The 121,896-nt window shown below is 47.6% G+C and overlaps 3 protein-coding genes, 1 long non-coding RNA gene and 2 pseudogenes across 11 annotated transcripts in view; 5 read left to right on the forward strand and 1 right to left on the reverse strand.

Moving 5' to 3' along the window:
• The window catches only part of LOC308469429 (uncharacterized protein), a 10,791-nt gene extending 6,016 nt beyond the window's left edge, over positions 1–4,775 (forward strand). The window contains exons 4-6 of one of the 2 annotated variants that reach the window (XM_080991880.1): positions 719–795; positions 1,871–1,997; positions 2,597–4,775. In XM_080991880.1, coding sequence (XP_080848006.1) covers positions 719–795; positions 1,871–1,997; positions 2,597–3,534 — 1,142 coding nt within the window. In that variant the 3' untranslated portion in view covers positions 3,535–4,775. The remainder of the gene's footprint in view (positions 1–718; positions 796–1,870; positions 1,998–2,596) is intronic. The other variant, XM_080991881.1, reaches the window with a different exon arrangement.
• A 10,637-nt stretch (positions 4,776–15,412) lies between these two features.
• Positions 15,413–28,118, forward strand: LOC308469527 (uncharacterized protein). 3 transcript variants are annotated; one of them, XM_080992115.1, is made up of 6 exons: positions 15,413–15,526; positions 17,974–18,597; positions 21,710–21,833; positions 23,184–23,266; positions 23,504–23,630; positions 24,706–28,118. In XM_080992115.1, exons 2-6 carry the CDS (start codon positions 18,139–18,141, stop codon positions 25,893–25,895), a joined length of 1,983 nt encoding a protein of 660 aa, XP_080848241.1. In that variant the 5' UTR covers positions 15,413–15,526; positions 17,974–18,138; the 3' UTR covers positions 25,896–28,118. The 3 variants fall into 3 exon arrangements, with proteins under 3 accessions (XP_080848241.1, XP_080848242.1, XP_080848243.1); XM_080992116.1 differs by having other exon boundaries at positions 15,417–15,526; positions 18,118–18,597; XM_080992117.1 differs by lacking the exons at positions 15,413–15,526; positions 17,974–18,597 and adding an exon at positions 18,616–19,456.
• Positions 28,119–29,392: 1,274 nt separating this feature from the next.
• Positions 29,393–38,540, forward strand: LOC308469746 (uncharacterized protein). Its single transcript, XM_080992644.1, has 4 exons — positions 29,393–29,704; positions 30,842–31,456; positions 33,144–33,270; positions 35,863–38,540. The coding sequence occupies exons 2-4, from the start codon at positions 31,043–31,045 to the stop codon at positions 36,828–36,830; spliced, it is 1,509 nt and encodes a 502-aa protein (XP_080848770.1). The 5' UTR covers positions 29,393–29,704; positions 30,842–31,042; the 3' UTR covers positions 36,831–38,540.
• A 2,826-nt stretch (positions 38,541–41,366) lies between these two features.
• Positions 41,367–121,128, forward strand: LOC308469886 (major histocompatibility complex class I-related gene protein-like; annotated as a pseudogene). Its single transcript, XR_013991600.1, has 8 exons — positions 41,367–41,626; positions 49,476–49,751; positions 50,950–51,225; positions 53,793–54,080; positions 55,309–55,395; positions 56,161–56,199; positions 56,823–56,855; positions 119,938–121,128. The product of XR_013991600.1 is annotated as a major histocompatibility complex class I-related gene protein-like (transcript).
• Positions 57,414–103,135, reverse strand: LOC308470158. Of its 3 annotated transcripts, none has more exons than XR_013982199.1 (3): positions 102,140–103,135; positions 94,639–95,468; positions 57,414–61,134 (listed from the first exon to the last, which is right to left on the reverse strand). It is a non-coding gene; the product is annotated as an uncharacterized lncRNA (long non-coding RNA). The 3 variants fall into 3 exon arrangements; XR_013982200.1 differs by lacking the exon at positions 102,140–103,135 and adding an exon at positions 95,946–99,283; XR_013982201.1 differs by lacking the exon at positions 102,140–103,135 and having other exon boundaries at positions 94,639–99,283.
• Positions 64,071–87,912, forward strand: LOC308469848 (major histocompatibility complex class I-related gene protein-like; annotated as a pseudogene). The gene is made up of 9 exons (XR_013991602.1): positions 64,071–64,136; positions 65,588–65,878; positions 74,890–75,165; positions 79,931–80,206; positions 83,773–84,059; positions 85,371–85,458; positions 86,345–86,383; positions 87,033–87,065; positions 87,615–87,912. The product of XR_013991602.1 is annotated as a major histocompatibility complex class I-related gene protein-like (transcript).
• Positions 121,129–121,896: the final 768 nt, after the last annotated feature.

The following is a 121,896-nucleotide window of genomic DNA, read 5'->3' on the forward strand; positions in this document are numbered from 1 at the left end:
ATAATCTGCCTTATCCTGATTCAGACCATTGGGTCTATCTTAGATTAGTGTGTCAAACGCCGACTGGCATATTTGAATCCTGGCGTCTCCCAGAGTCCTAGCCGGAGACTCTAACCACTACAACACACTGCTGTGCGTGCTCTCTCTCTCGCTCTCTCTCTCTCTCTCTCTCACACACACACACTTTCTCTCTCTCTCTCTCTCTCTCTCTCTCTCTCTCTCTCCTGAAACACTAAAAAAATGTTCCTAAAGCAATGCAATGGTTCCCACCATTGTTGTTGTTGTTGTTGTTTAGTCGTTTAGTCGTGTCCGACTCTTCGTGACCCCCTGGACCAGAGCACGCCAGGCACTCCTGTCTTCCACTGCCTCCCGCAGTTTGGTCAAACTCATGCTGGTAGCTTCGAGAACACTGTCCAACCATCTCGCCCTCCGTCGTCCCCTTCTCCTTGTGCCCTCCATCTTTCCCAGCATCAGGGTCTTTTCCAGGGAGTCTTCTCTTCTCATGAGGTGGCCAAAGTCTTGGAGCCTCAGCTTCAGGATCTGTCCTTCCAGTGAGCACTCAGGGCTGATTTCCTTCAGAATGGAGAGGTTTGATCTTCTTGCAGTCCATGGGACTCTCAAGAGTCTCCTCCAGCACCAGAACTCAAAAGCACCCATTCTTCGGCGATCAGCCTTCTTTATGGTCCAGCTCTCACTTCCATACATTGTGTCATTTCAGGTGCAGGCATGCCAGCGGCCACGCAGACTGAGCCTTCTCCTCTTGCTGGTGGAGGGGCACCTGTGGCACCTAACCAGGTAGGTAGAAGTTTGGGGACAGGCTGGGTGCCTCTGTCCCTGGGCTTCTTGTCAAAGGACAAAGGACACACGGCGAGAGGCTGCGTGACACCCTTTGAGGGGCAAAGTTGACCTGCTCAGCCTCGCCCTCCCTGCCTGGGATCCTTAGAAGGAGGAGCAGACTGAACACAACACCTCTTAACTGCTGCCAGAATTATTATTGGTCAAAATTGGTGGTGGGGGCGATGAGAACAACACCCTCAAGAGAAAATCTGGGGCATCATATGCCTGGTTACCAATATGGTGGAAAAACAGACCTGATGATTTCGTTTCCAGTCTTGTAGACCGTTCCAGAGCATTTCAGAGTGATGTGCAACACGATTAAAATAAGTTGAAATGCCAAAAAACCGAAACAAAACAACAATAAAGCCATTCCAATGTAGCACGGACAGCGAGCCCCTTCTGCAGTTGTCACAGGGTGACTGACATGATTTTATATCTCCTCGCAGACACAGATAAGCATGTGACCTGGTGCGTAGCACTCTTTGAAACTGCCGCTAGGAAAATTAGAGCAAATTATATAGCCGAGGTAGCCACCAACTGTAAAGGAGATGAATTTATTTGACCCTATCTACAACAAGCTATATTCTTTCTTTATCACCAAACTCCGAATATAATTGCACACTGTATTAATTAACATTATTTTTTAATATATTAGTGGCCATGAGATAATTTTAGCTTATAAATTTTATTGTTCAATGTCTTAATTTGTATATTAAGGTACTTTTATAGCTCTGTTTAGAGTAGGTAATGTCTTGATAATATAAATGTTGTAAGTTTTTTGTATCAATTCAGTATATTTTCTTTTAATTGTTGAATGATTCTGTGTACATTGCGGCAGCCTTTGGCTATGTGCAATAAAACTGATTGACTGACTGACTGGTGCTAAGCCCCGCCCACCAGCCAAACTGGCCTGTGGTTGGTGAGAGATGCCAGGATGTGGCTTACAATAATTGATTATAATAGTTTGTTTAATGATGAGGATCCGTCATATAGTCTGCAAGGAGAAACTGTTTTCTTCTTCTTCCCCTTCCAGGTTCCGGTGACGTTCGAGGAGGTGGCTGTGTATTTCACAGAGGAGGAGTGGTCTCTGCTGGATCCGGGCCAAAGAGCCCTGCAGTGGGAAGTCATGGTGGAGAATTATGGGATTCTGGCTTCTCTGGGTAAGGCTGATTGATTTAACAAAACCTATATACTGCTTGGTTGCATTTTTTTTTAAAAAAAGAAGCAAACTTCGAAGCACACGAAAATGATAAAACATTGAAATTCTCAAGAAAAGCAACTAAAAGCAGGTAATTCAAAAGACGATTAAGAGATCATTAAGATGATTAAGAGATAAAACACATGCCTAAAGAAAAATGCACTAAGCTGTCAATTGGCAAGGAGTTCCACATTAACATTAAGTGCTGCCACATTAACAGATAGATTTCTTACATTGTTTTGAGTACAGTGGTACCTCGGGTTACAGACGCTTCAGGTTACACACTCCACTAAGCTGCCTTATCCTGATTCAGACCATTGGGTCTATCATAGCTTAGTGTGTCCAATGCCTAGAGTCCTTATCTAGAGGTTCTGCACAGGAGTCACCTTAAACAGCATCAGAGGCCTTTCACACTGTATTTTCAGTTAATGGCAATCAGCAAAATTAGTTTAATATTGGCCAGATCTGCCTTACATTCTGGCGTGAGCAGCAGCAGTCGTTCCCTCATTTAGAGGCTCCGTTTTTTCCTTCGATCTTACTAGTTTTCTCTCCTTCCTCCAGCAGGAGATGGGCGGAAGAACGGGAATGAAGAAACACCATGCACATTCTCCTTGGAAAAAGCCAGATGTTCGGAGGAGGAAGAACAGAAAAGGGAAACTGAGGCAGAAGAGAAGAGGGGAAATCCCTTCCTCGCTTCCGACTTCCGCAAAATCACAATCCACGAAAAGACGGACGCCGAAAAGAAGCGGATCGTGTGCGCCGTGTGCGGGAAAAGCTTCAGCCGCAAATCGCACCTTAACGAACATCAGAGAATCCACACCGGGGAGAAACCCTACAAATGCGCCGAGTGTGGCAAGAGCTTCCGCCGGAGCACGGACCTCTCTTCTCATCAGAGAACCCACACGGAAGAGCAGCCGTTCAAATGCTCCGAGTGTGGGAAGAGTTTCCGGGGGAGCTCGGACCTCCGGTCTCACAAGCGGATCCACACCGGGGAGAAACCGTACGCCTGCTCCTTGTGTGGAAAGAGCTTCAGCCACAGCATCAGCCTCAACTCTCATCAGAGAATCCACACGGGAGAGCAGCCGTTCAAGTGCTCCGTTTGCGGGAAAAGCTTCACGCGCAACACGGGCCTGACTCTGCACCACAGAATCCACACCGGGGAGAAGCCGTACACTTGCTCCTTGTGCGGCAAGAGCTTCAGCCACAGCAAGAGCCACGCCATCCACCTCAAAGTGCACGCAGGGGAGAAACCCTACACATGCTCAGAGTGTGGGAAAAGCTTCATCGGGAGCTCGTATCTTAAGTCACATCAGAGAATCCACACAGGGGAGAAGCCCTATACGTGCCCAGTATGTGGGAAAAGCTTCAGGTGGAGCACAAACTTTAATGAACATAAAAAAATCCACACGGGGGAGAATGTGGTGAATCCTAGGAATCCCTGGATTGGAGAAAGTCCTCCTGGTGGGGCACAGTTCTTCGTAATGGAGGATTCACTCTAAGGCAGAGCTTCACAAACTTTCCATGTCGGGGACGCACTTTTGAGACATGCATCATTTTGCGACACAGCAGTTCAGTTTTACTAGCAAACCGGAGGTTAAACTCGCGAGACACACTGCAGCCAACTTAGCGTAACACGACACACAGTTCGGAAAGCTCTGCTCTGAGGAGCAAGGAAGGCTGTAGACCAGGAGTCAGCAAGCTTTTTCAGCAGGGGGCCAGTCCACTGTCCCTCAGACCATGTCGGGGGCCAGACTATATTTTTTTGGGGGGGGGATGAACGAATTCCTATGCCCCACAAATAACCCAGAGATGCATTTTAAATAAAAGGACACATTCTACTCATGTAAAAACATGCTGATTCCTGGACCATCTGCAGACCGGAATTAGAATGCAATTGGGCCAGATCCGGCCCCTGGGCCTTAGTTTGCCTACCCATGTTGTAGAGACGAAAGCTCTCCCAACTAACAGAGAATCCTAAGCTCAAAATGTAGCAGAGACAAACTGTTATCACAAGAGGGAGAATCAGTGAGTGTCAGGAGGAAACTGTGGTGGAAGACAACACTGGGAGCGGCCGCTGGGACCATATAACACCGGTCCTAAAATATCTACATTGGCTCCCAGTACATTTCTGAGCACAATTCAAAGTGTTGGTGCTGACCTTTCAAGCTCTAAATGGCCTCGGCCCAGTATACCTGAAGGAGCGTCTCCACCCCCATTGTTCAGCCTGGACTCTGAGGTCCAGCACCGAGGGCCTTCTGGCGGTTCCCTCCCTGCGAGAAGAGAGGTTACAGGGAACCAGACAGAGGGCCTTCTCGGTAGTGGCGCCCGCCCTGTGGAACGCCCTCCTGACAGATTTCAAGGAAATTAATAACTATTTGACTTTTAGAAGACATCTGAAGGCAGTCCTGTATCAGGAAGATTTCAATATCTGATGTTTTGTTGTGACAACCCAGGATTTACAGAATGTTGACGGCACATTCTTCGTAAAGAAACCAGAATTTGAGCAGTCTGTACAATCTGTCAACTGAGAGAGAAGTAACCCTGGTCTGTCTGAAGGCAGATGCCGGTGTATATTTTTATTTATTTATTTTGCTGGACTTTCCGACTCTCGATTCCTGGTGCGCTTCATTTTAACTCTCCACCCCGAGAGTTATCTGTCCCATGCCTGATAGCATCGTCTCGCTTGTGGCGTTCCATTGTCTGTGTGTTGTGTTAATAAAGATTTCCCCTCTAACTTGGATTGCAGCCTCTGTGTCTGTTTTGCAGGCATTTGAAAATATTAGTGCTGCGATATATTTTATTGCGGCTTTCTTTTTTTTAAAAAAGAAACACCACATTTTTATTGCATTTTCATTATACAGAAATATAAACTGAATAGACGTAAGAGAATACAAGCGTAAAAGCAGCAGAAGGGAAGGCAATATTAAATCTCTAAATTTCCAACTAAGCGTCAGGAAGAACTGCCCAACTGTAAGAGCTGTTGACGGTGGAATGATCTCCCTCAGGAGGTGGTAGACTCCCCTTCCCTGTCCGGATGCTATAGCTGAGATTCTGGCATTACACGGGGTTGGACTAGATGACCCTGGTGCCCCTTCCAACTCTACAACTACGGATTCATATAGCATACAGTGGTACCTTGGTTTTTGAACGTAGTCCGTTCCGGAAGACTGTTCAACTTCCGAAACGTTTGAAAACCAAGGCGCGAAGGGCGGCCTGCAAATTTAACTGAGAAAATGGAAAAACAGCAGAAGCCGTTCAACTTCGGAGGTGCGTTTGAAAATGGAAGCATTTAGAAGAAGAAGAAGAAGAAGAAGAAGAAGAAGAAGAAGAAGAGGAGGAGTTTGGATTTGATATGCCGCCTTTCACTCCCTTTAAGGAGTCTCAAAGCAGCTAACATCCTCCTTCCCCTTCCTCCCCCACAACAAACGCTCTGTGAGGTGAGTGGGGCTGAGAGACTTCAAAGAAGTGTGACTGGCCCAAGGTCACCCAGCAGCTGCATGTGGAGGAGCGGAGACGCGAACCCGGTTCCCCAGATTACGAAACTACCGCTCTTAACCACTATACCACACCGTATTTTTCTGTCTATAAGATGCCCCCATGTATAAGACTATTTTGGAGGACTCCGATTTAAGAAAATGGGGGGAGATGGTCCCCATGTATAAGACGCCCCCAAATTTTGGACATTATTTTTTAGGAAAAAATCCTAGTCTTATACACGGAAAAATACGATACTTATGGGTTTTTAGCGTTTGAAAACCAAAATGTTCAGCTTCTGAGATTTTCGAAAAACTATACAGTGGTACCTCAGGTTAACAACTTAATTCGTTCTGGAGGGCCATTCTTAACCTGAAACTGTTCTTAACCTGAGGTACCACTTTAGCTAATGGGGCCCCTGCACTACCACCGCATGATGTCTGTTCTCATCCTGAAGCAAAGTTCTTAACCCGAGGTAATATTTCTGGGTTAGTGGAGTCTGTAACCTGAAGCGTCTGTAGCCTGAAGTGTCTGTAACCCGAGGTACCACTGTATTAATAAGATCATAAAACAACAGTATCCTGTCAGTATCCTTCCTGACAGTAAGATAATGATAATAATAATAATAATTCCCAAAAGAATATTAAAAACATAATAAAACATCAACATTAAGAGCTGTTCGACAATGGAACGGTCTCCCTCAGGAAGTGATGGGCTCTCCTTCCTTGGAAGTTTCTAAGCAGAGGTTGGCTGGCCATCTGCCATATATGCTTTGGCTGAGATTCCTGCATTTCAGAGGGTTGGACTGGATGACCCTCCGGTGTCCCAACTCATTCGATTCTATGCAGCTAAGCAGAAACATGAAGAGAAGCAGAAACCCGGAAACAGGTGAGAAACCAGCCAATTTCATTTCTGTTTTGGGCTATGCCTCTGCTTGCTTTAGCCTGCAGCTCTTCCAAACCCCAACCCCACCCCAGCCGCACAGCTCTTTATTCCTCGCCAAAGCCACTCTCCTTGCCAAAAACCCCTCCCGTTAGACGTTGCCAAACCTCAGCAGGTCACCTGGATCACCCACTTGTCTCTTCCTCACCCTCGGGTGCTGGTTCCCTCGCCCGGCCTTAGCTTGGGTGTGCATGTACACTCCTGTCCGCCTGATGACAGATAACTACAAATAAAATAGGGAGAGAAGAGCAGAGAGGTGATACTCCTCTTTCTCCCTGCTTGTTGATTAATCCTAGAATTGTAGAAGGGACCCTGAGGGTCATCTAGTTCAACCCCAGATAAGAGAAGAGAACAACAACAAGAAAGCCTAGCAATTTTTAAATTATTATTAGAACCAAGCAGAACAGCAACGGAGAAAGTTGTCTTTTACTATGTCGGGCTATTGCTCCATTAAGTTTAGTATTGTCTCCGCTGACTGGCAGCGACTGCCCAGGGTTTCAGGCAGAAAATATCTCTGGAGTTGGTGCTGGGGAATGAACGTGAGAGGCCCCCTGCATTCAAAGTACATTCTCTTCCCTCGAACTGTAGTTTCCCCTCACTTTAAAGGTAAATTCAGACTCCAATCTTCCTCATTCTAAACACAGACACATAAAACGTAAAGGACCCCTGAACAGTTAGGTCCAGTCAAAGGCGTCTATGGGGTTACGGCGCTCATCTCGCTTTCAGGCCGAGGGAGCCAGTGTTTGTCCACAAACAGCTTTCTGGGTTATGTGGTCAGCAGGACTGAACCACTTCTGGTGCAACGGGACACCATGACGGAAACCAGAGCGCACAGAAACGCCGTTTACCTTCCCGCCGGAGTGGTACCTATTTATCTACTTGCACTGGTGTGCTTTCAAACTGCTAGGTTGGCAGGAGCTGGGACAGAGCAACGGGAGCTCACTCCATCGCAGGGATTCAAACTGCTGACCTTCTGATTGGCAAGCCCAAGAGGCTCAGTGGTTTAGACCACAGCGCCACCCACATAGGCATCCATGTTGTCTGCTTCTGCTGCACTTTGGACTGGATTTTCCCGCAGTCTGGTGTGCTCTCCAGATAATATGGATTATGACTCCCTTTCCCCACAACACAGGACAACAACCTCTTCAAAACCTTTTGTACCCTTGCAGCTCCCATGGTCCTCTGGGGGAAGCCAAGGCTCCCCATGGCTGCCCTTGCATACCCTCCAACTAAAAATAACAACAACTGTTAGGTGGTGGGTTGACATAGCAGCCGGCACAGCGATTTCTTCAAGTAGCTCTTTATTATGGTAAGCTGGAATAGAACTAACTGCGAACAGCTCAGCCGGCCTGTATTTATAGGCAGCCGGCTGTCAACATTGTAACCACAACAGCCCAGAGTTCCCGCCTAAAATAACTGCCGCGGACCTGAGTGAAAACTATCTACAGACCTGAGTGAAAACTATATACAGTATCCCCCTGTTGGCCCAGGGTGAAACTACACTACATAACACCCCTCCCCACCGAGATAAGGCGTTAGTTACAATCGTAATGGTTTCCTTATATACAGCACTACGCGTAATGGTTCAATTAGGCACAAAAGCATATCGGTTACATTTCCCATACTTAGACCAACAGTGATACCTGTCCAACAACATAGTCCTTTAAATAAGTTGGGCGCTTGGAAACTCTGCCAGACCGCCGGGGACTGGTAGCCAAGTCCGGAGGGCCACACAGTTCTCGCTGAGGCTGTGGTGCGACCCTAGGTGGCGTTGGAACCAACTCCCCTGGATCCGCTGCTGTGGGTGGAGCCTCCGCAAGTGGAGTGGTCTGAGTCTGTTCTGAAACGGCTTGGTTCGGCTCCACGCTGGCAGTTTGTGAGGGAGGTGTAGGTGGGGCCTCGCCATCTGTACGTGTCTCTTCTGGAGCCGCAAGCGCAGTTGGGGGCACCTCGGTAGTGTCCAAGTCCCCAACCCTGCGCCTAAGCTGGTCTATGTGCCGTCGCCACAAGCGTCCGTCTTCGAGTGCCACCTGGTACGAGCGAGGTCCAGTGACTCCCACTACTGTGGCTGGCACCCAAGGGATGTCCCCCACATAGTTCCGGGCAAAGACCTGGTTTCCTGGGACAAATGACCGTGGTGCGTTGGCACAGCCTGGGGGTTCAGCCACGGCAAAGTCTGGGTGTAGCCGGTCGAGCGGTGACCTGAGGCGGCGGCCCATAAGCAGTTCAGCAGGACTCCTCCCTGTGGCCGCATGAGGGGTGATGTGTTGCACGAACAAGTATTCGGCGACCCGCTCATGCCAGTCTCCCCGGTCCAGGCGCGCCAGTGCCTCTTTTGTCGAGCGCACCATTCTTTCCGCTTGCCCGTTGCTGGATGGATGAAAAGGTGCCGTTAGGGCATGGCGGATGCCCAGTCCCAAAAGATACCGCTCAAACGTGCCTGACGTGAACTGCGGTCCGTTGTCAGAGACAAGGACATCAGGACACCCATGCGTTGCAAACAGGCCTCGCAGCACCCGGATGACAGCTTCGGTAGTGGTGGAGGGCATCAGGGCGACCTCCAGCCATTTGGAATAGGCGTCCACCACTACCATAAAGGTCCGGCCGTGAAAGGGGCCAGCCAGATCGATGTGCACCCTCGACCAGGGTGTCTTTGGCGTCTCCCAGGTGTGTCCCTTAGCTGCCGGTGGTGCAGGCCTCGACTCCTGGCACGCTTGACAGGCGGACACCCAGGCAGTGATGGCATCGTCCATATTAGGCCACCAGACGTAACACCGAGCCAACGCCTTCATTTTGACAATTCCCGGGTGGCCAACGTGCAGAGCCTCCAGGACGCGCTGACGGAGTCCCTGGGGAATCACGACGCGGTCTCCCCACAGCAGGCAGCCACGATGAGCTGAGAGTTCATGTTGTCTGGTTGCGAAGGGCTGGAACTCCGATGCAAAAGGCCCTTGTGGCCACCCCCTCCACACCCAGTTGAGCACCCGGCTGATGGTGCGATCCTGGGCAGATGCGGAGGCCACAGTGGCAGCCGATACAGGCGCTGCCGGAAGATCCTCAATCAGAAGGAGCGATGAAGCTGGAGCCGGGTCTTCCACAAATGCTGGAAGAGGGCAACGGCTGAGGGCGTCGGCATGGCCCATCGATTTCCCCGGGCGATGGATGAGCCGGTAGTGGTAGGCAGCCAGGAAAACAGTCCATCGCAGCATGCGTGGTGAGAGGACCGGTGGAGTTGGACGATCACCGGCGAGGAGGCCCAGGAGTGGCTTGTGGTCAGTGATGAGGTCAAAAGTCCTGCCATAGAGGTATTCATGGAACCTCTTCACTCCAGCCACAAGTGCCAATGCCTCCTTGTCGAGCTGGCTGTAATTCCGTTCCGTCGGAGATAGTGTCCTGGAAAAGTAGGCGAGCGGTGCTTCTCTTCCATCTGGAAAACGGTGACTAAGGACAGCACCGATGCCAAAAGGTGAGGCGTCGCAGGCAAGGACCAGCGGCCTGGATTCACTGTACTGTACCAGCACACTGTCTGAAGAAAGGAGAGCCTTGACCGCGTTGAAGGCCGCCGTCTCCCGATGACCCCAGGCCCAAGGCGTCTTAGTGCTAAGGAGTCGGTGAAGAGGCTCAGCCACTGTGGCTTTGTGGGGCAGGAACATGTTATAAAAGTTCAGCAGCCCCAGGAATGCCTGCAACTCCGTTTTGTTCTTTGGGGTGGGGGCCTGCTGGATAGCGCGGATCTTGGATGTGGTTGGATGAAGACCGGAGGAATCGATAAGATAGCCCAGGAACTCTACCTGTGGAACGGCGATCTGGCACTTCTCCCTCTTTACCTTGAGCCCGGCCTCCTGGAACCTGGTCAGCACGGCACGGAGGCGCTCGAACAGCTGCTGGTGTGAGTCTGCAGACACCAAGACGTCATCAAAATATGGTACCACGCCCGGAAGCCCTTGCAGGAGACGCTCCATAAGGCTTTGGAATATGCCAGGAGCCACACTCACCCCGAACTGCAACCGGCGGCAACGGAAAGCCCCCCGGTGGGTGACGATCGTCTGGGCTTCAGCAGTGGCATCATCGACTGGCAGTTGTTGATAGGCTTGGGCAAGGTCCAGCTTAGCGAAGACCTTACCCTCACCCAGGGAATGCAGCAGGTGTTGGACAACAGGAACCGGATAAGCGTGCTGCTGAAGTGCCTTGTTGATCGTGCACTTGTAGTCAGCGCAGATTCTCACCGACCCATCTGGCTTGACAGGCGTGACGATGGGGGTTTCCCACTTTGCGTGGTCAACCGGCTCCAAAACTCCTTGGGCGATCAGTTTGTCCAGTTGTTCATCCACCTTAGCCTTGAGAGCAAAGGGAACCCGGCGTGGCTTTAGCTTGATGGGGGCGACTTGTGGATCAAGGCTAAAGGAGATGGGCGTACCTGTATATTGGCCCAAGGTGCCGTCAAAAACCTCGGCAAAGTCTTTGACCAGACCCTCAGTCTCTGCGTTAGAGATGCAGTTGATGCCGGTGACTTCCAGGCCGAGGGCATCAAACCAGTCTAGCCCTAGGAGGCTTGGCCGCTGACCTTCGACCACCACCAACCGGAGCAGGCCCGAAAAATCCTTGAAGGCGATCCGGAACCGGCCAACGCCTACCACGGGAATGTCGTTTCCCTGGTAGTCTCTCAGGTGTACGCGGTGAGAGTCGAGTTGCCTTTTGGACACTCTGGGTACCAGTCTTTTGATGGTGCTCCATGACACGATGGACAGGGCAGACCCGGTGTCGATCTCCATGTCACATGGAGCTCCTTCAATGAGCACCGTGACGTTCAGCTTGCGTCGCGTAGGCGAGTCGGTTTGGCCAATCGTGGTTCCAGACGGGCAGCGGCAGTTGGTGAGAGCGAAACAACTTTCCTTGGCAGACTGGAGTGAAGACTTGGACTTGCGAATCGATGAAGGGGGGGTGTCAGACGGAGCCGATCGGCAGACCTTAGCGATGTGGCCCCTTCTGGAACACTTCCTACAGATGGCGTCTCTGAATCGACACTTGGCACGGGAATGGTTGCCTCCGCAGCCAGCACATTCCGGTTGGCCCTTGGACTTCTGTTGGAACTTCCTGCGCTCCCGCTTTGTCTGGTGCACGTCATCGTCTTCACTGGAGGATGCCTCCTCACTGCTGGCCTTTTCATGATGCACCGGAACTGGCTCCCTAGCAAGACGCGGGCTGCTGGACTTGCGGATCTCCTGGGCGGAGCGTTCAGCAGCTTCTGAGGCCACAGCCTCCTCAATGGCTTTCTGTAGCGTGAGGTCTGGCTTGGCTAGGAGGCGCCGTTGCAGATGGATGTCCCGGACCCCGCAGACGATTCGATCCATCAGGGCATCGTCTAAGTCTCGGAACTCACAGTGCATTGCAGCCTGTCGCAGGGCGGTGGTGTAGTTGTTGATTGACTCCCCCTCTGCCTGGTTCCGGTGGTAGAACGCATGGCGGGCAGCAATCTTGGACAGCTTTGGTGCGTAGTGGTTGCGGAGCTTCTCTTGGATCGTGTCCCATGGTGTTGCCTGGACTGCTTCAGGCGCAACCAACGCTCGGGCCGTCTCAAACACCTCAGGCCCACAGAGGCTGAGGAATAGGCCCCGCTTCCGCTCCTGTGATACTTCTGTCAGCTCGTTGGCTTGGAGGTAGCAGTCGAACCGAGCGAGGTAGGAGTCCCATGATTCAGAGGCTGGCGCAAACGGCGGTAGAGGCACAAGTGAAGCCATGATTCCGATGCCGGCGTGAAGGGCGATGGATGGAACACAGTGCTCTAGCCAGAACAGTCAGCTCTGAATTGGTTCTGCCCAGTGATTTCGCTCAGTGATTTCGCTCTGTGATTCAGCTCAGTGATTCAGCTCAGTTCAGAGGCTGGCCGCATCTGGCTGTGCTCTGATGTCCATCAATCCCACCTTCGTCGCCAGTGTTAGGTGGTGGGTTGACATAGCAGCCGGCACAGCGATTTCTTCAAGTAGCTCTTTATTATGGTAAGCTGGAATAGAACTAACTGCGAACAGCTCAGCCGGCCTGTATTTATAGGCAGCCGGCTGTCAACATTGTAACCACAACAGCCCAGAGTTCCCGCCTAAAATAACTGCCGCGGACCTGAGTGAAAACTATCTACAGACCTGAGTGAAAACTATATACAGTATCCCCCTGTTGGCCCAGGGTTCCCCAGATTACGAAACTACCGCTCTTAACCACTATACCACACCGTATTTTTCTGTCTATAAGATGCCCCCATGTATAAGACTATTTTGGAGGACTCCGATTTAAGAAAATGGGGGGAGATGGTCCCCATGTATAAGACGCCCCCAAATTTTGGACATTATTTTTTAGGAAAAAATCCTAGTCTTATACACGGAAAAATACGATACTTATGGGTTTTTAGCGTTTGAAAACCAAAATGTTCAGCTTCTGAGATTTTCGAAAAACTATACAGTGGTACCTCAGGTTAACAACTTAATTCGTTCTGGAGGGCCATTCTTAACCTGAAACTGTTCTTAACCTGAGGTACCACTTTAGCTAATGGGGCCCCTGCACTACCACCGCATGATGTCTGTTCTCATCCTGAAGCAAAGTTCTTAACCCGAGGTAATATTTCTGGGTTAGTGGAGTCTGTAACCTGAAGCGTCTGTAGCCTGAAGTGTCTGTAACCCGAGGTACCACTGTATTAATAAGATCATAAAACAACAGTATCCTGTCAGTATCCTTCCTGACAGTAAGATAATGATAATAATAATAATAATTCCCAAAAGAATATTAAAAACATAATAAAACATCAACATTAAGAGCTGTTCGACAATGGAACGGTCTCCCTCAGGAAGTGATGGGCTCTCCTTCCTTGGAAGTTTCTAAGCAGAGGTTGGCTGGCCATCTGCCATATATGCTTTGGCTGAGATTCCTGCATTTCAGAGGGTTGGACTGGATGACCCTCCGGTGTCCCAACTCATTCGATTCTATGCAGCTAAGCAGAAACATGAAGAGAAGCAGAAACCCGGAAACAGGTGAGAAACCAGCCAATTTCATTTCTGTTTTGGGCTATGCCTCTGCTTGCTTTAGCCTGCAGCTCTTCCAAACCCCAACCCCACCCCAGCCGCACAGCTCTTTATTCCTCGCCAAAGCCACTCTCCTTGCCAAAAACCCCTCCCGTTAGACGTTGCCAAACCTCAGCAGGTCACCTGGATCACCCACTTGTCTCTTCCTCACCCTCGGGTGCTGGTTCCCTCGCCCGGCCTTAGCTTGGGTGTGCATGTACACTCCTGTCCGCCTGATGACAGATAACTACAAATAAAATAGGGAGAGAAGAGCAGAGAGGTGATACTCCTCTTTCTCCCTGCTTGTTGATTAATCCTAGAATTGTAGAAGGGACCCTGAGGGTCATCTAGTTCAACCCCAGATAAGAGAAGAGAACAACAACAAGAAAGCCTAGCAATTTTTAAATTATTATTAGAACCAAGCAGAACAGCAACGGAGAAAGTTGTCTTTTACTATGTCGGGCTATTGCTCCATTAAGTTTAGTATTGTCTCCGCTGACTGGCAGCGACTGCCCAGGGTTTCAGGCAGAAAATATCTCTGGAGTTGGTGCTGGGGAATGAACGTGAGAGGCCCCCTGCATTCAAAGTACATTCTCTTCCCTCGAACTGTAGTTTCCCCTCACTTTAAAGGTAAATTCAGACTCCAATCTTCCTCATTCTAAACACAGACACATAAAACGTAAAGGACCCCTGAACAGTTAGGTCCAGTCAAAGGCGTCTATGGGGTTACGGCGCTCATCTCGCTTTCAGGCCGAGGGAGACAGTGTTTGTCCACAAACAGCTTTCTGGGTTATGTGGCCAGCAGGACTGAACCACTTCTGGTGCAACGGGACACCATGACGGAAACCAGAGCGCACAGAAACGCCGTTTATCTTCCCGCCACAGTGATACCTATTTATCTACTTGCACTGGTGTGCTTTCAAACTGCTAGGTTGGCAGGAGCTGGGACAGAGCAACGGGACCTCACTCCATCGCGGGGATTTGAACTGCTGACCTTCTGTTTGGCAAGCCCAAGAGGCTCAGTGGTTTAGACCACAGCGCCACCCACATAGGCATCCATGTTGTCTGCTTCTGCTGCACTTTGGACTGGATTTTCCCGCAGTCTGGTGTGCTCTCCAGATAATATGGATTATGACTCCCTTTCCCCACAACACAGGACAACAACCTCTTCAAAACCTTTTGTGCCCTTGCAGCTCCCATGGTCCTCTGGGGGAAGCCAAGGCTCCCCATGGCTGCCCTTGCATACCCTCCAACTAAAAATAACAACAACATTTCTACCTTGCTCATCTGCCTGGGTTGCCCCAGTCACTCTGGGTGGCTTCTAACATGTCTAAAAGCACAATAAAACATTATACATTTTTTAAAAAGCTTCGCCTTCAGATGTCTAGAAGGCATAGGTACAGTTACTTGTCTCCTTGAGACAAGTTTTGACATACGAAATTTCACTTGTTTCGGTGTGTGTTTTTTGGTATTTTGCTGCAAAATCACTTTGAGATAAAAGAATGGAAAGGGTTTGTTGAATATTTACAGATAAATTGTAAACAGATAAAAACCTTAGCAGGATGAGCAGGATGAGTGTAATAACCTGCAGTTTCCTAAGAGTATATATTTACAGTAGATCATTAAATGAGCAAATTAAATGAACTTGGATATGCGGAAGATATTAAGAAATAAATTTAGGGGACCGCAGAAGGAGGGGGGAGGAAGTCAAATTTTGAAATGTCGAATGGATTGTAAAACTAATGAAATGTATAAATTTGAAAAGTAGCTTTTTTTAAAAAAAATTACTTTTTTTGGAGGGGAAGCAATTCATAAATGAGAATAAACGGATTGCTCAAAGAGAGGGATCCAGCCTAAGGGTTAAGGGGAAGAGTGTCTGGGTTCCTAGAGAGCCCTGGAAGGAGGCTCTGGAAAGGTCACATCCTGCCCCGCCTCCTTCTAAAGATGCTTTGATTATTATTATTTGCAGGTCCCCCCCAGATGCTGCCCAGATGGTCTCCACCTCCTGCCCTCTCCATCCAGGGATCCGGTGAGTCCAAAGTGCATTTGGGGGGGTGCACTGGGGCGCTGATGGAGGAGAAGCCCAAGGCAGAAAAAAAATTGGGAAGCGGGCATTGGAAGAAGAGCCAGAGAGGGCAAGGGAGACAAAAGGCAGACAGGTTGGAAATGGAAGTGCCTTAGCTGGCTTGGTCGAGCAGAAAGTCCCGGGGTTCAGACCCCAACATCTCTGTCTGAAACTCTGGAGGGCAGCTGCCAGTCCGTGTGGGCAATGCCAAGCTAGGTGGATCAGTGGTCTGCCTCCGATGCAGGGCAGGTGGCCAGGCTGCTCCGAATAAAGCATTTTCCTGTGTTCCTATTTAACTGGAGGGCTGTAGTAAACTGCGGTGGTAAACGCTTTAAAAAAAAAAATCTTTATTGAGAATTTTAAAAGTACATCAATATATGTGCACTAAACACGGTGAGACGTAAATAAAAGAGAGAAAAAGAAGAAGAGAAACAGAAGGGGAAACAAAGGGGGGAGAGGGAAAACCCCCAGAACTGTATACTTTGCAAAGTTGTTGTTGTGCTTCACCAGATCTAAACCTATGACAGTATTTGTAAGAATGGATTCCAAATGTCATTGTATTTGTCTATAGCAAGTCTGCGTTTGTATGCTGCGAGTTTGTATAAGTCTTCAATCCAATCGTAGAAGGGAGCCACATTTTTATTTTTCCAATTCATCAGTCTCAGTCTTTTTGCTGTGTCAGGGCAGGGAGAGGCCTTTCGTAAGGTTCCATGTGCTGGGTATGTAATTCAGGAAGGTGTGTCCGCCCTTATATAGACATTTTAGATTTCATTTCATTTTTTAGATTTCAGCTCGGCATTTAATACCATTCTACCACAACGTCTGATGTCTAAACTGGAAGATCTGGGGCTTCCGTTATCACTTTGTGGGTGGATATTGGACTTTTTGTCAGACCGCCCCCAGAGGGTTCGGTTGGGCCCTTATACCTCTAGTATGCTTAAGACTAACACAGGAACACCACAGGGATGCGTACTCAGTCCGCTCCTTTATATTCTCTACACGTACGATTGTGTCGCTGCTCACCTTAGTAATAGGGTTGTCAAATTTGCAGATGACACAACCGTGATTGGGCTCATCTCTGAAAGGGAGGGTGAAACGGACTATAGAGATGAGGTGGAGCGGCTGACAGAGTGGTGCAGAGCTAACAACTTGCTCATAAATACAAGGAAGACAAAGGAGCTTGTGGTGGACTTCAGGAGACAGAAGAGCAATGTCCAGCCACTTTTGATTGATGGGGTCTGTGTGGAGAGGGTAACAACGTTCAGATTTCTGGGCATTGAATTACAAGAGGATCTGTCCTGGAGTGTCAACACAAGGGGGCTTGTGAAGAAGGCGCAGCAGAGACTGTACTTTTTGAGAATTCTAAGGAAAAACCGTCTTCCGCAGAAACTGCTGCTTGCCTTCTATCACTGTGCCATTGAGGGCGTGCTCACTTATGGCTTATGTGTGTGGTACGGAAGCTGTACTACCCGGGACAGGTTGGGGTTGTGCAGAGTTGTTAAGGCAGCAGAGAGCATTGTTGGCTGCCCACTCTCCACCTTAGAGCAGATTTATGCCACAAGGTGCCATAGGAAGGCACTGGACATAGTAAAAGATCCATCGCATCCTGGTCACTGTCTCTTCGAGCTCCTGCCGTCGGGATGGAGATACAGGACGATGAAGACAAGAACGAGCCGTCTTAAGAACAGCTTCTTCCCCAGAGCGATCTCGGCCCTGAATGGGAAGCCTGGACTTTGAAAGTCATCTAATCTTCCTTGCTGTTTTATACTGTATTGTTTTAATTAGTGTTTTTATAGTTGTTTTGATCTTGTGTGGAGTGCCCTACCTGGGTGGATGGAGCAGCCAAGTAATTTCGTTGTCCCCGAGAGGGGGCAATGACAATAAAGATATTATTATTATTATTATTATTATTATTATTATTATTATTATTATTATAAATTGCCCGTCTTGGAGTCCAAGAGCACCGCAGACACATCATACCTACATTACAGAAAGGGGTGTAGCTCAAGAGAAATCTGAGTGTGTTGTTTATCTCCTGTCATTGTTTTTCTCCTGTCTGGCAGGTTACCTGTTAATGCTTACTTGATTGGATACCCTGGGGAGCCTGGCCAGTCTTTTGTAATGATAAATACTTAGTTCCTGAGCCAGGTCACAGACTCACCCTATTCATACACAGACATACCCTTAAGACAGGATTTGTGAATGAAAAGACAATGGGGAGGCTTTTCCATTTTCCTTTGACCTTGCAGAGAAAACATTGGTCAGTCTGGGAGCCAAAATGGTTCCAGGGCTGTTTTCCTGTGCTGCTTCAGACATCTGGTTTATATATTTATGTATGTGTTTGCTTGGTACATTTATGAACATTTATTATATATATAAGACCTTCATTTATTTATTTCAATTCTTTGCAGGAAGAAGCCTCGTTCTCAACGCTGACCTGCTGATGCTTTCTGACTTCTGGGAGTGGGTGGTGGTGTTTGCAACTGTTGTGCTGCAAAAAGTCTGGCCTATCTTTGCTCAATTTGTCCCCCTTACCCCCAAATCCCAATGGTTAGGAGGAAGATGGTGGCCGGTCAATGAGGCTTTTCGAGCCCTGCTGGGGGTCCGAGGAGAAGCACAGCCTGAAGATGGAAGGGAGAGACACGGATGCCCCAAAAACAGGAAGAGCCCCCCAAAATGCCAAGACTGTGAGCAGCAGGGGGTTCTGGGAAAGGGTGGTGCAGAAGGACCGGGGCATCCATAGGCCACATGCCGAGTGCCAACGCTTCAGGGGGGTCGGCTACTGGGATGACCAGGGACCCCGAGAGGTTTGCAGCCGACTCCACCATCTCTGCCGTCAGTGGCTGAAGCCGGAGAGACACACCAAGACTCAGATCCTGGATTTAGTGATCCTGGAGCAGTTCCTGGCTGTCCTCCCCCCGGAGATGGAGAACTGGGTCAGGGAATGTGGAGCAGAGACCAGTTCCCAGGCGGTGGCCCTGGCCGAAGGTTTCCTCCTGAGTCGGGCAGAGGAGAAGAAACAGGAGGAGGAGCAGGTGAGAGAGAGTTTTGTCCTGGTGCTTCCAAGGTGCTCAGAGCGTCCAGTTTTAGTAAGGGGCAAAATCAGACACAAAGCAATTTTTAAAAAAATCAAGACTCCTTGTGCTGTTGTAAACAAAAATCTGCCCTTTTCCCCCTATGGGGTATCCAAGAGCCCATATAGAGTCCTTACATAGGTTCCCTATTGGTAGGAGAGAATAACAGAGGCCAATCAGAGAATATTGAGAAGCAAAGCAGCTAGTAAGCTTGATCTTTATTGATCTGTTGCAACGGGGTGCTCCCCTCACCAGCAGGAAAGGAGGAGGAACCCAGAAAAATGGCGCGCAAGGCCTTACATGGACTTTTGAAATTGCCACCCTGTAGATCAAGACCACCCCCAGAAACATCATACCGACATCACAGAAAAAGCGGTCTAAAACAGAAATTTGAATGTTGTTTTTCTCCTGTCGTTGTTTATCTCCTGTCTGGAGTATAGCATCTAGATCAAGGGAAGTAATAGTGCCACTGTATTCTGCTCTGGTCAGACCTCACCTGGAGTACTGTGTCCAGTTCTGGGCACCACAGTTCAAGAAGGACACTGACAAACTGAAACGTGTCCAGAGGAGGGCAACCAAAATGGTCAAACGCCTGGAAACGATGCCTTATGAGGAACGGCTAAGGGAGCTGGGCATGTTTAGCCTGGAGAAGAGGAGGTTAAGGGGTGATATGATAGCCATGTTCAAATATATAAAAGGATGTCACATAGAGGAGGGAGAAAGGTTGTTTTCTGCTGCTCCAGAGAAGCGGACACGGAGCAATGGATCCAAACTACAAGAAAGAAGATTCCACCTAAACATTAGGAAGAACTTCCTGACAGTAAGAGCTGTTCGACAGTGGAATTTGCTGCCAAGGAGTGTGGTGGAGTCTCCTTCTTTGGAGGTCTTTAAGCAGAGGCTTGACAACCATATGTCAGGAGTGCTCTGATGGTGTTTCCTGCTTGGCAGGGGGTTGGACTCGATGGCCCTTGTGGTCTCTTCCAACTCTATGATTCTATGATTCTAGGTTACCTATTAATGGTCACTTATTGGATTGCCTGGGGAGCCTGGACACTCTTTTGTAATGATAAATACTTAGTTCCTGGGCCATGTCTCAGGCTCACACCTTATTCAAACACAGACATACCCTTAAGACAGGATTTGTGAAGGAAAAGACAATAGGGAAGCTTTTCCATTTTCCTTTGACCTTGCAGAGAAAACATTTGGTCAGTTTGGGACAGTTTGGGAATCAAAAATTGTTCCAGTTCGGTCTTCCTGTGCTGATCTATGTACGTGCTTGGTTGGTACACTTAAGAACATTTAACATATATCTAAGACGTCAAAATTGATAATGTATTGGCAATATTTATGAAACACTCTCAATTGTTTCTGAATTCATAAACAGCAACAAACAGCAAAAAGTGTAGTAGGCTGATTTTGAGTGACAGCTGATCCATGATCACTTTACATACCTTTGGGGACTATTAACTTGCTGATGAAGAAATATTGTTGAAATAGTTCATTATCCCGGAAGAACTGTTCTGTTTGCTGTTTGTTGCTGCTGTGCTCACAGCACCACCCGGCTCCACTTCATTCTCAACCAAACAATATAGATATAAACTGTGGAAAGGCTTTCTGCCTCAACTTCAGTGTTTCTTTGTGGTTCCCCACCATTCTAAGCATTCCTGTTGATGGAATATTTATTTGACTTCTATCCGTTTCTATTAGTTTGTGACTTCTTGCGCGTATTATATGGCTTTTGTTTATGGATCAAGAAACAATTGATAGTTACAGGTAGGTAGCCGTGTTGGTCTGCCGTAGTCGAAACAAAATAAAAAAACAAAATTCTGAAGTGTGCATGCACACGAAAGCTCATACCAATAACAAACTTAGTTGGTCTCTAAGCTGCTACTTGGACACGGGTGGCGCTGTGGGTTAAACCACAGAGCCTAGGACTTGCCATTCAGAAGGTCGGCGGTTCGAATCCCCGCTACGGGGTGAGCTCCCGTGGCTCGGTCCCTGCTCCTGCCAACCTAGCAGTTCAAAAGCACGTCAAAGTGCAAGTAGATAAATAGGTACTGCTCTGGTGGGAAGGTAAATGGCGTTTCCGTGCGCTGCTCTGGTTTGCCAGAAGTGGCTTAGTCATGCTGGCCACATGACCCGGAAGCTGTACGCCGGCTCCCTCGGCCAATAAAGCGAGAGGAGCGCCGCAACCCCAGAGTCAGCCACGACTGGACCTAATGGTCAGGGGTCCCTTTACCTTTACCTTATGGTGCTACTGGAAGAAACAATTGATAGTGTTTCATAAATATTGCCAATACATTATTAGCCCACATGCTGCCTTTTGTAGATCAGATTGCCCCTCAGAGCTGGCATCACGTGGCGCTGGTCCTCAGTGGTGGTAGCCTCTCCTCCTCGCCCGCTCTCTAGCAACTGCTCCGAGGAGGCTGGCAGCAGAGGCCACGGAGAGGCGATGGGACGCTTGCCGCTTGGGACAAGCGCCCGCTCATTCTCCTCCCTGAGCTTGGAGGCAGCGGCACCGGCGGGGGAATAGGGACATTCCAAGATCGAATCCGGTCACGGGATGGATTTCATAATCCTGGGACTGTCCATGTAAAATCAGGGCACTTGAGGGTATGAGAAAGCACCTAAGGAGGGGCGTGGCCTGGAGAGAATGTCGGGGAGGGGGCATGACCTGGAGAGAAGGTTGGGAGGGGCGTGGCCTGGGGAGAAGGTTGGGAAGGGGGCGTGGCCTGGAGAGAATGTCGGGGGGGGGGCATGACCTGGAGAGAAGGTTGGGAGGGGCGTGGCCTGGGGAGAAGGTTGGGAAGGGGGCGTGGCCTGGAGAGAATGTCGGGGAGGGGGCATGACCTGGAGAGAAGGTTGGGAGGCGGCGTGGCCTGGGGAGCAGGTTGGGAGGGGCGTGGCCTGGGGAGAAGGTTGGGGAGGGGGCGTGGCCTGGGGAGAAGGTTGGGGAGGGGGCGTGGCCTGTGGAAGAGTCTCGCTGGGATTCATGGGATTCATGCCAGCTCCCTGTCCTGAGATTCCCCCTCACCCTTATCTTATGGGTTTCTCACTGCTGTTTTACGCAAAGGCCCTGTTAGGAGAAGTCGCTGCTGAGTTCCTCAAGGCAGAGGAGACATCGCCAGAGGATGCCAAGCGGAGGCTGTTGTTCAGGTGGATCGTGCAGGAGGGCGATGGAGGGGCCGCCATGCCAGGTGAGGGCGGGAGCAGATATTTTGCCACTTGGCCTCCCTCTGCTGGCTGGGCTCAAAATCCCCCCAGGGCTAGTTTTACATTCCCCTTCAACACTACATGAGGGACGAAAAGTGTTAATGGCTAGGAAAGCACCAAAAAGAGGTGGTGGTGGATTCGAATCCCGCCCTGAAGCCCATCTCCATGACAGGCTTTGCCAACCTGGGGCTCTCTGGATGTCGTTGGACAACTCCCATCATCTGTATTGCTGTAAGGAGTAGAATCATAAAAGCCAACCCTTAGGGGCCGAGATCCCTTTGCCCACCTCCACCCCCAAAAAAATATTTGAGGGGGCTGGGCCCCCCTCAAGTTGCCAGACATTGCTGTTCAAATGGTGCGTGATCTCTGCTTCTTGTGATTGATTATGGGGGACAGAGCTTATCTGACCCCCCATATTTTATTAGTTGGCACCCCTGAGTGGAATTTACATGCTTCATCCTAGTGGAAACTTAAAAAGCAGTTGCACTGTAAATTTGCTTTCACAGCCAGTGGCATAGATAGCTGCTTGGGTGCCCGGTGCAGCGTCCTGCAGCCAGGGGTGAGGAGAGCTGTCCACAGGGGCGGGGCAAGCCAAGGAAGGGCACGCTGCGTGGAGCCTCTCCGCAGCCTCCCCCTCAGCTGTAGGGCGGCTGAGGCGGTGGGCAGATGCAAGCCCCACGCTGCTCGAAAAAGCAGCAGGGAGCTTGCAGGCATTCTGCCCACGGCCACCCCCTCAGGAGACGTGTGGCTCAGGCACGCTGCAGGCCCCGCAGTGTGGCACCCAGTACTGCCTGCCTCACCTAGCTACCAGTGGCGTAGGAAGGGGGGGTGCGGTGGGTGCAGGACAGGAGTTATTTTTTTAAAAAAAAATGTCGTGAGCCCAATTTTTATTTATTTATTTTAAAAACACATATTTTTGCCATTTTGTCACCCGCCTCAGTGATGACACCTGGGGCAGCCCGTACCCAACGCACCCCCCCTTCCTTCGTCACTGTCCACAGCAGTGTAATCTGTCAAAACCAAATTGTGCCCAAGAAACAAAAAGTGTCGGCCAGCGAGCCCTGGGGATTATCTAATGCTTATTTCCCCTAAATTGATTTTTGAATTTGTTGTTATCCATGTTTTTATACTGTATTTTATGCTGCTTTTATAATTAAGTGTTTTAAATTTGTTGTTAGCCGCCCTGAGCCCGGTATTTGAACTGGGAAGGGCGGGTATAAAATAAAAAATTATTATTATTATTATTATTATTATTATTATTATTATTGTTTTGCAAGTCGCCGAGATGCATAAACGCTTAGCAAGGATTTCAACCACATTTGTGTGAATTGCAGGTGGCGGAAAGTTGCCAGGAACGGCTACGGAATCGTCTCCTCTCTGTGGTGGATCAGAAGCGGCCTCTTTGCAGCTGGATCCGGTAAAGGATGGATCGCTGGACAGATCAAATCGACTGGCTCCATCCCCTCCCCCTCCCCTGCAGGCTGAAGAGAATCTCCCTCTTTTCCTTTGCTTGTGTCAAAGCGCCACATGGGGGAAATCCTCTGTAGGCCCCTCCGTGGAGGTGGGATGACAGAATCATAGAGTTGGAAGAGACCATCTAGTAGTCCAACCCCTTGAGGAGGAGCTGTTTTTTATCGTCTCCTTTCCCTTCCAGGTTCCGGTGACGTTTGAGGAGGTGGCTGTGTATTTCACGGAGGAGGAATGGGCCTTGTTGGATCCGGGCCAAAGAGCCCTGCACTGGGAAGTCATGGTGGAGAATTATGGGAATCTGGCCTCTCTGGGTAAGGCTCCTTCTTTCCCTTTGGTTGATGAAGTCAATTTCGAAAGCCTTGATAGATAGATAGCATCCTTGGACTCAAGCCTACGTCCTTTGTGAACCTGCCAAGAGAAATCCCATCACAGAGCACTTTTGTGTATGGAACGGATGGAGAATCTGAAGCTCGGGGGCCAAATCTGGTCCTCCAAGCCTCTCTATCTGGCCCCCTCTTTCTCTAGGCCACAAGGCCTTCTCATGGACCCACAAAACACCGGAGCCCTCCCCTTCCCTCGCTGCCCCTCGCTTGGTCCTTAGGTGCTAAAAGCAGGTCCCCTTTTCTTTTTTGAAAAGTACATTCAACTGGAAGAGGAAGTCAGAAGTACGACGCTCTGCCCCACTTCCTTTCGGAGCTCTATGTGCTTTTCGAGGCTCAGGTCAATTTCACTGGATCCGAGTTTTACTACATCATTTGGGAAGGTGAAGCATGTGTGCCCACACTTTCTTGGTTTCTCCCTCTCCTGGGGGAGGTGGGAGAAAAGTGGCCGGAGGGATTGGAGCCCAGAGCACTCATTCAGAAATCCAAATGGGCCTCAAAAGATTGGCAGATAATTGGGTTTGGCTCCTAGTTTGATGATCCATTTCTCCATCAGGAGAAATGTACTTTTTAGTATGTTTCTGAGCACAATTCAAAGGGTTGGTGCTGACCTTTAAAGCCCTAAATGGCCAGTATACCTGAAGGAGCGTCTCCACCCACATCGTTCTACCCGGACACTGAGGTCCAGCACCAAGGGCCTTCTGGCGGTTCCCTCACTGCGAGAGGCCAAGTTACAGGGAACCAGGCAGAGGGCCTTCTCGGTGGTGGCGCCCACCCTGTGGAACACCCTCCCACCAGATGTTGAAGAGAAAAACAACTATCTGACTTTTAGAAGACATCTGAAGGCAGCCCTGTTTAGAGAAGTTTTTAATGTTTGATGTTTTAATTGTATTTTTAATATTCTGTTGGGAGCCGCCCAGAGGTGCTGGGGAAATTCAGCCAGATAGGCAGGGTATAAATAATAAATTATTATTATTACCTTACCAGTGTTCTCCCTCTAATCCAGCAGATGACGCCTGGGTCAGCTGGAACGAGGGAAAGCCTCATGGAGCATCCTTTAAAAGGGCCCAATGTACAGAGGGGGAGGTATATAGAAGGACAACGGAGAGCAAAGCAAAAGAGATAAGGAGGAACAAATCTTCTGCTTTTGAAGGGATGTTTTCCCCTGAAATAACAATTCAAGGGGAAATGAGCCATGTGAAAACGTCATTTCCGGAACCCGACTTTGACGAGGCAGAAACCCAAGAGGAAAGGAGTGAAGGCAAGAAAAAGATTGAGTGTGAGGTGTGTGGGAAAAGCATTAGTAAATCGCACCTTAACGAACACAAACGAACCCACACAGGGGAGAAACCGTTTCAATGCTCGGAGTGCGGGAAGAGCTTCAGTCGGCGGGAACACCTTACTTCTCATCAGAGAACCCACACAGAGGAGAAGCCTTACACGTGCTTGCAGTGTGGGAAAAATTTCAAACACAGGAAAAACATGACATCCCATCAAATTATACACAGTAGGGGGCTAACTTGCAACTCCTCGGAGTGTGGAAATTGCCTCAGTCCCAGCCTTACTTTGCAGCACCACGCTCTGGAGAAACCATTTAGATGTTCAGAGTGTGGCAAGAGCTTCAGTCGGAGCACAGACCTGAGGTCACATCAGAGAATCCACACAGGGGAGAAACCGTACTCGTGTTCACTGTGTGGAAAGAGCTTTACCCACAGCCGGAGCCTGAGCTCCCATAAAGTCACGCACACAGAGGAAAGACCATTTGAGTGCTCGGAGTGTGGCAAGAGCTTCAGTCGGAACACCAGCCTTACTATTCACCAGAGAATCCACACAGGGGAGAAACCGTATACGTGTTCCCTGTGCGGGAAGAGTTTCAGTCACCGAAGAAGCCATGCTATTCACCTAAAAGTGCATGCAGGGGAGAAACCTTTTACATGCTCAGACTGTGGGAAAAGCTTCATCGGGATTTCGTACCTCAAGACACATCAGAGAATCCACACTGGGGAGAAGCCATATACATGCCCCGTGTGTGGGAAGAGCTTCCGGTGGAGCACACACTTCAAAGAGCACAAAAAAATCCACGTGGAGGAGACTCTGGCGAATCCTAGAAATGCCTGGATTGTGGAGAAAACTCCCAAGAGAGCACAGATGGTCGTGTCAGGGGATTCACTCCCAGGAGAAAGGAGATATACATAGACTAGTGCTTTTCTGCCCAACTAAACTATACTGTCTGACAGATAATTCACACCAGGAGAAAGGGTGGGGAGTGAGAAAATAAATGCTCAAACTGTGGCAGAAACTCCATCACCGTGCAAACTATAGAGAGAAAGTGAGCAAGAAATATAAGATACAGTGGTACCTAGGAAGCCAAACGTTTCGGTTTTCGAATACCGAAAACCTGGAAGTGAATGCTTCCGTTTTTGAACACGCCTCGGAAGTCGAATGGCTTCTGAGGTGCGTCTCTCCATTTTCTCAATGGAATTTGCCCATTGTGCCTCGGTTGTCGAACGTTTCGGAAGTCGAACGGTCTTCCGGAATGGATTACATTCGACAACCGAGGTGCCACTTCATATTGTAAGATGATACCTTACAAATAGGGCTGGGTGATATCCGGTTTTCAACACTGCGATATATCACTGGCTAATCATCACGATATACTGCTATATCACAATGTCTGAAATAAGGATGGGGCTTGGTAGATGCGCTGGCTGGCTTCACGGTTTTATCCATGTTGTGATTTTTGTATAGCATACAAACAAACATCATGATTCGTGATATATTGCCAGGTCAAATCTTAATGAAACCGATATCACGATATGGGCTTCAAACCAGTTTTGGATGATACATAGATATATTGCCCAGCCCTGCTTACAAGAAAGAAATACCTTACAAGAACCATGTAGTCCTGAGATTGTATAGAGGACATACAAATGAGACCTTCAATAAATGTCACAGTGTTTAGGGCACTCAATTCCAGTCCAGGTTTTCCAGGTTTTTTCTCCATCTACTGGTCAGTATTCTGTATCTGCTAAGCACGCTCAGTCTTCAGTGAGATGGGGGGCAGATTCCTCTTGTTTTCTAACCTTTTTATACTTCTGGAAATCTTGGGGTCCTCCTGAGTTTGCCGATATCTCCATGTGGGTGAGTGGTATGGTTTTTGGTTGCTTCTCAGGTTCCCTAGAGAGACAGTGCTTCCCAGTGCCTGCATAAGTCTGTGCTACTGGAGGGTCGTAGCTCATCTGCTTTGTGTTCAGAAGGTCCCAGCTTCTCCAGGGAGGGCTGTTGGTGAGATCCTGGAACCCTGGAGAGTCCCTGTAGTCAATCCTGAGCTAGATAGTCAGTATAAGGCAGTTTATGAACTTCTATAACTAGCTTCTGGATTGGAATAACTCATGATGCTTCCATGATTTCACCAGCACTGGAGGTAAGGGAGCATATGCTCCAAATTTAATTTCCTTAATGGCGCAGCTACCGAATCATAGAGTTAGAAGGGATCCCAAGGGTCATCTAGGCCAACCCCTGCAATGCAGGAATAAACTATACTTTTAGGCCTCTGGGCTGTCATGAGTGTTGTTGGCATCATCTCTGCTCCTCCCTTCCCAGGATCAGCCTCCTGCCCCAAAGAAACAGGAAGAAAGCACGTGTAGACACAAACTTCACTTTTGCCTGAGATCGGCGCCAAAACAAAAGGAAACCGATCCGGTAGAATGAATCTGAGCCTTGAGAATCATAAGAGAGTCTGGACAGCACATGGGAAAGAGCGTCACTCTTCCAAATTCCTCTTTAAAAAAAGATAACCACCTTCGTCACTTTATGACTAAGAGGGCTGCAAAAGGACGCTCAAGATTTGTGGGTGCCATGGCGCCCACAAGTGTTATGTTGGCGACCCCTGGCTCAATCCACCCCCCCCCCCAAATTTTAAACTTCTTAGTGCATCAGTTTCCCTCTCTGCCAAGAGTGTTTTTTGAGACTGGTGAAAACGTTAGAATTTGGCTGGGGAGCCATGTGACATGCTCAGAGGTGTAATTATTGCTTAGAAGTTTATTACGATGCCAGTACTTAGTATTCTATTAGCTAATCTTTTGGGGTCCTATCTATACACCCCAAAGGGACAAGCGTTGCTTGTTAACTTGAGAGGCTCTCCACAAGGGGACTCTATACGTCTTCTCTGTCACGCTGATTTGTGCTGGATGTTTATGATGTACTTTCATTCTTTTTTCCCTTCCCCTTTAGCTTGGCAGACGTGTACCATTTTTTTTAAAAAAGAAACCCTGGGTTGTCTGTCCGCTCTGATTCTTTTGTGTCCTTCATTTAAGTGGGTAATACTAAGTGTTGTGTTGTGCCTCTGTCTCTTTCCTGTTGTTTGCAGTGTTCTGTTATAGTTTTGTTGGTTATATCAATAAAGCCATTTTAAATAGATTTCATGTCGTCATGGTCATCGCTGGTGACCCAAATGAATAACATTATTCTTATATCCTGTTTTTTCTTGGACTGGAACTCATGGCGGCCTACACACATTAAGCAGCACAGATAAAATACAGAATGTTCAAAGCATATACAATAGTTTAAAAGGAATTAAACTTCAATAGAATTGAAACAATATAAAAATTCCACGCATGACCATGAGGGAATGCTGGAGCTGGGAGTCCAGCCATATATTTGAAGGACTGAGAAGTTTTGTACTAAAAGCAGAGGAAGGATCTGGCCTTTATTCATACAACCATAGAATAGTCTTCTTTTGCGATCACTCGTAGCTGAGTAAGATTGTCTTCCATGAACACAATCTTAACAGTGTATCTGTAAGTGACTGTGGAGGCCAATTCTGGATCCACAAGTCCTTCCACAGTGGGGACATAGGTTTCCGGGCGGAAATTGATCCCAGTGAGGGTTTGCCAAGTGTGCCTTCCTTTCGTCCTGAGTTCGAGCTTCTTCAAAGCCCATGACACCTTTGGTAAAGGCTGTTCTCCAGTTGGAGCGCTCGCAGGCCAGTGTTGCCCAGTTGTCAGTGTTTATACTACATTTTTAAAGATTTGCCTTGAGAGAGTCTTTGAACCTCTTTTGTTGACCACCAGCATTACACTTTCCATTTTTAAGTTTGGAATAGAGTAGTTGCTTTGGAAGATGATAATCAGACATCCGTGCAACATGACCAGTTCAACAAAGTTAACGCTGAAGAATCATTGCTTCGACACAGGTGCACTGACATTATTTCGCCTGGCTTCCCAAGTGGTATGTAAAAAAATTTGGAAACACAGTTGATGAAATCTTTCAAGGAGCTGGAGATTGTAAGTGGTCCATGTTTCACAAGTGTACAGTAAGGTTGGTAGTACAATAGTAAAAAGGCATTTTGGTTTCCCTGCGAACGTCCCGCTCCTCAAACCCTCTGCACTTTAATCGGGAGAAAGCTGCGCTCGCAGAGCTAGAGTTGGAAGGGATCCCTGAGGGTCATCTAGTCCAACCCCCCGCAATGCAGGAATCTCCGTTAAAGCATCCCTGACAGGTGGCCACCCGACCTCTGCTTAAAAGCCTCCAAGGAAGGAGAGTCATTCGCTCCTCCTTCAGTGAACCAGAAAGAAAGAAAAGAATGCCACTTCATCGCTCTTGCAACCAAAAGGTTAAAGCGAGTGAGTCCCGGTTTCTAGAGGGGCTTCCCGGAAGGGGCGCGCCGACGAGGGGAACGTCCACTTCCGGTGCCCCTCCTCTCCCCCTCCCGTGGGAAAGCGGACTTTGATTTTCCCACGCGGCGGCCTCCGGAGGGTCCGGCGGGGGTGCGGAGCGCCTTGCAGGTGCGCGGCCGAGCAGGGGCCGCCCTGGGCGGGAGGCGCAAGGAAAGGAAGCGAGGCTGGAGCCCCGGCTCGGAGGTGCCCAGTCAGCGGAGAGAACAAAAGGCAGGGGAGGCCCCTGAATTTTGGGGTGGGGTTGCTGACTAGCACCCCCGTGCACCTCCTGCTTTGCAGGAATGTTCACATGCTGCGCTCAACGATTTTGCAGTTTTGTGCACCCAGGTATGCAAAAGGCTCGTCCGCACGTTACGCTGAACACGGGTCCAGGCTGCGCACGTGAGCAAGCGTTTGTGTGAACGACCGTACCCGTGTCGGATTGGCCCTCATTGCGGTTGCAAGCACGGATGATGTGCTTGTTGAACGCAGTGGGATGTTGCGTCTCCTTAGATGTGTTGCCCGTCTCTGCAAACCTCTCTGGGTCTCTTAGTCTCCTGGTAGCAGAAATGCTGGAGAGCTTCACAAATCGACAAGTGTAACGTGTGAATGCACTTCTCTTTGCTAATCCAGGAAAAGGAGGCAGCGTATTCCTGGGGATAGAGTTTGGGACTATTGTTCCATTTGAATGTGGATGCAAGGCTAGAGCCTGGGAGAGTACCTGTAAACAAGTTATACTAGATATAATTATGCTAGATATAAGAGCTGTTCAACAGTGGAACAGTCTCCCTCAGGAGATTGTGGACTCTCCTTCCTTGATGGTTTGTAAGCAGAGGTTGGATGGTCGTCTGCCATGGATGCTTTAGCTGAGATCCCTGCATTGCAGGGGGTTAGACTAGATGACCGTGGGGGTCCCTTCCAACTCTAAGATTCTATGGTTGTATGATGAGGAAAATCTAGAAGCAGCCACGCCTGATTTAATTAGCAGCTATGTTAAAGAAAAACAAAACTGCAAAGAACTTTACAAATGGAGTGTCTTAACCTGCTCTGTAAAAAGAAAATCAGGAATAGCTGGAGTTAGAGAGGATCATTTGCTTTTGTAATGTGTGGAAGCAGCTGCGTATGGAGAGTGTTGAAAAGTATAGCTCTGTGGGGGTGAGCCATTTTTGAATATATATCTATAATCAAAAGGTACAGTAAAGATGTTTATTTTTGTATATCTGATATGTTTTTTTATGGTCAGTAAAGTATTTTTTTCTATAAAAAGCCCCATTAAAATCTGAAAACCACAATTAAACACAAGAATTGTTAGGGATGGGGCGCTGCTATAGCTGCTATGTTTGACATTGTACATAGCTGTGAATGAAAAAAAAAGTTTTTATCTGTGCCCCTTACGTGTAGGAAGAGCTCCTGCTTCCCCTCTCCGCACTAACCCATATATTGTGTCCCTCTGAATTTTGGTGATTTACCTGTCTGTTTTTGCAGAAGAAGAAACCCGAGTAGCTAGCTGCAATTCCCTTTTTCTGGAAATACCTTCCCACCGGGTGGACATCCTGGTTACTCTCAGAAGGACCTTGCTCACCTTTGCTGGACTGGAACCCTAATTTGAAAATTCATACAGAGAGAAAGTGACAACAGAGCAAAGAAGATCATTTTGTTCTCGCTGGGTGCTGTGCTAGATCGCGGATGGAAGAACAGGACTCTGCCAGCCCTGATCCGGAATTAAACTGCCTTGCCACCCAGTCTGGGACCAGAGGGGAATTCTGGGAAAGGAGTCTGCAGAAGATGCCGGACCAAAAAGCCCTTTCTTTGGATGTATGTTGCTGGAGATTCAGGCATTTCTGCTACCAGGAGGCTGAGGGACCAAGAGAGGTTTGCCGCCGACTCCGCCACCTTTGCCGTCAGTGGCTGAAGCCGGAGAGGCACAACAAGACCCAGATCTTGGACCTGGTGATCCTGGAGCAGTTCCTGGCTGTCCTGCCCTCGGAGATGGAGAACTGGGTCAGAGATTGTGGGCCGGAGACCAGTGCTGAGGCAGTGGCCCTGGCAGAAGGTTTTCTCCAGGGCCAGGCAGAGGACAACAGGCAGGGAGAGGGAGAGGTAAGAGGGTATCATCCTGGAGGTTCCTAAGGGTTGAGTCCTGTTCTTCCATTCGCAAGTGGTGAAAACTTAGCTAGGACCAACAGGCCTCCCCATTTAGCCTCCTGCGGCCTCGGCCCAGTATCCCTGAAGGAGCATCTCCAACCCCACCAGTCAGCCCGGACACTGAAGTCCACCACCGAGGGCCTTCTGGCAGTTCCCTCCCTGCGAGAAGCCAAGCTACAGGGAACCAGGCAGAGGGCCTTCGTGGGGGTGGCTCCCGCCCTGTGGAATGCCCTCCCATCAGATGTCAAGGAAATAAACAACTATCTGGTTTTTAGAAGACATCTGAAGGCAGCCCTGTTTAGGGAAGTTTTTAATGTTTGATGTTCTGTTGTGCTTTTAATTCTGTTGGGAGCCGCCCAGAGTGGCTGGGCAAACCCAGCCACATGGGCGGGATATAAATAAATTGTTCTTCTTCTTCTTGGCACCCACCTTCTCAACACCTGATGCAGGTAAGAGGCAGGTGGACCAAAGAGACCAGCACACACCCTCACAATCAGCTGGTGGATGGCACAGACAGAGATGGGTTATGTCCCGTCAGGTGATTGACAAGTGGATGGCTCCGCCCATCTGTCAAACGCAGTGCTGGATCCAGACCTCCCACTCCTGTCCTCTTGCTGCATCCCTTCCAGATGCAAGTCCGTCCTCTTTTGAGGGAAGTCACCCAGACAAGACTTTCCCAGCCTCCTTGGGTGAGAATGTGTTGGCAGAGGCATCTGGGGGGAGTTTTTCTTGCAGTCTAGGGCCGGTGTTGCATTCCAGCTCCCATCAGCCCCTGCTATCATGACAAATAAGGAGGCAGAGGGGGAATTGGCATCCAGAACCTCTGGAGGGCAAACAAGCTCTGGAAAGCTCGATTATCATTATCATTATCATTATCACTAATATTATTTAATTAAATTTGTACACCATCCTTTATCTGAAGAGCACAAGGTGGCTCACAACATAAAAATACAAAATGAAAGCATGAAATACATAATAAAACAAAAGCAAGGGGAGTTACATGTGTAAGAGGCTCGTTTAGAATTATATTTTGTGAATGATTCCTGTTCTTATGTAGCTGCATTTTTCTATACTTCCCAAATATCCCATCATCATAAAGTATTTGTGCTCTGTGTTGTAAAAGAAGCACTGCTAGGAGCTGTTTCTCTTTGCTTTCCTGTGTATTTCCTATCAATAAGACAATCGGTGTGGTGCAAGCAAATTTTTATTCTGAACGTGTGGCCTGGAGAGAAAGAAGTTTGAGAACCACTAATGGAAAATGAATGTCAAATGTTGGGGGTGATCACTTCCATCTTTTGGTGAAAGATGTTTCTGCTCCTTAAAAAGATGCCCATCACTTTCCCAAGATACTCTCTCAGTATCCTTAAATGCTGTGGAAATCACAGCTGGAGAGGCTGTTGTGCTTGGACCCTGCTTTGGACTTATCAGGAATAATAATAATAATAATAATTTTGTTATTTATACCCTGCCCATCTGGCTGAGTTTCCCCAGACACTCTGGGCGGCTTCCAACAGGATATTAAAAACACAGTAAAAGGTCAAACATCAAAAAGTTCCTTATACATTGGGTTGGCCACTGTGAGAGGCTTGGGCCTGATCTGGAAGTCAGACTTTTCTTACATTCTTGCCTGCTGGCATTTCAGGTGTCGGGGCGGCTCCTGGAGGCAGCCGTGACTTTCCCCAGGAAAGAGGTGCCTTCGTTCCAAAATTCCCAGCGGCAGCTCGATGGGGAGTTTTATCCAGGGAAGAAAGAGGAAACCAGTCTGATGGGTAAGGTTTTTCCTGAACTCTTTGGGTTTATATTATTTTGCTGAGCTTTTATCTTTTATCGTCAACTGGCTGCTACACATAGGAAGCTGCCTTGTATCTTTTGCATGCAAAGCAGACTCTCTACCCCTGAGCTTCCTTTAAAGGTTCTAGCCCTCATTGTTCTATGTGACAAAATGCTCAAACAAGAGCCTAGGAAGCTTACCAGGTGGTCCATTTTTCTCAGTACTGAAAAAAGTGGCAGTATCTCTCCAAGGTTTCAGGCATGGGTCTGCCTCAAGTCTACCTAGAGATGATTTACAAGGTGAATTACAAGATCTAATCCGTCTGCAAGAGATCCCCTTCTGCACAGCGTCTGCCAGTGATAAATTGGTGTAAATAAAATAAATAAAAGTGATAGCAACTTCCTGTTTTGAGCTAGCCTCTCCCAGTCTCTACTGAATCTCAGTTCTGTCAAATTTGCTAATTGATTCCAGCTTAATTGCTTTGAGAACTTCTTTTGGGGGGGGGGGGTTGCAGCATGACTTTAAGAGTGTGTGTGTAATTTTTTATCTGTATTACAATTTAAAATACTCATTTAAACATCCTTATAATATCATTGACTTCCCTTCTTTTTCCATGGTTCATATCACATATCATAAATCCCTGCATATTTTACAAAAACTAAACCATTCACTATTCCATTATTGCATCCCTCAAAACTTATTTACACTGTTGAATTTATCTTAATGCTGCCAATGTTTTCAGGTGTACACAATTCCCCCCCCCATATATTCAGTATATAAGAACGTATGTTCTTTTTGTTCTCTTATTCTATATATTAAGTCTGCAAGCTGCACATATTCCATCAGCTTAAGTTGCCATTCAGCTTTAGTTGGGACCTTGCTCATTTTCCATTTTTGGGCAAACAAAACATGGACCACAGTAGTAGCACACATAAAAAACTTTTTTTGATACCTGGGAATTTCAGTCTGAATTATCCCCAACAAAAAGGAGTCTGTGTGGTTGGGGTTTTTTTTGAAAAGTACTTTAAACATTTTTTTCAATTCATTGTGGATTATTTCCCAATACTCTTATCTTTTACAAGCCCACCACATATAAAAGAACATTCCCTCAACCTTTTTGCATCTCCAGCACTTATCTGATAAAGTCTTCTACATCTTGGCAAGCCTACTTAAGAGTTAAATACCATCTGTAAATCATTTTCAAGTAGTTCTCCTTCAAAGAATAACATAATTTTATTATTATATGCCGCCCATCTGACCGGGTTGCCCCGGACTGGTTGACTTCCAGCAAAATATAAAAACACAGAAATCCTCAACCTTTAAAAACTTCCCTGTACAGGGCGGCCTTCTGATGTCTTCTAAAAGTCAAATACTTGTTTGACATCTGATAGGAGGGTGCTTCACAGGGAGAATGCCCCGTGGAATGTCCTCCAGTCAGATATCAAGGAAATGAACAACTATCTGAAAGCAGCCCTGTATAGGGAAGTTTTTAATCTTTGATTTGAGAAATTATAAAATCTGCCGGGGTTTTATAATTTCACGGAAGCTGCCCAGTGTGACTGGGGAAACCCAGTCAGATGGGCAGCATTGAAATAATTTTTTACTACTATTACTACTGGGACGCGGGTGGCGCTGTGGGTTAAACCACAGAGCCTAGGACTTGCCGATCAGAAGGTCAGCAGTTCGAATCCCCGCGACGGGGTGAGCTCCCATTGCTTGGTCCCTGCTCCTGCCAACCTAGCAGTTCGAAAGCACGTCAAAGTGCAAGTAGATAAATAGGTACTGCTCCGGCGGGAAGGTACACAGCGTTTCTGTGCACTGCTCTGGTTCGCCAGAAGCGGCTTAGTCATGCTGGCCACATGACCCGGAAGCTGTACGCTGGCTCCCTCGGCCAATAAAGCGAGATGAGCGCCGCGACCTCAGAGTCAGTCATGACTAGACCTAATGGTCAGGGGTCCCTTTACCTTACCACTACTACTACTACTATTACTATGGAGTCCCTCTGCCTGGTTCCCTGTAGCTTCCCTTCTCACAATGAGGGAACCGCCAGAAGACCCTCGGAGCTGGAGCTTAGTGTCCACGTTGAATGACGGGGATGGAGACGCCCATTCAGGTATCCTGGGCCGAGTCCATTTAAAGGTCAGCACCAACACTTTGAATTGTGCTCGGAAACATACTGGGAGCCAATGTTAATCACCCTGAGAACAGGATGCCGGACTATTCTTATGTCCTTCTGGTTGGAGAAAGAGCCATTACAGTGGTACCTCGGGTTAAGAACTTGATTCGTTCCGGAGGTCCGTTCTTAACCTGAAACTGTTCTTAACCTGAAGCACCACTTTAGCTAATGGGGCCTCCTGCTGCCGCCACACGATTTCTGTTCTCATCCTGAGGTAAAGTTCTTAACCCGAGGTACTACTTCCGGGTTAGCGGAGTATGTAACCTGAAGTGTTTGTAACCTGAAGTGTCTGTAACCCGAGGTACCACTGTAGTTAGATTTGAACCAATTCACTGCAGCAGTGCATTTTTGTTCCTTGACCTGAAGGATCCATCACTCACTTAAATTCACTTTTCCTTCCCTTATTTATCGCAGGTGACGAGAGGCAGGAGAGCGAGGATGAGGTGGAATCTCGGAAAGTATCGGCAAAAAGAGACGAGTGTCTGGAGATGACCGAGAAAGCTGGAGCTCAAAATTGCCCGGCGACAGAGGAGGGAAACGCAGTGGAGAATTGGTGGGGTGATCATGATGGGGATTCTTCTATGATCCCAGTTCAAACTGAGAAAAACATTGGGAAGAGAGAGTATAAGTGCCCTAAATGTGAGAGCACCTTCAGTAGTGAATTAAACCTGGAGGGACACCGGCGAACTCACACGGGGGAGAAGCCATATACGTGTCTGGAGTGCGGAAAGAGCTTCAACTGGAGCACGAATCTGATTAGACATCAGATAATACACAGAGGGGAGAAGCCTTACAAATGCACAGAGTGTCGGAAGACCTTCAACTGGAGCACGCACCTTATAAGACATCAGAGAATCCACACCGGGGAGAAGCCGTACATATGCCTGGAGTGCGGGAAGAGCTTCAGTTCGAGCACGAGCCTCGCGTACCACCAGAAAACCCACACGGGGGAGAAGCCGTACAAGTGCTCAGACTGCAGTATGAGCTTCTGCGTCAAGTCCAGCCTTATGAGACATCAGAGAATCCACACGGGAGAGAAGCCGTACGGTTGCTCCGACTGCGGGATGAACTTCACGGCCAAGTCGGACCTCACTCTGCACCAGAGAGTCCACACGGGGGAGAAGCCGTACAGATGCGCCGAGTGCGGGAAGAAATTTGGCCGGAGGATAAACCTCACTTCCCATCAGAGAACCCACACGGGGGAGAGGCCGTACAAATGCTCAGATTGCGGGAAAAGCTTTCGCAACACGTCGCACCTCCTTCGGCACAGGCGGATCCACACGGGAGAGAAGCCTTATAAGTGCTTGGCATGCGGGAAGCAGTTTGGTCGGTGCGAGCAACTCGCTTCCCATCAAAGAATTCACATTGGGGAGAATCCCTAAAAGCACATGGAAAGTGTTTCCGTCAAAATACTGCCCTCACTTCACATCAGAGAAGTACGCTCACATAAAACAGTATAAATAGACTCCAGGAGGTGTAACTGTGTGGGGCTTACTTCTTTGAGTATTATTATTATTTATTGAATTTATATACCGCCCTATACCCGGAGGTCTTAGGATGGTTCACATAAAAGATCACAATATATAAAATCAAACCCAATAACACACACACACCGCAAAAAAGACCCGCATTTTAAAAGGGTACAGGATGTCGATCAGGTCAGCCAAAGGCCTAGTTAAAAAGGAACGTTTTTGCCTGGCACCTAAAGCTGTATAATGAAGGCACCAGGTGAACTTCCCTGGGGAGAGCATTCCACAGATGGGGAGCCACTGCAGAGAAGGCCCTGTTCACGTGTTGCCACCTCCAAAACTCTTGAGGTGGTGGCACACGAAGGAGTGCCTCAGAAGATGATCTCAGGGTCCGGTTAGGTTCATAGGGAAAGAGGCAGTCCTTGAGGTATTGCGGTACTGAGCCGTTTAAGGCTTTATAGGTCAAAACCAGCACTTTGAATTGGGCCCGGAAACTAATTGGTAGCCAGTGCAGTCATACCAGGATCGATATAATATGCTCAAAGTGTCTTGCTCCAGTGAGCAACCTGGCCACTGAATTCTGCACAAGCTGAAGTTTTCAGAGGCAGCCCTACGTATAACGCATTGCAGTAATCTAACCCTGAGGTTGCCAGAGCATAGACAACGGTACTTAGGCTATCCCAGTCCAGATAGGGACGTAGCTGGGCCACCAGCCAAAGGTGATGGAAGGCACTCCAGGCCATCTCGTCTAGGGAACCACACACCAACAGAGCCTCAGTCTTAACTGGATTGAATAGGTGTGGTTAGGATTGTGAAGCAACCAGCAGGGCCGTCAGAGTCTTAGCAAAACGGACCGGCTGTCCCTTGATGGGACCAGCCTTTGGAATGTGACCCCCTTTGGATTTTTTTTGGAGGAAGGACAAGACACGAGGTGGGCGTTTTTGCAAAATCACCAGGGGCTGAAAGCACTTAACTGGAGTTGGTCAAAACAGCGTAGGATCTGGGAATCTGACGCAGGATTTGTGGCTCTGCTCCCTGTTTTCAGAAGCCGCCTTGTTTCCAGTATGGTCTCCTTGTAGTTCTGTAAATAAACAATGTCTAGAGCAGGGGCCAGCAAACTTTTTCAGCAGGGGGCCGGTCCACTGTCCCTCAAACCTTGTGGGGGCTGGACTATATTTTGAAAAAATAAATAATGAACGAATTCCTATGCCCCACAGATAACCCAGAGGTGTATTTTAAATAAAAGCACATATTCTGCTCTCGTAAAAACACCAGGCAGACCCCACAAATAACCCAGAGATGCATTTTAAATAAAAGGACACATTCTACTCATGTAAAAACACGCTCATAACCCACAGCGTGCGTAACCAGAAGGGTTCGTAACCAGAGGTACCACTGTACTGGACTAAATCTAGCAGCCAGGCTAAATTTTTGCCCTTCTCCCACAAACAGTGATTCTTCTTTTAGATAATAGTTACTGGGTTTCGTTCATGATGAACTGCTTTTTATTTTATTTTATGGTGTTTCCACTTCTTTTCTCACATTGCACTGTGATTTGTTAATTTCTTAGACGTAGATAAATGTGGTAACTTCTCAATGCATAAATAAAAATCTCCAAAAGTCTGAACGTCACCTTAAGTTATAAGAGGAAGGGTCGTGGCTCAGCAACAAAGCATCTGTATTGCATGCAGAGGGTTCTGGGTTCAATCCTGGCATCTCTAGGTAGGACTGCAGTAAGTGCCCTGACTAAAACCCTGAAGACCCACCACTGGCCAGTGTAGCTAAAAGCCCAGCGTCTGTGAGGATGGCGGAGCTTTTCAGGACTCCCAACCCCCCGGCCCTCAGAGCTGGACCTCAGTGTCTGGGCTGGACAACGGGGGTGGAGACGCTCCTTCAGGTCTACTGGGCCGAGGCCGTTTAGGGCTTTAAAGGTCAGCACCAATGGTTTGAATTGTGCTCGGAAACATACTGGAAGCCAATGCAGATCTCTCAGGACTGGTGTTATATGGTCTCCCTGCAAGGTTGTTAGGAGGATAAAATTGGGGGTGGGGTGCAGACTGTGTATGCTATTCTAGCTCCTTGCAAGAAAGGCAGGAGATAAATTGAAGAAGAAGAAGAAGAAGAAGAAGAAGAAGAAGAAGAAGAAGAAGAGAAGTTGCATTGCTCCAATGTCTGGGATCACTAATTGAGTGCACGATTGGAAAAGGCTAAATAATTGGGAATTGGAGCTGCAGTGTTTCAGAGATAAACGGTTTAAAAAATATATTATTATTATTAATTATTATTATTATTATTATTCAATGAAAACCAACAATACAATAATAAAAGAAACCTCATGATAATAATGGAATGGTAAAGGGGATTTTATTAACAGCTGAACATTTTTTTAAAAAATCATACTTCCCAAACAAAGTAAGACTTGAATTGAAATGGCATGAAATTTATTTCTTGGGTCGCAGGTTTATAAAAACTCGTCGATTCCTAAAAAGGCGTCAGATGAGCAGCTGTCAAAAAAAAGGGCGAGGAGAGCAGTAGTCTAGAAATAGCCTGGAAGTCCTTTCTCTGGGCAAGAGATGTACCGCTCTGCAGTTTTTTTTTAAAGTCTATGAGTCAGTTATGAAAGAGCCATTTCTGGGAAATCAGCTGACTATAAAGAAAGGAGAGTTTCGACTTCGGGGCTTGGGTGCTAGAGGGCGCTGCGAGACCAAAAAACGTAAAAATAGCAGCTGCGTAACCAAAATAGTTCAGATTATAGTAGAATAGGAGGAGTAGCAACTCGAGAGAAGTGAATAAATTGCACAGTATATAAATATGGAGGAAATATATATGGAGAAGTTTCTCTCTCCCTTGCTCGTATTATTGGGAGGTTTTTAATGCTTGATGTTTTAATTATGTATTTACATATCTTGTAAGCTGCCCAGAGTGGCTGGGGAAACCCAGCCAGAGGGATGGGGTATTATTAATAATAATAATTAATAGTAATAATAACGCTGCTTAGGTGTCAAAAGCGTAAGGCTATATTGCTATTCACTATATTATAGCCCCTCTTCTACAATAAATACCCAAATCAGCTTACAGAATAAGAAAGAACCTGAATACGTAAATTCATGAGTATGAGCAACAAAATAATATGTTCTTGACTTAATACAGTATTTCTATTCCACTTTTCCAGCAACAAATGCTGAGATCAAATTGGTTCACAATATTTAAAAACAGCAAGCCTTGCAATCCTTATGCCATCAAACACAAGAACATATAAATAACGCAGCAAATTCGTCAAAATGATTGATGCAATTCAATAAAGTCAAAGTAATTCAATATATCAGCAGATTATTCATCAAAATGATCGACACAATTCAATAAAGTCATCGTAATTCAAAATATCAGACAATACCAGAAATCATCAAAATGATTAATACAATTAAATAAAGATCGTAATTCAAAATAGCAGACACCAGAAATCATTCATCAAATATGATCAATACAATTCAATAAAGTCACTGATTCAAGATACCATCAGACGATATCAGAAATCATCAAAATGATCGATATAATTGAATAAAGTCATCGTAATACAAAATATCAGAATGAGCTGCTGAGCACCAGCCCAGGGCAGAGAACATCTTCTGTCTGGGAAGACCATATCTTAATCTCAGATTATCCTCAGGTTTTAGAGTGATGTACGTCCGTTCTGGATTCAGCAAAACTGCCACAAATATCCCCCAAACTTTGGACGGCCGAAATCCTTCAGGATGTGCTCATCCGCAGAGGCATCCCAGATGGTTACCAGTGTGGTGCAGTGGTTAGAGTTGTGGATTTGTATCCAGGAGACCTGGGTTCGAATCCTCACTAGGCCGTGAAGCGTCTCAGCCTGACCTACCTCACAGGCTTATTGTGGGAATTAAATGATGGGACCAACAGCCAAGTTGCTGTCTTGCAATAAAAGCAAGAGCTGTTTGACAGGGCGAGGAGGTGGTCTTGGGCGCTTGAGCTGAGATTCCTGCATTGTGGGGGGCTGGACTAGATGACCCAGGGGTCCCTTCCAATTCTGCAATCCTAGGATTCTGCGTTCTGCTTTGCCGCAGCTTCTCCCCTTCCCTCCTCCCTTCCTACACCCTCCCTGCAGGGCAGGGCAGGCAGACCTGAGAGGGAGGGAGGGAGGGAGGCGGCGATTCCCAGCGAGGAGCTGCAATTACAGTGGTACCTCGGGTTAAGTACTGAATTCGTTCCGGAAGTCCGTTCTTAAGCTGAAACTGTTGTTAACCTAAGGTACCACTTCAGCTAATGAGGCCTCCCGCTGCCGCCGCACGATTTCTGTTCTCATCCTGAAGCAAAGTTCTTAACCTGAAGCACGATTTCTGGGTTAGCGGAGTCTGTAACCCGAGGTACCACTGTGCAATCACTTTCTCTTTCCCTCTCCAGCCTCGCTCCCAAACTTGCGCCTCGAGGTCTGCCTGGCGACCGATGCCGCAATATGCGCGCAGATTTCCGATTGGTGGAATATTTCCCCCTCGGCCAATCCCGGCTCGCTCTGCTGCTGGTTCCGCAGGCGGGGCAGAGAGCGGGTCTCGGAGTCGGAGGGAGAAGGACGTCGCTGGAGTAAGAGGAGGAAAAAGGAGCTTCGTTTTGGGGGGAGATGGGGGTCTTCCTCCGCTGGCCCCCCCTGATCCTGGGGGCGGCTGCCCACCTGCTGCTCCTGGACTGCGCAGGTAAGGACTCTGCTCTGGGGCGGGGGGAGAAAATAATTTGCACTAAGCCCCCTTTTTTTGGGGGGGGGGGACACGACTCTTGGTGAATTGCATTTCGTGGGCACTGAAAGGGCGATCGGGGAGTTTCTTGTCCGAAGTGGAGCCGGATCCCTTCCCAGACATCTGTTTCCCAGACTTGGCTTGTTTTGTATGCCTTCCGGGGCAGGGGCCGCTTCACTCCTTGGCTCGGGGCTCAAGCAAAAAAGGATACAAAGCTTGAAGGTGTTGCCAGGTATTAATGGGGGGGGAGTGACTCCGATGTCCCGCCCCCTGTAGCTTCGTGTTGACTCTGGTCTGTCTGTGTGTGTGAGTGAGAGATAACAGATACATAGTCTTCCTTCTTCTCTTTTTACCTTCCCTCTTCTAACCCTCAGCCGCTCTGAAAACTCAGCTAAAAACTCAGGAGACCAGCCTGTGGGTGGGAGCTGGACGCGTGTAGAGCTGACTTCATTGGGGGGGGGGGGACGTCTGAATAAGGGGTCCCCACCCGCAATTCCCAATCTTGTGTTGTTCAGGAATTCCCTTTCACAGGCACATTCATAATCAGGTCCTTCTGCTTTACAGTTTGTTAAATATTCGGAAAAAGTCAGAAGCCCAAGGCACTATAACTTCCTCAACTAAGTTTATTCAACATTTGTCAGTGAGAACAGCTCACTCATAGGAACACGAGAACTAAAACTGGACAACACAATAATAAACGCGAGCATGAATTGACTGTTGAACTACCAACCTTCTGATCGGCAAGTCCTAGGCTCTGTGGTTTAACCCACAGCACCACCCACGTTCCTGCTTTACAATTGTAACCCCCCCCCCAAAGAAAAGCCTTTCCTGTTGCCTGTCAAAAATGTAGGTTTTGTAAATTATGCAGGGGGCTTCTCTGTGCCGTTTCTGTACAGCCCCTTTCACTACGTTTTGTGCCCAAAGGGCACAAACAACTCCTGAGAGAGAGTTTTGAATTATTCAAAAATAATTCAAAAAAGCTGGAGTCTCTGCCTGGCTTCTGGGGCTCCTAGACATGAAATTCCCTTGCTCAGAATATTCCTGCTCCCTCAGCCCACCAGTCGACTGGCTCTGCATACTATTCAAGGATTTAACACTATTAAATTCTTAATTCCACATTCCTGATTGCTGCCTTTGGTGTTTTTCTCCTTTTGGGGTTGCCACTCATGTTCTCTGTTTAGCTAAAAAAAAATGTATAGCATAATTCAGGATGAGCATATCAAGGGTGTAAAGCACAACAAAGATAATTACAAAATTGTATTATTTGCAGACAATATCCTTACAAAACCAGAAGATACAATTCCAAAAATTATGGAGAAAATAAAAACCTTTGGCAGAATATCTCTATAAATTGGACTAAATCAGAGATTTTACCAATTGGGCCAAGGGCTACATTGTATAGAAACCATCAATTTCGGATGTTCAAAGACTTTATTAAATCTGTGGGTATAATGATTTCATCAGATATAGGCCAAATTGTAAAATTAAATTTGAATCAAATTATAAATGAGATTTCTTTTGATATTGAAAGGCGGGGACCTCTAAACCTCTCCCTTTGGGGAAAGGTTAATGTCCTGAAAATGAATGTTGTTCCAAAGCTTTTATGCATTCTTAGAGGATTACCAATACATATTCCCAAATTTTACTTCCAAAAAATAAATCAACTATTTAGATCGTGCCTGTGGGGTACAAAGCCACCAAAAATGTCACTACATAAAATGCAACTTCCAATTAAGGAAGGCGGCTTTGGGCTCCCAAATCTGGAACTCTATCACCAGGCTTACCTGCTGAGTAAGACTAACGAGTGGAGAGCTAGCAGGAATCCCAACTGGGCTACTCTCAAATATAGTTTCTTTGAACCTCTTGTAGGGTGGACTAAACTTGGCTCCAGTTTTATGAAATATCCTATTATGCTGGAGACTGTTAAAACACCTATAAAAATTTGGATGACTGTAAATATAAATAATAAGGATGACCCCTATCAGCATGAGAAATTAACAATATGGGCCAACCCAAAATTAAATATTGGAAATCAAGTAATAATTTGGCAAAATTGGATGAAAAAAGGTATTTTGTCATTGAATCAATTAATTGATGAAAATTACAAATTTGTGGAATGCTAGTAAAGTATGGATTAACCAGTGAAACACAATGGCACTTCATCCAATTGAAACATATGTCGGAAAGGCAGTTTGGCCCTGACGCTATAGCAGCATCTGAAAAACCCATGCTGCTACAAGATTTAATCTTGCACTATATAAAACCCTACTCAACAGGAAGAAATATGATTTAGAATATGATAGACAAAAATGGAGTGAAGAGTTAGGGGTACAGATAACAAATGATATATGGGAGTCTAGTATAAAATCAACAGAAATAAGACTAAGACTTATTTAACAGAAAATAATATTCAGAGTCCACTGGACTCCAGCAAAACTATACTGTACCAGAAGTGTTATGTATTGAAGTTCTCACCCTGGCCACCAGAGCTATTGTGTATATACCGTATTTTTTGCTCTATAAGACTCACTTTTCCCCTCCTAAAATGTAAGGGGAAATGTGTGTGCGTCTTATGGAGCGAATGCAGGCTGCGCAGCTATCCCAGAAGCCAGAACAGCAAGAGGGATCACTGCTTTCGCTGCGCAGCGATCCCTCTTGCTCTTGCTGTTCTGGCTTCTAGGATTCAGATTTTTTTTTCTTGTTTTCCTTTTTCAAAAACTAGGTGCGTCTTATGGTCTGTTGCGTCTTATAGAGCGAAAAATACGGTAGTTTTCACTCAGGTTCACGTCAGTTAATTTAGGCGGGAAACCCTGGGTTGTTGTTGTTGTTACAATGTTGACAGCCAGCTGCCTATAAAAGCAGGCCGGCTGTTTGCTGTTCAGATCAGTTCCAGCTTACTAATAATACTAATACTTGGAGGAATCTCTGTGTCGTCTGCTTTGTCAAACCACTACTTAATACTGGCGACGAAGGTGGGATCGGATGGACATCGCAGCACAGCCAGATTCAGACACTCACTGAGCTGAAACACTGAGCGAAATCACTGAACAGAACCCAATTCAAAGCTGACTGTTCTGGCTAGAGCACTGTGTTCCATCCATTGCCCTTCACGCCGGCATCGGAATCATGGCTTCACTTGTGCCTCTACCGCCGTTTGCGCCAGCCTCTGAATCATGGGAAGGTGCTCCGTGTGACAGGGAGATTGACACCGGGTCTGCCTTGTCCGTCGTATCCTGGAGCACCATCAAAAGACTCATGCCCAAGCTGTCCAAGAGGCAACTTGACCCACACCGCATATATTTGAGAGAGTAGCAGGGGAACGACATTCCCGTGGTAGGCGTCGGCCGGTTCCGGGTTGCTTTCAAGAATTTTTCAGGCCTGCTTCGACTGGTGGTGGTCGAAGGCCTGCGGCCTAGCCTCCTAGGGCTAGACTGGTTTGATGCCCTTGGCCTGGAAGTCACCGGCATCAACTGCATCTCTAACGCAGAGACTGAGGGTCTGGTCAAAGACTTTGCTGAGGTTTTTGATGGCACTTTGGGCCAATATACTGGTATGCCCATCTCCTTTAGCCTTGTCGCAAGTCACCACCATCAAGCTAAAGCCACGCTGGGTTCCGTTCGCTCTCAAAGCTAAGGTGGACAAACAACTTGACAAGCTGATTATTGCGCAAGGCGTTTTGGAGCCAATTGGCCATGCCAAGTGGCAAACCCTCATTGTCACACCTGTCAAGCCGGACGGGTCGGTGAGAATATGCGCAGACTACAAGTGCATCAACAAGGCGCTTTAGCGGTACACTTACCCGGTTCCTGTCGTCCACCACCTGCTGCCTTCCCTGGGTGATGGCAAGGTCTTCGCTAAGCTGGACCTTGCCCAAGCCTATCAACAACTGCCCATCAATGACGCCACCGCTGAAGCTCAGATGATCGTCACCCACCGAGGGGCCCTGGAAATACATATTGTGTCCGACACAATAATTGAGTACCTCCCAGCAGCGCCAGTATGGGCCGCCAATGTAGCCTCCGCATCTGCCCAGGACCGCACCATCAAACGTGTACTCAACTGGGTGTGGAGGGGGTGGCCGGAAGGGTCTTTTGCACCAGAGTTCCAGCCGTTTGCAATCAGACAGCATGAGCTCTCGGCTCATCGCGGCTGCCTACCGTGGGGAGACCGAGTCGTGGTTCCCCAAAGACTCAGCCAACACGTCCTCGAGGCTCTGCACATCGCCCCCCCCGGGGGTCATCAAAATGAAGGCGTTGGCTTGGTGTGACGTCTGGTGGCCTAACATGGAAGATGCCATCACTTCGTAGGTTGCCTCCTGTCAAGCATGCCAAGAGTCGAGACCTGCACCGTCGGCAGCTAAGGGTAACACCTGGGAGATGCCCAAGGCACCTGGTCAAGAGTGCACATCGATCTTGCCGGCCCCTTTCACGGCCGGACCTTTATGGTAGTAGTGGACGCCTATTCCAAGTGGCTGGAGGTGGCCCTGATGCCCTCCACCACTACCAGGGTGCTGCACGGCCTGTTTGCAACTCATGGGTGTTCTGATTTCAAGGGGTCAAAAAAAAATGCATGTACCGTGCTATATTAGAAGGAAAAAAACTTGTTTTGATGAATTGGAAGAGCTGCAAAAATATTCCTTTGAGCACATGGATTGATAATATGGACAGATTAGCTACATACGAACAAATTGCATGTCGACGCAAAATAAGAATGGATAAATATGAAGAAATCTGGAACGAATATTTAAGCAATAAGGCGGGTAGTGGTGGGAAGTAGGGGGTGGAGGGAAAGCTGGGAAAATATTGTTAAAAAAGGTGTAGTCATAGGTATATCAGAGTATTCAAATCTGAATTGTCAAATTGTGTTATTGTTATTATGGTGTTTGTTGTATGTGTCTTTTGCGGTTGTTTGTATTGAAAAAGTGATTAAATAAATTACCAAAAAAATGTTTATCCTACTCAATTGTGGGAAAAACTCATTCATTTACAGGAAACAGTAAAATAATAAAAACAGTTTAAAGCATTAAAAAATAATTAAAATTAGCATTGAGAGGTCAAAACACGTCAACATTTGCCTGTCTGGATAGGGTTGCCCAAAGAAAAATGTTTTAAACAGACACTTTTGTGAGACAAGCTTATTCTTCATGGGAGAAAGATCTGGAGATAGCAGCAGGGCATTTTTGTGAGTGGGAAGGGGGAATAGGGTGTTGAGATAATGGGGGAATTCTCCTTGACCCCTGCTGTTTATGAGATGAGGGAGTTAACATTTGTTTGGCGCACGGATCCTCTTTATTGAAGAATATGATTATCTAGTTTGCCTTGGTTGGTTATTTTCTTATGTTTGTGATTCCTGCCCCCCCCAATAGTGTTTGCTTTTATAGTAAATAGTTTTTGTGCTTCTCTAATGGCAAATGTTATGAATATAATACTAGTTTTAGTTTAATAGTTGTTTGTTGCATAAAAATTCTCAAAGTAACTTAAAAGCTTTAAGAACTAAAGAGTAAGACCTGCTATTTCTCTCTCGAACTGTCTCCATATGGGGGGCTGCCCCCTCACTGTGTCTGCTACAGGGCTGGGCAAAGGGTGGTGGAGACCACTGGTTCCTTCAGATTCCTCCTCATTTTGTGGCTCTTTGTCTCCCGACCACTGAGCAGAACTGCCTGTGTTGTTTAGCCAGATGCCACAACCAGAGGCAGCCTTGCTCTGAGCTCTTGTGGTTTGAGGTGGGGGGAGCCCCTGCCCTGGGAGGGGAGGGTCTTAGAAGTGGGTCCCATTTGATCTTGCCTGAAAGGAAACCGAGGAGCTGGAGGGAGGTAGCAGAGTGACACACCATCAAGGCAGGGGCAGAGCTACCTACCCTGGCACCTGGAGCAGTGGGGGGGGGGGCTAGCCAGGGGGAGGCACTGAAGCACTTCTTCGTGTGCTGTGCCGCCTCCTTGAGAGGTCTGGAGGGTGGCAACATGAGAACAGGGCCAGGGCCTTCTTGGCAGTGGCTCCCCCTCTGTGGGATGCTCTCCTCAGGGAAGTTCACCTGACACGCCAGGCAAAAATGTTCCTTTTTAACCAGACCTTTGGATGATTTGATTGACACCCTATGCCCTTTAAATTTTGGGGTTTTTTTGGGGGGGTGTTATTGGGTTGTTGTTTTTATTTTAATTGAATATTTTGTGGTTTTAGATGTTGATTTCATTCTGTGAAGTGCCCTGAGATCTCTGGGTATAGGGTGATATATTAATAATAATAATAATAATAATAATAATAATAATACATCCCATTTTGCTACCTGAAAGAAAACAGGAATTGCTCTTCCCCCCTTAGCACTGTGCCCCCCCTTCCACCATGGAAATGCCTCGTCTCTCACTGATTCTCTCCGTCCAGGGGTGCGTGTCTGTGTCTGTGTTCTCTCGGGGTTGCCTCCTGGGCAGGCCAGCTCTGGAGATGATGCTGAAGCCTCTGCTCAGCTCCCTGCCTCCCCTCCATCCTCTTCCCAAGTCTTTCTTGGTTGTTACTGTGGAGACTCATTAGGCCCCCTGGGGGCCAGAGCTGGTACAGCCTGTGGGAAAGTGAGCCCTTTGGGGGATAAGGTTCTTCCTTTGCCACGCTCCGTCCCCCCTTCGATCTTGTGAAGGGGCAAGTGGGGGGAAAGGGGATGTGGGGCCACATGTTGAGACCTGACCCCAAAGTTGCATTTGCCCCCCTGCCCCTGCTATCACTGGGGGGCCTTCTTTCTAAAGTGGGGAACCCGCTCTGTGGGTGGCAGCTCAGACCATTGAAAGATTGCAACACTGAACCATTTAAGCATCATTTATCAAAAGGGGATCCAGGAAGGATCCTGGGAATCACAGGCCAATTAACTTGACATCTGTCCCTGGAAAACTGGTGGAAAGTGCAGGAAACCCCCAACTTGAATGCATTTAACTTGAATGATTTCAGTTTCAGGCTGTTGACAGCTGGCCTGTTGGAATGACACAAATTATATATGCAGAAGGCTCTTTTTGTGCAAGGTTTTCCTGAAAGAGCTTTGGAGCTCTCTGCCTTGCATAAGAGACTCTGGCAGGTTCTCACAGGATCTTGTGGGGCTCTCCTGAGTTCCCAGGAGATCTTTCCAAAGCCTCCCAGAGCCCAGGAAGCAAGACCCAGGTCAGACCTGTTCAGTGCATGGCTCCAGAAGGTCAGATGGTGGGGCGGCTCCAAGGGAGTGGCTTCCCTAGGCCCGTTTCTGCAGATATGAGCCATCCCAGTCAGGGCAGACAACTCTGAGCTACCTGGACCAGTGTTCTGACCCAGGAGGAGGCAGCTTCCTGTTCTCCCAATATATGGATTTTGCCTCGTCTGGTCTCCCCTCCATCCACTTCCCAGACCTGAGCCTGCTTAGCTTCCTTTCGGTGCCTGCATCCTGAGCCTTCAGACCATGTTGTGGGAGCTCTCATCAGCCTGGCACTTGCAAGTGGGGGGCAATTCCTGCCCCCTGGGCAAAAGGGAGGGGCTGGCCCCTCTCTCCCTCACACGGAGCCTCAGCAGAGACATGCAGGGATTTAGTGCTGCCTGCCCGAGCTTTTTCTCGCCCTCTGCTCCGTGGACTATTGTTGTTGTTACTTGTATTTATATCCTCTCCCCTTTCCAGCTCTCTGATTCTTAGGCTTCCTCTGCTCTGCCTCCTCTGTGTTTAAGGGCAGGTCTGCAAACTCCCCCAAACCCTGCTGAACTTTGGATCTCCTAATTTGGGGCTGCTGCCTGTAATACAGCAGGATTACGCTGCTGCCTTCATCTGCGGGACCCCTAACTATCTGCCCCTCTCTCTTCCTTTCCAGGCTCCACTTCTCACTCCCTGCGCTACTTCTACACAGCTGTGTCTGAGCCTGGCCAGGAGCTGCCCCAGTTCATTGATGTGGGGTACGTGGATGACCAGCAAATTATTCAGTATGACAGTGACACCAAGGAGTATCTGCCTCGAGTCCCCTGGATAAGGAAGGTGGAAAAGGAGGATCCTCAGTACTGGAACAGGGAGACTCAGGTAGCTCAGAACACTGGGCAGTCATTTGGGGTGAGTCTGCAGACTCTGCAGAATCGCTACAACCAGAGCGGAGGTGAGTGGAAGGCAGGAGAGGAACAGAGTCACACCTCTCCCCCCCATAACATTTCCTCCAGGGGCCAGAAATGCAGGGAGGGGTCTGCTGGGAGGAAAGGAGATGGAGGGTGGGGGTCTCCACCAGGGCAGAGGCATCTCCCCTTCCCTTAATGAAGGTCTTAATGGGGGGGGGGGACAGAAAATGAGACTTGGAGGGCAGAGACACCCCCCCCCCCAGTATGCAGTTTTGGAGCAGAACTTCAGAAGTGGGAGCCTCTGCTGGGTCTGGAGGAAGATCTCTATGTGATTTTGCACCTTCACTTTCCAGGCTTCTCCACTTCCTCACTTCCTAAGCAGGTTCCCTGCTTCAGGACTTTACTCCTAACAGCACCACCACACCTTTCCCAGCACTTGCCCCCTACACACGTGTAACGCCCAGAGAGGGTGCTTCAAGAGTCCTGTTTTCTCTGCTCACTGAAATGCAGTCTTGGAGGTGGTGGCATTGCAAGAGCTTTGAGGATAATCCTTAATTTAGCTCTACATCAGACACTCAACATTTTAAAGACCCAATTCTCATCTAAAGTTTTCTCTTCCTATCAATAGAATAGTTCTTTTCAGAGAAGTGTTTATATCTAGTGGTGTAACAATACATGACAATGATTATCTGGAGAAATCATACCTTGTTTTCTTCTCCAAATCAATTAACAAACATGTTATCCTCCTGCTCCTTATCATTTTTAGAGAGTCTCATATTGGAACTAGGAGTTTATCAACATTTGGCAGCACCTTCTTCATTGTATTTATTTTTGTCTAATAAGATTTTTTTTCCTTACCTGCACTGATGATAATCATTGTTTGGATGGGGGGCTTTTATCCATTTCCGCAGTCACACAATCAATCAATCAATCAATCAATCAATCAGTAGCTGAACTGGGTTCCACACAGTCACAAAAACAAATTAACCGAAAAGCCTCAAAAACAGAAACGCAAAATAAATAGCAAAAACAAGGCTCAGGATTATAGTGTTTCCCTCAGTGAACGTGTTCTGCGGATGAGCCTTCAGAAAGATACAATGCTGGTTGATTTTTCTCCCCTCTGGCTGCTGCCTCTTCCCTGAGTCTGAGGCAAATAAATCCTTTTTCCTGGGCTCCTTTGCTGATGGGGGAGGGGCTGCTCTGACCCCCCTTGACCTCCTGGGCCTCTTCTGGTCCTTCCAGGGATCCACACCCTTCAGCAGATGTACGGCTGTGAGCTGAGGTCAGACGGGCGCAAAGGAGGGTTTGATCAATACAGCTATGATGGGAGAGACTTCCTCGCCTTCGACAAGGAGACCCTCACCTGGACGGCAGCCGAGATGGAGGCCCAAGCGACCAAGAGGAAGTGGGATCCTGACGAGGCCCGGAACAAGTTCCTGAAAGCCTACCTGGAGGAGGCTTGCATTGAGTGGCTGCAGAGATACCTGGAGTACGGGAAGGAGACTCTGCTGAGGACAGGTGAGGGGTGGCAGTGGGGTGGCGAGGGGGGGGGGCAGTGGGGCAGTTTCCCCACATATTCCCCTCCACCCCCTTAACAATCTTCCTTTTGGACCAAAAAGCAAACACTCTTCTTGGTGGGGAAGGCAGAAAGAAATTTGGGGCTCTGGGAGGAGAAAAGGGGGTCATTTTAGAGTATGATAGGGGGAGGAAATGCTTAAAACAGCCCCCCATGCCCCTTTGGCTAGAATAAGGGATGGCAAAAGACAAATGGGGGGAGGGGGCACAGAAACAGCAGGGAAGTGGCCAGGAAAGCAAAATGCATTTTAAATTCAGAAAAAAATAAAATTGAAATGGACAGATTTGAGGCGGGATACAGAAAAACCTTTTGCCTTTACACTTGGGTAGGGTAGGGGCAAGTGGGGCAGGTTGATGCAGAAAAATTCAATCTCATATTTTATGTACCAAAATGAGTTAAATGATAAAAAAATTGCTTTATGCATGGCATAACTAATCAGTATTATAATAGCAATCAAAAGAACCATTAAAGTTAGAAGAGAATATAATGACTTGAATAAAAAATGGGTTTTGTATCCTTCTGCTCCACCTACGGGGCACTTTGATACAAAGTACAAATTGTATGAGAATGGTAATTATTTACAAAAATTTTAATGAAAAAAACAATGTTTAATCAGACCATAATCAGCCCTACAATTTGTTTCTTAAAAATCTAAATTACGTATCAAAACTAAGTGTTTCACACATATCATAGACTTCATGGCAGGTTTTCTTCAAAACTTATGTTCATCTTTCCTCAAACACCTATCCATTAAAAAAAAGAAAACTTTGGAAAAACTTTAAAAAGTATAAGAACTCACATTAGGTAGTCAAAAAATAGTAATTTAAACAAAATGCTTATAAAAAATAAAATATTTCCTTAACGTTTAGCTTCTATTGCACATTAATGGAAGCTAAACGTTAAGGAAATGTCTTATTTTTTATAAGCATTTTGTTTAAATTACTATTTTTTGACTACCTAATGAGAACACTCTATATCCACTGAAGTCAAAAGAAAAAGTATAAAGAGATGATATTCGAGATGTGCCCTTTCAGAAATTTGGTTTTGGCAACTGCAAAACGGCATCCTTGAAATCAACGCTTGCCTTATCTTTTACAATGGGGAAGACAAACATACAAGATCCTGGATATTTCCTGAGATAAGACACTTGATATTATATTTAGAAATGACTTTGGCCACATTGTAAACAACATTTTTTTTCTTTTAAATTTCATGAGTAGGAAATCAGTTCAGAGATTTCATGCAAACTTTTATACTGGGGCACTTGTCTTAGTGTATCAAAGTGCCCCAACGAACATTTGCAGAAAACTAACGATTCATAAAACCACTGAACTTATTTAAAAATCATATATAATCCTGATTACTGAGTGGGATAATTTACCTTTTGTATTTTTAAATCTTAACTAAACAACGAAAAACAGCATTGGAACACTTTTACATTTCACGTAATTTTTTAGTTCGCCACACTAAAAACACACCTACTCTCGTCAAACGCCAATGGCGAACTGGCGGGCAGCGCGGTCGCAACTGTCATACTCACACATGTATAGACACGTTTCAGTGATGTCATGACACGAATAACGTTTCTCGATATTGAAATATTGTTGGTGTATCAAAGAGCCCCTTGCATCAATGTGCCCCGTCTCCCCCTACATACCTATGGGGAAAGTCTTTAAAACACATTGGATTCAAGGGCGATTGGGTTTGCCAAAGTCTCCCCGTACGCCCACCCCCTTCTCACCCTCTTTTTGGTTTTTACAATATTTTTTGCCAAGTCTGTAAAGCTGTATGTGCTCAAGTTAAATGTACGTAAGTTGCTGGCTTACTGGGCCTCCTGGTCTGCCCTTTCCACTCCAGGGGAGGCTGCCGTGGAGAAGGGAGATGGGCCCTTTCCAACCTCAAGGGACCCTTTCAGGGCAGGCGGGAGAACTAGAAAGGAGCTCTGTCTTTCCCAGGGCTCTTGGCTTTGTTCACTAACTATGGAGCTGAAAAGTCCCAGAGAACAGAGAGCAGCGAGTCCAGCATTTCTTCCCCCTCAAGAGAGAAACCAGTATCAGTCTGACCTGCCCTCAGTTCATGACTTGCAACCTGGAAGGATCTGAATGAATCCCGCCATTGGGGACCTGGTGAAATTTGCCCCTCAGCCTAGAGGCAGTTCCCTGGGACAATCTTGGAACCACAAGTTGTCATATTTGAGTAGTGTTAGAGCTTTGCAGGATGACAAATTAATTTAATTTTTACCCAGCCCTCCATCCCAAAGGAGTCTGCTTTGGCCCACAAAGGATAAAACATCTGAAAACAGTTCCACCATAGACACTGACTGGGGAAGATGCCAAGGGAGGTTGAGGAAATCCCATTTATTCACAGTTCTTTTTAATTTCTAGAGATGTGAGATTCTGACTAGGTTGCCCCTTGGGTCCCTGCTCCTCTGCTCTTTAAAAATACAGGATTCCTCCAGGCTCCCGTTGTGGATGTCTCTCTGTTAACCCCAATGCGGCCCTTTTTGCAGAGGCTCCGGTGGTGAAGGTGACCAGGAAGGCAGACTATGACGGCCTGGAGACCCTCGTTTGCCAAGTCCACGGCTTCTACCCCAAGGAGATTGAGGCCAACTGGGTGAAGGACGGGGAGGTCTGGCAGGAGGGCACCCTCCGAGGATTGGTCGCCCCCAACTCGGACGGGACCTACTATGTCTTGCTCAGTGTCCAGATCGACCCCGAGGAGAGGGAGCGCTTCCGGTGCCGCGTGGAGCATGACAGCCTGGAGAAGCCTCTGGACGTGGCCTGGGAGAAGGAGCCTGGTGAGAGACAGACAGACAGACAGGAGGGGAAGGGGTGGGCTCTGGGAGGGGGATTTCCACCCAACTCCTCCCTTCAGCAGCAGCACAGCTCAGATGGGGAACCCCAGTTGGATCCAGTCTGTGTCTCTGGAGGGATGCAGCTGGTAGATTTCGACAGAGATGCAGCCATTTCTGGCAAGGGTCTCATTGGCCTTGAACTCAAATTGGATGTCGCAGGTCAAAACTGGCCGTCACCTTTTTGCCTTTAAGCCCAAGTAGTTGTGATGTCACAGAATGTGGGCAGATATTTTACTTCTTCAAAATCAAATGTGTCAGCAGAGTATGTGGAATAAAACTTTATTATGACACCCATCTGCGGAAAGAGACCCCCCCCTTTCCAATTTAATTTCTGTAGGTACTTGTGGTGACCTTGGGAGGAGATGAGGGTTGTTTGGGAGGCATTTTTGGTTATCCTCCCTCTTGGGATCTCCTTGCATTTCACAAGCTCTGGTGTTAGGGTTGCCATATTTTGATAAGCAAAAAAGAGGACACATTTGGCAACTTCTACTTTTAACTTCGAATTTGTATGACGACTCTCATTTTAAATACCTCTATTATTTGTAGGCTATAGAGGCTGTGATATATTGCTAGTAGCAATGTTCTTAACTTTCAAAAACAAAATAACAATATTGTTAGTTATTTATTTATTTGCTTTTAATTATCCTCTATTTAAAACCTGGGCATTTTGCTTTATTTCAAAAATCTGTCTCGACAGACATTTTAAGTCTGAAAAAGGAGGGCATGTTTAGGAAAAACTGGACATATGGCAACCCTACACAAGATGCTTCTTCCTAAGGGTTTGTGTCTTCCCTGAAGGCCTGTAATGCTGGGCTCTGGGGGGTCTCAGAGGGGAGGGAATCCTCTCAGGGTCAGGACAGAGAAGGCTGAAGCGCCTGAGCAGGAGGAGATCTGCTTTTAAGTCTGGAGTCTGTGATGAAACAGGTGTGCCTGTCAGCTGTCTTCCTTAAATGAATTGGTTATTTTGAAGACCTCTAATGCTGGATTCTGGTGGGGGAAAAACTCCCTGGTGTTGGGGCCACTACAGAGAGGACCTTGGCATGTTAGGATAGAGTTGAGGAAGAAAGAGTGCCGGGCTCATAGCTTAGCACCTCCACTCCAATCTCCTGCTTGAGGCCTTGGGGAGCTGCTGCCGCCAGTCTGAATAAAAATGTCTCTTGTCTCCTTTCAGTCAACGTGGGGCTCATTGTGGGAGCCATTCTGGGTGTCATGGTCCTGCTTACCGCTGTGATCTCTGGGATTTTCTTCTTCATCCTCAGTAAGTAAACCCTGGATGCGTTTTCTGCCTCTCCTGTGTCCTTCTTTTTTAGCCTCTGACTGGGAATGTGCTGGTGGAGCCTTCCTGGCAATTGTCGCTGGCATCCCTATAGAGACCCCTCCCCATAAAGCACCCTTTGAACCAAAAGTAATGCTGGCCATTGTTTGCGCTCACTCTGTGCTCAGGAAATTCACTTTCCACCTGATGTTTTTATTTTATTATGTATTTTCTGCACTCATTTTGTATTTTTATGTTGTGAACCGTCTTCCCATCTTCAGATAAAGGGCGGTATACACATTTAATCAATAAATGAACAAATATTGATCTGGGAGGACGCTGTATTGAACTGAATAGGACGTTCCTCTGAGCAGACATTCCTAGAATTGCAATGTTAAAGTTCATTATCTCTTCCTCCCCCACCCCACCCCTTCTCTGGGCAAATTTGAGGATTAGGGGTCTGCTGGGAGTGAAATAATCTGAAAAGGAATGAGCGAAGGGACTGGATAATGTTTCCTTCCAGCCTCTTGGAATTTGTCCACTGCCTGGTTTCCCCATGTTGATTTTCTAATTTAATTTTCTCAATTTTTTCTATTCCTTTGTAACTTGAGTTCCATGAAAAGCTCACCTTCCTTGGAGGTGTTTGGAAGAAACAGCAGGAACATCTGCTGGGAAGGTTTCAGCATTGGAGAGCCAAATAGTCGAAATGGATTTGAGTGGCCTCTGGAGGTCCCTTCCAGCTCTGACCTTCTGCTTTTGTCTCTACAGGGAAACAAAGCAAGAAATTAGCCTACAAAGCAGCCTCAAGTGAGTGACTCCTCCCCTCTCTCTGTCTATTTCCCCCCAATATGGAGCAGGAACAGGTTACAAACAGACCAAACCAAACCTGGTGGTGGCCTAGTCCTTAAGCCCAAGACCCTGATGGGAAGCTTCAGCCTGTCTGCTCAGCCAGTCTGTGGACAGGAAGGGGTCCCTCAGGGCCAGGAAAAGGCTGCAGAGAGACTGTCGGCTGAGGGAGGGGCTCCAAGAAGGAGCAGGAGGAAGAGCCGAGGGTGGGGGGAGAGAGGGATCTCTGGTGGTTTAATCTACTAGAACCTGAAGCTAAAGAATTGGTTCGTTGGCTCATGTCTGTGGATGTCAGGAACCCACTGCACTCCCCCCCCCTTCTGCCTTTCTGCCCAGATTGCACCCACCCCCGCTCTAGTCCCCCGCTGCCTCCATGCCAGGCTGTGTCTATCTCTCTTTGCCCTCCAGCGTCTGCTTCTCCCCCCAGTGCTGTCCTTGAGCCCCCTTGCCTCTGGGCTGCCTGTCCCTGAACATCCCCATATTGAGCCTGATCTGGGATGGGGTTGGAAGGAGGGAGGAGAAGGGCTGGGGGGTTGGATGTCCGTCCCCGGGATCCTGACTCCTGTGTTTCCTCCCTTTTGCAGCAAGCGACCAGGGGTCCGACAGCTCCGCCAGGGGTAAGTGGGGGTGCAGGTGGGGGCAAAGGGGGTCTCTTGCATAAGACTCCGTGGGGAACATCCCCAAATGGGGAAAAGCTTCCCCTGTTACCCACCTTGGGGTTTCCAAGAGTGACATCTAGAGGGTCCATTGAGCTGAAAATCGTTCTTGTGACACATTCTGTCTGTCCATCTAAGCTCCACAGAGGATCCCCTCCACCTGACAAATGGGTTCTACACAGGATCTGAATGACAGATAGTCACATTTTGGGGTCTGGAAAAGGATTTCTCCTTCCGGTATTCCCCCAAAGAGTGCAGCTTGGCTCACTTGCTTGAGCTGCCCTCTGCAGGCATTTGCTCTACAGGCCCATTTTGGTGATTCTCCTGGCATATCTCAGGTCTGATCTGACATGATGAAGGATGGTGAGGCTGGGCTAGATGCCCTTTGGGTTCCCACTAGCTCTGTAATGTTGATGCCCCCACACCATGATGCTGGCTTAACTTTGAAACACTCTTGTTGTTTATTTTTCCACAGTTTTGCTCAGAGCTCCTGCTGTCCTTTAATGCTGTTTATGATGCTCATTAATCCTGGCTCTCACTCATCTATTCTGACTCCAGCTGTAACTTGAATTTGAGGATAATCATGTTTTTCTGATGGATTTTGGCTAATTTTGCTTTGTAGCTGATTTTCAGAAATGTGTTTGTATTCATCAGAAATGTGCCGGATATACACAACTAAAAGCTTTAGAAAGGGGTGGGGAGATTGAGCATGACTTGCAGTGATTTTGATGGTTTCTCTTGGTTTTTTGTTGCTGTGGATCCCACCACAAGCCTTTCCCCAATCTTGTGTCACTCACTTTCCATCCAAATTGAAGGAAAGGCAACATCTGAGAACTGCTTTAGGTGCATTATGCATGACATAGGCTAAATTGTTATTGCCTACCTGCCTCTTGGGCCACCCAGCCTTTGGCTAAACGGATGTAATGTCATAGAATGTGTAAAAGCAGCCTAATTGCTCTGGCTGAGTGTTTTCAACCCACCTTCTGTGTGAGGAAGTGAAGAAACTGGCAGGGAGGGATGGTTGCCAAGGAGGAGGGATGCTTAGATGCTCAGGTGTTGAAGCTGAAAGAGAGAAGGAACAGAGTGGCTGGAGAGAGAGGCGACTTTCCTACAGGAGATGAGAGGGATTCTTGCTTCAGATTCTGCTGTCAGCCAAGGAGGAAGCCAGCAAGGAGAAGAGGCAGATCAGGAGCTCCATGGCCAGAGTTTGATCTGAAATAAGCAACCTCTTCTTTTGAGCTGCAGGCCTCCAGTTCATGAGACTTGTTGCCTGGTCCCCACAGCCTTCTAGGAAGGGTGACCCACTGGGAGTGGGGCCACATGAACTCTTCCAAGTAAACTACTTTTGTTGCCTTCAATTTGCCTAATTTTTATCTCCTACATTCTTGCTTTTCCTTTTTTTTTTATAAAATTTTTATTGGGTTTTCACAATTTATATAAACACACACTATACACAATACAGACATACAAACACAAAGACAAACATGTATACTTTCAAATCCTTTTTTTCTTGAAGCTTATTTCACCGACCTCCCCATACCTCCCCTTTCTGCATTCCAATTCCAAAATTTATTTCAGCAAATCCTCCCCTTAATTTTATCTAATTTTTCCTTTTCTTTTCTTCTACTTAATCTTTACAGCTGTAATCCTCTTACTTTCTATAACCATAACATTTTAGCACTCATTAATTTTACAATGTTTCTTAAGATAAATTTTAAATTTCTTCCAATCTTCTTCCGCTGTCTCCTTCCCCTGATCTCGGATTCTGCCGGTCATCTCGGCCAAAGCCATATAGTCCATCACCTTCATCTGCCATTCTTCCAGAGTGGGTAGATCTTGTGTCTCATTCTTGCTTTTCCACCTGTGGCCCTTGAGGAACATACTCCGTCCATCTGTGGTTCCCACCATATGATTCCCTCCATCTTCCTTCCCTTCTCATAGGCGGCATTACTTAAGGAGACTCTTTCATAGAAGTAAGAATGCAATAACTCTCTTAAACCTCCACGGGCTGCAGGACTCTACTTGCCTAACCCAATGGATTTGCTGCAGCTTATTTTGAAGACACTGGATGTACCGTATTTTTCGCCCCATAGGGCGCACCTAGTTTTTTTTTTGGGGGGGGATAAAGAAAAAAAATTATTCCCCCCCCCCCAGGTGCGGGGTCTCCCCAGGCTTGCGGATATCTGCCCGATATCTGTTCAGCGCGCCCCAGGCTTCGGGATGCAGGCAGCTCTCTGCAAGCCGTGGGAGCCCGGCGCGACTTCCCACCGGGCTCCTACGGCTTGCGGAGAGCTGCCCGGGGCGCGCTCCACTGCGCTCCCCAGGTTTTGGGCTGCAGGCTGCTGTCCGCAAGCCTTGAGAGCCCGGCGCGACTTCCCACCGGGCTCCCTAGGCTTGCGGATAGCTTCCTGAAGCCTGGAGAGCGAGAGGGGTCAGTGCGCACCGACCCCTCTCGCTCTCCAGGCTTCAGCAAAAGCCTGCATTCGCCCCATAGGATGCACACACATTTCCCCTTCATTTTTGGAGGGGAAAAAGTGCGTCCTATAGGGCGAAAAATACAGTAATTGTTATTATTTTTTCCACAAGGTAGCCCTGTCTAAGGAAATTTTTGATGTTTGAAGTTTTACTCTGGGCGGAAGAAGATTGGAAGAAATTTAAAATTTATCTTAAGAAACATTGTAAAATTAATGAGGGCTAAAATGTGGAAGTTATAGAAAACGGGATTACAGCTGTGGAAGATTAAGTGAAAGAAAAGAACAAGGGAAAATTTGATAATAGCAAGGGGGAGGATTTGCTGAAATAAATTTGGGAATTGGAATGCAGAAAGGGGAGGTACGGGGAAGTCGGTGAAGTAAGGTTTAAGAAAAAAGGATTTGAAATTATACATGTTTATGTTTTTGTGTGTTTGTATTGTGTATTGTTTGTGTTTATATAAATTGTGAAAAACCAATAAAAAATTTATAAAAATAATAATGAAGTTTTACTCTGTTATTAATGGAAACCCAGCCAAATGGGCAGGGTATAAATAATAAAATTATAATTATAATTATTATTTTTAATATCCATTTGACTGAAATAAATAAGGGTGCACCCCCTTCATCTTTAGTGGTTCTTTCCTTCTTATCACAGGAGTTCCAGAGATCAACATCTCCTGAGAATATTCACAGACTCTGGCAGGGAGGTGCCAATAATTGGTCTCCCGGTGCAAAGTGACTGAAGAACTAGAGTCCAAAGCCAGATGGGGACAGAATCTGTGGTTTTGCAGGTGTGGGATTAAGTTACATGAGGCCGCCATGTTGCTGAAGCCAAGAGGGTCTGAAGTCCGGTCAGTGCCTGGATTGGGGACCACCTGGATGCTGCCTTTGGTTCCAGGATGGAAGAAAGGAGGGTTGGGAATGTAATAAAAGAAATATATACATATCAGATCTGGGGCAGGGGATGGTGGGAGGTGCCCAAGGCAGGGTTGCCCCAAAAGTCCACAATCCCAAGAAAGTTCTCCCACTGAAATGAAAGGAAGATGACCAAAATATTTATTTTGTTTTACATTTTTACCCCACTCTTCCTCCCAAGGAGCTCAGGGCATCAAACATCAAAATGTTAAAACAATACCATTTAAAATGAGCTAATCTTTCTCCCACTGCCCTGGATGTAAATCTTCCCTCACTGCTTCTTCCCTGGTGGGGAGTGGGATGCCATTTTGGGGATGCCTCATGTGTCAAAACGTATTGGGCTGGCCTTGGTGTGTGAGTTATGCTACGTACAATGTTACTTCATGGAAAACACAACTTAAGGCGACATTGGAGCACTGCAAAATCATTTGTGCGTGAACATCTAGGAAACACGTGGAGAACTGCACTGATGGTTGCAAAACACTCCTAATTATTATTCCTGTACCATTATAATTTTATTGTATAATCTTAGAAGGTTGTAGACTGAGATGTATGTCAACATTTGAGCAGCTCCTCCATCGGTGTGGGGGTGGGTGCCCACCTTGAAAACGCCTCCGTGGAGAGGGGATCAATTTTTTAAAAAAAAATAATTTGCATTTTCATAAACAGGAACAGAGCATATTTAACCCCTCTCTCCTTCCCTCGCCCCACTTACAACTTCATACCAAATACAGCATGTATACATATACCATATGACTTTCCTGCCACACTTTTCCTGGTTCCTTTGCTTTTCTACTACTCTGCGTAATCCACATCTTTTTAATCATCCAATTTGTTATCTATTAAATACTCTCATCCGTTTCAACTGCTGGATTTATATGAGCCCTGATAAGCTATGTCTTTCTCTAGACTGGTTCTTGAAATATTCACTAGGCATTATCCATTCCTCCTTATATTCCTTATATCTGTTTTCTCTTATCCTGTTCGTCAGACCAGCCAGTTCAGTACATTCAAACATTTTACACTGCCATTCTTCCTGAGTGGGTACTATCCTTGTTCTCCACCTTTGTGCCAATAAGGTTCTAACTGTGGCATTGGCGCATAGTAATAAACTCTTTCGTTTTTGGGGGACCTCTGTTGTTACTATCTCCAAAAGGAAACTCTCAGGTGTTTTGGGGAAAGTCTTTTTAGGTATCTTTTTAAATTCATTTTATATCTTTTCCCAATATCCCTTAATTATTTTACACGACCATCACATGTGAATAAAAGATCCCTCAATTTCATTACACTTCCAAAATATACCTTTTTCTTATTTAGACATTTTTGTCATTCTGGTGGGGTGTTAAATACCATCTGTGGGCCATTTTCAATTTTTTATCGCATAACTTGCCATAAAATTCATATTTATTTTCCACAACTTTCCCCATAAATCATGATCGATTTTGTGACCCACATCCTGTGCCCACTTAATCCTGCTAAATTTCACAAATTCCTCTTTCGTTTCTCACTCCAACAGCAGTTTGTACATATTTGATAATACTTTTATATTTGTATCTAATAGGTCTTTGGTAAACTGAGACTTTTGTTCTGCAAAGCCATTTTTCCTATCTATCTTAAACTATTCATTAATGTGATGTAATGTGATGTAGCTAATTGGTAACCAGATTTTTTGATTCCTCGACATTTCTCAGTTTTGGTTCCTGTCCTGTAAGAGATAAAATTTCACTGTAAGTTAACCACTGCTTATCCATATTCATTCTTTTCCTGGTTGTAGCTTCCACAGCTTTTCTTTCTAATAAGTTTTTATACGTTCCCCATACTCTAAATAGGCTTTTTCTGATTACGTGATTTGTAAAAGTTTTATATATTTCCGCTTTTCCACACCATAGGTAGGCATACACCCACTTGCACCGATTCCAAAGCTGTGACATATGTGGGAACCTTGACCTTTTTTTTGCAACCCGTGATTTGCTTCAACTGGTCCCTTGAAGGATTTCCTAGAAATCACCTGTTTTCCATTGCAGCTGGGGAAGAAAACAGCCGGCAGGGGGCAGCAGAGGATCACAAAAAGGGGAAAGCGAGAAAAGACAACTAGGGACTGTGGAGAAATGGGTGAGGGTGCCTTCTGGCAGAGAGAGAGCGTGAGGGCAGGAAACAAACACACACAAACACCACTGTTAATGAAGGATTGAGGACTTTCTCAGCAAAATCTGCCTCCGTTCTTCAATTCCTGTGAGAAATGTCAGTCAAGCAGCCTGAGATGCTGTCACTTGAGATTCCTCTGCTAGGTTGGCATGCAAACAAAATTTAGATTATTGTAACTCGCCAATGACTGCTTACTGCACCCTCAGTAAAATGTAAAAATGAAAACAAACATTAAAAATAAAAAGGCCTTGTTGTGGGAACTGCCCTGGGACTTTCCCACCTGACTCAGAGGTTGCTGAGGGAGGCAGAAGGGGGCAAAGTCCCCTGGGAAACAATCCAGTTTGGATCAGAGAACCACACCAAGGACGCTTTTATGCCATCATTTATTTGTTAGACTCCATATTCTGTTTCCACACAACACCAAGAAGGGGACAGAAACAATGTCAGGAGAGATGTCCCTGCAGGCCTAGTCTTGAGAGGTGGAGAAGCCTGCAAGGATCCAGTGTGGGGTTGTGGTTTGACTGGGATATAGGAGCCTGGGAGTCCTGGGTTCAAATCCCCACGCAGCCATGAAGCTCCCTCAGGGACCTGGGGACTGTCAGGGCCATTATGAGGAGAACGTGAATGCCACCTGGATATAAATATTCATTTTTTGAAGGCAGAGTCAGCTAGAGAGGAAGATGCCCTTTGCCTGCCAGAAAGAGGACCCAGGAGTCCTGGCTCCTGCCGAGTCTCCTCCCAAAGGGGACCCAGGAGTCCTGGCCACTTGGCCTTGAGGAAGAGAGCTGTGGAGGCTCAGGGTTTTGTCCTGCATGCTGAGGGAGACGGGTCTTTCCAAGGCTGGAGGGGACCCAGGCCAGGCCAAGAGGGAGAAATGCCAAAGGTCTCCCCATCTGGGCGCTGAGGGACATCATGGGGAGAAAGAAAGCGTCTTCCCCCGAGCGACATTTCTGCCTGCCGATCTCCCAGTCAGGCAACGTTATCTGTGGGCTGGTGTGGCTTTCGGTTTCTGCCTTCATGGCTGCTCTCCCTTGCGCCAAAGGTCTCCTCTGCAGGGAGGGAAGCGGGGAGGCTGAGGCAGCCCCACCCGGCCTGCTTGTTGGGCATGGAAGCCATTTTGTGGAGGGCTGGCAGTGAAGCAGAAACGGAGACAAAATGGCTGCCTCCTTCCTGGGAAGGGCTGCCTCAAGCAGCTGCTTTCGTTATTTGTTCATTTTCATGCCAGCATCTCCCTAAATTCGTTCAAGGGTGGTTTAAAACTACATAACAAAGCCATACAGAAATGTCTAAAGTCCTGAAAAATTCTTTAAAAGTCTGTGAAGAACAAAATATTTTCCTCCTGGTTGTTAGTTGTTGTCGCCCACCCCACCTCCATGAAGAAGGGAAAGGAGAGGGAGAAAATCCTCCACAGAGGAGACCAGGGGAGGAGAAGGAGCCTCAAGCCACTGAGGACTTTCTAAAACAAGACTAGCACTTTGAATTGAACTCAGAACCAGACAAACAGGCAGAGGGTCTTTTGGCCCTGGTGAGATTTGGCCCTAAATGAGCTGTGACAGTGAAAGTCCTGTCAGGTTTATCTTGTTGCAGCTGAAGCATCCCTACTGTATTGGGAAAAACACCAGATTTTACAATAATCCTGTCAGGAGGTGAGCAGAACATGGATCCTTGTGGGCAGACTATCCCTGTCCAGAAAAACTGGATGGAGCAGGTGAAAAGTGAAGCTTAAGACGTCCCTGAGGTGACTGAGCCTATTTAGTCCCAAAAGTGGGTCCAGGAGAGCCCCCCCCCTCAAAGCAGCCAGCCTCCTTCTTCACAGGGGCTTCTTTGGTTATACTAATGAGGGGGCTTAGGTGACATCTACAGCCATCATCTCACCAAGATAGTTCAGCAATGGATCCCTCCATTAGATTTTAACTTTGGCTGGATCCAGGACCCCAGGAATTAGAAGGGACTCAGGCATCCTGCAGACTAACCCCACCCCCCAAACTCACAATAATACTTTGGCATCAGACAAGGGGAAATAGGAATGATAGAGATCATGCAGCTTGGGAAAAAGAGAACTCCCCAATAAATCTTTACCTTCCGACTTCACAGCCCGCCCCCCCTTAAATCCAAAGCTTCCTTGTACCTGGGCAAGGAGTGGCCACTACTTGTCTCTCTCCTGACTTCTTGGAAAAGGCAGCAGCTTCTGCGTGTGTCCCATGCTTAGCTCAGGTTCCAAACGTTCAGGCTTCTGGAAGTGGGATGTGGGCCAAGCACTCTCTGGGCCAAGCACCCAGCCTTGGCTCAGGGCCTTCCAGAAGAGGCTTGGCAGCCGCTGGGTCTTGCTGGCTGTGCAAAGGGGGCCTCCCTGACCCCAACACCCAGGGCCTGCAGACTCAAGAGGGTCCCAGGCAGGGGGAGAGAAACTCATGTTGGGGCCAGTAGGATGAGGGAAGGAAGCAGAGATATGTGGGGATATAAAATGCCCCATTAAAAAGCACATGGAGAAAGGAAATTGTGGCAAGCTGGTGGGGTCTGGTCTGTTTGTCAGTCTCCCAGCACCTGCAGCACTTCTTTGTGTGGTCATTTCTCTCTCTCTCTCTCCCTCTCTCTCTGTGTGTGTGTTGACCTCAACCCTGAGGTTCAGCCCTAGTTGCAACACTGAGCATTTCTTTACAAGGCACACAGTTAAACACTGGAACCCCCTGCCACTAGATAGAGGGACACAGGAGAATAGCCAGGCTGCTGGATCACCCCAAAGGGGCCCATTGAGTCCAGCATGGCGGTCTCCCAGTGGCCACCCAGATGCCCCAGTAAGGAAGCATGCAAGGAGGACGGGAGGGACACCCAGCGAGTGGGATGCGAATGCATTTACTGCCTCTGACAGCGGAGGAAGAAGGGAGCCATCTTTTATGCCATGCAAGGGCTTCTTAAAAATAGGACCCAGGAGCCTGTCCTGCACTGACTCCACACGAGTCCACCTCGCTCAGGATCTCACAGCCCCTCCCCCCATTCCCAGACCCCCCTGGAGATGCGGGGACTGAACCTGGGGTCCTCCCCTGGGAAACCCCCTCCGCCCTCCCTGCAGGGCAGGACAGGAAGAGCTGAGAGGGAGGGAGGGAGGCAGGCGGCGATTCCCAGCGAGGAGCTGCAATCACTTTCTCTTTCCCTCTCCAGCCTCGCTGCCAGACTTGCGCCTCGAGTTCTGCCTGGCGGTCGGTGCCGCAATCAGCGCTCAGATTTCCGATTGGTGGAATATTTCCCCGTCGGCCAATCCCGGCTCGCTCTGCTGCTGGTTCCGCAGGCGGGGCAGAGAGCGGGTCTCGGAGTCGGAGGGAGAAGGACGTCGCTGGAGTAAGAGGAGGAAAAAAGGAGCTTCGTTTTGGGGGGAGATGGGGGTCTTCCTCCGCTGGCCCCCCCTGATCCTGGGGGCGGCTGCCCACCTGCTGCTGCTCTTGGACTGCGCAGGTAAGGACTCTGCTCTGGGGCGGGGGGAGAAAATCATTTCCACTAAGCTCTGGGGCGGGGGGGGGGACTGGACACATGAGACTTTGTGAATTGCATTTCGTGGGCACTGAAAGGGCGATCGGGGGGTTTCCTGTCCGAGGTGGAGCCGGATCCCTTCCCAAACATCTGTTTCCCAGACTTGGCCTGTTTTGTATGCCGTCCGGGGCAGGGGCCGCTTCACTCCTTGGCTCGTAAGGTCAATCAAAGAATTAAACAAAGCTGGAAGGTGTTGGCAGGATTAATGGTGGGGAAAGTGACTCGCCTGTCCCCCCCCCCCCCGCAGCTTCCTGTTGACTCTGGTGTGTGTGTTTGTGAGTGTGTGTGTGTGTTAGAGAGATACAATAAGGGGTCCCCACCCGCAATTCCCAATCTTGTGTTGTTCAGGAGTTCCCTTTTGCCATCATCATTCACCATCAGGTTCTTCTGCTTTACAATTGTAACTCCCCCCCGCCCAAAAGAAAACTTTCACTACGTTTTGTACACGTCAAGTTGTTTAGGACGAAGGGCACAAACAACTCCTGAGAGAGAAATGGGGGCCCCCACCCTACAGCCCGGTTCCCCTTGAATATCCCCTCCTTTTATATTCTCCCTCCCCCCCCCAAAAAAAAATAATTCAAAAAAGTTGGAGTCTCTGCCTGGAGCTCCTAGACATGAATTTCCCTTGCTCAGAATATTCCTGCTCCCTCAGCCCCCCAATCGACTTGCTCTGCATACTATTCCAGGATTTATCACTATTAAATTCTTAATTCCACATTCCTGATTGCTGCCTTTGGTGTTGTTCTCCTTTTGGGGTTGCCACTCATGTTCTCTGTTTAACTAAAAAAATGTATATCCTGCTCGATTGTGGTAAAAACTCTTACTGATTTACAGGAAATAGTAAAATAATAAAAGCAGTTTAAAGCATTAAAAATAACTAAAATTAGCATTGAGAGGTCAAAACACATCAACATTTGCCTATCTGGATAGGGTTGCCCAAAGAAAAATGTTTTAAACGGACACTTTTGTGAGACAAGCTTATTCTTCATGGGAGAAAGATCTGGAGATAGCAGCAGGGCATTTTTGTGAGTGGGAAGGGGGAACAGGGTGTTGAGATAATGTGGGAATTCTCCTTGACCCCTGCTGTTTATGAGATGAGGGAGATAACATTTGTTTTGCACTCAGATCCTCTTTATGGAAGAATATGATTATCTAGTTTGGGTTGGTTGGTTATTTTCTTATGTTTGTGATCCCCCCCCCCCCAAAAAAAATATTGTTTGCTTTTATTGTAAATAGTTTTTGTGCTTCTCTAATGGAAAATGGTATGAATATACTAGCATTAGTTTAATAGTAGCTTTTGCATACAAATTATCATAGTAACTTACAAAGCTTTAGGAACTAAAGAGTAAGACCTGTTACTTCTCTCTTGAACCCTCTCCATTTGGGGGGCTGCCCCCCCCACTGTGTCTGCTACAGGGCTGGGCAAAGGGTGGTGGAGACCACTGGTTCCTTCAGATTCCTCCTCACTTTGGAGTCTCACGTGTGACTCATTTTGTGGCTCTCCCAACCACTGAGCAGAACTGCCTGTGTTGTTTTTTTAAATCATTTTTATTGATTTTCCAATAAAAAACATCCAATTAAATATCCAATCATAATACTTCAATTAAAAAAACTAAAATAAAAAAGTTCAAATTATAGTCCAAATCGTATTTTTTTGGGGGGGGGGTTCCCCACGGTCTGGATCTCTGGAGCATATCTCCACGTCTTAGTCCTGCTTCTCTTTGTTGTTTCCATATTTTCCACATCTTGATATTAACGCTTGGTAATTTTTTGTCCCTGGGTCCAGGATTCTCATTCCTGTCAAACACCATATACTTTCATCCACCGAATACAGCTTTGCTAATATAGATTTATCCAACTGCCTTTTTATCAGCTCAGCTTCGTCTGAATCCGTTCCAATTCCGGGATGTTGTCCAAATCTGTTATCTTTGATGGCACAGCAACTCATTAATTGTCCAACCTTCCTTTTGAACTTTATTAAATCAGTTGTTGTAGTCGTTTAGTCGTTTAGTCGTGTCCGACTCTTCATGACCCCATGGACCAAATCACGCCAGGCACTTCTGTCTTCCACTGCCTCCCGCAGTTTGGTCAAAATTAAACCAGTACCTTCCAAATTAAGTTATTAGGCAAAACTGTTTGCAATATTAAACTGTGTTCCACAATATCAGTTATTTGGCGATCGATTGGCCTTTGGAAACCGCACTCTCCCCCCTCCGGGCCCTGCGGGGGGGGGGCCTGCTAGACATCCCTTAGCCTTCTCTTTCGCTCATAATGAATATAAAAAGCTTCTGCAAACAGGTGCACTGTATATTGCACCAAGTTATTATCTCGATTCATCACAAAGTCAATCAGCACACAACTCCTGCTCGTCTCAAATAAAGGAAAAGATATAACATTTCATGCTGCCTCACTAGTAGGAACCATCTTGTCTTCTCCTGCTTCTCTGTCAGATCCCTCAAATCCGAAATGAGGCTGAGCGGTTAAACGCCTAATTACCGTATTTTTCGCTCTATAAGACGCACCAGACCACAAGACGCACCTAGTTTTGGGAGGAGGAAAACAAGGAAAAAAATATTCTGAATCTCAGAAGCCAGAACAACAAGAGGGATCACTGTGCAGTGAAAGCAGCAATCCCTCTTGCTGTTCTGGCTTCTGGGATAGCTGCGCAGCCTGTATTCGCTCCATAAGACGCACACACATTCCCCCTTACTTTTTAGGAGGGAAAAAGTGAGTCTTATAGAGCAAAAAATACGGTATATATAAAAGTCAATCTGTACTCTTTTATTTTTAAAGTTTAAATTCTTAATGAGGCTTGGCATAAAAGACCAATTGTAATTGTTGAGTAGGGAGAGAGAGAAAAACATACCAAACGTAATCCAAACACCATGATGGGAATCTTTTTGAAGTCCGAACTTAACCCCCAGGAACTGTACACTTCTGCAGGTTTTTCCTCAAGCTTCTTCGATCCAGTCGTGTCTGTTTATCATCCAAATATATTAATTTTCCCCGACTTCCGGGTTGGCGCCATCGCCGAATGGCGGACTCCCTCCGAGCTCCGGAGGGAGCCTGCTCGGCAGGGGCTGGGTCCTACCGCACCGGCGATGCGGGGACCCTTAAAAACCACGGCCACGAGGGTCGTGGACATGGAGACTCGGCTGGCACCGCTAGCGCCCTCCCGACTCGTGAAGGAGCCTTTTTAAAGGCTACGGATCGGGTGCCGGGGAGAGGCGTGGTGCTTTGAGTCCTCTGCTATCCCTGCCGAGCGCAGCCGCATGCCATCCGGCGGAGAGCGCTGACTTCTTCCATTGAAAATTCGGACTTTTTAACAACAACCCGTGAGTAATTTGGAAACTGGGTTTAAAAGGAGGAAAAAAAGAATTTCTTTTCGAATTGGACACGAGCGGGGGGGGATCCAAAAAGGAAGTCAGTCCCCCCCCCTATTGTAAACCTTTCAAGACAAGGACGGGGAAACCAAGGTCCAAAAAGATTTGTATTGCTGATAAAAACTAAGAATTCCACGATGGGGAATTATAAGAACTGTGCTGGAGGACGAACTGAGGGAGAAGAAACGTAACCCCCCCCCCTGGGAACCGGGGTGATTGAAGAGAGAGCCTGGTGAAAAGAGTCGGAGATTTTGACAGCTGTCAAAATAGCTGTCAAAGTCGGAAAGCAGAGAGGATTTTATTATGAGAACTTTGCTGGCTAAATTTGTTACAATTTGCTACAACTTGTTAAAACTCGGATACAAAATGGCGAAAACATGGACAACAATCGGACTTTTGGACTAGAGAAAACAAAGTTACAACAATCCCCCTAGAGGAGTTTCGGGACATTACAAAGATGGTCGTAAGTGGAAAAATACCATTGGAATTTTACAGGACTGGTTATCTTCTGGGAAAGCTGCAAAACGGAAATAATATTTTGTCTACAGGGTGTTCAGCTAAAGGAGACAATAGAATTTTCTATTGAAGAAAGGAAGGGACTGAACGCAAGTTTTTGTTCCTGAATAACAATAATCCCTGCAGACTTATTAAGCTTCTGAATTAGAACGTTTTAGCGGCGGAACAAGAGGAAACTGGACTACAATTTGGAAAGAACAATGGGGGGAGCTTTATTAAAGATTTGAAGTTAAGTGTTTTAAAAATAATTGTGAAGGGAAAAAAAAAAAAAAAAAGAGTCAGCAAGGAATTGGGGGAGATAGGCGATTTTTGGATTGTAAGAATTCCAGGCGGATAACATGGTTTGGTGGTCAGGGGGAAATTAAACCGGGGACAGGGGGGGAGAACTAAAATCCAAAGGCTTGTCAACTTCTTTTTTTTTGAACTGGCTTTGTTCCATCTATTATATTTTTCATCTTTTATTTCTGATATTTCTATTATGTGGGGTGTCTTTATTATTAATAAAAAAAGGGAAATTGTGGAATAAAAATGGGGTGGGCCCTGGGAAAGAAATTTTTTGTTTTTCATTAAGGGTATTGATGAGGAATGTAGAAATTTTAAATTCGAATAATGGTCTAAACAAATTAAGTTTTTAATTAGAACCGAGAGCTTGTGGAGCCAACAACATGAAAAAGGAATATGGTAGGGGTGGGGGAAGGGGGGAGTCCCAGAAAGTGGATATATGAAAATAAGGCTCTGAATGTATTTTAATTCTTACTTTCTGTATTTTTGAAAATTTTAATAAATATTATTTAAAAAAAAACAAAAAAAAAAAACAAATATATTAATTTTCCCATACAGATGTTTCCGGTTATGAGAATGACATCGAAGGAGTGCCAGCTGTTCCGTGCTCTTTGACCCAGTGCCCTGCCGCCTGCACCTTGATGCAGGTCGTCAGTCTCAGACAAACCGTGGGTCTGCAAGACAGTCCTCCCCTACCTGGGGAGGCTGCCAGGGCTAATTACCCCCATATCAGCCCTGAATTACCGGAACGGCTGGGGTCTGGTCTTGTGGGAGTCAGCCATTTCCCACCGCCAGAAACAGGAAGCCAAGAACTGCCTGTGTTGTTTATCCAGATGCCACAACCAGAGGCAGCCTTGCTCTGAGCTCTTGTGGTTTGAAGTGGGGGAAGCCCCTGTCCTGGGAGGGGAGGGTCTTAGAAGTGGGTCCCATTTGATCTTGCCTGAAAGGAAACCGAGGAGCCGGAGGGAGGTAGCAGAGTCGACACACCATCAAGGCGGGCAGAGCTACCTGCTCTGGCACCTGGAGCGGGGGGGGGGGGGCGCTGAGGCCCTTCTTCGTGTGCTGTGCCGCCTCCTCGAGAGGTCCAGACGGTGGCAACGCGAGAACAGGGCCTTCTCTGCAGTGGCTCCCCGTCTGGGGGATGCTCTCCTCAATGAAATTCACCTGGCGCCTTTATTATACACCTTCCTTTCTAACCAGGCCTTTGGCTGATTTGATCGACACTCTCCCTATGCACTTTAAAAATGTCCCTATGCACATCACAAAATGTGAAGCGATGGGCTTCGTGGGGTGGTGAATGCTTCCCTCCGTGAGGGAGCCTTCCCAGACCCGCTGAAAGAGGCGGTTATTAAACCGCTTCTTAAAAAACCATCTTTAGATGCGGCCACGATGGCCAACTATCGCCCAGTCTCAAATCTTCCATTCTTGGGCAAGGTGATTGAGCGAGTGGTTGCTGAACAACTCCAGGCACGCCTGGAAGAAGCGGACCATTTGGATCCCTTCCAATCGGGATTCAGGCCTCATCACGGGACTGAAACTGCCTTGGTCGCACTGGTTGATGATCTCCGGCGGGCTAGGGACAAAGGTGAGAGCTGTTTCCTAGTTCTGCTGGATCTCTCAGCGGCGTTTGATACCATCGACCATAACATCCTTCTGGACCGTCTTGAGGGGCTGGGAGCTGGGGGCACTGTTATACAGTGGTTCCGCTCCTTCCTCCTGGGCCGTGTTCAGAAAGTGGTGGGGGGGGATGAGTGTTCAGACCCCTGGGCTCTCACTTGTGGGGTGCCTCAGGGTTCTGTCCTCTCCCCCATGCTTTTTAATATCTATATGAAGCCACTGGGAGAGATCATCAGGGGGTTTGGACTGGGTGTTCATCAGTATGCAGATGACACCCAGCTCTACCTCTCCTTTAAATCAGAACCAGTGAAGGCGGTGAAGGTCCTGTGTGAGTGTCTGGAGGCGGTTGGAGGATGGATGGCGGCAAACAGATTGAGGTTGAATCCTGACAAGACAGAAGTACTGTTTCTGGGGGACAGGAGGCGGGCAGGTGTGGGGGATTCCCTGGTCCTGAATGGGGTAACCGTGCCCCTGAAGGACCAGGTGCGCAGCCTGGGAGTCATTTTGGACTCACAGCTGTCCATGGAGGCACAGGTTAAATCCGTGTCCAGGGCAGCTGTGTACCAGCTCCATCTGGTACGTAGGTTGAGACCTTATCTGCCCGCGGACTGCCTCGCCAGAGTGGTGCATGCTCTGGTTATCTCCCGCTTGGACTACTGCAGTGCGCTCTACGTGGGGCTACCTTTGAAGGTGACCCGGAAACTACAACTAATCCAGAATGCAGCAGCCAGACTGGTGACTGGGAACAGCCGCCGAGACCATATAACACCGGTCTTGAAAGACCTACATTGGCTCCCAGTACGTTTCCGAGCACAATTCAAAGTGTTGGTGCTGACCTTTCAAGCCCTAAACGGCCTCGGTCCAGTATACCTGAAGGAGCGTCTCCACCTCCATCGTTCTACCCGGACACTGAGGTCCAGCACCGAGGGCCTTCTGGCGGTTCCCTCACTGCGAGAAGCCAAGTTACAGGGAACCAGGCAGAGGGCCTTCTCGGTAGTGGCGCCCTCCCTGTGGAACGCCCTCCCACCAGATGTCAAAGAGAACAACAACTACCAGACTTTTAGAAGACATCTGAAGGCAGCCCTGTTTAGGGAAGCTTTTAATGTTTGATGTATCATAGTATTTTAATATTCTTTTGGAAGCCGCCCAGAGTGGCTGGGGAAACCCAGCCAGATGGGCGGGGTATAAATAATAAATTATTATTATTATTATTATTATTATTATTATTATTATTTTGGGGGGGTGTTATTGGGTTGTTTTTTTATTTTGATTGAATATTTTGTGGTTTTAGATTTTGATTTCGTTCTGTGAACCGCCCTGAGATCTCTGGGTAGAGGGTGATATATTATTATTAATAATAATAATAATAATACGTCCCATTTTGCTACCTGAAAGAAAACAGGAATTGCTCTTCCCCCCTTAGCACTGTGCCCCCCCACCTTCCGCCATGGAAATGCCCCATCTCTCACTGAACTCAACTCCGCTTCTCTCTGTCCAGGGGTGTGTGTGTGTGTGTGTGTGTGTGTGTTTTCTCCTCCTAAGCAGGCCAGCTCTGGATATGATGCTGAAGCCTCTGCTCAGCTCCCTGCCTCCCCTCCATCTTCTCCCCAAGTCTTTGTTAGTTGTTACTGTGGAGACTCATTAGGCCCCCTGGTGGCCAGAGCTGGTACAGCCTGTGGGAAAGTGAGCCCTTTTGGGGATAAGGTTCTTCCTTTGCCACGCTTTGCCCCACTTCCTGTGTTCGATCTGGTGAAGGGGCATGTGTGGGGAAAGGGGGATGTGGGGCCACATGTTGAGACCTGACCCCAAAGTTGCATTCGCCCTCCTGCCCCTGTGGGGAACCCGCTCTGTGGGTGGCAGCTCAGAGCACAACATTGAAAGATTGCAACACTGAACCGTTTAAGCACCAATGATCAAAAGGGGATCCAGGAAGGATCCTGGGAATCACAGGCCAATTAACTTGACATCTGTCCCTGGAAATCTCCCACCTTTGGAAACTCCCAACCTGAATGCATTTAACTTGAATGATTTCAGCTTATGCTGTTGAATCACACAAATTATATGCAGAAGGCAGAGAGCTCTTTTTGTGCAAGGTTCTCACAGGATCTTGTGGGGCTGTCCTGAGTTCCCAGGAGATCTTTCCAAAGCCTCCCAGAGCCCAGGAAGCAAGACCCAGGTCAGACCTGTTCAGTGCATGACTCCAGAAGGTCAGATGGTGGGGAGGCTCCAAGGGAGTGGCTGAACTATGCATGTTTCTGCATATATTAGCCATCCCAGAAAAGAAGAACAGCCTGCCTCAGGCCAGGGGCCAGCCTGGTCCAGCACCCCTTTCTCACAGTGGCCCCCCAGATGAATGGGATGCTGAACCAGACGGGCCATTGGTCAGATCCTGCAAGCTCTTCTTTGTGTACATTACAGTAAGTCTGTGAGATAATATTTTTTCATATTTAATATTCCACTTCTCTCCCTCCATGTACTGTAATTCAAGGCAGCACATGAGAGGGAGAGCAGAGGGGCAGCACTTGACATCTCGGGGGGGGGGGGCTGGGAAAGAGAGCCCTTCCTGAGTCCCTGGGGAGCCACTCCGAGTCAGTGTGGACAACTCTGAACTACCCGAGACAGCTTGCTGTTCTCCCAATATATGGATTTTGCTTCGTCTGGTCTCCCCTCCATCCACTTCCCAGACCTGAGCCTGCTTAGCTTCCGTTCGGTGCCTGCATCCTGAGCCTTCAGACCATATTGTGGGAGCTCTCATCAGCTTGGCGCTTGCAAGTGGGGGGCAATTCCTGCCCCCTTGGCAAAAGGGAGGGGCTGGCCTCTCTCTCCCTCACACGGAGCCTCAGCAGAGACATGCAGAGATTTAGTGCTGCCTGGCAGAACTTTTTCTCCCCCTCTGCTCCATGGGCTATTGTTGTTGCTACTTGTATTTATATCCTCTCCCCTTTCCAGCTCTCCGATTCTTAGGCTCCCTCCGCTCTGCCTCCTCTCTGTTTAAGGGCAGGTCTACAAACTCCCCCAAACCCTGCTGATCTTTGTATCTCCTAATATAGGACTGCTGCCTGTAACACAGCAGGATTAGGCTGCTGCCTTCATCTGCAGGACCCCTAACTCTCTGCCCCCTTTTCTCTTCCTTTCCAGGCTCCGCTTCTCACTCCCTGCACTACTTTGCCACAGCCATGTCTGAGCCTGGCCAGGGGCTGCCCCAGTTCATTTCTGTGGGGTACGTGGATGACCAGCAATTTGTTCAGTATGACAGTGACACCAGGGAGCGGCTGCCTAGTGTCCCCTGGATAAGGAAGGTGGAAAAGGAGGATCCTCAGTACTGGCACAGGAACACTCAGTATGTTCGGGGCGCTGAGCTGTCATTCAGGGTGAGTCTGCAGAATCTGCAGAATCGCTACAACCAGAGCGGAGGTGAGTGGAAGGCAGGAGAGGAACAGAGTCACACCTCTCCCCCCCCCATAATGTTTCCTCCAAGGGCCAGAATTGCAGGGAGGGGGCTGCTGGGAGGAAAGGAAATGGAGGGTGGGGGTCTCCACCAAGGCAGAGGCATCTCCCCTTCCCTTAATGAAGGTCTTAATGGGGGCTGGGATGGGGTGGGGGGGGACAGAGAACAAGACTTGGAGACCTCTCCCCCCCCCCCCCCCAGTATGACTCTGGACCTGCACATCCTACCAAGGAAATGTCTCCATTGCCTGCCCTTCCTTCCATGCTAGGCTTAGCTTAGGCCTTCTGAGGTGGAAATCTGTCTAGTTCATTTTCCTCTGGGGGGGGAGGGGAAGAGAAGGGTGGGGATCCTGAGGCTGAGACAAGCAAGCCTTGAGTTCTGGTCCTGCCTAAGGAGAAGCCAGCTGCCCAGACAGAGGTGCTGATTGGCTGACCCTTCTGACCATCACCAAGCCCCTCCCACTCCCCGGCACAGTGTTGAAAGAGAAGCCTTTTTAAGGAACTTGAACGGACTGGCTTCTGGGGGTGAAAGTGGCAACTACATGGTTAAAACCATAAACACACTTCATTGCATTAAAAATTCTAAACAGATTTGTAAGAAATATTAAAATTATTGGTAAATATAGTTTAAAACAACAGACAAAAACAATTAAAGCATTTTTGGAAATGAAGATTAAGAGGAAAAAAGATTTAAACATTGACATCTATGTGTTTGGTTAGGCTTGCCTAAACATAAATCTTTTTAGCAGGCACCAAAAGTTAGATTCCATGGGCCTCTGATCTCACAGCCAAGCTGTTCTTATGATCTGTAATGGCTTAACTAACCCTAAGGCCAGTTCAAGCAGTTCAGTCCTAAGGTGTCTGGAAGAGCTTACTTCCTAAGAATGACGTTTATGATTGATGCTTTAAGATACTCCCAGTTTTTTCTCTGCATAATTTTCAGCATAAATAAAAAAGGAATTCTATAATAGTTCAAAGAATCATAGGATCGTAGAGTCGGAAGGGAACCCAGGGGTCATCTAGTCCAACCCCCTGCAGTGCAGGAATCTCAGCTAAAGCATCCATGACAGTTGACCACTCAGGCTCTGCTTAAAAACCTCCAAGGAAGGAGATTCCACCACTTCCCAAGGGAGCCCTTTCCACCGTTGAGCAGCTCTTACCATTAATATGAATGGAGGGCAGGGACAGAGGGAGTGGACCCAAAGATTCCTGTTTCCTGGAACAGACACGTCTAGTCTCCATGCAGCTGAAGCCACTATTCCATGTTGCAGGGACCCAAGTGGCAAGCGATAATGTCCGCACAGAACGGGGGTGGGGAACCTGTGGCTGTGGGCCAGTCTTGGCCTCCCAGGGGGTAGGATTTGCCCCATGAGCAGAAGTAAAATCCTGCTCAGTTTGGCAGGACTTCATGTTCCGGATTCAGGAGGGGATTTGCTCCTGAATGAAGGGCTTCCCCTGGAGATGAGAAAGAAGCAGTTTGCCAGCTTCCCCAAGGGCTGAGTGCAAGGCAGGCAGCGCCCCTTGTGCTGCAGTTCCCAAGAGGCTGCGCACCTGCTGGGTGCTTGGAAACCCCCTCAAGGGCTTTTGGAAGGTGGGTGAGATGGACGGGTGGGCTATGCTGTGATGTCAGCTTCAGCCTCCTGCCCCTTTTGGCCCAGGGGGACAATCCTGATCAGGATCTGGCCCTGAAGCCAAAGAGATTCCCCACCTGTGACACAGAATAATGGAGGTGGAAGGAGCCTTGCCAAAGGGGTCAGCCTGAGTGTGTCCAGAGCCCTCTGGGGCCTTCGTTGGCCTTGTCAGGCTTGCAAGGAAGAAACCCAGGGGGTCAGCTGAGACCAAGCCAGCGCTGCAATGGGCAGGTCTGCTTTTCTTGCAGTGGGATCAGGCCTGGCCTTGCCTTGCAGGCTTCCTCTTGGCCTCCTGGGAATTCTGCTTCTCCCCCTTTTAAAAATGGGGATTGGGCCCCTCCTGAGCCCCTGCACCTATCCATGGAAAATGCCCCATAAATGTCACCAAGGGGCGCCTCTCGTTTCCTGATCATTTCTTGCAATTGCTTAGCTCAGAAAATCCCAAACTAATGAGGTGGCCACTTCAAAGGTGCCACAGACAGCCCTGGAAATGTTATCTGATTCTATTTAAAAACAATGTTGAAGGTATAGGTGTATCGGGATTGATCCCACTTAACATCTTGAGGAAACGGGAGGGGAGTGAGCTTCATTTATAAAATGAGGGAGAAAGTAATTTATGCTGAAGAAGCAATGAGACAAAGCAACTTCCCTCCAAGCAAAAGCTCCATATCCAGACCAGCTGGTGGGGTTTGTGGTTTGGCTTGTTGTTTGCATAGGTCAACCACAAACCATTGTTTGAGTGCATAAAAAGAACTATATCACCTTGGGACATGGTCTTGTAGAAGGTTCTGGTTCTGGTTCTGGTTCTGGTTCTTCTTCTTCTTCTTCTTCTTCTTCTTCTTCTTCTTCTTCTTCAATATGTTGAATAGTTCTAGAGGGAGGACTCCAAAGTAGCACTGTTACAATAATTCTACTTCCCAGAGGGAGCAATTTCCCTTTCCCCCCCCCTGCACACATTTCTGGGGCTTCTCCCAGCCCCCAACCCTACCCCACCCCCCCAGCTGATTTGTGGGGAAGGAGATGGGGAGAAAGCCCCAGTTGTGCAAGTAAGACTTGGTTTGTAGACTAGCTGTGTTAGCTGAATCCAGCCCAGAAAAGCAGGATTTCTGTTGAGAGAGGCTTCTGTAATGCAAGACATTCTATACCCAAACTCAATCCAGCTGTAAGCCAAAGGCTCCTGAGATGAAAGGGGAAGCCTAAATCAGAAGTGAGAGCAACCTGGTGTCCTCTGGGACAGCCTCTCCTCCGTTGCTGAGCTCCCTCAGGCTACCAAAGAGAAACAGAACTCTGCACATGGCCAGGAACAACCATTGCCATTTCCCATCCTGTCTTGGGGTGCCTGACGTAGCTTCTCTCCATGGTTTTGTTGTGGGAAATCAAAATGGCTGTCTGCTGTCCCTGCTGGCTGGCCTAGAGGAGACAGGGCTGGGGTCCTCAGCACCCGTGGGCCCTGCCAGGGGTCTGGGGTCTTAGCGGGTGCCGGGTGATGCCACCTGCCAAGTGAAAACACCACATCAATGCTTCAGATACTGGAATTGAAGAGCAGATTTAAAAGTCACGAGCATTAGCATATATAAGAACATCCCACAGTTATGTGGTCTGAATGAGAGCAGAATAATCTATATTTCCATTTCAACCAGTTCTGACTGAAGTAACAGAGGTCAAAATTTATCCATGGCACCTCTTTCCACAGCAATAAATGGGATGTATTGAATCTTTGAGCTGCCTTCCAATAAAGTCAGTTGATTCCACTCCCATTTGACTCCCGGAACCGTTCGAAAACCAAGGCAGGGCTTCCTGCACTCAATCGGAAGTTTGTCTTCCAAAGAACGTTTGCAAACCAGAACACTTACTTCTGGGTTTGCGGTGTTTGGGAGCCAAGCCGTTTGACATCCAAGGAACCACTGTGTTCGTTGAAGAAGGATTTGTTAGGTGGACATGGACTGGCTAATGAAAACCAGCTCTTCTTTTATTATCAATTGACTGAAGGTTTTATTAAAGTATTTATAATATATACTTTCCATAAAAGGGTATCAAGATAGTATACAACCTAGAAAGTTATAATAAAATCAGGAAAAATCCATTGTTACGGTAAAATCTTGACACCTTGCTTGAGGGATTATGGAGGACGGGAGGTGTCATGGAGTCCTAGAGAAACTGAGCAAATTGGCACGTTGATTTTCTATGAATTTTATAGATTTTAGTCCCTTTTGACATTGACAATTGGAAATAAATGGATATATTGTAGCGAAGAAGAAGGTGAAGAAGACATGCCCCCCCTTCCGTATCAGCATAAAATGTACATAAAGCATCAGCAAACACTATCTATCTATCTATTTATTTATTTAAATGTTATTGTTGTTGTTTTGAAGATTTGGTGGTAGCCCCCTGGGGTGGGCAGGAGGATGCAGGGACCCGCCATCTTTGACAAGGGCAGCCTGGCTTCTGCTGAGAAGGGGGCCATTTTGAAGTGGGGCAAACCCCCCTTGCGGCTTCCCTTTCCCTCCCAAGCTATGAGGAAACTTCTTTTTCCGAAGGCCCTTCCATGACTTTCCTCCTTTTAGGGAAAAGGTCCTTGATATTGAGAATCTGGGGGGAGAGAGATGGAGGGGAAGAGGAGCCCTACTCTCTTGAAAGGGCCCCCAATGTGTGGGTGCCCCCCTTCCATGTTGCCCCTTTCTTCTTTCTGGGGGGGGGACGGGGAGGCAGCTGAGGCATCCCTCCCAAAGGGGCAAGATCCAGAGGAGCAGAGCTGGGGGGAAAGAGGGACAGACTGTGACCTCTGACCCTGCAAGGGATGCTCCCCACCCCTCCCCCGCCTCCAGGGAGTTGGGAGAATCCACTAGGAATTTGGGGGGGGGGGAGAGAGGCGATGAGAGAGGGGGGGGCAATTAAAGGGGGGCTTCATAGGCTCAGGATTGTAGTGTTTGCCTCAGTGAGCCTTCAAAAAAATGCAATGCTGGTTGATTTTTCTCCCCTCTCACTGCTGCCTCTTCCCTGAGTCTGAGGGAAATGAATCCTTTTTCCTGGGCTCTTTTGCTGATGGGGGAGGGGCTGCTCTGACCCCCCTTGACCTCCTGGGCCTCTTCTGGTCCTTCCAGGGATCCACATCATTCAGAACATGTACGGCTGTGAGCTGAGGTCAGACGGGCGCAAAGGAGGGTATGATCAATACAGCTATGATGGGAGAGACTTCATCGCCTTCGACAAGGAGACCCTCACCTGGACGGCAGCCGAGACGGAGGCCCAAGCGAGCAAGAGGAAGTTGGATGCTGACTTGGCCTGGAACCAGTACAATAAGCACTACCTGGAGGAGATTTGCATTGAGTGGCTGCAGAGATACCTGGACTATGGGAAGGAGACTCTGCTGAGGACAGGTAAGGGGGGGGCAGTGGGGAGGGGGGCTCAGTGGGGCAGTTTCCCTACAAATTCCCCTCCCCCCCTTAACAGTCTTCCTTTCTGGACCAAACAGCAAACACTTTTCTTGGTGGGGGCGGCAGAAATAAGTTTGGGACTCTGGGAGGAGAAAAGGGGTCACTTCAGAGTATGTTTGGGGGGAGATGCTTAAAAACAGCCCCCCATGCCCCTTTGGCTAGAATAAGGGATGGCAAAAGACAAATGGGGGGAGGGGGCACAAAGAAACAGCAGGGAAGGGGCCAGGAAAGCAAAATGCATTTTAAATTAAGTAAAAAAATAAAATTGAAATGGACAGATTTGAGGGGGGATACAGAAAAACATTCGGCCTTTACACTTGGGTAGGAGAAAGTGGGGCAGATTGATGCAGAAAAATTATGTCTCACCTTTTATGTACCAAAATGAGTCAAATAATTTTAAAAATTGCTTTATGCATGGCATAACTAATCAATATTATAACAGCAATCAAAAGAACCATTAAAGTTAGAAGATAATAAGAATATAATGACTTGAGTAAAAAATGGGTTTTGTATCATTCTGCCCCAACTACGGAGCACTTTGATACAAAGTGTAAATTGTATGAGAATGGTAATTATTTACAAAAATTTAATGAAAAAACAATTTTTATTGTGAGAGATCATAATCAGCCCTTCAATTTGTTACTTAAAAATCTTAAATTATGCATCAAAACTAAGTGTTTCACACATATCATAGACTTTATGGCCGGTTTTCTTAACAAAACTTCATAACTTCTATTAATCTTTTCTCAAACACCTATCCATTAAAAAAAACTTTGGAAAAACTTTAAAAAGTATAAGAACTCACATTAAGTAGTCAAAAAATAGTAATTTAAACAAAATGCTTATAAAAAATAAGATATTTCCTTCATGTTTAGCTTCTATTAATGTGCAATAGAAGCTAAACGTTAAGGAAATATCTTATTTTTTCTAAGCATTTTGTTTAAATTACTATTTTTGGACTACCTAATGTGTACATTCTATATCCACTGAAGTCAAAAGAAAAAGTATAAAGAGATGATGTTCGAGATGTGCCCTTTGAAAAATTTGGTTTTGGCAAAACAGCATCCTTGAAATCAATGCTTGCCTTATCTTCTACAATGGGGAAGACAAACACAAGATCCTGGATATTTCCTGAGATATGACACTTGATAATCGCTCATATATTATATTTAGAAATGACTTTGGCCACATAGTAAACAACAGTTTTTTTTCTTTTCAAATTTCATGAGTAGGAAATAAGTTTAATAATAATAATAATAATAATAATTTTTATTTATACCCCGCCCTCCCCAGCCAGGGCCGGGCTCAGAGCGGCTTACAAGCAATAATAAAAACAAAATGAATGATTACAACTTAAAAACAAAAATAAAATACAACATTAAAATAATGGAACATTAAAATGTAGCCTCATCGCAGGAGGAGAAGGAAAAGAAAAAAGAGAGGGAGGGAGGGAATCAAATTGGCTCCAAGCCAAAGGCTAGGTGGAACAACTCTGTCTTACAGGCCCTGCGGAAAGAAATCAGATCCTGCAGGGCCCTGGTCTCATGAGGCAGAGCGTTCCACCAGGCTCCGGAGCCAGAGCTGAAAAGGCCCTGGCTCTGGTTGAAGCCAATCTAACTTCCTTAGGGCCCGGGACCACTAGGGTGTTGCTATTTATGGACCTTGAGGCTCTCCGTGGGGCATACCGGGAGAGGCGGTCCCGTAGGTACGAGGGTCCTAGGCCGTGAAGGGCTTTAAAGGTCAAAAGCAGCACCTTAAATCTGACCCTGTACTCCACCGGGAGCCAGTGCAGTTTGAAAAGCACTGGGTGAATATGCTCCCATGGCAGAGACCCGTGAGGAGCCTCGCTGCAGCATTCTGCACCCGCTGGAGTTTCTGGGACAGCTTCAAGGGCAGCCCCGCGTAGAGTTTAGAGATTTCATGTAAACTTGTCTATTGGGGCACTATTGTACACTAGCGGGGCACTTTTATACATATCAATGTGCCCTGTGTCTTAGTGTATCAAAGTGCCCCAGTGGACATTTTCAGAAAACTAACAATAAAACCACTGAACTTATATAAAAATAATATGTAATCCTGATTACTAAGTGGGATAATTTACCTTTGGTATTTTAAAATCTTAACTAAACAACGAAAAACAGCATGCATTGGAACACTTTTACATTTCACGTGATTATTTAGTTGGCCGCGCTAAAAACACACCTACTCTCGTCAAACGCCAATGGCGAACTGGCGGGCAGCGCGGTCGCAACTGTCATACTCACACTTGTATAGACACGTTTTAGTGATGTCACAACACGAATAACGTTTCTCAATATTGAAATATTGTTGGTGTATCAATGTGCCCCACCTCCCCCTATATACTTATGGGGAAAGTCTTTGAAACTAAATTAATTAACCTTTTTTAAAATAGAAAATGTGTGGGGAGCCCATGAAGTATGGATGCAGCCCCCTCACTAAGTCTGTAGGTTAGCCACTTGTGGCCTAGAAGCAGAGAACCTGCACATAGTGAAAGAGTATGGGAATTCCCTCTTCTACCTTCTTATATTTTTCATTTGTGAGGAATTTTACTTTTTTCCATGGGGAACATTCAGAAATGTCATCTTCCCCAACCCCGTGCCTTCAAATGGTACAGTCCACTCTTCCGCCTTCAGGAATCTGGCACAGGGGCCAGTCACATGATCAAGTGTTTTGACTGGCTTTCTTCCTGTCTCTCTCTATTAGCTTTGCTGATATTAACGTTAATTAAAAATGAAATAATTCTAGCACCCTCCCTTTTTGAGGAATGACACATACGTATTAGCCGTGCTTAGAGAGATCTGAGCAAATTCATCTATGGGGGCCTCGTGATAATTCACCCCAAAAACACTGAGCATATTTGTTGAGGTTGAGGATTTCACCCCAAAAGCCACATGGAAGTGTTTTCAATGGTGACAACAAGGGCAGGCGGGAGAACTAGAAAGGAGCTCTGTCTTCCCCAGGGCTGTTGGCATTGTTCAATAACTATGGAGCTGAAAAGTAACAGAGAACAGCGAGTCCAGCATTTCTTCCCCCTCAAGAGAGAAACCAGGATCAGTCTGAGCTGCCCTCAGTTCATGACTTGCAACTTCGAAGGATCTGAATGCATCCCACCATTGGGGACCTGGTGAAATTTGCCCCCTCAGCCTAGAGGCAGCTTCCTGGGACAATCTTGGAACCACAAGTTGTCATGTTTGAGTAGTGTTAGAGCTTTGCAAGATGACAAATTAATTTAATTTGTACCAATCCTCCCTCCCAAAGGAGTCTGCTTTGGTAAACATCTAAAAATAGTTCCAGCATAGACACTGACTGGGGAAGATGCCAAGGCAGCTTGAGGAAATCCCATTTATTTGCAGTTATTTTTAATTTCTGCAGGTGTGAGATTCTGACTAGGTTGCCCCTTGGGTCCCTGCTCCTCTCCTCTTAAAAAATACAGGATTCCTTCTGTTGTGGATGTCTCTCTGTTAACCCCAATGCGGCCCTTTTTGCAGAGGCTCCGGTGGTGAAGGTGACCAGGAAGGCAGACTATGACGGCCTGGAGACCCTCGTTTGCCAAGTCCACGGCTTCTACCCCAAGGAGATTGATGCCAACTGGGTGAAGGACGGGGAGGTCTGGCAGGAGGGCACCCTCCGAGGATTGGTCGCCCCCAACTCGGACGGGACCTACTATCTCTTGCTCAGCGTCCAGATCGACCCCGAGGAGAGGGAGCGCTTCCGGTGCCGCGTGGATCACGACAGCCTGGGGAAGCCTCTGGACGTGGCCTGGGAGAAGGAGCCTGATGAGAGACAGACAGACACAGGCAGGAGGGGGAGGGGTGGGCTCTGGGAGGGGGATTTCCACCCAACTCCTCCCTTCAGCAGCAGCACAGCTCAGAGGGGGAACCCCACATGGATCCTGTCTGTGTCTCTGAAGGGAAGCAGCTGAATTGGAATCTGTAGATTTCAGCAGAGATGCAGCCTTTTCTGGCAAGTGTCTCATAGGCCTTAAACTCAAATTGGATGTCGTAGGTAAAAACTGGCTGTCACCTTTTTGACTTTAAGCCCAAGCTGTTGTCATGCCACAGAATGTGGGCAGACGTGTTATTTCTTCAAAATAATACGACCTCCTCCACATGGCTGACTTACTCACACTCTCTGTGACTGAAAAAGCGGCAACGGACTTAAAAGAGGGAGCCCGGGACTGACTGTCCTTCACAGTGATAAAGATTCTCACTCGCTCCTCCTCACACCCGTGCCCAGCTAGAAAAACTGATACTCATCTCCACTTCGCCCAAACACCCGCACACCGCTGGGAAGGGCAAGCAGGAATTTTAATAACAATGCTTGTCTCACAGACACCGCCAGGAAAGCTGCGCCTGCAGGAACCAAAGCAGAATGTCTAAGAGCAAGACTCCCTTTTCCCTCGCAGGAGCGCATGCAGGCACACACAACCCCACCAACACACCCACCTCTCCTTCTCACAGGCAGGCTAGTGAGGATTATGGGAGCGGCCCTTGAGCCAAAGACTCCCACAGGCAGGGCAGAGGGGACCAGGGCTCACTCACTACGGACTTCAGAGATTCCACCCAAACAAAAAAAACTGGCCATTTTGCCTCATTTAAAAATTTTGTCTGGACAGACATTTTAAGTCTGAAAAAGGACTGGACATATGGCAACCCTAAACAAGATGCTTTTTTCTAAATGTTTGTGCCTTCCATGAAGGACTGTAATGCTGGGCCCTGGGAGGGTCTCAGGGGGGAGGGAATCCCTTCCTCTCAGGGTCAGGACAGAGAAGGCGGAAGAGCCTGAACAGGAGGAGACCTGCTTTTAAGTCTGGAGTCTGTGATGAGTGTGCCTGTCAACTGTCTTCCTTAAATGAATTGGTTATTTTGAAGACCTCTGATCCTTTACTCTGGTGGGGAGAAGGACCATTGTATTGGGGCCACTACAGAGAAGACCTTGGCCTGTTAGGAGGGAGAAAGAGGGCCTGCTTTGCACACATAAAATCCTCCCGGGCTCATAGCTCAGCACCTCCACTCAAATCTCCTGCTTGAGGCCTTGGGGAGCTCCTGCCACCAGTCTGAATAAAAATGTCTCTTGCCTCCTTTTAGGTAACCTGGGGCTCATTGTGGGAGCCGTCGTGGCTGCTATCCTGCTGGTCTCTGGGATCTCTGGGATCATCATCTTCATCATCCGCAGTAAGTAAACCCTGGACATGTTTTCTGCCTCTCCTGTGTCCTTCTGTCCTGGCCTCCAACTGGGAATGTGCTGGTGGAGCTTCCTGGAAACTGTCGCTGGCATCCCTACAGAGACCCCTCCCCATAAAACACCCTTTGAACATGAATCAAAAGTCCTGTTGGCCATTACTTTGTGCTCACTCTGTGCTCAGGAAGTTCACTTCCCACCTGATGTTTTAATTCATCCTAAGCCTTCAGTCCTGTGCACACTTACCAGGGAGCCTTCCTTACAAATCATTAGGTGCCAGGCAAAATCCTTTCTCTCTAACCAGGCCTTTGGCCTTTTAAATGTGTTTGTGGGAGCAGAGTTACTGGTTTGTTTTTCCTTATGTATTTTGTGCTCTCATTTCGGATTTTTATGTTGTGAACCGCCCTGCTATCTTCAATAAATGAATAAATAAATATTGATCTGAGAGGACGCTGTATTGAACTGAATAGGATTTTCCTCTGAGTAGGCTTGCCTAGAATTGCACTGTTAAAGTTCATTATCTCTTCTCCCCACCCTCTCTGGGCAAATTTAGGGGTCTGCTGGGAGTGAAATAATAATCTGAAAAGGAATGAGTGAAGGGACTGGATAATGTTTCCTTCCAGCCTCTTGGAATTTGTCCACTGCCTGGCTTTCATGTTGATTTTGTTATTTAATTTCCTTATTTTTTTCTACTTCTTTGTAACATGAGTTCCTTGAGAAGCTCCCCTTCTGGGCTCCCCTTCCTTGGAGGTGTGTGGAAGAGACAAGAGAAGCATGTGCTGGGAAGGTTTCAGCATCTGAGAGCCAGATTGTCGAAATGGATTTGAGTGGCCTCTGGAGGTCCCTTCCAGCTCTGACCTTCTGCTTTTGTCTTCACAGGGAAACGGAGCGAGAAAGCAGCCTACGAAAAAACCCCAAGTGAGTGACTCCTCCCCTTTCTCTCTCTGACATATTTCCCCCCAAAATGGAGCAGGAACACATTACAAACAGACCAAACCAAACCTGGTGGTGGCCTGGTCCTTAAGCCCAAGACCCTGATGGAAAGCTTCAGCCTGTCTGCTCAGCCTGTCTGTGGACAGCAAGGGGTCCCTCAGGGCCAGGAAAAGGCTGCAGAGAGACCGTCGGCTGAGGGAGGGGCTCCAAGAAGGAGCAGGAGGAATAGCCGAGGGTGCGGGGAGAGAGGGGTCTCTGGTGGTTTAATTACTGGAACCTGAAGCTAAAGAATTGGTTGGGTGGCTCAAGTCTGTGGGTGTTAGGAACCCACCATTGCTCTCCCCCACTCCTTCTGCCTTTCTGCCCAGATCGCACCCACCCCCGCTCTAGGCCCCCGCTGCCTCCATGCCAGGCTGTGCCCATCTCTTTTTGCCCTCCAGCGTCTGCTTCTCCCCCCACTGCTGTCCTTGAGTCCCCTTGCCTCTGGGCTGCCTGTCCCTGAACTCTTCTTAGGCCCCTCCCTGTATTGAGCCTGATCTGGGATGGGGTTGGAAGGAGGGAGGAGAAGGGCTGGGGGGGGGGATGGGATCTCCCTCCCTGGGATCCTGACTCCTGTATTTCCTCCCTTTTGCAGCAAGCGACCAGGGGTCCGACAGCTCCACCAAGGGTAAGTGAGGGGGGGCAAAGGGGGGGTCTCTTGCAGAAGACTCAAGTGGGGAACATCCTCAAATGGGGAAAACCTTCTTCTGTTACCCCCCTTGGGGTTTCCAAGAGTGACATAATCTGCAGTGTCCATTGAGCTGAAAATCGCGCTTGGGACTCATTCTGTCTGTCCATCTGAGCTCCACAGAGGATCCCCTCCATCTGACAAATGGGTTCTCCCCAGAATCTGAATAAGAGGGAGTCACATTTTGGGTTCATTCTGGAATAGATTTTTCCTTCTGGTAGGACTGCTTTGTGTCCTTCTGTTATTCCCCCAAAGTGTGCAGCTTGGCTCACTTGCTTGAGCTGCCCTCTGCAGGCATTTGCTCTGCAGGTCCATTTTGGTGATGCTCCTAGCATATCTTACGTCTGATCTGACATGATGAGGGATGGTGGCTTTCCTTGTGCGGTTGGACTAGACGGCCTTTGGGTTCCCACTAGCTCTGTAATGCTGATACCCCCACACCATGATGTTGGCTTAACTTTGAAACACTCCTGTTCTTTATTTCTGCAGTTTCATACCAGCCCAGTGTGTGAGATGAGACCAGAAGGAGCCTGCCCAAGTTTGGCTGTGAATTGCAGAGGCTCAGAGCCCCTGCTGTCCTTTAATGTTGTTTATGATGTTCCTTAATCCTGGCTCTCACCCATCCATTCTGACTCCAGGTGTAACTTGAATTTGAGGATGATCATGTTTTTCGGATGGATTTTGGCTGATTGTGCTTCGCAGCTGATTTTCTGAAATGTTCTTGTGTTAATCAGAAATGTGCCAGATATACGCAACTAAAAGCTTTAAAAAGGGATGGGGAGATTGAGCATGACTTGCAGCAATTTTGTTGGTTTCTCTTGGTTCTTTGTTGCTGTGTTTCCCTCTACAATCCCATCCCAAATCTTGTGTCCCTCACTTGCCATCCAAATGGAAGGAAAATCTACATTTGAGAACTGCTTTAGGTGTATTATGCGTGAAATTGGCTGAATTGTTACTGCCTACCTGCCTCTTGGGCCGCCCAGCCTTTGGCTAAATGGATGTAATGTCATGGAATGTATAAAATCAGCCTAACTGCTCTGGCTGGGTGTTTTCTACCCACCTTCTGCGTGAGGAAGTGAAGAAACTGGCAGGGAGGGATGGTTGACAGGGATACTTAGATGCTCAGGAATTGAAGCTGAAAGAGAAGGAACTGAGTGGCTGAAGACTAGAGAGGCTGTCAGAAATGGATCCGATTCTGATCTGGAAGTTTGCAAGTCTCCCTCAGAAGATGAAGGACAGACGTTGGCCATTGATCCCGTAGAAGCCAAGGAGGGAATCATCTCCAGTTACAACATCTGGATATGGATGGGTTTTGTCTGTGTTGACCAAGAGCCCAGATGGGAGGGACGTCCACCACCAGCCCTCTTGGGTCACCTCCTGCATCCCCAGAACCTCACTCTCCTGTCTGACTAGATCCAGAGTGGTCCTCAGGCAGAGCAGAGAATGAGGAGCTCCAGGGGGCATTCAGACCCTCCCCGTGGCAATGGCAGCTGCTGACGCAGTTTCCCCCAGACCCTCTTTCTGTCCCGATACCTTCAAGGCTCCAGTTCTCCAGCCTGGTTCATGGAGCTCCACGTCCAGGACAACCAGCTGCTGTTCTCTGGGGCTCCACCCTGGGCCTCCCATGATGCCCTGGGGCAGTGAGTTGAGAAACAGGTAGAGGGGGAGGAGGAAGCAGCTGAAGGGGGAAATGGAGAAAGTGGGGAACTGAGAGGAGGTGGAGAGGCTGAAGGGATGGGGTATAGCGACTCTTCTACAGGTGATGAGAGGGACTGATCCTGCTGACAGCCAAGGAGGAAGCCAGCAAGAAGAAGAGGCAGATCAGGAGCTGCATGGCCACAATTTGATCTGAAATAAGGAGCCCCATATTTTTGGCTGCAGTTCATGAGACTTCTAGCCTGGTCCCCACAGCCTTCTAGGAAGGGTGACCCATTGAGAGTCAGACCCCATGGACTCTTCCTCCCAAAGGAGCTCAGGGCAGCAAACATCAAAATGTTGTTAATGTTAACGGGTGGGCAGGGTATAAATAATAAAATTATAATTATAATTATTATTTTAATATGCGTTTGACTGAAATAAATAAGGGTGCCCCCCCCCTTCTTCTTTAGAGATTCTGAAGAGAGTTCCAGAGATTTTGAAGTTCCTGAGAATATTCACAGACTCTTGCAGGGAGGTGGCAATAATTAGTCTTCCTTTGTAAAGTGACTGAAGAACTAGTGTCCAAAGTGAGATGCGGACATAATCTGTGGCTTTGCAGGGGTGGAATTAAGTTACCTGAAGCCAAGAGGGTGTGAATTCTGCTCAGGGCCTGGGGGTGGGGGAAACCACCTGGATGCTGCCTTTGGTTCCAGGACGGAAGAAGAGAGGCTTGGAAATACAATAAAATCAATGTATAGATATCTGATCTGGGGCAGGGGGTCGTGGGAGATGACCAAGGTAACTTCGGGATGAGTTTTTTCGGGTTGCGGCTGTGGCGACTTGGAAGTAACGGAGCACGTTACTTCTGGGTTTTGCCACTTGCACATGCGCAAACGGTCAAAATGATGTCACGCGCATGCGCGAAAGCGGCAACCAACGCAAGCGCAGATGCGGGCTGGGTTTGCTTCAGGATGCGAACGGGGCTCCGGAACGGATCCCGTTCGCATCCAGAGGTACCACTGTATTATTTTTATTCCTGAACGCAGCCCTGTTTAGGGAAGTTTTTAATGTTTGAAGTTTTACTCTGTTTTTAATGGAAACCCAGGCAAGTGGGTGGGGTATAAATAATAGAATTATTATTTTGTAATATCCATTTAACTGAAATAAATAAGGGTGCACACCCTTCTTCTTTAGTGGATCTTTCCTTCTTATCACAGGAGTTCCAGAGATTTTGAAGTTCCTGAGAATCTTCACAGACTCTGGCAGGGAGGTGCCAATAATTGGTCTCCCGGTGCAAAGTGACTGAAGAACTAAGAGTCCAAAGCCTGTTGGGGACAGAATCTGTGGTTTTGCAGGTGTGGGCTTAAGTTACATGAGACCACCTTGTTGCTGGAGCCAAGAGGGTCTGAAGTCCGGTCAGTGCCTGGATTGGGGACCACCTGGATGCTGCCTTTCGTTCCAGGATGGAAGAAAGGAGGGTTGGGAATATAATAAAAGAAATATATACATATCAGATCTGGGGCAGGGGGTGGTGGGAGGTGCCCAAGGCAGGGTTGCCCCAAAAGTCCACAATCCCAAGAAAGTTCTCCCACTGAAATGAAAGGAAGATGACCAAAATATTTAACTTGTTTTACATTTTTATCCCACTCTTCCTCCCAAGCAGCTCAGGGCATCAAACATCAAAATGTTAAAACAATACCATTTAAAATGAGCTTATCTTTCTCCCTCCACCCTGAATGTAAATCTTCCCTCGCTGCTTCTTCCCTGATGGGGAGTGGGATGCCATTTGGGGGCCGGCCTCAGGTGTCAAAACGTATTGGGCTGGCCTTGGTGTGTGAGTTTTGCTACGTACAGTGGGACTTCACGGAAAACACAAGGCGACATTGGAGCACTGCAAAATCATTTGTGCGTGAAGATCTAGGAAACCCATGGAGAACTGCACAGATGGTTGCAAAACACTCCTAATTATTATTCCTGTACCATTATAATTTTATTGTATAATCTTAGAAGGTTGTAGACTGAGACGTATGTTAACATTTGAGCAGCTCCTCCATCGGTGTGGGGGTGGGTGCCCACCTTGAAAACGCCTCCGTGGAGAGGGGATCAATTTTTTTAAAAAAAATCATTTGCATTTTCATAAACAGGAACAGAGCATATTTAACCCCTCTCCTTCCCTCGCCCCACTTACAACTTCATACCAAATACAGTGGTGCCTCGCAAGACGAAAAGAATCCGTTCCGCGAGTCTCTTCGTCTTGCGGTTTTTTCATCTTGCGAAGCAAGCCCATTAGCGGCTTAGCGGATCAGCTGATAAGCGGCTTAGCGGATCAGCAGATAAGCGGCTTAGCGGATCAGCTGATAAGCGGCTTAGCGGCTTAGGATCAGCTGATAAGTGGCTTGGGGAAAAGGGGGGGGGGAGGGGAAAAAACCCGCAGGAACTCGCAAGACATTTTCGTCTTGCGAAGCAAGCCCATAGGAAATTCGTTTTGCAAAGCACCTCCAAAACGGAAAACCCTTTCGTCTAGCGGGTTTTCCGTCTTGCGAGGCATTCGTCTTGCGGGGCACCACTGTACAACATGTATACATATACCATACGACTTTCCTTCCACACTTTTCCTGGTTCCTTTGCTTTTCTACTACTCTGCGTAATCCACATAGAATCATAGAGTTGGAAGAGACCACAAGGGCCATCGAGTCCAACCCCCTGCCAAGCAGGAAACACCATCAGAGCACTCCTGACATATGGTTGTCAAGCCTCTGCTTAAAGACCTCCAAAGTAGGAGACTCCACCACACTCCTTGGCAGCAAATCCCACTGTCGAACAGCTCTTACTGTCAGGAAGTTCTTCCTAATGTTTAGGTGGAATCTTCTTTCTTGTAGTTTGGATCCATTGCTCCGTGTCCACTTCTCTGGAGCAGCAGAAAACAACCTTTCTCCCTCCTCTATGTGACATCCTTTTATATATTTGAACATGGCTATCATATCACCCCTTAACCTCCTCTTCTCCAGGCTAAACATGCCCAGCTCCCTTAGCCGTTCCTCATAAGGCATCGTTTCCAGGCCTTTGACCATTTTGGTTGCCCTCCTCTGGACACGTTCCAGTTTGTCAGTGTCCTTCTTGAACTGTGGTGCCCAGAACTGGACACAGTACTCCAGGTGAGGTCTGACCAGAGCAGAATAGAGTGGCACTATTACTTCCCTTGATCTAGATGCTATGCTCCTATTGATGCAGCCCAGAATTGCATTGGCTTTTTTAGCTGCCGCGTCACACTGTTGGCTCATGTCAAGTTTGTGGTCAACCAAGACTCCTAGATCCTTTTCACATGTACTGCTCTCAAGCCAGGTGTCACCCATCTTGTATTTGTGCCTCTCATTTTTTTTGCCCAAGTGCAATACTTTACATTTCTCCCTGTTAAAATTCATCTTGTTTGCTTTTGCCCAGTTCTCTAATCTGTCAAGGTCGTTTTGAAGTGTGATCCTGTCCTCTGGGGTGTTAGCCACCCCTCCCAGTTTGGTGTCATCTGCAAATTTGATCAGGATGCCCTTGAGTCCATCATCCAAGTCGTTGATAAAGATGTTGAATAAGACCGGGCCCAAGACAGAACCCTGTGGCACCCCACTAGTCACTCTTCTCCAGGATGAAGAGGAACCATTGATGAGCACCCTTTGGGTTCGGTCAGTCAGCCAGTTACAAATCCACTGAGTGGTAGCATAGTCAAGACCGCATTTTACCAGCTTCTTTACAAGAATATCATGGGGCACCTTGTCAAATGCCTTGCTGAAATCAAGGTAGGCTACATCCACTGCGTTCCCTTCATCTACCAGGCTTGTAATTCTGTCAAAAAACGAGATCAGATTAGTCTGACATGACTTATTTTTCAGAAATCCATGCTGACTGTTGGTGATCACAGCATTCCTTTCTAGGTGCTCACAGACTGTTTGCTTAATGATCTGCTCCAGAATCTTCCCTGGTATTGACTGACTGGGCGGTAATTATTTGGGTCCTCTCTTTTCCCCTTTTTGAAAATAGGGACAACATTTGCCCTCCAGTCTGCCGGGACTTCGCCTGTTCTCCAGGAATTCTCAAAGATGACTGCCAGTGGTTCTGAGATCACATCTGCCAGTTCTTTTAATACTCTTGGATGCAGTTCATCTGGCCCTGGATGCAGTTCATCTGGCCCTGGAGACTTGAATACATCTAAACTAGCCAAGTATTCTTGTACTATCTCCTTAGTTATTCTGGGCTGTGTTTCCTTTCCTGAATCATTTGCTCCAAATTCTTCAGGTCGGGCATTGTTTTCTTTATCGGAGAAGACTGAGGCAAAGAAGGCATTGAGGAGTTCAGCCCTTTCTGTGTCCCCTGTTTGCATTTCACCATCTTCTCCTCTGAGTGACCCCACTGTTTCTTTGTTCTTCCTTTTGCTACGAACATACCCATAAAAGCCTTTTTTGTTGCTTTTAACCTCTCTAGCAAGCCTGAGTTCATTCTGTGCTTTAGCTTTTCTGACTTTGTGTCTACATGTGCTGGCTATTTGTTTGAATTCCTCTTTGGTGGTTTCCCCCCTTTTCCATTTTTTGTACACATCCTTTTTTAATCTTAACTCAGTTAAAAGTTCTTTAGATAGCCACCCTGGCTTCTTTAAGCACCTTCCATGTTTCCGTCTCATTGGTATTGCCTGACGTTGTGCTTTTACTATCTCCCTCTTAACAAACTCCCAGCCATCATGAACTCCCTTTCCTTTTAGTATTACTGTCCATGGGATCTCACCCAGCACTTCCCTAAGTTTTATGAAGTCGGCTTTCTTAAAGTCAAGAAAGTGAGTCCTAGTATGCTTGGCTGCTCCTTTCCGCTGTATAGTAAACTTCAGAAGAGCATGATCACTCGCGCCTAATGATCCTTCCACTTCTACCCCACTAACCAGGTCATCAACATTGGTTAGGACCAGATCTAAAATGGCTGTTCCTCTTGTTGCTTCTCCCACTTTCTGGACAATGAAGTTGTCTGCAAGGCCAGTGAGGAATCTGTTTGACCTTATGCTCTTGGCTGAGTTTGACATCCAACAAATATCCGGGTAATTGAAGTCCCCCATTACTACTATCTCCCTTCCTTTTGCATGCTTGGCCATCTGTTCCAGGAAGGCATCATCTATGTCCTCCGTTTGGCTTGGGGATCTATAGTAAACTCCCACAATGAGGTCTCTGTTATTCTTCTCTCCCTTAATTTTGACCCAAATACTCTCACTTTGGCTTTGAGGTTCTAAATCTTGGATTTCTTCACAGGTATACACATCCCTGACATATAACGCCACTCCTCCTCCTTTCTTGTCTGGTCTGTTTCTCTGAAATAGATTGTATCCCCCCATTATTACATTCCAATCGTGGGACTTATCCCACCAGGTTTCAGTGATGCCTATTATGTCATATTTAGTTTGCTGTACCAAGAGCTCAAGCTCATCTTGTTTATTTCCCATGCTTTGCGCATTAGTGTACAGACATTGAAGTCCATTAATCATTCCCCCGTGTCTCTTATTTAAGGATTTTTTCCTCCCACCACTAGGTCTGCGTGCTGTTTGCTCCATTTGGTCTATGACATTTGGATGATCATCATCAATTGATAGACTCCTACCTTCAGGAGCACTGTCTCCCTCCCCCACATTAGTCAGTTTAAAGCCCTCCTGATGAGGTTTCTGAGATTTTTGGCAAAAACATTTCTCCCAACCGTTGTGAGGTGCAGCCCATCGCTTGCCAGAAGTCCATCTTCAAGAAACTGCAGTCCGTGATCTAAGAATCCAAACCGTTCCTGTTTACACCATTTGCGAAGCCAGCTGTTCACTTCCACATCTTTTTAATCATCCAATTTGTTAGCTAGTAAATACTCTCATCCATTTCAACTGCTGGATTTATACAAGCCCTGCTAAGCTATGTCTTTCTCTAGACTGGTTCTTTAAATATTCAATAAGCATACATTCCTCCTTATATTCCTTATATTTGTTTTCTCTTACCCTGTTTGTCAGACCAGCCAGTTCAGTACATTCAAACATTTTACACTGCCATTCTTCCTGAGTGGGTACTATCCTTGTTCTCCACCTTTGTGCCAATAAGGTTCTAACTGCGGCAGTGGCGCATAGTAATAAACTCTCTTGTTTTTGGGGGACCTCTGTTGTTACCATCCCCAAAAGGAAACTCTCAGGTGCATCTTTTTAAATTCATTTTACATAGTTTCCCAATATTCCTTAATTATTTTAGACAACCAACACATGTGAATAAAAGTTCCCTCAATTTAATTACACTTCCAACATACATCTTTTTCTTCTTTAGACATTTTTGCCATTCTGGTGGGTGTTAAATACCATCTGTGGGCCATTTTCATATACAAGTTTTTATCGCATAACTTGCCGTAAAATTCATATTTATTTTCCACAACTTTCCCCATAATTCATGATCGATATTGTGACCCACATCCTGTGCCCACTTAATCCTGCTAAATATCACAAATTCCTCTTTCGTTTCCCACTCCAACAGCAGTTTGTACACATTTTATAATACATTTATATTTGTATCTAATAGGTCTTTGGTAAACTGAGACTTTTGTTCTGCAAAGCCATTTTTACTATCTATCTAAAACAATTCATTAATGTGATGTACCTATAGTAATTGGTAACGAGATTTCTTAATTCCTCGAGATTTCTCAGTTTTGGTTCCTGCCCTGTAAGAGATAAAATTTCACTGTAAGTTAACTACTGCTTATCCATATTTATTCTTTTTCTGGTTGTAGCTTCCACTGGGGATATCCACAGTGGTGTTTTTCTTTCTAATAAGTTTTTATACTTTCCCCATACTCTAAATAGTTTTTTTCTGATTACGTGATTTGTAAAAGTTTTATCTATTTCTGCTTTTCCATACCATAGGTAGGCATACACCCACTTGCACCAATTCCAAATCAGTGACATATGTGGGAACCTTGACCATTTTTATGCAACCCGTGACTTGCTTCAACTGGTCCCTTGAAGGATTTCCTAGAAATCACCTGATTTCCATTTCAGCCAGGGAAGAAAGCAGCCGGCAGGGGGCAGCGGAGGATCGCAAAAAGGGGGAAACGAGAAAAGACAAGTAGGGACTGTGGAGAAATGGGTGAGGGTGTCTTGTGGCAGAGAGAGAGCGTGAGGGCAGGAGACAAACACACACACACCCCAGTGTTAATGAAGGATGAGGACTTTCTCAGTGAAATCTGCCTCCATTCTTCAATTCCTGTGAGAAATGTCAGTCAAGCAGCCTGAGATGCTGTCACTTGAGATTCCTTTGCTAGCTTGGCATGCAAACAAAATTTAGACTATTGGAACTCGCCAAAGACTGTTTACTGCACCCTCAGCTGTTCTTCTTATAAGTAAAAATGAAAACAAACATTAAAAATAAAAAGGCCTTGTTCTGGGAACTGCCCTGGGACTTTCCAACCTGACTCAGAGGTTGCTGAGGGAGGCAGAAGGGGGCAAAGTCTCCTGGAAAACAATCCAGTTTGGAACGGAGAAACACAGCAAGGACGTTTCTTATGCCATCATTTATTTGTTGGACTCCATATTCTGTTTCCACACAATACCAAGAAGGGGACAAAAATAATGTCAGGAGGGACGTCCCTGCAGGCCTGGTCTTGAGAGGTGGAGAAGCCTACAAGGATCCAGTGTGGGGCTGTGGTTTGACTGGGATCTGGGAGCCTGGGAGTCCTGGGTTCAAATCCCCATGCAGCCATGAAGCTCCCTCAGGGACCTTGGGTCTGTCAGGGCCGTTATGAGGAGAACATGAATGCCACCTGGATATAAATATTCATTTCTGAAGTTACAGTCAGCTCGAGAGGAAGATTCCTTTTGCCTGCCAGAAAGAGGACCCAGGAGTCCTGGCTCCTGCCAAGCCTCCTCCCAAAGGGGACCCAGGAGTCCTGGCTCCTGCCGAGTCTCCTCCCAAAGGGGACCCAGGAGTCCTGGCTCCTGCCGAGTCTCCTCCCAAAGGGGACCCAGGAGTCCTGGCTCCTGCCGAGTCTCCTCCCAAAGGGGACCCAGGAGTCCTGGCCACTTGGCCTTGAGGAAGAGAGCTGTGGAGCCTCAGGGTTTTGTCCTGCATGCTGAGGGAGACGGGTCTTTCCAAGCCTGGAGGGGGCCCAGGCCAGGCCAACAAGGACAAATGCCAAGGTCTCCCCATCTGGGCGCTGAGGGACATCGTGGGGAGAAAGGAAACGTCTTCCCCTGAGCGACATTTCTGCCTGCCGATCTCCCAGTCAGGCAACCTGATCTGTGGCTTTCGGTTTCTGCCTTGCTTGGCTGCTCTCCCTTGCACCAAAGGTCTCCTCTGCAGGGAGGGAAGCGGGGAGGCTGAGGCAGCCCCACCCGGCCTGCTTGTCGGGGACGGAAGCCATTTTGTGGAGGGCTGGCAGTGAAGCAGAAAGGGAGGGGAAATGGCTGCCTCCTTCCTGGAAGGGCTGCCTCAAGCGGCTGCTTTGTTATTTGTTCATCTTCATGCCACCATCTCCCTAACTTGATTCAAGGGTGGTTTAAAGCCACATAACAAAGCTATCCAGCAATAAAACAGAGCTACAGGCAATGTCTAAAGTCCTGAAAACTTTTTAGAAAGTCTGTGAAGAAGAAAACATTTTCCTCCTGGCCGTTGGTTGTTGTCGCCCACTCCATCTCCACAAAGAGGGGAAAGGAGAGGGAGAAAAGTCTCCACAGAGGAGACCAGGGGAGCAGAAGGAGCCTCAAGCCACTGAGGACTTTCTAAAACAAGACTAGCACTTTGAATTGAACTCAGAACCAGACAAACAGGCAGAGGGTCTTTTGGCCCTGGTGAGATTTGGTCTAAATGAGCTGTGACAGTGAAAATCCTGTCAGGTTTATCTTGTAGCAGCTGAAGCATCCCTACTGTATTGAGGAAAACAACACGTTACAATAATCCTGTCAGGAGGTGAGCAGAACATGGTGTGGGCAGACTATCCCTGTCCAGAAAAACTAGATGGAGCAGGTGAAAAGTGAAGCCTAAGACGTCCCTGAGGTGACTGAGCCCATTTAGTCCCAAAAGTGGGTCCAGGAGAGCCCCCCTCAAAACAGCCAGCCTCCTTCTTCAGAGGGGCTTATCTTGCAACCCTGAATTGTCGCTGTGAATAATGGCCGAGAAGAGAACAGACTCTGAGAGAGTCGCTTTGACTGGGGAAACAAGAAGAAGAGCCTGGCTGGATCCGGCCAAAGGTCCCTTGAGTCCAGCCTTTGGTCCTCACAATCATAGAATCATAGAATCCTAGAGTTGGAAGAGACCACAAGGGCCATCGAGTCCAACCCCCTGCCAAGCAGGAAACACCATCAGAGCACTCCTGACATATGGTTGTCAAGCCTCTGCTTAAAGACCTCCAAAGAAGGAGACTCCACCACACTCCTTGGCAGCAAATTCCACTGTCAAACAGCTCTTACTGTCAGGAAGTTCTTCCTAATGTTTAGGTGGAATCTTCTTTCTTGTAGTTTGGATCCATTGCTCCGTGTCCGCTTCTCTGGAGCAGCAGAAAACAACCTTTCTCCCTCCTCTATGTGACATCCTTTTATGTATTTGAACATGGCTATCATATCACCCCTTAACCTCCTCTTCTCCAGGCTAAACATGCCCAGCTCCCTTAGCCGTTCCTCATAAGGCATCGTTTCCAGGCCTTTGACCATTTTGGTTGCCCTCCTCTGGACACGTTCCAGTTTGTCAGTGTCCTTCTTGAACTGTGGTGCCCAGAACTGGACACAGTACTCCAGGTGAGGTCTGACCAGAGCAGAATACAGTGGCACTATTACTTCCCTTGATCTAGATGCTATACTCCTATTGATGCAGCCCAGAATTGCATTGGCTTTTTTAGCTGCCGCGTCACACTGTTGGCTCATGTCAAGTTTGTGGTCAACCAAGACTCCTAGATCCTTTTCACATGTACTGCTCTCAAGCCAGGTGTCACCCATCTTGTATTTGTGCCTCTCATTTTTTTGCCCAAGTGCAATACTTTACATTTCTCCCTGTTAAAATTCATCTTGTTTGTTTTGGCCCAGTTCTCTAATCTGTCAAGGTCGTTTTGAAGTGTGATCCTGTCCTCTGGGTTGTTAGCCACCCCTCCCAGTTTGGTGTCATCTGCAAATTTGATCAGGATGCCCTTGAGTCCATCATCCAAGTCGTTGATAAAGATGTTGAATAAGACCGAGCCCAAGACAGAACCCTGTGGCACCCCACTAGTCACTCTTCTCCAGGATGAAGAGGAACCATTGATGAGCACCCTTTGGGTTCGGTCAGTCAGCCAGTTACAAATCCACTGAGTGGTAGCATAGTCAAGACCGCATTTTACCAGCTTCTTTACAAGAATATCATGGGGCACCTTGTCAAATGCCTTGCTGAAATCAAGGTAGGCTACATCCACTGCGTTCCCTTCATCTACCAGGCTTGTAATTCTGTCAAAAAACGAGATCAGGTTAGTCTGACATGACTTATTTTTCAAAAATCCATGCTGACTATTGGTGATCACAGCATTCCTTTCTAGGTGCTCACAGACTGTTTGCTTAATGATTTGTTCCAGAATCTTCCCTGGTATTGATGTCCGACTGACTGGGCGGTAATTATTTGGGTCCTCGCTTTTCCCCTTTTTGAAAATAGGGACAACATTTGCCCTCCTCCAGTCTGCCGGGACTTCGCCTGTTCTCCAGGAATTCTCAAAGATGACTGCCAGTGGTTCTGAGATCACATCTGCCAGTTCTTTTAATACTCTTGGATGCAGTTCATCTGGCCCTGGAGACTTGAATACATCTAAACTAGCCAAGTATTCTTGTACTATCTCCTTAGTTATTCTGGGCTGTGTTTCCTCTGCTGAATCATTTGCTCCAAATTCTTCAGGTCGGGCATTGTTTTCTTTATCGGAGAAGACTGAGGCAAAGAAGGCATTGAGGAGTTCAGCCCTTTCTGTGTCCCCTGTTTGCATTTCACCATCTTCTCCTCTGAGTGACCCCACTGTTTCTTTGTTCTTCCTTTTGCTACGAACATACCCATAAAAGCCTTTTTTGTTGCTTTTAACCTCTCTAGCAAGCCTGAGTTCATTCTGTGCTTTAGCTTTTCTGACTTTGTGTCTACACGTGCTGGCTATTTGTTTGAATTCCTCTTTGGTGGTTTCCCCCCTTTTCCATTTTTTGTACACATCCTTTTTTAATCTTAACTCAGTTAAAAGTTCTTTAGATAGCCACCCTGGCTTCTTTAGGCACCTTCCATGTTTCCGTCTCATTGGTATTGCCTGAAGTTGTGCTTTTACTATCTCCCTCTTAACAAACTCCCAGCCATCATGAACTCCCTTTCCTTTTAGTATTACTCTCCATGGGATCTCACCCAGCACTTCCCTAAGTTTTATGAAGTCGGCTTTCTTAAAGTCAAGAAATTGAGTCCTAGTATGCTTGGCTGCTCCTTTCCGCTGTATAGTAAACTTCAGAAGAGCATGATCACTCGCGCCTAATGATCCTTCCACTTCTACCCCACTAACCAGGTCATCAACATTGGTTAGGACCAGATCTAAAATGGCTGTTCCTCTTGTTGCTTCTCCCACTTTCTGGACAATGAAGTTGTCTGCAAGGCCAGTGAGGAATCTGTTTGACCTTATGCTCTTGGCTGAGTTTGACATCCAACAAATATCTGGGTAATTGAAGTCCCCCATTACTACTATCTCCCTTCCTTTTGCATGCTTGGCCATCTGTTCCAGGAAGGCATCATCTATGTCCTCTGTTTGGCTTGGGGATCTATAGTAAACTCCCACAATGAGGTCTCTGTTATTCTTCTCTCCCTTAATTTTGACCCAAATGCTCTCACTTTGGCTTTGAGGTTCTAAATCTTGGATCTCTTCACAGGTATACACATCCCTGACATATAACGCCACTCCTCCTCCTTTCTTGTCTGGTCTGTTTCTCTGAAATAGATTGTATCCCTCCATTATTACATTCCAATTGTGGGACTTATCCCACCAGGTTTCAGTGATGCCTATTATGTCATATTTAGTTTGCTGTACCAAGAGCTCAAGCTCATCTTGTTTATTTCCCATGCTTTGCGCATTAGTGCTTTGCGCAATGGCCGACTAGATGATGCCTCTCCTGGGAATCCCAAAAACAGGCCCTGAGCGCCAGAGCCACACTCTTCTCTCCTCCTGGCGCTTCCAGAAACGGGGATCCAGAAGCATAGCCCTCTCCTCCTCCATGAATTAGACTCAACCTCTTTTAAAGCCATCCAAGAGATATTCTGCAGCAACAGAACAAAATGTGAACTATTTGACACGTTTGTCAATGTTGAGGACGGGGTAAATGGCATCTCCCTGAGCAGAATTTGTGCCTTGTTTGGGGAGGGAGGTTCAGTTTGTTGACCCTCAACCAGCCCATCACTGACTCTAGATGCTGGTCCATCTGTCCCTCAGTCTCCCCCTTCTGCAAATGATTATGGGGGTTATTTTCTTCATATATGTTTGAATATACTGTCACACAGCACCCAGACTCCGAGAGGGGTAAGATTTCAGGGGATCCAGGCATTTACACTGAGAGTTGGGTTTCCTTAGAAGGAGGGATGGAAAAGATGGTGGTGTCTTTAGGGTCTGGGGTTTATTTGCACTTATAGACCACCTGAGCCTTCGATGGAGGAGCTCACAGCATTCACCCTGCAGGAGATCTTGCTTCTCCCAGAGTCACCGCTTTGGCATCCAACAGAAATCAAGCCTGGCACTGAAACAGCTTCTCCACCTGCAGCCTCTTTTCAGCTCACACACAACAGTGAAACTTTTTGACTTTCTAACTACAGTGGTACCTTGGTTTACAACCGTAATCTGTTCCGGAGGTCCGTTTGTAAACCAAAACAAGTTGTAACCCAAGGTGCGCTTTCGCCAATGGGGCCTCCAAAAAATTTTGGTTTGTAATCCAAAAAAAATGGGTTGTAATCCAAAAAAAGTTTGCAAACCGGGACACACACTTCTGGGGTTGACGTGTTTGTAATCCAAAACGTATGCAAACAAAGGTACCACTGTACCGGGCAGTTTGGGGGTTAGAGCAACTTCTTTTGTTAAACTAGTGAGGGTGCTTAGGTGACAACTACAGCCATCATCTCACCCGAGATAGTTCAACAATGGATCCTTCCATTAGATTTCTACCTTGGCTGGATCCAGGACCCCAGGAATCAGAAAGAACTCAGGCATCCTGCAGACTAACCCCACCCCCCAAACCCACAATAATACCTTGGCATCAGACAAGGGGAAATAGGAATGACAGAGATCATGCAGCTTGGGAAGATGAGAACTCCCCAATAAATCTTTACCTTCCGACTTCACAGCCCCCCCCCCCTTAAATCAAAGCTTCCTTGTACCTGGGCAAGGAGCGGCCACTACTTGTCTCTTTCCTGATTTCTTGGAAAAGGCAGCAGTTTCTGTGTGTGTCCCATGCTTAGCTCAGGTTTCAAACGTTCAGGCTTCTGGAAGTGGGATGTGGGCCAAGCACTCTCTGGGCCAAGCACCCAGCCTTGGCTCAGGGCCTTCCAGAAGAGGCTTGGCAGCCGCTGGGTCTTGCTGGCTGTGCAAAGGGGGCTTCCCTGACCCCAACACCCTGGGCCTGCAGACTTAGAGGGTCCCAGGCAGGGGGAGAGAAACTCATGTTGGGGCCAGTAGGACGAGAGAAGGAAGCAGAGATATGTGGGGATATAAAATGTCCCTTTAAAAAGCACATGGAGAAAGGAAATTGTGGCAAGCTGGTGGGCTCTGGCCTGACCCTGTGCTGATAGCAAACGTGTTTGTCAGCCTCCCAGCACCTGCTTCCCTTCTCTGTCATATGCACTCTCTCTCTCTGTTTTGACTTCAACCCTGAGTTTCAGCTCTAGTTGCAAACCTGAGCATTTCTTTACAAGGCATACAGTTATGCCTGGAACCCCCTGCCACTAGATAGAGGGACACAGGAGAATAGCCAGGTTGCTGGACAACCCAAAGGGGTCTATCAAGTACAGCATGGTGGTCTCCCAGTGGCCTCCCAGATGCCCCAGTAAGGAAGCATGCAAGGAGGACGGAAGAGGGACACCCAGCGAGTGGGACGCTAATGCATTTACTGCCTCTGACAGTGGAGGAAGAAGGGAGCCATCTTTGAAGCCATCCGAGGGCTTCTTAAAAATAGGACCCAGGAGGCTGCCTTGCACTGACTTGGGCCACGAGTCCACCTCGCTCAGGATCTCACAGCCCCTCCCCCCAGTTCCAGAGAGGGGGACATTCCCAGACCCCCATGGATATGCGGGGACTGAACCTGGGATCCTCCCCTGGGAAACCCCCTCCGCCCCCCCTGAAGGGCAGGACAGGAAGAACTGCGGGGGGAGGGAGGGAGGGAGGGAGGGAGGGAGGCGGCGATTCCCAGCGAGGAGCTGCAACCACTTTCTCTTTCCCTCTCCAGCCTCGCTCCCAAACTTGCGCCTCGAGATCTACCCGGCGACTGATGCCGTAAACTGCGCGCATATTTCCGATTGGTGGAATATTACCCCGTCGGCCAATCCCGGCTCGCTCTGCTGCTGGTTCCGCAGGCGGGGCAGAGAGCGGGTCTCGGAGTCGGAGGGAGAAGGACGTCGCTGGAGTAAGAAGAGGAAAAAGGAGCTTCGTTTTGGGGGGAGATGGGGGTCTTCCTCCGCTGGCCCCCCCTGATCCTGGGGGCGGCTGCCCACCTGCTGCTGCTCTTGGACTGCGCAGGTAAGGACTCTGCTCTGGGGCGGGGGGAGAAAATCATTTCCACTAAGCTTTGGGGCGGGGGGGGGGGACTGGACACATGAGACTTTGTGAATTGCATTTCGTGGGCACTGAAAGGGCGATCGGGGGGTTTCCTGTCCGAGGTGGAGCCGGATCCCTTCCCAGACATCTGTTTCCCAGACTTGGGGCTTGTTTTGTATGCCGTCCGGGGCAGGGGCCGCTTCACTCCTTGGCTCGGGGCTCAAGCAAAGAACAAAACAAAGCTGGAAGGTGTTGGCAGGATTAATGGCGGGGAAAGTGAGTCGCCTGTCCCCCCCCCCCCCGCAGCTTCGTGTAGACTCTGGTTTGTGTGAGTGTGAGTGTGTGTGAGAGACAGACAGACAGACAGACAGAGTACAGGTCCTTCCTTTTCTATTTTTTACCTTCCCTCTTCTAACCCTCTAACCCTCAGCCGCTCTGAAAACTCAGCTGAACACTCAGGAGACCAGCCTGGAGGTGGGAGCTGGACGCGTGTAGAGCTGATTTCATTGCGTGGGGGGGGGGATGTCTGAATAAGGGGTCCCCACCCGCAATTCCCAATGTTGTTTTGTTCAGGAATTCCCTTTCACAGCCACATTCATAATCAGGTTCGCCTGCTTTACAGTTCTGACTCCCCCCCCCCAAAAAACAAACACTTTCCTGTTGTCTGTCAGAAATGTAGATTTTGTAAATTATGCAGGGGGCTCCTCTGTGCCGTTCCTGTACAGCCCCTTTCACTACGTTTTGAACACTGTGTATCCGAAGAAGTGTGAATGCACACGGAAGCTTATACCCAGAACAAACTTAGCTGGTCTCTAAGGTGCTACTGGACAATTTTTTAATTTCGACTGTGTCAGACCAACATGGCTACCTACTTGAATCTTTATTGTAAATAATTCTTGTGGTTTTCTAATGGAAAATGGTGTGAATATAATACTATCTTTAGTTTAAAAGTTGCTTGTTGCATAAAAATTCTCAATATAACTTAAAAGCTTTAAGAACTAAAGAGTAAGACCTGTTATTTCTCTCTTGAACCCTCCCCATATGGGGGGCTGCCCCCTCACTGTGTCTGCTACAGGGCTGGGCAAAGGGTGGTGGAGACCACTGGTTCCTTCAGATTCCTCATCATTTTGTGGCTCTTTGTCTCCCGACCACTGAGCAGAACTGCCTGTGTTGTTTAGCCAGATGCCACAACCAGAGGCAGCCTTGCTCTGAGCTCTTGTGGTTTGAAGTGGGGGGAGCCCCTGCCCTGGGAGGGCTGGTCTTGGAAGTGGATCCTGTTTGATCTTGCCTGAAAGGAAACCAAGGAGCCGGAGGGTGGTAGCAGAGTCGACACACCATCACAGCGTATGTAATTCAAGCAAACACATCTTGCAGTTTTTTGCTTCCTTGTACTTTGTTTTCCACAGTGGATCTCCCTCAGCAGGTGGTAGATTCTACTTCCTTGGAGATTTGTTAGCAGAGGTTGTATCTGCCATGGATGCTGCAGTTGAGATGCCAGCATCGCAGCGGGGTTCGACCCTCAGAGTCCTGTCTATGATTTTTCTTTTAGTTTCCTAGTTGTTTTGAGATGAGTCACTGGCCAAACTCAAGCGGGCTTCTTCCTCCTTGAGGGTGAAGTTGTCCAAAGTGCATTCAAGACAATTTTCACAGGGTATGATGGGTCCTCAAGGACCACTTCTTTCTATATGAACCTACCCGGACCCTGAGCTCATCTTCTGAGGCCCTCCTTCCTGTGCCTTCTTCTCTAGAGGTCCAGAGGGCGGAGGGTGGCAGCAATGCGAGAACAGGGCCTTCTCTGCAGTGGCTCCCCGTCTGGAAGGCTCTCCCCTGGGAAGTTAGCCTGGCACCTTCATTATACACCTTTTGACTAAATCAGGCAAAAACAATCCCTTTTAACCAGGCCTTTGATTGATTTGATTGACATCCTTTTAAAAGTATGGGGTTTTGGGGGGGTATTGGCTTTTTTATTATTGAATATTTTGTGGTTTTATATTTTGATTTTGTTCTCTGAAGCGCCCTGAGACCTCCGGGTATAGGGCAGTATTTTCTTTAATGTCTTAATCGGCATCTATTTTGGTGAGCTTTCGAAGAAGAAGATAGGGCGGTATATAAATTCAACAAATAATAATATTATACGTCCCATTTCTGCTACCTGAGGCAAAACAGGAATAGCCCCCTCTTCCCCTTTTAGCACTGTGCCCCTTTACCTTCCACCAGGAAAATGCCCCATCTCTTGCTGAACTCGACTCAGCTTTTCCCTCAGAGGGGGATGTTCTGGTGGGGGCAGAAGCCCCAGGTATGATGCTGAAAGCCTGTGATCAGCTCCCTCCCTCCCCAAGTCTTTGTGAGCTGTTTCTGTGGGTCTTGGATAATCTCTAGGCAGAGAATGGGACAGGTGTTGGAAGGGAGGGGCTCATCTTTACGCCCAAATCTGTGAGGCCTTTCTTGGTACTGACAGAGTCATCTTTTAAAATTGAGTTTATATCCCCACCTTCCTCCCAAAGGAGCCCAGGGTGGGAATTAAGGGGCTGCAGCTGTCTTGGGGGGCCCTCTCTGTGGGGCTCATCCTGTACCCTAGAGAAGATTACGAGGACCATGTAGCCTTGGCTCTTTCCTCATGCACAAGGGAGGCACACAGCCCCCTTAGTACACATTCACTGTGACTTGGGAAGAGGGTTAAGGAGTGTGGGGAGTGAGCAGAAACAGCAAAATCTGCTGATGGACGTCAACAAAAGTTAATTGCTTCTGGTGGGGATCTGCTGTGGAGAATCATTAGGCCCCCTGGTGGCCAGAGCTCTGTCCCCCTTCCTGTGTTCGATCTTGTGAAGGGGCAAGTGTGGGGAAAGGGAATGTGGGGCCACATGTTGAGACCTGACCCCAAAGTTGCATTTGCCCTCCTGCCCCTGATATCCCTGGGGGGCCTTCTTTCTCAAGTGGGGAACCTGCTCTGTGGGTGGCAGCTCAGACCATTGAAAGATTGCAACATTGAACCATTTTAAGTACCAATTCTCAAAATGGGATCCAGGAAGGATCTCGGAAATTGCAGGCCAATTAACTTTACATCTCCCTGGAAAACTGGTGGAAAGTGCAGGAAACTGGAATGCATTTAACTTGAAGGACTTCAGCTGTATGGTGGAACCACACCAATTATATATGCAGAAGGCAGAGAGCTCTTTTTGTGCAAGGTTGTCTCAGTACCAAAAGAGCTTTGGAGCTCTCTGCCTTGCATAAGAGACTCTGGCAGGTTCTCACAGGATCTTGTGGGGCTCTCCTGAGTTCCCAGGAGATCTTTCCAAAGCCTCCCAGAGCCCAGGAAACAAGATCCAGGTCAGACCTGTTCAGTGCATGGCTCCAGAAGGTCAGATTGTGGGGCGGCTCCAAGGGAGTGGCTTTTCTAGGCCTGTTTCTGCATATATGAGCCATTCCAGTCAGGGCAGACAACTCTGAGCTAAATGAACCAGTGTTCTGACCCAGGAGGAGGCAGCTTCCTGGTCTCCCAATATGTGGATTTTGCTTCGTCTGGTCTCCCCTCCATCCACTTCCCAGTCCTGAGCCTGCTTAGCTTCCGTTCGGTGCCTGCATCCTGAGCCTTCAGACCATGTTGTGGGAGCTCTCATCAGCTTGGCGCTTGCAAGTGGGGGGCAATTCCTGCCCCCTTGGCAAAAGGGGAGGGGCTGGCCTCTCTCTCCCTCACACGGAGCCTCAGCAGAGACATGCAGAGATTTAGTGATGCCTGGCAGAGCTTTTTCTCCCCCTCTGCTCCATGGGCTATTGTTGTTGTTACTTGTATTTATATCCTCTCCCCTTTTCAACTCTCTGATTCTTAGGCTTCCTCTGCTCTGCCTCCTCTGTGTTTAAGGGCAGGTCTACAAACTCCCCCAAACCCTGCTGAACTTTGGATCTCCTAATTTAGGGCTGCTGCCTGCAATACAGCAGGACTAGGCTGCTGCCTTCATCTGCAGGACCCCTAACTCTCTGCCCCCTTTTCTCTTCCTTTCCAGGCTCCACTTCTCACTCCCTGCGCTACTTCTACACAGCCGTGTCTGAGCCTGGCCAGGGGCTGCCCCAGTTCATCGCTGTGGGGTACGTGGATGACCAGCAAATTGATCAGTACGACAGTGACAGCAAGGAGGATCTGCCTCGTGTCCCCTGGATAAGGAAAGTGGAAAAGGAGGATCCTCAGTACTGGAAAACAGAGACTGAGAAAAGACAGGGCTCTGAGCTGTGGTTCAGGGTGAGTCTGCAGAATCTGCGGAATCGCTACAACCAGAGCGGAGGTGAGTGGAAGGCAGGAGAGGCACAAAGTCACACCTCCCCCCCCCCCATAACGTTTCCTCCAAGGGCCAGAATTGCAGGGAAGGGGCTGCTGGGAGGAAAGGAAATGGAGGGTGGGGGTCTCCACCAGGGCAGAGGCATCTCCCCTTCCCTTAATGAAGGTCTTAATGGGGGCTGGGATGGTGTGGGGTGGGGAGGACAGAGAACAAGACTTGGAGGGGAGAGACCCCCCCCCCAGTATGACCCTCTCTGGTCCTGCACATCCTACCAGGGAAATGTCTCCATTGCCTGCCCTTCCTTCCATGCTAGGCTTGGCTTAGACCTTCTGAGGTGGAAATGTGTCTAGTTCATTTTCCTCTGGATCCTGAGGCTGAGACAAGCAAGCCTTGAGTTCTGGTCCTGCTTAAGGAGAAGCCAGCTGCCCAGACAGAGGTGCTGATTGGCTGACCCTTCTGACCATCACAAGCCCCTCCCACTCCCCGGCACAGTGTTGAAAGAGAAGCCTTTTTAAGGAACTTGAACGGACTGGCTTCTGGGGGTGAAAGTGGCAACTACATGGTTAAAACCATAAGCACACTTCATTGCATTAAAATTTCTAAACAGATTTGTAAGAAATATTAAAATTATTGGTAAATATAGTTTAAAACAACAGGCAAAAACAATTAAAACATTTTTGGAAATGAAGATTAAGAGGAAAAAAGATTTAAACATTGACATCTATGTGTTTGGTTAGGCTTGCCTAAACATAAATCTTTTTAGCAGGCACCAAAAATCAGATTTCATGGGCCTCTGATCTCGCAGCCAAGCTGTTCTTATGTTCTGTAATGGCTTAACTAACCCTAAGGCCAGTTCAAGCAGTTCAGTCCTAAGGTGTCTGGAAGAGCTTACTTCCTAAGAATGACATTTACGATTGATGCTTTAAGATACTCCCAGTTTTTTCTCTGCATAATTTTCAGCATAAATAAAATAGAATTCTATAATAGTTCAAAAAATCATAGGCTCGTAGAGTCGGAAGGGAACCCAGGGGTCATCTAGTCCAACCCCCTGCAGTGCAGGAATCTCAGCTAAAGCATCCATGACAGTTGACCACTCAGGCTCTGCTTAAAAACCTCCAAGGAAGGAGATTCCACCACTTCCCAAGGGAGCCCTTTCCACCGTTGAGCAGCTCTTACCATTAATATGAATGGAGGGCAGGGACAGAGGGAACGGACCCAAAGATTCCTGTTTCCTGGAACAAACACGTCTAGTCTCCATGCAGCTGAAGCCACTATTCCATGTTGCAGGGACCCAAGTGGCAAGCGATAATGTCCGCACAGAACGGGGGTGGGGAACCTGTGGCTGTGGGCCAGTCTTGGCCTGCCAGGGGGTAGGATTTGCCCCATGAGCAGAAGTAAAATCCTGCTCAGTTTGGCAGGACTTCATGTTCCGGATTCAAGAGGGGATTTGCTCCTGAATGAAGGGCTTCCCCTGGAGATGAGAAAGAAGCAGTTTGCCAGCTTCCCCAAGTGCTGAGTGCAAGGCAGGCAGCGCCCCTTGTGCTGGAGTTCCCAAGAGGCTGCGCACCTGCTGGGTGCTTGGAAACCCCCTCAAGGGCTTTTGGAAGGTGGGTGAGATGGACGGGTGGGCTATGCTGTGATGTCAGCTTCAGCCTCCTGCCCCAGGGGGATTGGCCCAGGGGGACAATCCTGATCAGGATCTGGCCCTGAAGCCAAAGAGATTCCCCACCTGGGACACAGAATAACAGAGGTGGAAGGAGCCTTGCCAAAGGGGTCAGCCTGAGTGTGTCCAGAGCCCTCTGGGGCCTTCGTTGGCCTTGTCAGGCTTGCAAGGAAGAAACCCAGGGGGTCAGCTGAGACCAAGCCAGCGCTGCAATGGGCAGGTCTGCTTTTCTTGCCGTGGGATCAGGCCTGGCCTTGCCTTGCAGGCTTCCTCTTGGGCTCCTGGGAATTCTGCTTCTCCCCCTTTTAAAAATGGGGATTGGGCCCCTCCTGAGCCCCTGCACCTATCCATGGAACATGCCCCATAAATGTCACCAAGGGGCGCCTCTCGTTTCCTGATCATTTCTTGCAATTGCTTAGCTCAGAAAATCCCAAACTAATGAGGTGGCCACTTCAAAGGTGCCACGGACAGCCCTGGAAATGTTATCTGATTCTATTTAAAAACAATGTTGAAGGTATAGGTGTATCGGGATTGATCCCACTTAACATCTTGAGGAAACGGGAGGGGAGTGAGCTTCATTTATAAAATGAGGGAGAAAGCAATTTATGCTGAAGAAGCAATGAGACAAAGCAACTTCCCTCCAAGCAAAAGCTCCATATCCAGACCAGCTGGTGGGGTTTGTGGTTTGGTTTGTTGTTTTCATAGGTCAACCACAAACCATTGTTTGAGTGCATAAAAAGAACTATATCACCTTGGGACATGGTTGTCTTCTTCTTCTTCTTCTTCTTCTTCTTCTTCTTCTTCTTCTTCAATATGTTGAGTAGTTCTAGAGGGAGGACTCCAAAGTAGCACTGTTACAATAATTCTACTTCCCAGAGGGAGCAATTTCCCTCCCCCCCCCCCCCCGCACACATTTCTGGGGTTTCTCCCAGCCCATCCCTACCCCACCCCCCCAGCTGATTTGTGGGGAAGGAGATGGGGAGAAAGCCCCAGTTGTGCAAGTAAGACTTGGTTTTTAGACTAGCTGTGTTAGCTGAATCCAGCCCAGGAAAGCAGGATTTCTGTTGAGAGAGGCTTCTGTAATGCAAGACATTCTATACCCAAACTCAATCCAGCTGTAAGCCAAAGGCTCCTGAGATGAAAGGGGAAGCCTAAATCAGAAGTGAGAGCAACCTGTTATCCTCTGGGACAGCCTCTCCTCCGTTGCTGAGCTCCCTCAGGCTACCAAAGAGCAACAGAACTCTGTGCATGGCCAGGAGCAACCATTGCCATTTCCCATCCTGTCTTGGGGTGCCGGACGTAGCTTCTCTCCATGGTTTTGTTGTGGGAAATCAAAATGGCTGTCTGCTGTCCCTGCTGGCTGGCCTAGAGGAGACAGGGCTGGGGTCCTCAGCACCCGTGGGCCCTGCCAGGGGGGTCTGGGGTCTCAGCGGGTGCCGGGTGATGCCACCTGCCAAGTGAAAACACCACATCAATGCTTCAGATACTGGAATTGAAGAGCAGATTTAAAAGTCACGAGCATTAGCATATATAAGAACATCTCACAGTTATGTGGTCTGAATGAGAGCAGAATAATGTATATTTCCATTTCAACCAGTTGTGACTGAAGTAACAGAGGTCAAAATTTATCCATGGCACCTCTTTCCACAGCAATAAATGGGATGTATTGAATCTTTGAGCTGCCTTCCAATAAAGTCAGTTGATTCGACTCCCATTTGACTCCCGGAACCATTCGAAAACCAAGGCGCGGCTTCCTGCACTCAATCGGAAGCTGTGTTGGAAGTTTGGCTTCCAAAGAACGTTTGCAAACCAGAACACTTACTTCTGGGTTTGCGGTGTTCAGGAGCCAAGCCGTTTGACATCCAAGGTACCACTGTGTTCGTTGAAGAAGGATTTATTAGGTGGACATGGACTGGCTAATGAAAACCAGCTCTTCTTTTATTATCAATTGACTGAAGGTTTTATTAAAGTATTTATAATATATACTTTCCATAAAAGTGTATCAAGATAGTATACAACCTAGAAAGTTATAATAAAATCAGGAAAAATCCATAAAATGTACATAAAACATCAGCAAACACTATTTATTTATTTATTTATTTATTTAAATGTTGTTGTTGTTGTTTTGAAGATTTGGTGGTCGCCCCCTGGGGTGGGCAGGGGGATGCAGGGACCCGCCATCTTTGACAAGGGCAACCTGGCTTCTGCTGAGAAGGGGGGCCATTTTGAAGTGGGGCAAACCCCCCTTGTGGCTATGAGGAAACTTCTTTTTCCGAAGGCCCTTCCATGACTTTCCTCCTTTTAGGGAAAAGGTCCTTGATATTGAGAAGCTGGGGGGAGAGAGATGGAGGGGAAGAGGAGACCTTCTCTCTTGAAAGGGCCCCCAATGTGTGGGTGCCCCCCTTCCATGTTGCCCCTTTCCTCTTTCTGGGGGGGGGGACGGGGGGGCAAGATCCAGGGAGCAGAGCTGGGGGGAAAGAGGGACAGACTGTGACCTCTGACCCTGCAAGGGATGCTCCCCACCCCTCCCCCGCCTCCAGGGAGTTGGGAGAATCCACTAGGAATTGGGGGGGGGGAGAGGCGATGAGAGAGGGGGGGCAATTAAAGGGGGGCTTCATAGGCTCAGGATTGTAGTGTTTGCCTCAGTGAGCCTTCAAAAAGATACAATGCTGGTTGATTTTTCTCCCCTCTGGCTGCTGCCTCTTCCCTGAGTCTGAGGGAAATAAATCCTTTTTCCTGGGCTCCTTTGCTGATGGGGGAGGGGCTGCTCTGACCCCCCTTGACCTCCTGGGCCTCTTCTGGTCCTTCCAGGGATCCACACCCTTCAGTGGATGTACGGCTGTGAGCTGAGGTCAGACGGGCGCAAAGGAGGAGGGCATTTGCAGTACAGCTATGACGGGAGAGACTTCATCGCCTTCGACAAGGAGACCCGCACCTGGACGGCAGCCCAGACGGAGGCCGAAGTGAGCAAGAGGAAGTTGGATCCTGACTTGGCCGGGAACCAGTACAATAAGCACTACCTGGAGGAGATTTGCATTGAGTGGCTGCAGAGATACGTGGAGTACGGGAAGGAGACTCTGCTGAGGACAGGTGAGAGGGGGAGCAGGGGGAGGGGAGGGGGGCTCAGTGGGGCAGTTTCCCTACAAGCTCCCCTCCCCCCCTTAACAATCTTCCTTTCTGGACCAAACAGCAAACACTTTTCTTGGTGGGGGAGGCAGAAATAAATTTGGTTCCCTGGGAGGAGAAAGGGGGTCTCTTCAGAGTATGATGTGGGGGGGGGGAGATGCTTAAAAAGAGCCCCCCCATGCCCCTTTTGCTAGAATAAGGGATGGCAAAAGACAAATGGGGGAGGGGGCACAAAGAAACAGCAGGGAAGGGGCCAGGAAAGCAGAATGCGTTTTAAATTTAGTAAAAAAATAAAATTGAAATGGACAGATTTGAGGCGGGATACAGAAAAACATTCGGCCTTTACACTTGGGTAGGAGAAAGTGGGGCAGATTGATGCAGAAAAATTATGTCTCACCTTTTATGTACCAAAATGAGTCAAATAATTTTAAAAATTGCTTTATGCATGGCATAACTAATCAATATTATAACAGCAATCAAAAGAACCATTAAAGTTAGAAGATAATAAGAATAGAATGACTTGAGTAAAAAATGGGTTTTGTATCATTCTGCCCCAACTACGGAGCACTTTGATACAAAGTGTAAATTGTATGAGAATGGTAATTATTTACAAAAATTTAATGAAAAAACAATTTTTATTGTGAGAGATCATAATCAGCCCTTCAATTTGTTACTTAAAAATCTTAAATTATGCATCAAAACTAAGTGTTTCACACATATCATAGACTTTATGGCCGGTTTTCTTAACAAAACTTCATAACTTCTATTAATCTTTTCTCAAACACCTATCCATTAAAAAAAACTTTGGAAAAACTTTAAAAAGTATAAGAACTCACATTAAGTAGTCCAAAAATAGTAATTTAAACAAAATGCTTATAAAAAATAAGATATTTCCTTCACGTTTAGCTTCTATTAATGTGCAATAGAAGCTAAACGTTAAGGAAATATCTTATTTTTTCTAAGCATTTTGTTTAAATTACTATTTTTGGACTACCTAATGTGTACATTCTATATCCACTGAAGTCAAAAGAAAAAGTATAAAGAGATGATGTTCGAGATGTGCCCTTTGAAAAATTTGGTTTTGGCAAAACAGCATCCTTGAAATCAATGCTTGCCTTATCTTCTACAATGGGGAAGACAAACACAAGATCCTGGATATTTCCTGAGATATGACACTTGATAATCGCTCATATATTATATTTAGAAATGACTTTGGCCACATAGTAAACAACAGTTTTTTTTCTTTTCAAATTTCATGAGTAGGAAATAAGTTTAATAATAATAATAATAATAATAATAATTTTTATTTATACCCCGCCCTCCCCAGCCAAGGCCGGGCTCAGAGCAGCTTACAAGCAATAATAAAAACAAAATGAATGATTACAACTTAAAAACAAAAATAAAATACAACATTAAAATAATGGAACATTAAAATGTAGCCTCATCGCAGGAGGAGAAGGAAAAGAAAAAAGAGAGGGAGGGAGGGAATCAAATTGGCTCCAAGCCAAAGGCTAGGTGGAACAACTCTGTCTTACAGGCCCTGCGGAAAGAAATCAGATCCTGCAGGGCCCTGGTCTCATGAGGCAGAGCGTTCCACCAGGCTCCGGAGCCAGAGCTGAAAAGGCCCTGGCTCTGGTTGAAGCCAATCTAACTTCCTTAGGGCCCGGGACCACTAGGGTGTTGCTATTTATGGACCTTGAGGCTCTCCGTGGGGCATACCGGGAGAGGCGGTCCCGTAGGTACGAGGGTCCTAGGCCGTGAAGGGCTTTAAAGGTCAAAAGCAGCACCTTAAATCTGACCCTGTACTCCACCGGGAGCCAGTGCAGTTTGAAAAGCACTGGGTGAATATGCTCCCATGGCAGAGACCCGTGAGGAGCCTCGCTGCAGCATTCTGCACCCGCTGGAGTTTCTGGGACAGCTTCAAGGGCAGCCCCGCGTAGAGTTTAGAGATTTCATGTAAACTTGTATATTGGGGCACTATTGTACACTAGCGGGGCACTTTTATACATATCAATGTGCCCTGTGTCTTAGTGTATCAAAGTGCCCCAGTGGACATTTTCAGAAAACTAACAATAAAACCACTGAACTTATATAAAAATAATATGTAATCCTGATTACTAAGTGGGATAATTTACCTTTGGTATTTTAAAATCTTAACTAGACAACGAAAAACAGCATGCATTGGAACACTTTTACATTTCACGTGATTATTTAGTTGGCCGCGCTAAAAACACACCTACTCTCGTCAAACGCCAATGGCGAACTGGCGGGCAGCGCGGTCGCAACTGTCATACTCACACTTGTATAGACACGTTTTAGTGATGTCACAACACGAATAACGTTTCTCAATATTGAAATATTGTTGGTGTATCAATGTGCCCCACCTCCCCCTATATACTTATGGGGAAAGTCTTTGAAACTAAATTAATTAACCTTTTTTAAAATAGAAAATGTGTGGGGAGCCCATGAAGTATGGATGCAGCCCCCTCACTAAGTCTGTAGGTTAGCCACTTGTGGCCTAGAAGCAGAGAACCTGCACATAGTGAAAGAGTATGGGAATTCCCTCTTCTACCTTCTTATATTTTTCATTTGTGAGGAATTTTACTTTTTTCCATGGGGAACATTCAGAAATGTCATCTTCCCCAACCCCGTGCCTTCAAATGGTACAGTCCACTCTTCCGCCTTCAGGAATCTGGCACAGGGGCCAGTCACATGATCAAGTGTTTTGACTGGCTTTCTTCCTGTCTCTCTCTATTAGCTTTGCTGATATTAACGTTAATTAAAAATGAAATAATTCTAGCACCCTCCCTTTTTGAGGAATGACACATACGTATTAGCCGTGCTTAGAGAGATCTGAGCAAATTCATCTATGGGGGCCTCGTGATAATTCACCCCAAAAACACTGAGCATATTTGTTGAGGTTGAGGATTTCACCCCAAAAGCCACATGGAAGTGTTTTCAAGGGTGACAACAAGGGCAGGCGGGAGAACTAGAAAGGAGCTCTGTCTTCCCCAGGGCTGTTGGCATTGTTCAATAACTATGGAGCTGAAAAGTCCCGGAGAACAGAGAGCAGCGAGTCCAGCATTTCTTCCCCCTCAAGAGAGAAACCAGGATCAGTCTGAGCTGCCCTCAGTTCATGACTTGCAACTTCGAAGGATCTGAATGCATCCCACCATTGGGGACCTGGTGAAATTTGCCCCCTCAGCCTAGAGGCAGCTTCCTGGGACAATCTTGGAACCACAAGTTGTCATGTTTGAGTAGTGTTAGAGCTTTGCAAGATGACAAATTAATTTAATTTGTACCAATCCTCCCTCCCAAAGGAGTCTGCTTTGGTAAACATCTAAAAATAGTTCCAGCATAGACACTGACTGGGGAAGATGCCAAGGCAGCTTGAGGAAATCCCATTTATTTGCAGTTATTTTTAATTTCTGCAGGTGTGAGATTCTGACTAGGTTGCCCCTTGGGTCCCTGCTCCTCTCCTCTTAAAAAATACAGGATTCCTTCTGTTGTGGATGTCTCTCTGTTAACCCCAATGCGGCCCTTTTTGCAGAGGCTCCGGTGGTGAAGGTGACCAGGAAGGCAGACTATGACGGCCTGGAGACCCTCGTTTGCCAAGTCCACGGCTTCTACCCCAAGGAGATTGATGCCAACTGGGTGAAGGACGGGGAGGTCTGGCAGGAGGGCACCCTCCGAGGATTGGTCGCCCCCAACTCGGACGGGACCTACTATCTCTTGCTCAGCGTCCAGATCGACCCCGAGGAGAGGGAGCGCTTCCGGTGCCGCGTGGATCACGACAGCCTGGAGAAGCCTCTGGACGTGGCCTGGGAGAAGGAGCCTGATGAGAGACAGACAGACACAGGCAGGAGGGGGAGGGGTGGGCTCTGGGAGGGGGATTTCCACCCAACTCCTCCCTTCAGCAGCAGCACAGCTCAGAGGGGGAACCCCACATGGATCCTGTCTGTGTCTCTGAAGGGAAGCAGCTGAATTGGAATCTGTAGATTTCAGCAGAGATGCAGCCTTTTCTGGCAAGTGTCTCATAGGCCTTAAACTCAAATTGGATGTCGTAGGTAAAAACTGGCTGCCACCTTTTTGACTTTAAGCCCAAGCTGTTGTCATGCCACAGAATGTGGGCAGACGTGTTATTTCTTCAAAATAATACGACCTCCTCCACATGGCTGACTTACTCACACTCTCTGTGACTGAAAAAGCGGCAACGGACTTAAAAGAGGGAGCCCGGGACTGACTGTCCTTCACAGTGATAAAGATTCTCACTCGCTCCTCCTCACACCCGTGCCCAGCTAGAAAAACTGATACTCATCTCCACTTCGCCCAAACACCCGCACACCGCTGGGAAGGGCAAGCAGGAATTTTAATAACAATGCTTGTCTCACAGACACCGCCAGGAAAGCTGCGCCTGCAGGAACCAAAGCAGAATGTCTAAGAGCAAGACTCCCTTTTCCCTCGCAGGAGCGCATGCAGGCACACACAACCCCACCAACACACCCACCTCTCCTTCTCACAGGCAGGCTAGTGAGGATTATGGGAGCGGCCCTTGAGCCAAAGACTCCCACAGGCAGGGCAGAGGGGACCAGGGCTCACTCACTACGGACTTCAGAGATTCCACCCAAACAAAAAAAACTGGCCATTTTGCCTCATTTAAAAATTTTGTCTGGACAGACATTTTAAGTCTGGAAAAGGACTGGACATATGGCAACCCTAAACAAGATGCTTTTTTCTAAATGTTTGTGCCTTCCCTGAAGGCCTGTAATGCTGGGCCCTGGGAGGGTCTCAGAGGGGAGGGAATCCCTTCCTCTCAGGGTCAGGACAGAGAAGGCGGAAGAGCCTGAACAGGAGGAGACCTGCTTTTAAGTCTGGAGTCTGTGATGAGTGTGCCTGTCAACTGTCTTCCTTAAATGAATTGGTTATTTTGAAGACCTCTGATCCTTTACTCTGGTGGGGAGAAGGACCATTGTATTGGGGCCACTACAGAGAAGACCTTGGCCTGTTAGGAGGGAGAAAGAGGGCCTGCTTTGCACACATAAAATCCTCCCGGGCTCATAGCTCAGCACCTCCACTCAAATCTCCTGCTTGAGGCCTTGGGGAGCTCCTGCCACCAGTCTGAATAAAAATGTCTCTTGCCTCCTTTTAGGTAACCTGGGGCTCATTGTGGGAGCCGTCGTGGCTGCTATCCTGCTGGTCTCTGGGATCTCTGGGATCATCATCTTCATCATCCGCAGTAAGTAAACCCTGGACATGTTTTCTGCCTCTCCTGTGTCCTTCTGTCCTGGCCTCCAACTGGGAATGTGCTGGTGGAGCTTCCTGGAAACTGTCGCTGGCATCCCTACAGAGACCCCTCCCCATAAAACACCCTTTGAACATGAATCAAAAGTCCTGTTGGCCATTACTTTGTGCTCACTCTGTGCTCAGGAAGTTCACTTCCCACCTGATGTTTTAATTCATCCTAAGCCTTCAGTCCTGTGCACACTTACCAGGGAGCCTTCCTTACAAATCATTAGGTGCCAGGCAAAATCCTTTCTCTCTAACCAGGCCTTTGGCCTTTTAAATGTGTTTGTGGGAGCAGAGTTACTGGTTTGTTTTTCCTTATGTATTTTGTGCTCTCATTTCGGATTTTTATGTTGTGAACCGCCCTGCTATCTTCAATAAATGAATAAATAAATATTGATCTGGGAGGACGCTGTATTGAACTGAATAGGATTTTCCTCTGAGTAGGCTTGCCTAGAATTGCACTGTTAAAGTTCATTATCTCTTCTCCCCACCCTCTCTGGGCAAATTTAGGGGTCTGCTGGGAGTGAAATAATAATCTGAAAAGGAATGAGTGAAGGGACTGGATAATGTTTCCTTCCAGCCTCTTGGAATTTGTCCACTGCCTGGCTTTCATGTTGATTTTGTTATTTAATTTCCTTATTTTTTTCTACTTCTTTGTAACATGAGTTCCTTGAGAAGCTCCCCTTCTGGGCTCCCCTTCCTTGGAGGTGTGTGGAAGAGACAAGAGAAGCATGTGCTGGGAAGGTTTCAGCATCTGAGAGCCAGATTGTCGAAATGGATTTGAGTGGCCTCTGGAGGTCCCTTCCAGCTCTGACCTTCTGCTTTTGTCTTCACAGGGAAACGGAGCGAGAAAGCAGCCTACGAAAAAACCCCAAGTGAGTGACTCCTCCCCTTTCTCTCTCTGACATATTTCCCCCCAAAATGGAGCAGGAACACATTACAAACAGACCAAACCAAACCTGGTGGTGGCCTGGTCCTTAAGCCCAAGACCCTGATGGAAAGCTTCAGCCTGTCTGCTCAGCCTGTCTGTGGACAGCAAGGGGTCCCTCAGGGCCAGGAAAAGGCTGCAGAGAGACTGTCGGCTGAGGGAGGGGCTCCAAGAAGGAGCAGGAGGAAGAGTCGAGGGTGCGGGAGAGAGGGATCTCTGGGGGTGTAATCTACTAGAACCTGAAGCTAAAGATTTGGTTGGTTAGCTCTAGTCTGTGGGTGTTAGGAACCCACCATTGCTCTCCCCCACTCCTTCTGCCTTTCTGCCCAGATCGCATCCACCCCCGCTCTAGTCCCCTGCTGCCTCCATGCCAGGCTGTGCCCATCTCTTTGCCCTCCAGCACCTGCTTCTCCCTCAAGTGCTGTCCTTGAGCCCCCTTGCCTCTGGGCTGCCTGTCCCTGAACTCTTCTTAGGCCCCTCCCCAGATTGAGCCTGATTTGGGATGGGGTTGGAAGGAGGGAGGAGAAGGGCTGGGGGGATGGGATCTCGCTCCCCAGGATCCTGACTCCTGTGCTTCCTCCCTTTTGCAGCAAATGACCAGGGGTCCGACAGCTCCACCAAGGGTAAGTGGGGGTGCAGGTGCGGGCAAAGGAGGTCTGCGGAACATCCTCAAATGGGGAAAAGCTCCTGTTACCCCCCTTGGGGTTTCCAAGTGTGACATAATCTGGAGTGTCCATTGAGCTGAAAATCGCTCTTGTGACTCATTCTGTCTCTTCATCTGAGCTCCACAGAGGATCCCCTCCATCTGGCAAATGGGTTCTCCCCAGGATCTCAATAAGAGGGGTCATATTTTGGGTTCTGGAAGAGATTTTTCCTTCTGGTAGGACTGCTTTGTGTCCTTCCGGTATTCCCCCAAAGTGTGCAGCTTTGCTCACTTGCTTGAGCTGCCCTCTGCAGGCATTTGCTCTGCAGGCCCATTTTGGTGACACTACTAGCATATCTTAGGTCTGATCTGACATGATGAGGGATGGTGGCTTTCCTTGGGAGGCTGGACTAGATGTCCTTTGGGTTCCCACGAGCTCTGTAATGCTGATGCCCCCACACCATGATGTTGGCTTAATTTTGAAACACTCCTGTTCTTTATTTCTGCAGTTTCATACCAGCCCAGTGTGTGAGATGAGACCAGAAGGAGCCTGCCCAAGTTTTGCTGTGATTTGCAGAGGCTCAGATCCCCTCCCGTCCTTAAATGCTGTTTAGGATGTTTCTTAATCCTGGCTCTCACCCATCTATTCTGACTACAGCTGTAACTTGAATTTGAGAATAATCATGTTTTTCTGATGGATTTTGGCTGATTGTGCTTCGCAGCTGATTTTCAGAAATGTGCTTGTGTTAATCAAAAATGTGCCAGATGTACGCAACTAAAAGCTTTAAAAAGGGATGAGGAGATTGAGCATTACTTGCAGTGATTTTGATGGTTTTTCTTGGTTCTTTGTTGCTGTGTTTTCCTCTACAATCCCTTCCCCAGCAGAGAATGAGGCGCTCCAGGGGGCATTCAGACCTTCCTCATGGCAATGGCAGCTGCTGAGGCAGTTTCCTCCAGACCCTCTTTCTGTCCCGATACCTTCAAGGCTCCAGTTCTGCAGCCTGGTTCATGGAGCTCCACGTCCAGGACAACCAGCTGCTGTTCTCTGGGGCTCCACCCTGGGCTTCCCATGATGCCCTGGGGCAGTGAGTTGAGAAATAGGCTGGAGGGGGAGGAAGAAGCAGTTGAAGGGGGAAATGGAGAAGCAGGGAACTGAGAGGAGGTAGAGAGGCTGAGGGGATGGGGTGTAGTGGCTCTCCTACAGGAGATGAGAGGGACTGGTCCTGCTGACAGCCAAGGAGGAAGCCAGCAAGGAGAAGAGGCAGGTGAGGAACTGCATGGCCACAGTTTGATCTGAAATAAGGAGCCCCATATTTTTGGCTGCAGTTCATGAGACTTCTAGCCTGGTCCCCACAGTCTTCTAGGAGGGGTGACCCATTGAGAGTCAGACCACATGGACTCTTGAAAGTAAACTGGTTTTGTTGCCTTCAATTTGCCTAATTTTTATCTCGCCCATTCTTGCTTTTCCACCTGTGGCCCTTGAGGAACATACTCTGCCCATTCTGCAATTCCCACCGTCTTCCTTCCCTTCTCATAGGCTGGCATTCCTTAAGGAGACACTTTTCAAGAAATAAGAATGCATAACTCTTTTAGGCCTCAATGGATTTGCTGCACCTTGCTTTGAAGACACTGGATGTAATTGTTGTTATTCCTTTTGCAATATTTGTTGGACTGAAATAAACAAGGGTGCCCCCCTCTTTCTTCTTTAGTGGTTCTTTCCTTCTTATCACATGAGTTCCAGAGATCTCAAAGTTCCTAAGAATATTCAGAGTTTGTAGCCTCTGGCAGGGAGGTGCCAATAATTGTTCTTCCATTGCAAAGTGGCTGAAGAGCAACTCCAAAGCGAGATGGGGACATAATCCGTGGCTTTGCAGGGGTGGGCTTAAGTTACATGAGGCCACCTTGTTGCTGAAGCCAAGAGGGTGTGAAGTCTGGTCAGTGCCTGGCTGGGGACCACCTGGATGCTGCCTTTGGTTCCAGGATGGAAGAAAGGAGGGTTGGGAATATTATAAAAGAAATGTGTAGATATCTGATCTGGGGCAGAGTGTGGTGGGAGATGACCAAGGCGGGGTTGCCCCAAAAGTCCACAATCTGAGGAGGAAGTTCTCCCACTGAAATGAAAAGAAGGTGCCCAAAATATGTAATTTTTATCCCACTCTTCCTCCCAAAGGAGCTCGGCAGCAAACATCAAAATGTTAAAGCAATACCATTTAAAAGATTTAAAATTAAAATAAGCTAATTAAAAACCACCTAAAATCATTTTAAAACAGTTGGAACATGCTAGTTGCTGTCATGCCTACACTCGAGTAGGACACTGGCAGAGACACATGCCCGACTGGCATGTTCTCTCCCTGCTAATCATTCGTTCAGGAGCTTCATAAGCTTTCTTCAGCCCGAACATCACAGCAACCGATGCCAACCAACACCAGCACACTTAGGGATCCGCAGAGTTTGGGCATCATGTGCGT

The sequence above is a fragment of the Podarcis pityusensis genome, assembly GCF_964106645.2.
Source record: "Podarcis pityusensis genome assembly, chromosome: 2".
Lineage (NCBI taxonomy): Eukaryota > Metazoa > Chordata > Lepidosauria > Squamata > Lacertidae > Podarcis > Podarcis pityusensis.

What these genes read in the sequence shown, in the direction of transcription:
- LOC308469746 (XM_080992644.1), top strand. Translation starts at nt 31,043, where the DNA reads ATGGAAGAACAGGACTCTGCCAGCCCTGATCCGGAATTAAACTGCCTT. An exon ending in ACAGGCAGGGAGAGGGAGAG is followed by an intron (nt 31,457 to 33,143) that starts GTAAGAGGGTAT and finishes CTGGCATTTCAG; the next exon opens with GTGTCGGGGCGGCTCCTGGA. An exon ending in AGAGGAAACCAGTCTGATGG is followed by an intron (nt 33,271 to 35,862) that starts GTAAGGTTTTTC and finishes TATTTATCGCAG; the next exon opens with GTGACGAGAGGCAGGAGAGC.
- LOC308469527 (XM_080992115.1), top strand. Translation starts at nt 18,139, where the DNA reads ATGAGGCTTTTCGAGCCCTGCTGGGGGTCCGAGGAGAAGCACAGCCTG. An exon ending in TGGAGGGGCCGCCATGCCAG is followed by an intron (nt 21,834 to 23,183) that starts GTGAGGGCGGGA and finishes TGTGAATTGCAG; the next exon opens with GTGGCGGAAAGTTGCCAGGA. An exon ending in TGGGAATCTGGCCTCTCTGG is followed by an intron (nt 23,631 to 24,705) that starts GTAAGGCTCCTT and finishes CCTCTAATCCAG; the next exon opens with CAGATGACGCCTGGGTCAGC.